General features: G+C 39.9%; 5 protein-coding genes across 6 annotated transcripts; 1 reads left to right on the top strand and 4 right to left on the bottom strand.

Annotated features, from left to right (window-relative positions):
• The first annotated feature begins 19,498 nt into the window (after window positions 1-19,498).
• Window positions 19,499-35,534, top strand: LOC112952121. The gene is made up of 23 exons (XM_026044928.1): window positions 19,499-19,738; window positions 19,832-19,890; window positions 20,024-20,116; window positions 21,727-21,854; window positions 22,989-23,135; window positions 23,803-23,874; window positions 24,806-24,973; window positions 25,077-25,173; window positions 25,751-25,968; window positions 27,234-27,387; window positions 28,285-28,493; window positions 29,746-29,863; window positions 30,732-30,937; window positions 31,562-31,679; window positions 31,762-31,928; window positions 32,056-32,156; window positions 32,250-32,377; window positions 32,489-32,539; window positions 32,635-32,818; window positions 32,901-33,024; window positions 34,052-34,148; window positions 34,349-34,453; window positions 35,275-35,534. Exons 1-22 carry the CDS (start codon window positions 19,710-19,712, stop codon window positions 34,429-34,431), a joined length of 2,751 nt encoding a protein of 916 aa, XP_025900713.1. The 5' UTR covers window positions 19,499-19,709; the 3' UTR covers window positions 34,432-34,453; window positions 35,275-35,534.
• A 4,331-nt stretch (window positions 35,535-39,865) lies between these two features.
• Window positions 39,866-41,874, bottom strand: TTC32 (tetratricopeptide repeat domain 32). Its single transcript, XM_026044942.1, has 3 exons — window positions 41,759-41,874; window positions 41,514-41,674; window positions 39,866-40,544 (listed from the first exon to the last, which is right to left on the bottom strand). The coding sequence occupies exons 1-3, from the start codon at window positions 41,872-41,874 to the stop codon at window positions 40,417-40,419; spliced, it is 405 nt and encodes a 134-aa protein (XP_025900727.1). The 3' UTR covers window positions 39,866-40,416.
• A 1,299-nt stretch (window positions 41,875-43,173) lies between these two features.
• WDR35 (WD repeat domain 35) lies at window positions 43,174-78,973 on the bottom strand. Of its 2 annotated transcripts, XM_026044916.1 has the most exons (28): window positions 78,936-78,973; window positions 78,684-78,801; window positions 77,943-78,014; window positions 77,207-77,299; window positions 75,663-75,791; window positions 75,313-75,446; window positions 74,327-74,492; window positions 74,088-74,233; window positions 72,044-72,169; window positions 70,053-70,238; window positions 68,395-68,427; window positions 66,402-66,462; window positions 60,088-60,232; window positions 58,987-59,056; window positions 58,187-58,240; window positions 57,477-57,586; window positions 54,950-55,160; window positions 54,289-54,369; window positions 54,015-54,151; window positions 51,348-51,551; window positions 49,762-49,908; window positions 49,317-49,449; window positions 48,335-48,445; window positions 47,057-47,221; window positions 46,325-46,465; window positions 45,506-45,662; window positions 44,587-44,827; window positions 43,174-43,519 (listed from the first exon to the last, which is right to left on the bottom strand). In XM_026044916.1, exons 1-28 carry the CDS (start codon window positions 78,957-78,959, stop codon window positions 43,369-43,371), a joined length of 3,546 nt encoding a protein of 1,181 aa, XP_025900701.1. In that variant the 5' UTR covers window positions 78,960-78,973; the 3' UTR covers window positions 43,174-43,368. The 2 variants fall into 2 exon arrangements, with proteins under 2 accessions (XP_025900701.1, XP_025900699.1); XM_026044914.1 differs by lacking the exon at window positions 68,395-68,427 and having other exon boundaries at window positions 78,936-78,959.
• A 3,271-nt stretch (window positions 78,974-82,244) lies between these two features.
• Window positions 82,245-97,031, bottom strand: MATN3 (matrilin 3). The gene is given in 8 exon segments (XM_026044924.1): window positions 82,245-82,608; window positions 83,959-84,066; window positions 88,195-88,317; window positions 90,125-90,247; window positions 90,780-90,902; window positions 91,315-91,437; window positions 94,711-95,314; window positions 96,951-97,031. Coding segments are annotated over 8 exon segments (1,341 nt in total). The 3' UTR covers window positions 82,245-82,552.
• Window positions 97,032-100,301: 3,270 nt separating this feature from the next.
• LAPTM4A (lysosomal protein transmembrane 4 alpha) lies at window positions 100,302-111,558 on the bottom strand. Its single transcript, XM_026044879.1, has 7 exons — window positions 111,378-111,558; window positions 105,477-105,597; window positions 103,953-104,029; window positions 103,741-103,863; window positions 102,426-102,521; window positions 101,407-101,505; window positions 100,302-100,901 (listed from the first exon to the last, which is right to left on the bottom strand). Exons 1-7 carry the CDS (start codon window positions 111,474-111,476, stop codon window positions 100,827-100,829), a joined length of 690 nt encoding a protein of 229 aa, XP_025900664.1. The 5' UTR covers window positions 111,477-111,558; the 3' UTR covers window positions 100,302-100,826.
• Between the last annotated feature and the right edge of the window lie 19,054 nt (window positions 111,559-130,612).

Here is a 130,612-nt window from a genome sequence, read left to right as displayed (position 1 = left end):
GAAGGAAGGAAGGAAGGAAGGAAGGAAGGAAGGAAGGAAGGAAGGAAGGAAGGAAGGAAGGAAGGAAGGAAGGAATATCTAATATATGCACAGATTTTATAGAGGCATTATAATATGCACTATGTGATAGCTGTAATTCTGTCTGTACCAGCAGAATAAGTCTGTACTGACTCCAAAGAGCCCTTCCATGTACAGACATGTGCCATGCAGCGTAGGCAGCACTTTGCATGGTCAGCTCCCACAGGATGGATTGAAGGACCCACACAGTCACCGGCTCCCACAGGGAAAACAGAACATTCCCCCAAAGTTCTTGGAATTGGCTAACCAAAAAAGCATTTTCCATTTGGTTTAGGAAGACACACACCAGCACATGGGAATAGCATCGTGGCCATGCATTCGCTCGGTTTTGAACCCGAGGTAGAATTATCCACGCAGCACRAGGGCGGCCCTGAGGCTTTTGGCAAACCCCACAGCTGCAAAGCACCCAGGCCTTCCTTTCATGTTWATTGCCATGCTGTATTTTTAGCCCGAGCAGATACTTAATGCAGCCTGGGCTCCAAGCCCCTGCCATTGTGGTGCGGTGGCTGCGGTTTGCGGCTTTGCTGAACTGATGTGCACAGCGAGGGGAGGGATGGCCGACACTTCATTCAGTGATTGCAGCCCTCCTCYGAGGCTCAGACTTTGAAACAAGACATTGGCAGGCCTGTTTATAAAAATGATTTCATCCATGTATGAATTAAGCCAAAGAACACAGTACTTGTCCCTTTGGTGTTTATTTTAAAATAATTATTACATGTTCCCTTTTCTTTCAGGAACATTAAACACAATGCTGCACATGATTTGGTTCAGGAGGGTTGCAGATGGCCGTGATGAGGGAAAGTCAGTGGCAAATACTGACATGCACTATGGCAAGTAATCAAAAATGAACTCCTCATTCTCTGCAGCCGGAGGAATGTGAAGTCTAATACATTTTGGTTTTTTTTTTTTTTTTTTTGGAAAACTAAGATCAATAATAGCTAGTTGATTTATTTGGTTGATGATTTTCTAGCACCGGGCTTTGTTATCCACAAGTTCTGTTGTATTTCGACTTTTTTAAATCGAGTGCAGATCTCTACTACCAAGTGCCAGCATTTGGTAGCAAGAGAGGTTTCCCTCAAGCAGCTTTCTTCTGAAAAACATGCAGTGGTTTGAAAATGTGGTTGCAAAATGTGGACAATGTGCACAGGAGTTATTAATGTTCACAAGAAAATGTGCTGCTTCATCTCCATTACAGTCATTAACCACAGCTGTGGTTTTGCAAGGGAGGAAGTCTACACTCATTCTTTAGAGTTTGAATGTGGATGTTCACAAGCATTTTGCAGAGATATAGGTAGTTCCTAGAAAACCCTTTCCAGTTACAATGAGAACATACACGGACACTGGAAAAAGGGCTTTCTTTTATCTTAATAGAAATAGTACAAAGATAGCAGGAGGAATTTAAAACAAGGCTTTAATGTCAGATGTTTCATATGGACCACATTTCTCACAGTGAAAGGGGAATAAAAATATATAAAGAGGGAAAAAAAAAGACAATACACTGTCCAGGAAAACAAAGCAGCCAAGCCAGCTCTACAACCATTTGCCTAGGAGACAGTTCCAGAGTCGTTCCAGTACTGGCAGTACAGCTAAGCCAGAATTCTCCAATAAGCCAGATGACACAGTTGGAAAAATATATTCCAGAGCTTGTTATCCATCCCTTTGCCCTGCCAATTTTGCCCATATGGGACCACAGGTGTTGGCTCAACCCAGGGAGGAAAAGGATGGAAAAAGGAGAGAAGAAGAATATCAGAAACTGGAGTAAAAAGTATCATCAAGCCAGTGCTGAAGTTACTTCAAGTGCCTATTTCTGATGAAACAACAGTGCTCTTTTATAAAGTCCAGTCTAGGTAAGAGGGGTGCAAAGAGATAGGTGCATGGGTAAACATTTACAAGTCCAAGACATAAATGGAAAATCCAACCTGAAATGACCCATTCATTAATTATGACCAATAATTAATTGCAGTCACAAACTAAAGTATCAAAAGTTCCACAGGAACTTAAGGAAAAAATTCTTGACAGTGAGGGTGACAGAGCCCTGGAAGAGGCTGCCAAGAGAGGTTGTGGAGTCTCCTTCTCTGGAGATCTTCAAAACCTGCTTGGACGCAGCCCTGTGCCACGTGCTCTAGGTGACCTTGTGAGTGCAGGGAGGTTGGACTAGGTGAACTCTAAAGGTCCCTTCCAACCTTCGGCATTCTATGATTCTATGATTAATGAACACATAGGAATATGGCAACTGTCAAACATTTGCAGGCACAGCACACTAGAAAGCATGGTCTTCAGATTCAATCACAAAGGGACCCTTTTTGGCAATTTAACATGAAGAAGCAATTCCCTGAGTTCTGTTAAGATAAGTCTACTTACAGTGATGCAGACAGGCCGATGCACTCTACCCTAAATTCCAAGCTGTCCAGACACAATCTAGCTCCCGTCTGGAAGTCGTATAGCTGTATTAGCTCAGTACAGCGCCCAAGCAAACTACAAGGCTGAAAAGAAGGATATGTTAACCRGAGTGTATTATTATGTTAACATCACTGTGTGGCTTCTGGAGCAGAGACCAAAGAAGCCAAGGTCTCACTGAGCCATCCACGCAGATGTAACCAGACAGGAATTCACTTAGCACCTGCACAGGTCTGATTTTTCATCCAAATAATCAAACTAAAGCAGAATTGTCCTTGACTAAGTGCAACATACCTGGATGTCAGCTCCACAGGCTGGTTTAAGACTGTTGGCTGTAGATTAGATGATTCCCTAGAAGCATATAGATCAGCACTATATTTGTCATTGGGAATTAAACATGAGAATTTTAGCACTGAAGGTACAAAAGTCCAGCACTTGAACAGGAACAGCATCTCTAACATTGCCAGCTTGAGTCATCCAAAAGTTACAGACAGGTTCCCATATTCATGAACTTGTCTTTAAATAAAAATCACATCATGAGATATGATTTTAATAACACATTTGGGGCTGATTGTGTTTACTTTCTGAAGTTTTAACCACTGGGGTCCACTTCCAAGCATTTTCACAACAGGAAGGCTCAGAATGTGTTATTTTATGTTATTTTTCAAATGAAAGCTGAGGTTCCTAKGCATTCATCTTAACTCCAGGAGCTGTGTTTTTTAAGGCACACAGCAAATGTCAAGAGACTCACAATAAAATCACAAGAATTGGCAACACTACCTTCGTTGGCTTTGGGGAATGAGCAGGTTGTTGTTGGAGCCACACATTAGAGGGAGACATATTCACATGTTCTTAACAAGTGAATTATGCACAGAGGTATAATGGCATCCTGCCCAGCACTGACATACAGCAACAAGAACAGGATGCACAAAATTCCCAGGCCTCTTAAGCTAATGGAGAAGCTTTGTTAGTTTTCCTAACAAGGGAACCAATGACATAACCTGTCATAAACATGTTGGGACCATTATATCCACAGACATGAGATATATTTAAACTATAAAARTTCATTTAATAACCAAGAAGACAGCTGCATAATCTGCACATTGCACTCACAAAAAGGAAATAAAAGTAAAATGAACTGGAACATGTGTCTGGAGAGAGAGAAAGAGTGAGTGAGGGAGAAACATAGAGCGGACTAAAGACCTTTCAAAAAAATTCTTCTAAGGCCTGCTGCAGCAGGAAAGCATTCATTTCCACCATTCTCTTCAGTGCTTGGTAGAAGCTTTTTGTTTTTCTTTTTACAACTTAAAAAAAAAAAAAAAAGAAACAATAATTAGAACACACCAACAATGGAACATTTTKCTTAGTACAACACAGCTTTGTAATGTTTTCAAATGAGGATAAGAAACTGGGAGCAGGATCTTGTTTCCTTCAATGAAAAGGGGAAAATGGATGATTATGCACCAGCTAGGTACTATCACAAGACRAGAAAATCCAGTGAAATCAGCGAATTGGTTCATATTTTTCATACACTGAAGTAAAAACATTACAGTTGTAAGTACAGTATGGCAGAAAAGAAAGATCTCTTTTTTTATTCATCTATCTCTACCTTTTGTCTTAATTTTGCAGATTTGTTACTTAAAAACTAACTCAAAATCATTTGCATGGGACTAAGCTTACAGTGTGTGGGGGGTTACTTTTGAGCATGGAAGTTTGACTAATCATATCATTTATATTTTCTCATCTCTATAAAGGGCAAGCTTAGCTGTATAGTGAGTTACTGAGATTTTGTCAGGATCAATTTACATTTGTCAGATGCTCTGTAATCTTTAGAAGAAAGTTGCAAACAATGGCACAGCACCAGTGTTTCATCTTTTTCATTGTTATGATTTATAGTTCATAGAAAGATGGGATGAGAAGCAATGGAGTGATGTATTTCTCTCCCAGCTTCAAGCACTTATCTTCTCCAGAGAGGAACCAATATACAAAATCTTATAATATCTGTCCCTAATACCAAAATAGAGACTGAAAAAAAAAAAAAAACTTCTGATGTGCCTACAAGTCTGTATCTAATTTATGGGTAATTTACAATGGAAATAGACTATATAAAAATGTATACAAATTTGTAGCCTCGCACATCAGGGTAGATAGATAGTTTAACTAAGAAATAATGAACATGAAGTGTCTCTTGTGAGCTGCCAGGTAGACATTTTGATTGCCCAGATTTCATTAAACTCAAACCAGAGAGAGTTTGAAGTCTTCCAAACATTGTTTAACTCTATCAAGTGTGTCGGTGCGCTACAGCCGATGACAATATATTTCACCAGAGTTGCCAAAGAATTGTTTAATTTTAAGCGATGCCTGTATTGCATTATTTCTTACACGCTGAGCCAACATGTAGGGCACGATCAGCTCTGTATAAGAATAAACCCATTGCCAATGTTTTCTTTGCATACCAAAAGCCAATTTCACAAGGCCATTCCTTGAAACAAGGAGAGAGACAACAAAAACAATAAAACCCCTATTGTGTCCATCTGTCCTCTAGCCTTCGGATCAGCTTTGCTTTTCCCAACCTTGCCAATCACACTCAAGCAAATGAAGAGTTACAGAGAACATCTATGCTGCCAAGAGCTATTTCCAGTGGACTTTGATCAAATGATGCTGTAATCCCTAATGGGAAGCATACTTCATTTATAAGGTATTCTTTGGTGCCATTCCCAAGGAGCAGGCATAGGAGTTCTTTGTGCACTGGAGCTTTTTCTGCAGTAAGTGCCGACTTGTGACAGGATAGCACTACCATGCTCAGCTTGAGCGTGCAGGCCTGACTAGATAAGCTGATCATTCCTATGGTCAGAAAAGACAGAGGTGGCCAGAGAGATGGAGAACTACATCTTAGTGATAAAATTTCTTCAGATTTAGCTCTTCACCTTACAGCACCAACTAAAGCACAGCAAGGTTCTGGTCTTTTATCATTTCCAGTGGGGAATACAACAAAAGGGTTGATGTTTGCATGTTGCTGCAACTCTATTGAATTGAAAGACTCGGGTTATTTGGAATTGTATTTTATTTTCACTGATGTCTTATTCCAAGACCAAGGAAAAAGCTCACATTTTAACAAGGAAGCAATTAAAGATCATGATGTTCATAAAAATGATTTATTGTGCTATTAAAGTAGGATGAAAATCATCAAATTCATAATAGCCAAAGAAAAACAAGTATAAATTATTCTTACTCAGTTTGTACCTCGATGCTTATCAGCATGAAACACATGTATTTATTCAMTAGTGCTGCTGTGCAGTTTCTGTCACTGCATTTCACTGCTTTGAAATCTCAAAGTTCTCTTTCTGTGCTGAGCAGAATCTCTTCATATTGTAAAGGTTTAAATAGCCCTGATCTGCTTAGAACATTTTCTAAAATACTTCCTCTATAATAAGTATAGGCATGTCATTAATTCCTCAGCAAACATGTTGAAACCAGATGTCCTACTGGACACTAGGAGAGCTTTTTGCACCCTACATCCTTGTATTTCTTCCTTCTGTGTCTGTCCATGAATTTCTAGGCTTCCAAAAGGGCCATTCTAAGAGAGGGTAAAAAAAAAAAAAAGAATTATTCTTTTCCTTGTGCCTTTTGCATTGACTTTTCAACTCTTTTTACACACAAATAGAAAAGATTAAGAAGTTTTCACCAAAAAGTCAGTTTCAGACTAACACACTCCTCCCATTTTTAWTCCCTAGTGTATCTTTAAATACTGTAGGTATTTATTCTATATGAGATATAAATATGCTAAGAATTCAAAAGGGAAGAAGAAACAACGAGAACACATATTCAATTGGTAGCACTATGTAACTAGAGATTAGGAGCTATCTTTKCCACTGGCTGCCTCTGTGATACAGAGGGGAAAAAAAGAAGTTTTCCGTGCCTTAGCTTTGATGTTATTAAAGTAGGAAAATACTAACTGTCTCATAGGATTCCTGTCTKCAAAAGATTTGGGCATTTTCTATAAGGAATTATGTCCTCAAAACAAGGTTTTCTAACCAATTAAGGTTTTCCTTTCATTTTAGCATATAGAAGTTCCTTTTAGTATCTTTTCGTTCTTCACTTGACTGGCATCTTTCATAAAAAGCCTTCCTGCATTCTCACTACCAATCCAGTACATTTTGACCGCAGAACAACTTTCAAAGGCTGTCGAAAGGTGCCTCTCGCAGCAACAAGTCCAGTTTGAATGAAGTTTGGGTATGCTGCTGCAGGTTAAAACCCTGCTGTCCTTACGCATGTTACAAGGTAAGAAAATCTACCTGASTAGGAATCGCATATAGACCCCTGACCAGTGGAATCATCGGGGAAAATAAAACTATCATGGAAGCTAATAGGTGAGCTTCAGTTCAGATAACCTGTGCTGCTGTTCAGAACATAAATTTTAAGCATACGGGAAAGCAGGTTTCTGAAAGCGAGTGCCTTMGTAACTGGAAAGATTCTTGATTCAGATGCCTAACCTTCATTACAGCAACGGGATTCATTACACATTTCATTTAAGGGAATTCTTCATCTACTTAAATACATGTTAAAGTGATTTACTGAATAGAGGGCTGAGATGTAAAGTCATATCTATGATCTGAATATCACTTACCTTACATATAACATATACCTTACATATAACAAGTTATAACTTGTTAAACATTTTTTTAAATTTACTTTAGAATTTGCAAGTAAGTATTATTGACTTCTCTAAAAGGTCCATTCATGAAAGTATCGTGCACTATCATTCCAATGAAAAGAAACATTGTAAGAACATAAGTACATCTGTCTTTTAGAAAATAAAATTAGGAAAAAAAACTGTTTAAATTTCTCATTTCCTTAGAAAATAATCCTTACTTGTTTGGGGAAAAAAAAAAAAAGAAAGAAAGCATTAAGTGTTCTGCTTCAACGATGAGTTTTAAATAGATATTTTCAAAAAATTATCCTGATTAAGCTGCCTGTCAAGATAATGGTATAAACTGCTACTTCAATCTACATTTACAAACTGATTCTAACAACTTCAGTTAAGACTCAGACAAAAGTTAAAAGAATCTGATGTAAATCAACAATGAGATTAGTGTTCAGATCTCCTTTAACAGACAAGCTGTGCCCCAGCCGAACAGACTCACGTTTCATTTTGTATTCTGCTTTTGCTTTAACTTCCCCATTTCAACTCAGTTTAAATTAAAAGTATATGAGTGACAGTCTAGAAAAAGTGCTCTTAAATAGATAATGAAATATTTCCAGAACCTCAGATACTGTGTTTCAAAAGGTTGCATTCGCGGAATAAAGAACTGGATTGTTTACACAGGAAATATGTCGAAAAGTTGAAATGTCTGAAAAGTCAGGGCTAAATTGGGGATTTTAGACTAAGCAGTTTTTATATCATCACAGTTTAAAATCTACATAGGAAACATCTTCCAGGACAAACGTATTACTGATTTTATTTCTACTTCATGTAGAAAATATTACTCTTTTCAGTTTTTAATTTCCCTGCTGCGAAAACAAAAGAACAAAAATAAAACCAAAAAATATTTTCTTTACTATGTTAACTTTAGTTTTAGGTTTATATATCATTTGAGTCTTATACTGATCTCAATTATATTTGTTTTATTGTTTAAATGATTTTAAGTCTTCTAACACCTTTTTACCTTTTGCTTTTCATCATGTTTAGAAGAAAAGAACAATAATAATTTGGATATGATTGCACTATTACTCTTCTAAAATACATTTGGAAGCCTTGAAAAATGTTGACATACCTCACTACTCTGTTTTGTTCTGTTTTAAATATTGGTATATTTATTAAAGCTGGTTGGAAAATTTAATCATATATAATATTTTTGTTTTTCATCAGATCTGAATTCTTTCCAGGTTCTTCAGAATTCTTATTTTTCTACACGTCTTGGAAAATCTGTATTAAATGAGGTAGCATTTATTCCAAGCTATCCAGTGCATATCTTCAAAGAAATATGTTATGTATATGTATTTTACAAAAGTTGTTATGCAAATAGTTATTAATACAGAATTGATGGGAAAAGATTACTTTAAAAAATGTTACTGTCTTTTAAAATGCTGCATCAACAAATGTAGCAAATATCTTGAGTTATAGTTCATATAGTATTTTATATTCAWCAGATTTAACTCTTAAGGTATTTTTACGTATTTTGTTGTGGATACATCTTATCTGTTGTATTCCATAGCCAGAAATTAATTCCCGAAGGGTAAGATTTTTGTCTTTTTAAATTGCCGCATGATACACRATTCTTCACTGAAAATAATCTGTTTCGTACATGTAATGCAAAATCATCTGCGTCGAGAATGTGGATGCTCAGACTCTGATCTCACAGCTCTCGGCACAGAGGACAGACTGCTGTAGTCACCCATAGCCATGCTGAAGCCCATGGCTCTGATTCAGGACCCATACAAAGAGCTGGAGGAGGATTAGGACCAATTCCTGAGCCACTAGTTCAAGGTCGGCAGGAGTTTTGGGTGCAAAGACTTTACCAATTAACTTCTTATAGTGATTCTTAAGACCCTAAGACTTTAAACCATCTTCTTCTGCCCCTAACTTTAGAGACTTCATTGTGACACTCAATTTTAGAGTCCAGTCACTGTAAATTTCCAGTATGAATCCTGAAGAGTGATAGTCTTCCTCACCTCTTTCAGAAAAGAGCTGATCTGAGATCAGACTTCTTGTCTGGAAGAACTAACTTCTTTCTACTCTCATAAGGGAGTGCAACATCAGTGTTTACTTCAGTGCTTTGAAAAATTTTGTAGAGRCAGGCAAGATGGATCCAGGCACAAATGTATTGCAAGACAAGGGGCAAAGCTGGGTCATGAACAAGCAGGGAGGACTACAGGTAGTAATTATACTAATTTCTCCTTCACCAAGGAAATGAGCTGCTGCAGCGTCCCATAGGGTCCAGATACAGAGAGATTCTCCTCAAATAAAGAGATAATTCCAACAGAGAAGTGCTCCTCAAATGCCTAAAAAACATCTGAAATACTGCCTGGAATTTTATTTTAGTTTCATTTTGAGGTGGAAAAGGACAAATCATGCACAAGGAATGAAAAATTACCTCAAACAAATACAAAGGTGTAAAGAAGGAATTAATTATCTTTGTTTCAAAGCCTGGCCTACAGAGCTGGAGCAGTTTTGATGGAGAACTTGGACTAAGTATAACACCCAAATGCAAGTCTTCACTGAGTTAATGTTAATTCCAACTTCAAACATTGATAATTCCTTTTAGTTTAAATGGTTCCAAACTCATAGGTTCCAAGGTATAGATTTTGCCACAAGTGTAGCATCATGATTTTKGGGGGTGAACCTGCAAGGTCTTTACTGAAAAAGAAAGAGAAGAGGCCTAAACTGAGAAGATGACCTAAACCACATCCAAGAGACAGGCAATAATCAGATAGAAACCAGAACAACTGCTCACAGCAGGAGAGCACCATGGGAAGGGAACAGGCTCAGGCAGGTTGATAAGAAACAGACAGCAAGGCTAAGATCAAGAAAGACATGATGAAATTTGGGGATGAGGACTGAAGTCCAAATAAGTATAGGAGCCAAGCACAGAAATGGGCCTCAACAGACTCACTAACTACATTTATGCTAGTAAATTTGTGCTTTCCCTACTTACATTGATACTGTTAAGCACTCTTAGCTCTCACTCCAAACCTCTTATCTGCCTGTGCTATCTCCCAAACCATGTTTGGGAAGTTTGAAGACTGTAAATTTGTCCAGGGCAATAGTGTGCTAGAAATGAATGCCTGTGCTCTGACACAATTTAACATAACAATATAGATGGTCCCAGACTCTTTACCCACATGTCCATTCACTAACCATCTGCTAGTTATCAGACTAATCTAGAGCAGGGTCCTTTTTCCGGKTATACTGAAGACAAGAGCGGTTAGGCAGTACCTTGTTACACAGAATCACAGAATGGCTGAGGTTGGAATAGACCTCTAGGGATCACCTGGTCAAACTCCCTTGCTCAAGCAGGGACTTGTAGAATTAATATTCTTCTAGTTCTGGAGGTTTCAAGTCACATAAAAATGGCCAATGCATGTTTCTCGTATCAGAGAMGATTTGTTTGTATTTGCATATTGATGTATTGATACGTTATCTTGATATTGAAATATGACTGAAGATCCTCAGGGAGAAWAGTCATCAAGAGATAGATCCTGTCTCAAGGTTACCATCACCTTTTCTGAAGAAATTGTAGTTTCCTAATTCCACCTTTATCAAGTCTAAGAAACAAACTTGACAAGTTTGTTCATGAAAAAAACATGGGGTATTTGTTAAATGATAAAACTAAACTATCTTTTTGTGTGGAAGGCTCTGTTGAAAACTGGCTTACCCTTTATAAACTGGCTCATTCTCTTTCAGTCCTGTCTGCTTTCTATGCATGGTCATTGCAGGGAAGGGCAAGGAGCCTAAATGATTCAGTACATCGAATCTAATCCAAGACTCTCTACAACTTGGATCATCATCATATGGAGGATGACAGGAGACTCCACTAGCAGAATGCCTCAGATGCCCTTGCACTTAATCCAGTTTATGCTTCCTCTCATTGCAACACTAGCAGCAACCAGCAGCTCTTAAACATTGGATTTTATGTGTATTTCTTGCATAGCATTTTATTAAAATTTCTCATCTCAGAGAAAAAAGGGGGTTTTTCTTTGTTTGTTTGTTTCTCTCTGTGTTAGTTATGAAAGGTGTGTCTGTGAAAACAATATTGACAAAAGATTCAGGTCAGGTTGCCAGGGAATTTATATCTATGGTATCCAACTGTTGTAGAATCATGGAATAAATTAGGTTGGAAGGGACCTCTGGAAATCATCTTGTCAAAATGCCCACTCAAAGCTTCAAAGTTAGATCAGGCTGTTCAAGACTTTGTTCAGTAAAGTTTTGAAAATCTGGGATGGGGACTACAATCTGTGAAATTCATGCCACTGGTTAATGGAGCAGCTTATGCCACTGATTATGGTTTTTTTCTTCCTTATATTCAATTAGAATTTCCCTTGCTACAGACAGTGATCATTGACCTGTCTTTTTGATATGCATATCTGAAAAAGGTCTGGTTCTATCTTCTTTATAGCCCTCTTTTAGGCATTTGGAAACAAAAGTTAGGTATGTCCTTAGTCTCTGCTCTCTGCTAAAAAAAAACTCAGCTTTCAACCTCTCCTCCTACTTCAGGTGCTCTAGTCTCCAGGCCACTCTCTGAGGCCTTGGCTGAACTCWTTGTGCTTTGTCAATGTCATTCTGGTACCAACTCGTTAATGTTCTCTTGCACCATCTCATAAGTGATAAACAGAATAACCACTTCCCTCTACCTGTTGCCTACACTCTAGCTGATACAGTCTAATAGGCAGTTGCCTTTGCCTTTGCAATCATCTGTATTTTGAATGTCCAGCAGTACTGGATCTGCAGAAATCTGTTCCCAACACCAGGATTCGGAAAACTTAACTAGTTTTACATACTTATGAAATGTCATGGGGACTTCACAGGGAGCCAAATTGATCAGAGGAGAGATAGGTTCAGTGATCAGCTGCAGAACAGAAGGGCAAACATGTCCCTGAATAGGAACATCAACAAGCCTGGACACTGGTTTAGTCGGAATTTTGCATCTCATTGCCACAAAGGCCTGAAGGGGCCTTTCACCCTTCATATAAATATCACTGAGATATACGATGCTATCTGACCAAGTATACATTCAAAATATCGTTKCCACCATTTAATATGGGAGGTGCAGGCAACAACCCTTGTGCATAACTTGCTAGGAGCATGTCCCTTTTGGCATTTGCTGTATCTACCTCTAACACAGGGGAACATCATGGACCCCAAAGAAGCATATCCTAGGTAGCAGGGTAACACAAAGTAGTGGTCCTTATTTAAGCTCTTCTTCCATGTTACTGAGTTGGTAACTTCTGGGCAGTAACATCTCAGGGGAATCAGGGCTCAGCCTGAAATCCGGTGGAGGTAATTTGGTGGAGCTACAAAATAACCCCACGGGCTGCTCAGCTGTTTCCCACGGCAAGTGCTGTCAGTCAGCACTTCTGCTATAGGCAAACACATGTCCTTCTTTGGAGAAGGCTGCTGTCAGCCCAGAACCACAGAAAGCCCCGAGGAACACGCCGCGGCCGTCCAAGAGCTGTGAAGAGGCAGAGGAGGCCGCTCCGCGCGGGCAGGGGCCAGGGGCAGCCTTCAGCTTCCTTATCCTGCCACAGAAATTTCCTGCTCAAAGATCTGATCCCAGAGCAAAATCTGGCCTTCTTATGACAACATGGCACAAGCCAGAAATTCTTCCTCAAAGGGAAAGCATATCCCTGACACGCAGTGCTCCCACTGGGCTCCCCAGTTCAGACCAGTGCCACGAGGAGTGCTCRCTGCCAAGTACAACTCCGGCCTTTTCAAAAGGAGGAAAAGGGAGACACCTAATGGGAACAGGCAAAAAAAGCATCCACTGAAAAAGTGCACTGGGGAAAGAAAAGTGTGAATGAAATGCAAAGCACTGCAGTTTTGTCCCTACTGGCCCAGAGAGGTGGAAAGATGAAAGAGCAGAGAGGCCAAACACCACACCAAAGCCCTGGGCAACTATTGCTCTTAACACTGCTCTTCTTTGAAAAATGTGCCAAGCTAAAACCACCACTGTCCTGCCCCACACAAAAACAGCAATGTCATCACCACAGATTACAACAGCATAGCACATAGCAATCTATCTAGGGAAACTCAATAGCAAAATTATTTGGGGCAGCAGTCCCCATGCCCTCAACGCAACAAAACAGTACTCTGCAAGCAGCTCTGTACCTCACTCTACCCCTCACTCTGTACCACAAAGGCAGCTTTTTGTGACTCAAGTCTTAATAAGAACAAGGGAGCCTGACAGGTTCCCTATGAAAACCAGATCAACAATGAGTTTCTAGTCTAACACCAAATTTACTTCAACATTTTCTGGCTTTAGAAAGAYACAGTACCAAATTTATCTCACAATTTTCTGGCATTAGGGAGGTCATATAAGCTGCCAGCAGCTTGAGACAAAGAATCCACTGATCATCTTTCCAAATAGACCTTTGCTCACTGGAAAATTGAACTTAGTGAATTATAGCTGTTCTAGAATCATTTTGCAAGCATTAACCTTTAAACAATCACGACTGTCCTGGAGAACAAGTATTATTCCCATTTTATAGATAAAAGATTTGAAGATATCCCCTTGATCTTCAGTGCATGAGGAGATCCAGAAGGTTTTGTTCACCAGGATGACAGAAATATAACATGCTTCCCTGAAAATGAAAGAACAAGAACAGTTAGCAAGTGACTCCACATGATAGATCACCTCAGCAGCTAGACAAGTGGGGAAATCTCATAAGAAAAGAAAGTAGCCACGTGAATCAGAATGTGAAATTGGAAAGAAATCTCACAGATCACTGTTAATGACAGCTGCTCAGCAAGGAACAAAGTGCTTCATACTGGTCATGGGCCGAAGCCCATGGTTGTCCATKCTGGCCATCATCTTAGACAGATGTACAGTGTTAGTTTGCCAGGGATTTTTGTCAGGCTTTTGTAGTCCTAACCCATGTTGCCGTAACTCAAGATAGGAAATAAAGAGCAACCTCCTGCCAGCATTCCTGGATGACTTGAYGCTTCAGGGTGAGAGCTGTCTGCTCCTCTCTGGCCAAACAGTGCCTATAACAGTGTGACTCGTAGGAACATGAGTTTTTGTGGTGAAAATATGACTCAGCAAGTTCTAAACTCAGCTGGATTTTGGAGACAGCAGTTGATGTCTGACAGAGAGGGAAAATAACAACTGGCTGATAATATCTGCCTTCCATGGGAGGCAGCTTCTCCATCTGCATGAATGGAAGTGAGAGCAAGTGCTGGTACCTGTTGGGAAGAGAGGGATGGGAGCGGGATAAGGGATGGGAGAGACATTGTGATAGGAAGTGAAGAAATAATGGAGATATTGCAATAACAGATGGTAGATAAATAGTCTAGTAGATCTAACTMTCCTTACAGCCACATTTTTTTTCTTGCTTCTTGGCTGTAAATGGTGGGACATGCTTGGCATAGGACACTAGAGACAAATATAAATAAGAAAGGTAAAGGGTTCTGTTCATTCATGTTCTGGGAAGTATTTAATTATATTTTGAAATCTTTTTGAAAAAAATAAAAGAGATTTAGGCAAAGACTTAACTGCTGTGCTGAATGAAGATGCATTCTTGAATCAGCCCCTTCACTGCTCTGTCCTTCAGATCTCAAGAAATTATGTTTATATGAGTTATATGTGCTCCTTTTCTAAGATGCCCATGACAAGGCTCATAACTACCAGACAGACAGAGCTCTGAACCTCTGAGACCCCAATTCTGCCACTGGTGGTCATGACTAATAATTCATTTCCTGGAAATAGCCAACTACTTCAGCAAAACTACTGCTGAATACAGCACTACACATCAGGAGAAAGATGACAGTTCTGTTCTTAGGCTGCCAACTGCTTCATACCAAGACTTTATAGACAACTTGGAAAACAACCATCATGTTGACATTACAGGCACTAAGAGAGGAGCCATTGGGTGCTCCACCACTGCCACATACCTTTATTGGCTAAAAAATAAACCTATGCAATTAAATGCCAGAGCAAGGTGGAAGAAAAGCCAGACAAACTAAATAGATGGTTTTTAGATAGATTCCAACCCTCCTTGAAAATTACTCTGTTCAGGCTCTACTGGAGAGAAGGTGGGAGCAGAGTCACTTCTCCATGGAGGGTGGCAAGTTACTTGCCTCTTTTCAATTAATCCTGGGGAGTAACAGGCGAGAATGAACACCCCACAAATTGTAAATGTGGTGGTGGGGCATTGGGGGCATATATATGCATCATTAGTCATCTACAAGAATTTTGTTTTTGTAACCTCTGCATTTTTATCTGTCACTTCTAGCAATAAATATGCACTCCCGCCAGTAATTTGACATTACACTTGCTTTGGATGGTTGCCTTTCCCGAATATTAATAGTAACTCATTGTGGACACAGCATTGGTATTTAGTTAGATCAGACCAGCTTCTTTTAAAAAACAACTTTTCRTATAAAGAGAACAGATGTTTTTAATTTACACAAAGAACAAAAACAAAGTTCTATTGTTCAGTTACACTGAACACAAACATTGCAGGCACACAGAAATTAACACCAATAGCACGTTAAAAAAATTAAAAGCTCATCATTATACAGTTCCACTTATTTGTGCTTTTTCCACTACTTTCACAAATTAATTGCATGCAATGATAACAAGTATTACTCTTTGGAATTCATATAAATTTGAATGTGGCATATTTTAAAGATAAAAATGGCATAAACATAAGGGCATTTGCTAAACACACATTATACAGGCAATAATAATAATAATAATAATAGTTTTATAATAGCAAACTAGGAATGTAAACCCTCTCAGTCCAGGGTATAAGCCAACTACTAGCTCATGGGGATAGGAAGAAATTGCCTCTTTGAGCACATTATTCTATAATTGTACCTTGCAGGGTACTTTTTTCTCTGTGACATCTGCACCCAACAGTAAGCACATTTAACCCTCAGCCCTCTGGAACACAATGTGTGTTTATGAGAAGGGATAGTATTTTAGTTTTATCAATGAGATTATCTTGCAGCATTACATTAATTTAAATCAGAGCTATGCTTATGCATATGCTTATGCATATGCTCCTGATGATTGAAAAGCCCTTTGAAAACAAGCTAATGATGTATACAGAGAGCAGTGGTAGGCAAAGCTTGCTTGTGCTTGTGCTTTTCCATGCAAAGGTGATTAAAGTCTTTGCAGAACAGGATTGCTTCCCAGCTGACAGGAGTCACATCTCTTGCAGCCTCATGGGGCACCCCACGAACACACTTCTCAAAGATAAACTTATTGTCATTCCCATTTTGCACCCAGTGAACCTGCAACTTAAATATCTGATCCTCAGCTTCCCACAAGGCATATATCTCCCCACTGAAAAGTATCTATCTTCTCCAACACTTCTTGATTTTCTTCATGGTTCTCTCTAATTTATTGTCACTTCTTAGGTCACCATATCTTGGGCAGACATTTATACGTTTAGAAATACTTAAATAATGATATTTCTATCAGTATTTCAGATTCATTAGTCCTGCAGATACAAGAGGACACGGAGAGGTGGGACTTGTACTCACTGACTGTCTAGGCTCTCCAAGGGTTTCGTGTTTTCCTCAGTCTCTAATTCAGAGGCCAGCCAGATCACTGCATCCCACCCTCTCTGCTGCTGCACTGGGTTGCTGTTCTCTTCCAGCAAACAGATTACTTACAGAAAGCTGAAATAAATCACAGGAAGGAAGTAATAACAAATTTTGCCCTACTCTGGGACATTTTTCCCCTTCTTCTCCACTGCCAAATGAGATGCAACTACTGTTCAGTCACCTAAGAACAAGAGACAAGGGAAAGTCTGAATACAGCCATACAATTAAAATATTCTCATATCCTGCCTAGTGGTTTAAATGGCACTATCCTGCTTTACTATACTATCCTTTTCTTAGCTTTTCCCATCTCTATGGGAAGATTTTGCTTTTTGTATATTAAAACCAGACTTCACCCCCTTCCCTTTCCCATTTATTGTTGATCTAATACTTGTCCATGAATCAGTACCATTTCACTCTACATTCCGACTACGTATCCAAGTATTAGGTTAACTTAAAATAATGATGTAGGACCTAGTGAAAAAACCTCGCCCTTCTCTTTCAATCTGCTGGAAAACAAAGAAGCGAAGTTATCATTAATGGACTTGGGACAGAAAAATAACAAGTCCCTACAGCATTCAGGTAAGATGGAAATTTCAATGTCACAGAACAACAGAAAGATAAAGTCCTGCTTAGAGCGTAGGATCCTTTCTCCACCATTAAAAGCAAGCCTCACTGGGAGAGCTGCTATATATATGCTGCTGCAAGTATCCTTCTTTTAAACTTTCAATAGCTTTATATAATATAAAACCCAGTTTCAGGCCCTTGCTGAAAAAAAAAAGAGAAACTAAAACATATTCATACAGTACCTTTCAACTCAGAAGTATTCAAATCATGAATCATCTTATCCACTGCAGAATGCTATCACCCCAACACCAAAACACAGCAGCTGTTTATTAAGCTACAAGAACATTAGGATGGGTGTTCTTATTCTACCAAAACAGCCAAGAAAATTGAGTAGACAAAATATAATAACTTGGAATGCACAAGTCTATCCTCCCTACCTTAATAATGAGTACCAGAGAGACTTTAGGGACCACAAGCAGCTGATAATTCCAGACGCCCCATGTTAACAATGCTTTCCGCAGCAGCTACGCAATCCCTGGAAGCCAAAAGGATTTGACCTGGACTTGCTTTGCTTTGCTTGGTTGACAGTGAGGCTAAATGCTGGCTATTGCATACTGACCACAATTGCTATGTCACATCCAAAGTCTTGTCTTCCACATTTAGCACCACAATTAATGCCAACAACAAAGTAATCTTGAAGCTCTAAGTTCTCCAGAGATCCGGAAATCCATCTCCCTACTGCTGGTGCAAGGAAGTCAGCTAATTGCTGTCATGTACCTGTCCTGATGGCTGGCTTGCTCTTGATTAATGAATTGCAGTAACACTTTCACAAACATGGCTCCTTCAGACCTTGACCCTCGGTATCTCAAAAAGATGCTACATGGCTCTTGGAAGCTGCTTATCAGAATTGGAACGGTTTGCTACCCAAGTATACTGAAGTTTTCACTCAAAATTCAAAATCTCATTGTTACACCACACTCATCACTGTGGTATCTGAATACAGCCTTTCCAGCTGAATTCCAGTCACAGCTGGATTCAATGAAGAGTCACTCTTAATCCCAGCAAAGCAAAATTAACATAGGCCAGGATCTTGCAGTGAGTTTTCTGTGGGCTCACAACAAGGAGTTTGATCCAGAAGTTGGACCCTGGCTTCTRTTGAAGGGGAGAGGGTCTTGTGGCCAAAGATGGTTATTTACAAGATAGCTGAAGTCCCGTGGCTCTGTTCCAGAGCACTTACATAAGAAAGCCACCATTTCCTGTCGTATAAAGTGAACATGCCTATCTCACAAGGACAGTTGCATGGATACTGCCATTAATGCAGAGGCCCTCAGAGAAAAGAGGACAGGAAAAGGAAAGCTGATTATGCTCTGTCCTTAACGATTTTTGTTGATCATGAAGCAGTACAAACTATACCTTAAAATCAATCTCACTTCTACAGCACACCTCTGTTCATATATGTGAATCAACGTACAGTTGTAACTGCATAAGGATTGGCTGAGCAACACCATGGAAGAGATGAGAAAGAGATTAAACTTCTGTTTTTGTGACTAAAATATTAGCTTTCCTGTATTTCTTAACCTTACAGTCTTGCCACACAAGCTGCATTTGGGTTCATCAGACGTTGGCATTTCCAGCCAAAGGCTCGAAAAGCTGTCTCTTTGCAGCCAGTGTGTTTGGCCACTTACTGACCAGACGTGTATTTGGTGGGACTGATTCAATGATAATGGAGCACTTCTAAAGAAATGATATTTTTACTGAAACAATACATTTGGAGTAAAAGTAAAGTACTTTTGGAGAGTAAATACAATTTACTGTCCAATAATCAAACAAATCAAAGGGTAAACTACCTGGGTCCATTAAAGTGAAACATGCAGCTGCCAAAGAACTGTTGTTATCTCTGGCATGGCTGGGTCATTAGGACGTTTCATGGAAACAAAAATATATTTCCTACATAGATCCAGTTAAAATGCTGCAGATGCACTTGAGACCTGAAGCCAGCGCTACTCAACAACCTTCTAGGGGATGCTATTTCTTCCTAAGAGTTGACAGAAAGCAGTGAGCACCTCAATGCTGCACTTATCACAATTAGGCTCATCAGTAACAAATGACCTTGTAAATAAATACGTGGTGCTCTGCCCTGGCTGAGTGAAAGGGACATTGCCTTCTGCTGCAGAGAGCTCAGATAATGTTGAAGGGCACTGCAGGATTCAACCCAGCCTTCCCTCGGGAACAGGAAGCTTCCTTCCTGATTCACGCAAAGTTTGGAGAAGACAGAGTAATATCTCCTTTATATTAGTTGAATATACTTTTCCTCCTGAGTCTGACTCTTCTCCACAGCTGCATCAGCTTTACTTCAAAGTGAGGAGGACTCTGCTGCACATGCACAGGTCTCCGGGGACATATGGAGGCTGCAGGTTGCTCCCTATGCAGGTAAAAGGTCTTTATTTTCTGCCTCTTTCATTCTTCACCTTCATCTCTGTTTCTCTGCTCATCCCATCATTTGTTTTTACATTTATACTGCAGGACCTGGTTCCTTTTCTTGTTGTTCTGTCTGGCACAAGGGAGGCGCATGGCTCCCCCAGGTTGGTGAAGCATGATGAAAGGATAGCAGAGGGTGGCAAGGACAGTTCTCAAGGGAGAGACTCAAAAAGACATATGTCTCTCCTCTAGACTCCTGTCCCACTGGCTCATCTGTTCTCTGTGTGCTTCCACCAGGTTTTGTAGAGAGCAGTTGCCACTCCAGGATTTTTTGGATGAAAATGAATAAACTCTTTCTCCAAAGAAAGTTCTTCCAGCTGGAAATTAATGGTGAGTCACAAAGTGGTTGCTCTAGGCGAGATAAAGGCTGGAGCACGACCTAAGTTGGTGTCTATGAGCTGGATGCTGCAGCCACATTACTTACTATGTGCTACAGAATGTCCTTGCTGCCTGCTCCTAAACCTGACCACAATTAATCTGCCTAATATCCCTACGGATAGCTTGCCTCTACAGCCATAGTGCCCTTTGCTTCTTCTGTCTGAGAAAAGGAGAAAAGACAATCCAATATGGRAAAACTGTGATTTGGGTCTTATTCTTTTCTCTGCTGAAAGCTTATACATCTAGCTAGGAAAAGAAAAAGGTGAAATTGTAGTTTGGGTGTATCCTGGACAGCACAGATGACAACAGCAGCATTTGCCATTTGTTGAGTAATATTCTGAAAACACCCCCTCAGTGGGTCCTGGGGACTTCGGCAATTGAAAGACCTTTATTTATTTATTTTTTAATTAACATCACAATGACAGTGAAATGCTGTTTTAAACTGAACAAAGCGTATCCACTTGACTGAATAAAGGAAAAAAACTATTTAACCAAAATGAAAACCAGAAAACATTCATGCTAAATTGAACAAAATATGTGATTTCACCCCAAACCATATTTATTTCTGTTGAGATCGGTCCATTTTTTTCTGGGTTTGTTTTCCCCCCCTAYTCCCCCTCTTCCAATTAATTTGGAGGCAGAACTGAAAAAATCAAGTACAGCAAGGGTGTGGAGAGAAGTGAGAACTTTTATGAGAGCAACTGATATCTCTGGAAAAAAACAGACAACCTCGAGGCACACACAGTTTGTTGGTTTCTTCCAGCTCTATCAGCTGGTCTTATAAAAGCTATTCTTCCAAAATTCTTCTCAATTATCTCCTGCACTATCCTGGCTGCAAGAATATGTCTACTGAAACAGCAGTTATTAGTACTGTCCGACATATAAAGATGACAGATAAACCTTGAAATTACAATGACAGCTAGTAAAACCCTATCTGCTTGTACAGATTCTTGTGTCTAACCCAAGACTAAAATAGTTCCTTAATCAGAGGAGTAGATAATTAACAGAATACAATGTTATTAACTCTACCAGCATCAAGCACTGAGCTCAATCTCCTAGAGTGCCTGTTACTCAGCTCCCCTCTAGGTTTAACAGTACACAGTGCTTTGTCTGACAGAGATAAGGGGCAAACATGATCAACTTGTAGAAATGTCTGTCCAAAATATGTCCATGACCACATCCTTTGATCTTAGTAAGCAACAGAATACCAAACTTCAGGATTTTGAAAACAGATGGGCATAATAGCCCACAATTCTTTTTAAAGAGCAAAACTGGAGCGGGAGAGGTGTGTGCAATACTTAGGGAAACTCTTCTTGATAGTACTTCAAGGTGGTTGGGGCACAAGTTTCYGGAAAAAAAGTGGGCACTAACTGAGCATAATGTGTGTGAGCCGGTTATCACRTGCACTTTAACATGTAACAGCATGGCTTCACTAGCTCCTTAACAAGACACATTGCTGGAGAGCACTCAACCCAGATGGTCCTCTTTTCTGAAGACAGTTGGGTGAGGAGGCCCCAGCAGTGCCCTGTTCAGCGATTTCCCCTATATCCTTTTTTCCATAGATCCTTATGCTGGCCCTGTTCTGCTGGATGAGAAACTAGCATCTCGCTGTGGCTATGTCCTGTCAGAAGATGTATGGGGCAACCCCATCTTCCGTGCGTCAGTGCTTGGCTGTCATGTGGCCAATGAGGTAAGACAGACTGAAAACCATTTCAGAYAGTGTATGCTCTCCAAAAACATAAGACTGGGATATTATACGACATTCCAGTGACATGTTTTGAGAACTCAAAAAACAGTGAACTCAAGGAGTTAGTATAATGTTGGTGGTGTGTAGACATGAATAGGCAATGGCTCTCCAGTGTGAGGTTTGTTCAGTGTGACTGACATGGGATTTCCTCTCTCCATGAAATGACACTTAGCATAAATCTGCTGACTAGCTGCCAGCGCTGAAGCATATCCTTGTTAATGCTGATTTGCCAAAGAGTTTCTTGAAAGCCTCTCTGGAAAGAAGTAGGCATCTGCTTGAAAAAGCAACATTTGCCGTATGATTCTGGCAGATCCTTTCCTGGCTTAATTTACTAGTAATGTGCCTGTTAACACATGCCTAGGAACGTAGATCACACACATCTATTAGACCCAGATTTGTCTCATGTAACTTGAGACATCTAAAAGATAATGTCTAGTCTAAACTAGTTCTTTACACTTCTGCAATAGTCAATGAAGAAAAACAGGCATCTCTGGAAGGTGATTCACACCATCCCAAAATATGTTTAAAAGTTTAGCCCAGATTTCTAATTTCTAAATGATAGTTGAGATGAATTGTACCCCACTTGACCTAGAAATAGAATATAGCAGAATACAAACTTCATCTTTTGTCTGTCTTGTTGATTCTGGAAGCCTCGCAGAAAAAATAAGATGAAATTTGTTGGGTAGATCTTATTCTACTATGAATAAGAGGTACATTGTGCTGTGAAATGACCAGAACATCCAGTTTCTCTGAAAAAGTTTTGCATTTGTTTGGTTTTGTTTTTTTATTTCTGTAGATAACATCCATGTGTGATAGCAGCACAATCAATGTCTTTATGTTTGGCTCCTGTGGAGCTGAAGCACCGAGAGGAGATCTCTTAATAGAGCTAATTTAGATAGTACTGTGGAGAACTGTCACTACAGGCCTCACTCTGCTTTTGTCCTTGTAAAGAAGCCCTCAGTACTAGCTGCTCTTGGTAACAGGACAGTAGGAAAGATGGTCCTGTGCTGCCATTCCTGTGTGTATATGAACATGACCTTCTACACGACCCGTGAAATTTCTAATTCTTCTTYCTAGGCAGATGAGCTGTTTTCACTTACTGTGAACATCAGGGTGTCCTCGTTTCCAAGCATGAGAGCAGCTGTGACCTACACCTACCCTATGTACTGCTCCTACTCTTCCTGGGCTCCAAGAGAAATWGTGTGTGAAGAAAATTACATGGAGGTAAAAACTTTCCCATCAAAAGCTGAGTTACATCCAAGCTCCCTGCAAGGCACAGCAACCTCCACAAACACAGACTTATGTTAGAAGTTGATTTTACACTATGTATCCAGGGCCAATAGCAACATGTGGCTATTCAGCAGAAAGCCTAAATGTAGATACTCATTAATAACACATTTACATGTCATTGGCATATTTTATGCAGTGAAACTCAGTTAACTGTAAAAAAATGCTGTAATTCATGTCACTGCAAGAAAAACAAAAGCCMGAAAGCCCCTATCTGTTGTATACCTGGTTCCCAGATATTTAACAGAATCATCATTTTACCCAGTTATACACAGAGACTCACAGAAATACAGAAGGTTTGAAGTTGGAAGGAATCTCTGGAGATCATCTTGTCCAACCCTCCTATGCAAGCAGGATCACCTAAAGCACACTGCCCAGGACTCTCTCTGCTGTACATGCATCCCCATAAATACCATGGCTTTAGTTTTCATTTTAAGAGCACAGAGCTTAGAGCAGTCAAGAACCTTTAAAGTCAAGAACCTACAGTGAATGTTGCTTGCTAAATCCTAACAGACACTTGGGAAGAAATCTGAAAGGCCTCCTCTCTGAGGCCTGCAATAATGCTGAAGGTTTTATTTGTTCCAAATCTCATCTGTGTTCCCAGGTATCAGTGAAGACTGATGTCCCTGCAGTTTCAAATGACTACACTTTAGCATGGATGTCAGCATTACCGGAGGTATGAAGGAGAGTCCTTCCTAGCAGCTCTTAGCCTCTCTCTTCTCTCTAACATTGTAAGTCATAGAAAAATGGAATGTCAAAATGCCACAAAATACTGAAAAATCTCTCAAGTTTTTTTAAAGCTCAAGACTGCAAAATATGCTTAGGTAGGACAGAAAGCCTACATATGCTTGTAAGAGTTAGTAGAAGCTGAGTTCAGAACAAAACAAAGGTAGGTGGTCCTTCACATAACGGCTAGTGAATCTGTCAAAATCCTTGCCAAAAAGAAGCTGTGGCTGCTAAAAGTTGCTTGATCTCAAAGGGATTCAGGAAACATTCACAGAAGAGAAATCCAATAAGACTTACAAAACACAAAGAAGCCACAAATACTCAGAATTATTGTTTCAGGATGGAAAATATTAGAGGAAACTATATGCTTATCTTGTTTTTACTCATGCCTCACTTCTTATGTCCATAAGGTTATTCTCCTCATWTGGTCATCATTTGAGAATAAATACTGTCTAAGACCGACCTCCGTCCTAGACCAGTGCATTCCTCTCTTCTTGTGTGACACAGCATGGTTATATACTATAAAAAGTAGTCAATCGTTTGACCTACAGACTGCTCCAATAGTCAATGTGCATGAAGGCAACTTTTTTATTAACAGTACACATAATGTGGGGGGATTGGCCGGGGGATTTGTTCAAGGCCGCCAATTTAAGTTTCTTCTAGGACYGCTGTAACACTCTCTTTAAAAAATGCCTTGAAGAGCTATAGGATTTCTCACTTTTATATRCATCAAGGCTGTTACTTGTGGACTGGTGCACTGGTATTCCCTGTGCACCTCCAGTTATTCCAGCTCCTAATGAGAAAATAAATGCTACACTTTCRGAACATTTTAAGAGGCTTTTGTATACTTGTATCTTATGTAATTTCTCCTCCTCTTGCAGACTCAAAATCTTGCATACCAGCTATGGCAATTGATGTTTGTTTCTCCATCAGGGAGAAAGAGAATAATGGTAAGCGATGCAGCTAAACTAGGCTACAGCTTCAATAACACCCTGTCTCGAGTATATCTCCGTGCGCCCTATCACAGCAATGAGTCTGATTTCAGCACGGTGAGTTGTTGCTCTCAAAGAAATACAAAATTGTGTCATTTTCGTTACCTCTCTATAACATTTGTTTTCCTTTTTTTTTTTTTAAATCTCTGCATCCCAACAGGTTAGTGGTGTAAATATGAACATGGTCACTTCCACTTCCATGTACAGGCAGCGGTGGCTGCTTTTGCTTATTGACACAACTGTCTCCTGTCCTGTTGGTAAGGATTCCTTCCTTGTTTACCAGAAATAACTGCCTGAGGAGCTAGTAAGAAACACAGTCTGCACTGTTCCATGCAACCTATATGTTAAGAGAAGAGGTTACTGCTCTTTGGAGCAGCATGAGCATGAGTAGCATGGAGTGTTAATGCCTGACAAACATTCTCCCTGTTGTGGCTCTACATTACTTGTGTCCCTCATGCAGTGCCTTGCCTCTGTTTTTCCCCTTCTCCCACATCAGATTCACGGAAGTGGAGACAAATAATTGCTGCACAAGGGCTAGAGAGCGTGTCTCACCTCAACTAACCCCATGGCCTTGGCTCTCCACTGTCATATAAATGCATGCAGATGATGCAGCTTTCTGCTGTTTTGACCTACCTAGTCCTTTTTGGCAGAAAGGCAGAGGTAGCCCATCTCTTTAAAAAAAAAAAAAAAAAAAAAAAAAAAAAAAAAAAAANCAGTAAGAGCTGCACTGCATCTGCTTAAAAGGAGTCAAGGAAAGACAGCTTTTGCAGCATGAAGACTCACTGGGGAACTCCAGTCACCTGGTCTCCTGGGATTGTCTTTCTCACTCAACAGATGGTACCAGCTTCACTGATACTACATTAACATGGACTGTGCCAAGCATTATCCCCACATTAGTGCTTCAAGAATCTACGTTTTTGTCTAAAAGCATTTCAATGGGAGTCAATGGCCAAGTCATAGCAAACCCTCAGGAGAAAAACTACTTAATGGAGCACAACACCACACATATTGGAATAACTATCCCTATTGGAGCAGAAGGAGGGAAACTAAAGGTTAGTATGAACTTCTAAGAGACTAACACAGTTCATGGGATGCCTCATGGAAGAGGTTTTCAAATCATGATCCAGACAATGATTGCTGCTTAGACTTCTTATATACAGAACTACAGGAACACTTAGATGGTCTTTCTCTATGCTCTGGAGGCACTTAATTAGAAATTAAGTATCTCTTTGGAAAACACGATAGAAGCAAGAGGTTTTATTTTCAGGATAATCTATAAACTAATGTCCATAGTAATAAATTTAAAATGCTGGAGTTTCTGGGCACTGGAATTCAATCATCTGCTTTGTCACATTCTGAAAATGGTCTCTGACATACTTCTGGCCTGGGTCAGTGAGCAATTTCCCAGCTAAATCATGCCATCTGCATGGAAATAGGCATGGGACAGAATTTGCTCCCATTATGTAGTCCGGTTGCAGCTGCATTTCTTTGGATGCTTGGAAAGCTTTAAGAGTATGGATGTGACTTAAAAGCCAGAAAACAGGYTCTGGTATTCTGCAGTTTACTAATACAGAATCAGTGTCCAAAGAAGTGTTTGGTAGAAAGCAGCTGGCAAGGAGCATGTTCTTTCTAAAGACGAACTTGTGTAACTTGGATTTGTCCCCTTCAGAAGTTCWTTTTTTTGGTGTATTAGTGGATCTACACACATTACTGTGTGTATTACCATGGTGCAAAATATGACATGGTGCAAGACAGAGTTAGTCTGAAGAACCATCTAAAGTAGAATCACAGAATCATAGAACCGTTAAGGTTGGAAGGGATGTTTAGAGATCATCGAGTCCAACCCCCCTGCACATGCAGGGTCACCTAGATCATGTGGCACAGGGCTGCGTCCAAGCAGGTTTGGAAGACCTCCAGAGAGGGAGATTCCACAACCTCTCTTGGCAACCTGTTCCAGGGCTCTGTCACCTTCAAGTACTGACAAACTTTCAAAGCGAACCAGGATAAAATGAAAGGCGAGACTCAGCCAGAGCCAAACAAGCAAAGCTGGGGGAGGAGTGGGGGGTCAAAATACTGTTTGCTTACTCAGGTTAATGAGTAATGCTCCCCTGATGTCTTCTTGCTGAGAACATCTGGGTCAAACATGGGACAGTCAAGTGGTCCAAATAAGCAAGCATCTCACCTAGCAAAATCCATTTCAAACTGTCACAGAATTCTGTTCTCTTTCTCTAGAGTAAGAATTTTTTAAATCATATTCAGTTATAATTCCACTGAACTACTGAGTATGAAAGCTTCTTCCTGAATTTTACCTCCTTAGAGCTCTGTATCTGGAGGTGTGTATGGAGTCATTTACAGCATTGACTTGTTCTTGGAGCACACATGGACAGATGCAGATTGGCAAACCACAAAGTATACTGTCATCAAACCAATCGYTACACCTTTTATACCACAAATACCAACTGTTATCAACAGTAAGTCATTCTTCTTACTGAATTTTACCAATGTCTTGTTTTTGCTGAGTTAAACATTTTTCTATTTGACTTCTGCCATGAGCTTAGATTCACCAGAATGTTCTCAATTTGCACTTCCAATTTGCTAGTCAAACTCAAGACCCAAGCTTTGATAAACCAAAACAATCTTGTCAGCCTCAATGGATGCTCTATTCCCTCTTTATGGAATAAATTAAAAATTGAGTCACTGATGAGAATACGAGCATTTCTGTCACTTTAAGGGACATTTTTTTTTCTATTGAGCACCAGAGCCTTAAAGTAAAGATGTTGCATTGTGTAATTATCACACTAGGGAGACAATCATCTGAGGACAGTGTCCACTAATGTCATCTTCTCTTCAAAATTGTATTCATTATCCTCGGAGCACAACAAAATCTTGCCAACCAGTGGTGTAGTAATGGTGTTTTACAATATTTTCCATTGCATTAAGGTACTACTCATCCAGTGGAGTTATCTGGATATCTGGATAACTAATACAAAAAGGGAAAAAAAAAAAAAAAAAAAAAAAAAAGGAGACTCTTAGGTTACGCTATGATAGTTTTTCCACATTTTATGTGGCTAAGCTAGATTCTAGATTTCATTATAGGAAAGTCACTGCACATCATAGTGCACCTCTAGAAAGTTACTGATCCCACTTCCTGTAGAGTTTAATGTATTTATTGTTAATCTCCTACAGCTTGAAGCAATTCTCATGTACTCAGAGTATCTCAGATCTGACTAGAACACAAACACTCATTAATCAGAGCCATTAAAGAGATAGCTGTTGGCAAAGTTTCCTGGAACTTGAATGTGAGGCCACCCTAACTGTCTTCATTACTTGATCCGCATCAGCAGTAATCTGATGTTCTCTCCCTGCAGATACTCTGCCAGAGGAAAGGATATTTAATGTTGCATTTGGACACTTTCTTCCTGATGTCTCTCTGGTGTCAATCACAATAGGAAATGTGCCTTTTACCCTAAGACAAGCACAACATCAGGGGTATAAGATTTATGAAACTCCTTTTTCTAATACAACAAAAGGATTCATCCTGGAAGTCCCTTTTGATGATCCGTATGTTCTAAAGGAGGTAAGATACAGCAGGTTGCCTCAGCGGGTGAGTGGAAGTGGTAGGGCAGTCCCTTTCCAGAATGTCTCTGGCTTTTAATAACCAACAACTGTTCTACAATTATAGAGCTGTCAACGAGTCTTAGCTCATCTGAATTAAGATTAGAGGTTTGTATGTCCCCACCTTGCTCTCCCTAGGTCTCTGGGAGAAGTGCAACACCAAGTGTGACTAGATGATATGAAATATGACTTCCTTTGGTGTCTGTCAGCATGGCTAATTTTCAAGTGCAACGCCCAGCAGGAAGAGGTTTGTCAAATCTCTATTAAATGCTGTCCCTTGAAACAGGAGTGCCTTGGAAAAATAACCAGCAGTTATTGCAATCCTGCAAACAGCAGTTACCTACATTCAGTTATTCTCAAATCTATGTCTATGCAGAGCCACTTGAACACTCACATAGGCCATGCCCAGTGCAAGTAAGTACAGACAGACTCTGGCTATTCTATATGTAATTTTCTTAAATTTCAGGCCATTTGTACTTAAAAGGTTTGTAAAGAGTAAAAATGCAGAAAGGGAGTCTAATTTCTAATTTTAGTGGGAGGACTTAGCTGTATGTCCTCTATGATTCCCTGGACCAAATCTAAGCTGCAGTGCTATTTTCTGCTGTAAGGAATACATTTTGAATATATAGGATTAGGACTTGTGCAAATAATTTTCAATCTGCAGTCAAGACTATTAAAATGTATCAAGGGTCAAAGCAATCAAAAAAAAAATCAAAGTTAAATGTTTCTTTCAGGTTGAACCACAGATTTGGGGAAACTTTTACTTAAGTAAATGAGGATGTTGAGAAAGATCTCTTGTAATGACATACCCTCATACCTTCTGCCTTACTGGTTACTTACACTCCTGGGTCCACGCTCTTAATAAAGAAGAATATGGATTTGGACCCTAATCTCCTTCAACAGGCTTTTTTTTTTTTTTTTTTTTTTTTTACCACTGAGGTATATAGGAAACACAAATGTCTTCGATTCTGCCTCCATTTTCTGAACAGGCACTACATTATCCACATTTATGTTTGGCCAAAATAGTTGTTGAATTCAGTCCAGCTTTCTGAACAGCTTTAGGCCAACTGAAACGATGTTTTTGGAGACTGAGCCGTTTGCTGGGAGAGGAGGGTGTTGTAATAATTACTTAGTGCTGCTCAGGACATACATTCCTGTCCGTGCTGGAAGCCATTGCTACTACGGCCTAACACTTCTCTCTCTYTCTCTTTCAGTACGTGAATAAAAATGAAACAAAATATACCCTTCTTCTTAACTACACTCTAAATGTGGGTCCAGAGATGACACTCTATTACCATTCAGCAGAGCTGGAATGCATAATTGCTGATATCGGTAAGCTTTTCTCATGCTAACTGGCTTACATTAACAGCATGGATCAGTTTTTCACTGAACTCTGTGAGAATGGAGTTGGGCTAAGGATGAGAGCTTTTGGGAAAACCCCACCCTTCAATAGTTCATTATTGGCAACATGGACAACTTGCTGCTTTTCTGATGGCAGCTGTCTTGTATACTGGCAATACAGTCTGCCCTCGAGACACTGAGAGCAATAAAAAATAATGTGTAAAAGGATCTGGCTAGAAAACTCAGCAAACAAGATGCCTCATAACTTGAATATACATCTACTGGCAAAACTTTCAGACATTGCTGTGAGTTTCAGTTTGTCCTCAAATGCAATTTCGCCTCTGTGTCCAGGGCAAGCTCAACTGGATTAAATAAATGTCTTTAACTCCAAAGACRGCATTTCTCTAAGGAGACAGTCATCTGTTAAAAGATGTATTAAACAGGTTAGTGGAACAGTCAGGAGCTATGGTTGGTATTTTCTCAAACTTCTTGGATTTTTGGATGCCATGAGGGTTACAGAGTCTCCTCACTGTCATATTTTATCTTCAAAACAGCTCTGGGTTCAGCCCAAGGAAGGCTGGCTGAACAAAAATATATTTACATACATAGTTCAGCTTGTCCTATTGAAACAGGGAGCTGGCAAACCACTGCTAAACCATGAGGATTCTGATGCCTCCAATTGTGAACTGCTATATGCACAACGCAGCCAAAAGACTGCAGATGATGCCAGTATGCATGTAATAACTCTGCTGTGCTGCCAAAGGAAAATTTACCCATGATAGAAATCTGTAACTTAGCCAAGCAACATTGCTCAAAGCCTCATTCGTTGCTTACCCTTCATCCCATCTTGTCTCCACAGAACTACCAGAAGCAGTTGGTTACTGTGATAAAGAAAACCTGTATCTAGCCATTCCTATTTTAGGCCTGCACCAGTACTGGAACCTATATATTGGTAACAAACTTCTGAACCGGCACACTGTACTTACAAATGGGTATTTTGCAGCTACCAATTCTACCCACCTGATCTTGCAAATACCTTTGTTTGCTATAGGAGTTATCTACGAGGTACATAAGCTGTATCATGCTGCCTTCTGTAAAGTGTATAGTACTATTTGCCCATAGATTATCCTAAAGTCATAGTTTGTAGTGCTGTATCAAATGTATTAGAAAAACGCAAAAAGAAATGACTCTATGTAAGTGCAAGTAGGACAAGAGGAATCGGACATGCACCCTTCTGGAAACTCCATGTATTATGTAATCTGCAGTGCTAAGTTGTCTCTAAAAGGTATACACCAAGTACTGAAAAACAAACTCCTAAGTATTTTTAGTACGATGAGACAAAATGTCCCATCTGTAGTGAGCCAGAAAAAAAAATATTCCAAGGTTGCTTTTATGAAAGAAGCTCTTTTAAAGAACTTTTTTTCAGAAATGTTAAAACACAACATGGAAAATTGATGCTGTAATAAATATCTGAACTATGCTACAATTACAACCCGGAAGTTTTCTCTCTGTGACAATAACCAGTTAATTCATACCAGAAAACTGCCTCCATGTTGCATCAGGCTTTAGTTTTCACACTGACTTAATTCTTGTGACTTGCTAGCATTTAAAGTACCACAAGCTGAAGAAATGCACATAGGATCAATCACATGCTTTGACAGGAGACCTCTTCTCTCACTACCTTCACAGGAAGTGTCCTTTCAGAAAATCAAAGCAAGGTTTGATGTTGTCCTAAGGAAAGTGAGAACTCTGGAGACCTTAGAGATCTTCTCCACTAGATGCAATTTTAATTCTTCAGCATTTGTAGGTAAGTTGGACAAGTGATTGATCAGTATATCAGATCTGTGATACTTCCCTTGAGCTTATAACCAACTATATGATTTTCTCAGTATGCCACCCAGATGGGACTATAATGATATCTGCCCAAATGAAGACAGTTCCTGCTATTGATATGAGTAAAACTAAACTAAGGGATAGCTCTTGCAAGCCTAAGGAATATAACAAAGAACATGCCTTCTTCAAGTTCCATGTTACTACCTGTGGCACTTCAGTAAGGGTAAGGCCATGGCAAGAGCCAAATACACCTGCAGGAAGCCTCTGTTTCTCCCACATTTTCTTTTTTGCTCATCTGCCCCCCATCTCCCAAGAATAATCAGTTTTAAATGAGTTTCTTATACACACAGTTTGAAGGTGATCACATTATTTATGAAAATGAAATCTCTTATGAAAAAGAGACTCTCCCAGGACGGAGTCTGCCAACAATCRCAAGAGATACAGACTACAGGTAGGAGTTTGCTTGTCCCTGCCCACTTAAGACACTGGGCTGCTACAGCTGATGGAAAAATGAATACAAAAATTACCCTTTTTCCTGGTATAGATTAACAGTCTTGTGCTACTACCGAGCAAAAGAGACAGTGATGCTGGGTGCCTTCATTAGTGATTCATCCATGCCCAAGTCACCTCCCTTTGGCTCTGGAACAGTGGTACCAAGATCAAATAGTGCAGGTGGGAAATTCTCTTCATTTTGAAACCTGTGTAAATCAATTATAAGCTACTTATTTTAAGACTTAGCCAGCTTCTTACTAAGGATCCTTTTGAACATTTTCTTATCTGCAGTATACAGAAGAGTAAGACAAGTCCTGAATGTAGTTTCAAGGGTGTCAAAAGGTAAGTTTCCTTCTCCACAAAATTACAAAATTTGCAAATATATTTCAATTTAAATAAAATTAAATAACAGCAAAATTCCTTGGTGTTTTCTCAAGATGGATCTTTCATGGAATTCTATGAACCGAATACGGCAGTACTCAGACGATTCTTGGACCCCGTGTTTCTCGAAGTTGAGCTGAAAGATGAAAGTCCTGAAGCAGAGTTATACTTGGATAATTGCTGGGTCACTGGGTCACTAGACTTCAACAGCACCCCAAGATGGAATATCACTGTGGATGGGCAAGTAGTTACTGAAAGACCAAYGTGTGCATTGGAGAAGCCCTGATTTCTTCCAGAACTGCTAATCTCTTCTCTTAAATAGGTGTGAGATTAACAGCAATGAGTTTGTTGTGGAGTTCTGTCCAGTAACTGTTAGCAGCAGAGTGACACATCCTTCACGTTTTAAAAGGCTAGCAGTAAGGATCCTGACACAACCACTGGAACAGGTAAGATTAAGAGAAAGGATAACCTAGCATTCATGGGCCCTGCTCTGTGAACTCTTTACAGAATATAAGCTGTGACCATTTTTCTGAGTCAGACTGCTTAAAAAATAGCTAATTTAAGCACCTCACAGACTTAAGACCTGTACAGCAGACAGCCTAAGTAGCCTGAGTGGTGTGCAGCTTTAATTTAGTTCTCTTCACACAGTCACAGTTTCAGTGATTTAAGRTTGAAATGACTGGAGTAAACAAAAGACTTTGGTATGTAAATATGATTTTTATATGGTGTTTCTGACTTTTTACAGGGTCATTTCATGGCACTTGAACTCAAAATGTCTAACACAAAACAGTCAACTAATGTACCCCATCCACAGAAAATGGAGCTTAACTGTCTCCCATCTATCCTAGGCAGTCAATCACCTCCTTGGATACTTGCCCAATAGGCAAGGAAGCACAGGCATGTGGGTTTGGCCTTATGCTTTTGGGGTTGTTTTCCTCTAACAGATCTAAAACAGGAAAATAAAACTGAGGACAGTCAACAGAGTGCTTTGTGCCTTCTGCATCCCCCCAAGTCCGCTCCAGCACCGTGTATTGATACAAGCCACGGCAATACCCCTGCCTGGGCAGCTAAAGTAATCACATCATTCTCTGACTTGGCCCTTCTTAAGGAGTTCAGCTCATGAACTTGCTAGAACGAACATGATGCAATTCTGGCACATGTTGCTTCCTAAGTGGGCAGCTGCATGTAGCACCAGATTGAGTTTCTGTCTAGCTTTGATATGTAGCCTTACTGCAGCTCATGAGGTTTTAACTTCTCCTGTCTCAGCCTCTCAGTTACCAAACTGCCTGAGGGCTTCTTTGACACCAAATTTGAAACGCGATGCAGATTCAGCTAGAAGGTGCCACATGAAAGTGTTCAGACAAGCTTAAATCTAGTCAGCTGTAACTTTTGCAAAAGGCAGACAAGAGACAAAGCAATGCTCTGTAAGAGGAGATTTTATGTGGACCAGGTAGTATTTTGTCTCTTTTTCAGGTGTACGTGCACTGTTCCCTGGCAGTCTGTTCTCCTACCAACATATTACATGGCAGCCTCTGCAGAGGACAATGCAGCTCTAGCAAGGAGAGGAGGGGTAAGAGAAAAAATCATTGCAAAACACGTTTGGCCTGAGGTTTTTAAGGTATTTAGTAAACCTTGTTTAAGGGACCGGAAAAACCTTGAACAAACATCTGTAACATTACTCTTAGCTGTTTCTTCAGTACCTTAACACTTAATGTATGGAATTTCTGTATCCTTGAAAAACTACCCAAATGTACTGTGTGTCATTCTCAGACTTTCCTAGTCAACATTCAGTCGGTCTCCAGGGCTACGTACTTGCTGGACCAGTTTGGATTGCTGATCCAGATCTAAGATGAAAGTCTACATAAACTGAAGATGGTAAGAACCCTTGGCCTTGTATTTTAACCTAGAGAACTCCCCATATTTTATGGCACAAGCTTTGTCACTCAAGGCATTAGAATAATTGGCTCTGGGACATTGTCCTCTACTTGGTGTCTTTCTAAAAGCATTTCGAGCCAGAGGCACGAACAAAGCAACAGTGTTTGGGGTTTCCTTGTCTAGTTTGAGCCCACAAGAGAGAAAACAAGGACAGTTACAGGCCAGGTCAAGCACAAGTGCCCTGGCTCTGAAGATAACGTCAGCGGGAGAGCGGGGCATGCTGGAGCTGGCCTGGAGCAGGCAGTTTTGCAATCAGCTGCTATTTCAACAGATTTTCCACTGGACTGGAGCAAACTGACCCCAGCAATTACCACCACTTGACTGAAAAAAATATATATGCAGAATATTAAAAACAAAATTAAGGCACACACTACTGCCACATTACAAATACTTCTGAATGGTCTAAATTTCCCACATTGTTCTTTTATCTCCCTTTGGAGGACCACAGCCATACAGCTGTGTGCTCCTGCCTCACTCCTCATTTTATCGTGTATGCCTGCAACAGTACCTGTAATCTCTGCTGTGCTGGTTTAATCTCTGCTGTGCTGGTTATCTTCTGGACACAGAAGTTACCTCCTTCACAACTATCTTGTTTTAAGTGAAGAGATGAGACTGTGGGATTTAAGACAGCACTACAGCACTGAAAAATGACTAGGGTCTGCTAACATGATTAGTAAATATTTTAACTTGTTGCCTATGAATGGAAAACTTAACCAGAAAATAGCCCAAAGCTGCAAAATAACATTTCCTTTCTCTTCTAGCTATAGAAATATGGACTTGTTGAGCACTAGAATTATCCCAACCCTGATCATGGCTGTTTCTTTCAATGCTTCATAAGGCGATTGCTGATCCACTCAACTGAATATAAAGTACAAATGTAAAAAGTCAAATAAAAGTACATATGAAGTCATGTAACTGCAGAACATCTCCTTGCTATCYCACCATCTACCACCTCTACTAACAGTGGCTCTGAAGAGCCAAGCCATCTCCTACTCGGCACCTCTTTCACATCAGCGCAATGGCAGGATGGTTTTTTTTCAAGCTTTTGGTTAAAAAGTTGCATCTAGCACATTCCTGAGTTTCCCAGAAATGTATTTGTCTTGTGTTTTCTTTTAAGAAGACAATGTATGGAGAAAGCTAACTACAAATTGGAAGAAGCTTAGAAGCTCTGAAATCAGTAAAAAAAAAAAAAAAAAACTCACCTGGAATTTTACTTTTCTATGCCTACCATTTAAAAAAAAAAAAAGAAAAAAAGAAAAAAAAAAGGAATAAAAAATAATAAGCTTATTTTTGTACAGATCAAGGACAAACCAGACAAGCTCTCAGATGCAGATCACTCTCAGGATATGCCCATAGTGTAACTGAAGGTGTGACTGCAGCACAGCACAGCATACTGAACAGCCACTCAGTATCAGTGGAGACTTGCAGAGTTGTCAGTTCAAGCTAATAACGCAGATGGGCCCAGAATCTCAGCCGGGTACAGCTTGTAGAGCTTGTATCTTCACAGGCTGACTAGACTGCACATGCTGCAGCCATGCCTGAATAAACACAGTCTGAGAGATACAGATACTGAAGGACTAAGACACATAAAAGGAAATCCTATGGCACGGAGATCCTCCCCAGAAATCCCTCAGCGGCAGCCTGGGAGGCACCTTTCTCTGCTGTATGAGCAGTGCACTCTTCTGGCTGGAGCTAACACTGCAGGGCCACACAAGCCTGCCGCTTCCTCCTTCTCCAACATGTCACGTTCCCGTGTTCAGCGTCAACAGTAACAAACTCATAATTTTCTATTATTCTAAAAAGCAATTTGCAAAGAGTAGGTCGATAAATTAGAATGAAACAACTTGTAAACTTGTTTGAAGGCTAAATAATGGTTCCTCTTTCCCCAGTGCTCACAGGGCACATTCTACAGTTCCACACAGAGGCCATGCTGCACCTGCCCTGCGGTATTGACGAGATCAAGGGCCCTGCAGCACATGGAATACCCCAGATCTTTGAATTTGCCCTGCCAAAGCAGAAGCAAGTTCAGCAATCTGTGTTTGCTACTTTTCCACCCAACACCAGGTAGTTGGTGAGACCTTTCCCTGATTTCCATATCAGGGATGCCAGATTTCAATCTCCAGCATTCCAACAGGGCAGCCAGAGAAACTTAACATCCTTGATTGCCTGCTCCTGGTTTTGTTCTTTTCYCAACAGTTCTTTTACACTCTGTTACATTAACATGTCAGACTTACTAGGGTACTCATTGCTTAGCTTTGAGGGCATCTCTTTGACACCCTGTGATTCTGCCACACTACTGGTATACATCTTGCTCCACATCCAAAGGCTATTCCCAGATAGAATAGAGCAGATTCGGCAAATAGAGCTGGGAAATAGAGCCTTGTCATCTAATTCATGTCCTGCATTCCAGTTCAGGCCTGAAGGCTTAAAGTCTTTCTTAGATATGGCCCTCAGAAACTACTTGGTCATGTCACTACGGCTGTGAGAGACTTTATTATTCAACTGGTGTAGAAAAAAAGGCATTACGGAGATGTGGGAGACTTGTTAAATATAAACTAATAAGCACACAGGAGTCTGCAAGCAAGTCTTGAAAATCATTGACCTTTGGATCACCCTTCACAGCAACACAGTGAATACAGGGAACCTGACTTGAAAGCTACTGTTACAGTGCTTGTCTATGACAGGGATAAAATAGCTTTTCCTTCCWGAGAGATGCAGTTGTCTTTTGGGCGCATGTCAGGCCACATTTATTGTACAATACAAAGACATGAGTGATGAAAAACCTGACAGTCAGAAGCTGTTCCAATCCCTGCTCACAGAGAGGGATCCTACAAGGAAAACCTTGGTAAGGGCTGAGCTTCAGCTCAGCCTTAGCTCTGTTCAACTAAATGATCCTAACATGCTACTAAGTGGGTTGTCACYTTGATCTGACCCCAGAGCAAACTTCTCTCATCAACCAGGTCTTACACTGTGAGAACAAGGACCATGCTGAGGTTGAATCTGTTCTGCACATCCAGGAATTCCATCTACTAGAAGGTGAACCTGAAACAAAGCAGTTCCACGTAAATGCTGATTCCTACACATTATGAAAGCAGAAACATTCCCATAGAAATTGCCAGAATACATTGGACCTCACCACATCCTGTGGCAGTACCAAAATGGAAAAGGGAAGAGAAGATGGAAATTGCAGAGTACTCTCCTCATAAACAAACATGTCATCCTCCTACTAGTAGTCTTTAATTTTGTTCATTGGTTTTGTCTCTGTCTGAAATTTTCCCTGGTAGTCTAAGGTCATTAGTGTATGCATGGCTAGACTGGATATAAAGGTGTTAAGTTCCTGCATGCTATTCCAACATGCAGGGACTTCACACACATTTCACTACTTACTTTTCATCAGTTATCTATTAAATGTGACATTGCACAGTGCAGACCACTTCTTACAGCCAAGGATTTTAATTCTTTTAACACCGACTTACTGCTGTTGTCCATTTACAGGAATTTCCTTGTCACTTGACAAGCCCCTTTTCCCCCTTCAGTGTGCCACAGCTTTCACTTGCAAATGGTTTTCCTTGTTCTCCATTCTGCATTTCAAATAATACTGTACAAGAAATGTAAAACATAAAACTGTTCTGTTATCCCACTTTTGGGTTCCTAGCTCATACTTCTGTCATGTTTTCCTACCTTTCCTTAAAAGCCCTGCAACACTGTAAAAGGAACAAGCGATGCAACTCCTCCTCCTGTGTTTCCGCACGAGAAAACAGGGTACAAGGAAAAAACACAGGACGATGATGTTAATCTTTGCCAGATTCTCTGAACATGTAAGATCTTAGAAAGTGGCCGTCGTTCCAGATACTGAAGGGAAAAACCATTCTGTAATGTGATGAGGAAACTGAGTACTTTTTGTATATTTAGAGAGAGCAGCCCACTGGATGAGAACATGTACTTACTGCCAGGATAATCCCAGCTACGAAGAACAGCTGAATGATGGAGTCGCCAGCAAAGGCCTGTCTGGAGTGGCAATGTGCTTTGGAGAGTAGGTTTATAGGTTGGAAAACTTTGGACGGTGCTCTGATTTATTCACGTCTGCAAYGTTTCTGGCCCAAATAAATGCTTACATTAGCACCAACCTCCTGCTGCATCTCTGCGCAGTACAATGACCGTGACAAGGGAACGATGAGCAAAGGCAACAGAGAAGGAAGCCAGGACTGAGATGGATGCTCTACAGCGGTTTATAATTTTTAGGCAGACACAACCTCTAAAGATTAGTGAAAAGCCACACTACTCTCCACTGCAAAAGTGTCCAAAGCACATTACTAGTGCTTTTACAAGCCAATCTCTGAGTTTCTTAGGGAAACTCAGAGATAACAGAGATTTATATATGTAATTTTACAACTCTCCATTATACTTTCAGTTCTTAAAGAACTACAAATAGTAAACCTTGCAGGGCTGGAGTTATTAAACACATTCAATTTTTTGCCATTGATAATTATGTTTTATTATATCCTTTCAACAGTCCTGAGAATACCATGCTGCACYTAATTTCAGACAATCACTGAAATTTCACTAATTTGAAACTGAAAACCCTGATGGTTAGGAGCAACAGAAAGCCTAACCCCATAATCCATGTGTGCATCTGAGAGAGGAGTATGTGTTTAACACTTTTACTGGCTGAAACTACCTTTAAATTATCCCAAATTATGCCAAAATACACCACAACAATTCATTCCTTTACAGAAGAGACAAGGAATTCTGTGGAGAATCTGCTATGAAATTGTTCCCAATTTGATGAAAGAGCCCTTTGCCAACAATGGATATGTTAGAATTGAGCAGCACTCATAAAATTACATGATAGGGGAAWTATGAGGAATACTATTATTTGAATTCTTGTCTTATTTTCCAAAATATGTAATTGATATTGATCTCTTTCAATCATCATCTATATGCTATCACTTAAACAATCAGTGTTTTGCTTTGCGCAGAGTCACATCCATGATCTTTCCTTTAAGTCTTTCTACCCGTTTTCCTCTCAGACTGCAGCTTTGTGGTTCAAATTCACCTGCTCTACATTTTCATAGCATGCTGCGTCGGGGACATGTTTAGTTTATCTAGTTTTTGTGTCTGAGATGGCAGGAAAAATGTTGGTCTTTATTAATATATTTAAGACAGATCATTAAGATACAAAAATCAAATCAGACCAAAAGCTCTGTATATCTAGAAAATGCCTTTTCTCAGCCCTACGCCCCAAATCTTTTCACTCCAACTGTTGCTGTTTCATCCACAAGTTGAAAGCAATCTCAATGGAGCTTCTGGGGAGCTACACAAAAATTACTACATATTTCACAGGCTAAATTCTCTGCTCATGACTTACCGAAAGGGTCCTACCTGTTTCAGTGAACACTGCATTTGTGAATGCTATAGAATTATCCATAAAGAAACTCACCATAAGGAGCAGAATTTTCACTAGCAGCATTTATAAAATATATGCATATTCTAATACACACAAGCAATCAAAAAGCACTTCTTTTAGTAGAACTTTTATTTCCCATGTAAAATACCATGGAATTTCTTATACCTTATTGAATTTCAACAATTGTCTCTCCCCTTATGCACAAAAAATAACACTATTGGGTATTCACAGTCAGCTGAAGCTGAAGATTTCATATTATAATTTTCTGCAATTGATCTTTTCAATAAAAAAGTGAAGACTCCAGCCATGAATAGCAGCTCATTTGCACTCGCTACCATAAGCTCTTTACAAACATGAGATTCATTTTACATTTACATTCCCTAACTCATTTACCCAAGAATTCTTCAGTAGAGCACATATGCAAATGATCTCGCATTTATCCATCACTGCCAAAAATCATGTAGGTATTCAGCAAAACATTTTTATATCTCATTTTTTAGTAACCTCTCTTTTGTTTTGCTTCTTTATCAAGAATAGCCTGCTTTAGACTCAATGCAGCATCTTCAAACTGAGGGTTTAACTCCAAAGCTTTCCTGAAATCTGTCATGGCGTCATCAAAGCATCCTGTTCCAAAACAAAAGAGAAAGAATTATTTTTCAGTAATTAATCTCAGAAGCCACAATTGACTTGAATGACTTTCACTAACAAGAAGTACCCACTGTGCTTATTGAGCCTGTTACAATATTTGTTTTCTCCTTAAGTCCAAATGGGAGTTGAAGGTGTACRTATCGCAAGTCTGAGTACTCACTTTGGCACTAAAATTGGGAGAATTTGGGCTAYATATTCCAAGAGAAAAGGCCAACTAATGGCAAGAAACTAACAGCAGAGCTGTTTTAAACCTAGAAAGCAGGCACGTTGCTTCTAGACTATGGCCTTGGTCAGGCTCCTTTCTCAGCACTATCCCTCTCTAGCCCTTCAGCATCTGGAACTTGACCTTGCAGCAGCCAAGCTCCACCAAARGGGGCTGCAGTGTCATTTCCTTATGGCATATTCAAAGCTCGGGCAGTAAATCCCCAGAGATTACAGACTGCAATTGAGATAGCAGTGCTCACTGCTGCAGGGCCTAAATAAGAGTCACTTTACCTTAGATTTAATGGTAATGTTGCAATTTTGTAGCTTTAGTCTCATGGAAAGCTTTCCAAAATAGACATTTAAATTGCATCTTTCCCCTAACAAACAATACCAGCTCAAATGACACAAAAGCATCACTGCAAACAGGGACATCTAACTGCCTACGTGTGGCAGACCTCYAGGCAGAACCTCCCAGAACTAAAAGGGAAAAATTCCTCTTTMTGACAGTAGCAGACAATGCCAGGGAGGTGTCTTCCTCTGCAAAATGATTTTTCCCAGCCTCTGGCAACCCTCGGGATRTAAGAGGTGCCTCGGTTCCCGCCCAGCGCTGTGAAGGCCCCCTGCCTTTCCCCCGCACTTCGCGGCCGGCAGGCCCCGATGCCGGGCAAGGGGCAGCCAGGGGCCTGCCGGCCGCTCGGCTCGCAGGGCGCGCTGCCCCGAGTCGGGCCTCCGTGCACGCACCGAGCCGGTAGAGCACCAGGCCGCGGTTGTAGTAGGGCACCTCGAAGTCGGGCTGGCTCGCGATGGCGGCCGCGTAGTCCTCCAGGGCGGCGGCGAACTCCACGCGCAGGTACCTGAGGTGGCCGCGGTTGTTGAGGGCCGTGGCGAGGTCGCGGCCGCCGCTGGGTGGGGGAAAGCAGGCGGAGTGGCCTCAGCGCTGCCGCGATGGCGGGCACCCCTCCCCGGCCCGTCCTCGCTGACGTTACCCGCCGGGGGCGCTGCAGGCGATGAAGCGCCCGTAGAGCTCCTCGGCCGCCGCCAGCTCCCGCGCCGCCAGCCGCGCGTGCGCGGCCGCCAGCAGCTCCGCCGCGCCGCGCTCCATGGCGCCCGTTAAACGGCCGCCCCGCCCCTCCCGGCGCCCGTTAAACGGCCGCCCCGCCCCTCCCGGCGCCCGTTAAACCGCCGCCCCGCCCCGTCCCTCCCCGTGGCCGTTAAGCCGGCGCTCCCGGGGCGCTCTGGCCGCCAGGGGGCGGCCGCGCTCCATAGCGGCAGTCGCGCCACCATAGCCCCGTATACRTTAGAGAGACCTGGAGGAACTAGTGTGCTTTCAATAGCAATTCAGACGAGTTTAATCAAAATATATAATTACTGTGGTCCCTTGTTAAAACACGCACTGTGGCTGAACTATGGTCCTAATTTGTGGTGCAGGCTGTCAGGTCAACCCCCTACTCCAGCTACTTTCACAGGGCATTCCTGGTATACTTCTCAAATTTAAATTTTAACAAAGAAAAAGAAAGCTCAAATAACCTGAATAGAAAAAAAAAATTTAATAATGTATATTTTACATATAATTTTCCCAACAAAAATATCCGTACCAAAGAACTCATAGCAGAAACAGGGCAATCCTCACTATTTTTTTTTTCCTTAAAGAAGAAACAACATACAAACTAATTTTTAATGCTAGTGAACGTTACCAGCCTGTCACATGCTAACTCCCTGTGGAACAAACTTATGCCATGGGTAAGTGACCTGCAACATTTTCATACCGTACCATGAAAGCAGTGGCTAAAAAAATAGCAATAAAATTGAAAAGCCCCCTTCTAAATAAGAGTCCATATCCTTTCATTCTTCACGTGTAACGAAGATAGCTGTTACAGCTCCTGAGATCTGCTTAGCAGATGTGAGTTGCTCGCTTCAAGCTACTACCTTGTAAAAAAGGAGCCCATTAACAGCTCCTAGTCTGAAGGATCATATTGGTTTCCTTAGATGATGAAACAAATCGTCACAGGAACAAAAAAAATCTTAAGAACTCCAATGCTTATTGAAGGCACTGATTACTAAAGCTTTGCAAGTCCTTTGTTGGTACTACAGTTTTAAATACATTTGGGAAAAGAAAATAGCATAAATATGAACTATGACTTAAGTATCACCATCCTAGTAAAGCAAGTAGTAGAAAAATACATATAATCTTATGACAGCTATTGTGCATTATTTCAGCCCAAGAATTACCTCCTTCAGGAAACACTTTGCTTCACTTTTACAATTCCATGGGAAGTTACTGGTCGTCTCAAGACTCACAGAGGAAAACCTAGTAAGATAAACCTGAATTCAATTTGCATGGCTTAGAAACTAGGTTCTGTTTATAATTAACAAACCAAGCTGTTACCTTCAACCACTGTTAAAATTGAGTCAATTAATACAACTGTTTGTTAACATACATGTAACATGAGAACTTGCCATTTCATTTTTGAAATGTTTCTCTAATAATAGTAATATTGAACTGTATTTTAACACAGTACAAAAGTTAACCTTTTAGAGTTCTGTTTTTTTTAATGAGTCATAGCAGATATGAGGATAAACAAACCTTTATACTCTATTATGCTACAGAACTGTGGCACAGAGGACAGAAGTTGTAATTGCTTATTTCTTTGGCTTTCACACAATGCTTGCACACACTGCACATCCAGAATCGATATTCCACAATAGGTTCTCCTGTTGCAACACATATAGGAAGCTTCTCATCTCCACTGTTAAAAGAAGAGTAAAAGTAAATAAATCTGAAAAAAGGATATAATTTTAAAATGTCAGCAGAGATTTGTTTTCTAAAAACTTGCAAAAGAGCAGATCTGTATATTTAATCTTAATTGTGTACCTACAAATTAGTTGCTAAGCTTTTTATGCCCATCCATAAAATACCTCTTGGTTCAGACGTGTGCCATTTCTTACTGATGCAATTAAATTAAATGACTACATACACAGCTAAGTGGATAAATATTTGGCAACAGATTGCACAGTCAAAAGACTTAGTCAGCATATGAGAACCAGCAGACTCAAAGCCTATGTGAAAAGAAGYAGTTCAGGTATATAAAGGTAAGTGACTATTACGCTTATTGCTATGACTTAATCTACCACTCACTAGTGGCTTCAGAGCTCAGGCTTTGCACTGTTAAACTAAAAAAAAACCCCATGTTAAATAAAATCCTATTTCACTAAAAGAAACACAAAATAATCAACTTGTAGGTTAGTCTGCCTTCCATACTCAAAATCGCATGCTTTTTGCAGGGCAAGATATTATTTTAGGATAGCTACTTCAAATAATGACTGCTTATACATGTCCTTCATACTTTAATTGTTCCACTCTGTTACTCTTCTCATGCYATGTAAGTCCAACATACTTAAAAAACATAGGAAACTTAATATTTTGGTTAAGGGTCAGTCACATTATATCACCACTGCAGTGTGATGCTAGACACAGATAACATGACTTAAGGTTACCCTTAATGACATATCACACCTTATCAAAAGTCCTGAAACTCCTGTGTCCAATCCACCTGCATTTAAAATGAAGATGCAATTGYGTCCTTACACCTTGTTCCATTAAGGTCAAATGCTATTTCCCCGTCATAGACATGTCAAATGGGTGCGTTTTAAAGGGAAGTCTAGCACTTGCATCACTCTTGCCCAATATTCGTCTAATAAAACTTGGTCACAAGGAAACGTCCTTTTCTTCTCTTTGCATTGCCAAAAGCCCATTTACAGATAACAGCTGAAAAAAAAACCCTAATAATTATAAGATGATATAAACATAACCTACCTCTCAAGAACATCATGCAGATCAGATTTTTTGTTATACTTAGGGCAATGTTTTGTGAATATCTCTAGAGCAAGATCCTCATACTGTTGCCTCTGCTCTGGGATGAGAGTTTCCAAGGATTCCAGTTTAACAAAGGCTTTTGAACAAATATCAAATGTTCTATGTACACATGAACAGAGAGCCAAAAGGGAGTAGATTTCAACTGCTGGGATAATATCCTCATAATCCTGTAAGTGAAGGGCTAAGAAGAAAAAAAAAAATCCAAAGAAGTCATAACCCACCTTCTCAGAAATGCAAGGTTCCATAGGAAACCATTACTACTAGTGGGTAATATAAATCTTATTCATAATTTCATTATACAGAATAAACCAAGTTATCTCAGTGAAAATGCTATGCAAGGAAACTAAGTTTACACAGTTCAACATTTTTTTAAAAAGTGGATTTGAGTGTGAACTGAGACATATTTTTTGTGTGTTAGAAGTACTTGAAATGGGCTTTCATTATTGGGAAAAAGTAAAGGGCACCATTTGTCTTCCTAACTTACAACTTACAGTGATATTTTATGAAGCTCTACAGAGATGTCTGATGTGACTTAGATATGAACAAAAAAAAAAAAAAAAAAAAAAAAAAAAAAAAAAAAAAANAAAAAAAAAAAAAAAAAAAAAAAAAGAACATCCAAAAAGCTCTCCAGTTTGACCAGATAGTATTTGCTACGTTACACTTCCATAGTTTCCATAGTTTCCAAGAAAACACTTCCAAGGTATCTGGACTACTTTCATTTCCAGTTTGCTATATGGTTTCTTTTAAAATTCCAGAGACAAGCAAAAATAAAAGACCCCAACAACTACAAATGCAACTGTGTTTTGCAGGTTTGTAAAATTGTAATAGCTTCTTTACAACTTTATAAATGAAATCCTACCTGTCTTCAATGCTGCATCTACAGAGCCCTTGTAGAGCTGTCTTTGTGCAAGTATAAAAAAATGATAAGCCTCAGCTCCTCGCCAAGCATTGTCTGCAAAGCGGTTAGTTGAAGAAAGGACATCTTCTTCTAGCAAACCAGCCAAAGCTGAAGCTGTCTGAAAAGAAAGCAGCACCACAAATAATTTTGATATAAAACAGACCAAGCAGGAAATTGASATAGACCAAAAGACCTCTGAACTTACTATGTGATTATATCAAYTGTCTGTATTAACTATGGAAAGCATAAATACATGGACCCAAATGAGGATCATTAGGCATTCTAAAATGCATTTTAAAATGCATCTGAAATGCAAACTGTATTTCAGCACCAGATACCAAATAAAACTGTTTAAACTGAGTATGAATTTAAAAAAAAAATCCATTTACTTCCCTTAAATTCCCAAAGGACCTGCCCCTCCCTGCTACAATGTAGCAACATAGCTTAATTTAATGACATAATCTCTCTTTGGAATAAATACTWATTTTTAAATGACAGGGAATTTAGAGTCGCAAGTAAAAGTCTGAGATTTTAATATAATTTCTACTCCAATGGTGAAAAATTAAGAACACCGCACTTAGGTTGAAGAGTATATCTAGCTAATAATATATATAATTAAAATAATTAAAAATAATATTTGTGGCATGCTGTCATGAAAGACTTATTTTAAAGAAAGAAAGGTGCTATTTAAAAAAACTAGTGATCTCACATGAAGATGGGCTTATTTATCCTAAGTAACACACACCAATGTTTTACAATAATGAGAAAAGAAGACACCACCTCAGCACTTTTTCCTTTAGCTTTTCCCCTTTGTGCATTTTGCATTTGTTCGTGGCATTGTTCTATAAGTAAAGCTGATAATACATACAGCTTCTTAACTCTCAGTGGCTTTGCTCTTTTCTTTGCCTCCTCATCTGCAATCTTAAAAAAGGAGAAAGAAATATTACAGATTTAGAGAAATAATAACAATCACTTCATTTTTTTTGGACTATTACAAGGTAGTACAAAACTATTCTGAAAAATAAACGTGCGCTAGAACATTGGAACTGAGAATGTGAACAGAACTACAGAAAAATATGACTACGATAAAGAATACATTATTCTTTATTTTTTTAGCTAACCTGTAAGTATACAAAGCCAGACTTCAGGGAAAAATAAATCAGTGTAAACATATGTAAATCAATGCTCTGACTTAAAAGTACAATTTTAAAGTAGCTTATTTTTAAACAGACAAGCTTGAAACTAGTATCTTTTTCAATGAGACCTGGTGGCTTTCCCACACAAAAACAATGAGTTTTGAGTAACACACATGTCATTTTTACATCGTATATTTAGAGTAATATATCAGTCTTCTTAAGGACTTTATAAAACTAAGTGCAGAAATCTCTGCATCCAGTACCAAACCTAGGCAAAAAATTGTGGCTATAAGAAAATAAGAAAGAAAATAAAAAGAGCATGCAAATAACTGTGGCTTTGACTAGTCCTTGTTATTTAGAATAAAAATTAAAATACCTTAAACATAAGCTTAGCAGCATCAAAGAAATAATTTGCTTTACGATAAAGTTCTATTGCATCAAGGATTTTATTCTTTTCCAGCAAATGAGTTGCATATCTAGCTAACAAAGATCCAATCTCTTTCATATTGTGATTTTTAGCCAGCTCCACAGCTTTATTCCACTAGAAATAAAAACAGACACAAAGATTAACCACACAATTTTTCTAACACATTCTCAGAACAATCTTTCCAGGAATAAACTAGAACATTTATGTGCAATATTTCTTCATTATTTTGAACTCACCTACTATGAAATTAAAGTAAAAGCAAGATAATACAAATACTAACATCACTGCCAATCATACGATACAGCAGGTGTATGGAACAAATTCTACTAGGTAAAAGTTTTGAAAGATCAYTCCATTGCTCACATTTGGAAACATGGATTTCAATGCACCTGATCTTTCTTCAAAACTTCAGGTATAAACAATAAAATATAATTTCTCCTTCTGCACATCACATTCTCACCTGTGCTGTCTCCTGATTTTCACCAGTTTGGCTCCTATGTTTACCCCAAATCACAACAGGTTTGGCAGGACTGAGAAACTTCACTGAATCTCATACTTACTAGCGCTTGAGAATCACAAACCAGAAAATTGTCTACCTGAAGCCAGCAGAACCCATCCGTCAAGCCACCCTACATCAAGCTCCTCCACTCCCCCTCAGTCTCTCTGAGGGGAATAATATTTGTGATGATCTAAATAAGTTCTCTCTTATTTGCACTGACGCAACCATTTTCACAGGCAAATAGTAAGTCAGACTGGGGAACAGTTCCAGCTGTAAACATATGGATTTTTTTTCTAGCTACATCATGATTCAGACACAAATTTATCTGCATAGAAGGAGTAAGAAGGATTGTTGAAAATGAGCAACCCACAGTTCTCTCGCCTTCCTCTCATTCCTTCAGGAAGCAGCACTGGCTCCGGCTGACCCAAAACTAAGTACAGCCTTCCCCTACAGAGACCACAGGTCTACAGGTATGTCTGTACGTCAAGCGTGTTTGCCACAACACACACTGGTACTSACTGCTGCTACAGATGTATATGATTGTCCTTCCATTGGTCTAAACCTAATTCATATAACTGATTTAAGCATTAGAGTATGGATTTTCCAGAAATTGTCAAGAATAATCAGATAATTAACAAGGACTTGGATGCAATTTTGCACCACAGTAAAAATCTCACTATTGAATTAGCAGTGGAAAGGGTAAAGCAAATGACTTACTGTCATCTTACCTGGTTGAGATGGACACAGGTGTCTACTGCATCCTTTGGTCGATTGCATTTCAGAAAGGCAGACACAGCTTGTTCACACATCCCCACTCTTACAAACATACCAGCTATATCCTGCACAAAGAATCGCACCGTGTTAAATTCCCTTCTGGGTTTTGGTATTTTGTGTTAGCAACTACAACGCTGTTATCCTCTTATTTAATCTAATTTACAAAGTTGCAGRAAGATGGTTCTTTGTTTGCTTTACAAAGCCTGTGAAGACAACACATGCTGTATGAAGTTTTTAAAACTATGCTCTATTTTCATATTCTAACTAATGGAACCTACACTGCTTCTGAACTAAAGAAAAATAAAGTCAAAAATTCTTCTTTCAAATCTGATCATACTGGAAGGACTATGCTTACTGTTTAGGACTTATTTTACAAAACTTAGCTACCAGGAAGCAGTTAAAAAAAGGAAGTGCAACAACTTGTTTTGCTCAACAAGCTGAATAAATGACAGGAAATTACCAATTTTGCCTTTTTTTTTCAAGCAATTTGGAGAAATAAGTTATTATCGCCTAGTTTTGAATTAGTTATTACTCAGTAGGTCACTTCAGGTCATACTATGACTTTRCCTCCTTTCAGCATTGGAAATATCTCCAAAATATATCATTTTCTGTTACCACTCCCACTACATTTAATATCCCAAAGGAACCTAGTGTAGAGGAAACCACAAAATGAAACCAAAAATAAATAAAGTAGTCACGGAGCATGACAAATAATCAGATTTATCTGGGGAACCTGACTAATAAAGCAAGAATGATAGCAGAAGAAAATAAGAATAAAAGTGGATCCTACTATACCATTTTAGGAACACCATTTTGTTTAAGTAGATCATCTATTGCATTACTTTTTTTTTTTTGTCTTTATTCTTCCCAAGATGGGATACTGTAAATAAGTAGTTCAGTATGAGATAATGAAAAAGGAAGGTGCTTTTTGCTTACAGGGAGCAATTTGTTATTCTCTGGAAGTGAGTTAGCTAGAGTCTCCAGGCCTTGGTAGTCCTCTAGCATGTAATAACATTCAGCTAAACGTTCCTGATTTCTTCCTTGTACGTAATACTGTACAGCATTTACCCTAGAAGGAAAAAATAAATGTAAATGCAGTGTCATCTGAAATAAAAACAAAAATTATAAACTTCTAAATGAGTAAGGCAGAAAACCTGAGATTTGTTTTCTTCATTCCTTAGATAGTTGATCAATAGCTCTGTCCAAAGGTACGGGCAGTGATGAAAAATGCCCCACGAAGCTTATTAACCTCTAAAAGAGCTGTGCTAAACCTGGTCACTCCACCTGTTGCATCCCACCTTTCCTGAGCTCTGTCTCACTCCATGAGTCTTTTCATCATTTTTATCAATTGCTTTCTATTTGCCTTCTCTGCAGAACRTACCATTTCTGACGGTCAGCAAAATAATCTCCAATAGCGTTGTGTGCTTGTTCAAGCAGGGCATCATCACAATCACCCGAGCCTGTTTTCAATAGCTGCATTACACGAAACCAGTCTCCCAGTTTTATGCGTAGTCCAAGGGCAAGATCTCTRATATAAACAGAAAAATACCAGGAAAAACAAAATCAGAGGGAAAAAAAAAACAGCTAACAAAAAGCTTGAAAAAAATCCAGAAATATTTTGATGTTCATAATCTACATCACAGCTATCACAGTGATCCCTGATATATTCTGCAATTTAAACAGCTTTCTGTGAGACTAAATACTCGGAGAGCTCAAAGGTTACACATGCCATACACATGCATTTCCCTATTAGCCTCACTCCTATGTGAAGCACATTAAATGAGCAGTTGGCAAGGCACAAGAGCTCCTGCTGCTTCATGATTCCTCTTTTTCTGTACACTGGTATCTATCTTTCACCATCAACAAATACAATAGATGGCAGCAGCTGCAAAGGGTTCATGGAAGCAGAGASGTACAGGAAGAGGCTTAGGAGCAAGGAGTAACACTGACTAAGCATGGCTTTGAATGTAGAAGTCTTTAGGCAGACCTTCTAASGATGAGGACACGCAAAGTCCACCCACAATTCTCATGCTTGTAGCTGAGGAGTAAGACGTTTTACTATTGAAGAAACCTGCACAGAAACAGTTGGTCTTTGTCTTCTACAAGCCTGTAAAGCTCATTTTCTCCTGAACCTTGTGGAAGGGAACCAGTCATATCTAAACACTTGTGTTGCAGTGCAACTGAGGTGTTTGAGAGGCAGTCCACCTCTCCAAAATAGCATACTTCCATGGGCTGTTGGGAAAACATTATCCTATTGCAGGTTCTAACATGCATTTTCCTCCCCACCTCTGGTCTCAACTCCTCCTTACTGGGGAACTGAGTAAGAACCCATTTAAAAGAACCCATTTTCTCCATCATTCCCCTTTTTCTTTCACAGTTCCACTAATCAAGGCTTATAAATTCCACATGTGCAGAATGACTCAGGCTTCTCCATGTCTGATCACCAACCTACAGGTTACACTGTTCAACAGCTACATCTTCTTGCAAAAGAATTATCAGAAATAGTTTATATTTCCATGTTGCTTTGTTTTTATTCCTGGGCAAAATTTTCCATCAAGCTGTCCACAATTTCATCCAATGCCCTTTCTATCTTCCCAGAGATTACAGTTAATTAAGTATTGTGGCAAACTGCTAAGACCAAAACTACATAAATTAAACATTAGCTTAAAATTGTTTGTCTGCATTTTTGGAATCCCAAGTGAAATATCTACACAACAYTTCCTGAAAACACCTGTAAGACATAGTATTACCCAGAGAAGCTGAAGCATGCAGACAAGTTTGCAGACATACTAATTTCCATATAGGATTGGTTATCCTCCGATATAAAAAAATTCTCTTCAACTGATCCTATTCCCTATTTATCTGATCCAGAAAGTGGTGAAGAGTCTTCAGTGCTAAAACACCCATTCTTTTATTAGGTCAAGCATTTTTCCCTTATTTAGTGCTGAGATGAGTACAGGCAATTACCTTCTGTCCATATCCAAATACATCCTTTCAGCTTCTTCAAATCTGCCAAAATAGGCTGCCACTTCTGCTTGCTTCATCGACTCACTCTGCAGGTTGCCTAGGCGCTTCACAAATTTAATACCTTGATAATCTTTGCAGCGCACAAAAGCTTGCTCAGCAGTCTGCAGATCTAGCTTCTGAAGAGCAGCTTCAGCCAGGAGACGCCTGTGTGGAACATGTGAGTGTAACAGACAGCAAAGCAGCTTAAAATGAAATTAAATGAGGACCTACATAAAGCAGCCATTATGGGAAAATGACATGTAAGTTAGTGCTTTTGCAATTGCAAGTGGCATTGTTTATTAACTAAACTCAGTTGTATGCTTATGGCAACTATGTTTGGATATATCCAGTACTTCCTCAAAGGAAGCTGTTCAACAAATGACTGTTGATGATGTTAATGACTGAGCTTTGCTCAGCTGCTCACATTCACACAGGATTGTTAAGGATGACAGATTCTAGTTGGCCTATGTGAAATGTGTGGGTTGTCTCAATACAATTTATTTAGATACTTCTCCCTATGCATCAAACTTAACTTTAAAACTCAACAGCAGTCTCAGGCTGAAGGCCTCCAACTAAATTGACCATGAATAATAAATTATATTTCTCACACATCTGGATGAGCCCTGACCAGTTAGCAGAGCAGACCAGCTTCATCCTGCTACTGTACAAGTGGTCAAGTCCTGCAGATAAGCAGGATTTCTAACTTCTGGTCTTTATGGCAAATATGGAAAACCTATGAGACAAATGATTCTGCTACATAACACACCCTGTTTGTAAGAGCTCTAGCAATAAAGACCACTGCCCTGTTCTGATCTAGAATATATTTGCTGTTTATCCAGCATTTGTTTGCATCTGTGCTGTGTAAGCACGTGGTATAACATATGCTTTTTCTATAATCAAAATTAAGTCAGTGGCACTTTTGAAGTGAACAGTACTTGACTTAGACTTTGCAATTCTACTGCATTAAACTTTACTGAGACTTGCCACAAAATCTATAGTCAGTTTTCTATTTAAATAAGTGGATGACAGTAGCATGAAAAGGTAAACTTCAAAATGCCAAAAATGTTTAGTTAATTCAAGACCTTAAAATCCAAGGTTCACAAAACTTTAAAACTTTATCCTCCACACTTACACCAATATAGTTAATAATAGTATTATAGAAACCTTCCACATGTAGTTATCAAATGCTATTTAAGAATGTAAATTTGAAAGACAAAGATAAGCACAAATGCTGGTAAGAAATGTTTTCAGAGGACTATTTTTTAAAGCTAGTGATCTGGCCAGTCTTTCAGCAATTCTAAACAACCTTCCGATCTGTTAAAATTAACACAGAACTCTCAATTTCCCTTGGTGCAAAAGCCAGATCTCCAATGCTAAAATAAATGGTTCCTCTTTATAAGAGAGCCAAAAATTACTACAGAGATGCACAGATAAAGTAACAACTTCCAGAGAGCTAAAGAGAATTGGCAGCATTCCACAAGTATCTTGTCAATGAGAACRTAAGTTTTAGATATTGAAAGACTTTTCATTAAATTATTTACTATCATGATTGCTCTTCCAGCCCCCTAAGACATCGGCTACTGAATGGATTTCCAGAACGCTTGTTTTCACAGATTTCTGACACCTCTTACAGTCTGCTATGCACGATTTTCAGATTTAGTTTGTCAGATTATGTCTTTCTGCAAGGTCATATTAAAACATACCCTCCCCTCATCACTCATCTCCCTCATGGCCTGTGCTACAAGGTTAATCGACTCCCAGTGATTTTATTTAATTAAACTTCTAATGTCCCTTACTAAGCTTTATATGTTTTGTCATGGAAGTTGAATTTAACTCCTTCCTCTCCCACTTCCTCCTCTCCCTCCCCCCAAAATTAATCAATTTTAGTTTTTATTCTTTCTGCCAGATGCTCCATTTGTTTAGACTTCACCACTAAAAGCAAAGCACAATGTTCTCGTGTTCATGCAGCATGAAGCAGCGCAGTGCCACGGGCCTGTACCCTACACCCAGTCCTGTAATGCACTTAGTRCTCCTTTCAATTTAGGTACCAAAACATGTGCAAAATCATAGTTCAGTTTTTAACAATAGCCCACTTTTTGGGGGTGTTGCCAAGAGTTAGAAACCTGTAAGCACTGGACCACAGCCTGGAAAGGCAGCTCTCAAGTTTCTTATTAAGATATCCACCGAGGAGTCTTGAACATCTGCTCATCAGCTCCCAAAACATGAACTCCGAAATGCCCAGGAATGGAAACCTTGCTAGCTCAGGCTTGGAAACTAAACCACCATCATACAGAAACCATCCAAATATGCTACCTGCAGAACTGCTGGGGAGACAGGCTAGAAAAGGAACTATGAGGTTCTTATGCTCTTCACCAACACTGAAGACTGATTTGGAGGGGATTCAGTTTCGATATGCTGATAGAGCCTCATGAAGAACTCTTCAAACTGCAGCTGAACATTTACATTTTTTGTAACGATTGCCTGATTCATGCTGAGATGGGGGAGGAGTGGAAGGTGTGCTGCTATTGTTTTTTTATTATTATTAAATAAATAGCTCTCTTCAGGAAGGAAACGATTATGACAGAAATAAATTAAAGCCAAGGAAGTTGTTGGATAAAGAGGTTTTACCAAAGTCTGGGATGTGGATTATCTTCTATGAATTGGGCGGATTCTTCAATCCCAACTTCTTCAATCAGTGCTCGACTATCTCGCAATGACCGAATCTCAAAATTGATGACATAATCTTTGTTGGGATGTTCAGGATTCTAACATAATAGATGAAGAGAGAATATGTCATTCCATGCCACTTTTGTTTTTCCACTCAAAGATATCTACTGCTCAAATCATTAAAAAAAAAAAAAAAAAAAAAAAAAAGCTTTCCTATAAATTTTAAAATACTTACCTTTAATATTTCATCCAGAAGCACAGATTTAATTTCTAAATCTTCAAAGCTGCAAATATATCCGGAAGTCTGAATCGGTTCCTTGAAATAATAAGGTTAAAAGGGAATAAACAATTTTCAAGCTGATTAAATGTTAACCAAATCTGGTCAGTATACATAAAAAGACTTTTGCACACTAGCATTTGATCAGATTTCCAACAGGAAACAAATACTAAAAGCATTAGTGCTATTGAAAATTCTATTAACAGAGACATAATTAAAATATTTATGTTTGTTATAAATACATTATGAGAAAATAAATAATCAAGGAATATATGTCAATAATTGGATTTACCTGAACTGTATTTTACAAATAACTTCATTAAAATTATATTCACTGTTTTTCTAGGCACACAAAAACAATGCTGCTGAAAATGCCTCATATAAACACAAAAAATAGCACCAGATTTTAATTTTTCACCACTGATGATTCATTTGTAGATCACTTGTTCCTAAAAAACACTCCTGCATTAGACTTGATTATATCCTGAGATTTCCAGCAGTTCATTTAATAAACACTTAACAGATTAAACTGTAAGCACAAGAATAATACTATTGGATACACAGGCCTGAATTTGCAAGAAAATTTGTAAAACTGGTAAAACACCTATGCTAATTTTACCTCAGGATCCAAGTTTCGGAAAACATACATTCTTGTTTTCTCCATCATTGCGAACAAATCCGGATTGTCCTTGGCCCATTTCATATCCCAGACATCTTTGCGTTCCAGCTTCAGCTGCTCGCCTAGCACTTGCTGCCCTGTGCTGTCCATTACCCGAGTGTCCAGGTCAAAGAAAGTCAGAACACCTGAAAGGTCTATGATAGCAACACGACTACCAAGGGAAAAACAGAGAGGAAGAAAACAGGACAGGTAAATACTATTTAAAGCTGAATTTGGAAGCCATTCCCTGAACTGGTATGCTCAAGCCAAGATTTTCTCTAATATCAGTATAATTTGGAGGATTCAGTAGGACACATGAGATTATCATTTATTTGTATGGCTGAGTGAGATGAGACACATGGAAAAAAGATATCCACAAATACATGTTTTTCCATCTGCTCCTATAGCATCTGGCCCTGTAAGGTTCTGAAACAGGCCCATTTTTCATCCAGAATTTTGAGATACTTGGTACTTTAAAAAACAAGCTAAGCAAATTGCAGTTTCTGTCCCTCAATAAGCAGTTCTCCTGACAGAGCCTAAAATTAAGAATCAAACACAATTMTTTTTTTCATTACTTAATCGCAGGCATTGAAGCAGACTGTCAAAACTGGAAAGAGTGGAGTGATTTTAATTACAAATGCATTAAGSATAATTTCTATTCTCTCTGCAAAGGATATTTGTTTTATTTTTTTCCAGACAGTATTAAGTATTCTAAAATTAATTAGATTATACTTTAAGTCTTTTAAAATATATAAAAATATATGATTTTTACAGATTTATTCAACAGTTAAATTTGAAGATTTCCAGTGGCACTAGAAACTACTAGTTTAATAGTAGTACTACTAGAACTATTAAATCGTTATTATAGCTTCTATTCACTGTCAGTAATTCATTAGAAAGCCATTTTTAAAACATTTATAAATAATGGAAGGTATTTTGACATCCTTAACTACTATTAAAAATGGCATTTTGGTTTACATCAATTGGTTTACAAATGGTTTACATCAAAACATTGGTGGATCTGAGCCTTTTTATTAGCATAAAATCTTTCAGGAAAGTAACAGAGTTTCGACAGGACCACAATGTCTAGTAAGGGAAGCAAAGTAATTTCAATATATACCTGAAGAGGTGAGCAATGTGAAAATAGGAAATCTGCTTGAAATTGTGAGGTTATTTCAGGTTACTGAAGTTACTGAAATTACTCCATCTCCAGGCGAGGAAGAACTTCTCTACTGTGAGGGTGACAGAGCCCTGCAACAGGCTGCCCAGGGAGGTTGTTGGGTCTCCTCTGGAGGTCTTCAAAACCTGCCTGGATGCCGCCCTGTGCCACATGCTCTAGGTGTCCCTGCTTGAGCAGGAGGGTTGGACTAGATGATCTCTAGAGGTCCCTTCCAACCTTGAATATTCTGTAAATTTCTGTACTGTATTACAAATGTTCTTCCATCATTTTATTTTTTCATYCTCCCTGCCAAGACTCTCATACACTCTTGCCAACAGCTGGCTCTTAATGTTTGACTGCTAAAGAGAAAACAGCTTCACCTTTGGCATAGTTACAGCTCAAGCAAACTAGTTTTTCTGTTAATTTGCTGCTACAAATCAGCTTGAAACAGTGAAAAAATAACAAGAGATAAACAACGTACCCAGGCATTCCAAGGATACAGAAACTGAAGGAACTCCCAGAAACAGTTTTAGATTATAGGACTGTTTTCATCACTTCACAATCACAAGCAAGTTGTGCTTATTTTATCCGGTAAGTCAAGAGTACTTTCATGTACCTGCTTCTTTTAATTTCTAACACACAATCTTACACTAACACAGCCTCTCACAGCAATTTGACTGCCTAGATGTAATAATTCATAGAATCCTTAAGGTTGGAAGGGACCTCTAGAGATCACCTAGTCCAACCCCCCTACATACGCAGGGACACCCAGAGCACGGGGCACAGGGCTGCAATCGGGGTTTTGAAGATCTCCAGAGAAGGAGACTCCACAACCTYTCTGGTCAGCCTGTTCCAGTGCTCTGTAACCCTCACAGGAAAGAAGTTTTTCCTTAAGTTCCTGTGGAACTTTTGGTGCTTCAGTTTGGAGCCATTTCCTCTGGTGCTATCAGTGGCCACCACTGAAAAGAGGCCACCCCCCTCCTCACTGCCTCCCTTGAGGTATTTATACAYGCTGATGAGGTTCCCCCCACAGCCTTCTCTTCTCCAGGCTGAAYAGGCCCAGCTCTCTCAGCCTTTCCTCACAGGGCAGATGTTCCAGGCTCCTGTTCGTCCTTGTAAAATTAAGTTAATTATATTCTATAATATATATGTTTATATATATATAATTATATTATGTATATATTATAATTAAGTGCTTAAGCAGCCATTAATAATTAATATAAAATATAAATTAAAATAAAAATAGTATATAATTATCAGTATTCTCACTGATTATAGCAGTTTATTTCAGAGTCAGGTAGCTGTGCCAGAAGCAGAGCTGTAACTTACCTGGAATTGCAGTTCAAAGACAGCTGATAGGCCCGGCCGTTCAGCGTGTACTTCTGAACGATGGCAACGCTGGGAAGGCTGTATCTGTGAATACTGCCTGATTCCCTTGCCTAGAGAAAAGCAGTGCTTGCTTGTTAAGACAGCTTTCCTACCAGTAAACTGCTTAACTAGCTTTCATTCARGTGTTGTGTTCAACGATTTTGGCATACGTGACCAATGGGAAGAGAGGGAATAGAATCATATAAGTTCTGAATTCTGCTACTTAAACAGAAAAATCCAGGTACAAGAGAGAGTTTCTAAAGGTACTAAGATTTACTGATCTTCTTTAACAAGGGATGTTAAAACGAACTGCCATAGCCCTGATGCAGCTTACAGAACAGTTTCATCAGGCCACAGAGCTCCTGGGATCATCAAACACGGCTGTTAGCTCCAGCAAAGGAGATCCCTGTCCCAAGATGTTAAGTCCACTCAAACCACACCACAACAGGACCAGCTAGGTGAGAGCAGGAAAACTGTGTCGATCCAGAGCTGTCTGCTGCTAACAGGTCTCATCAATTACTTCAAGACCTTCAAGATTGTGCAAGACAGTTTGCGTTAACAGTAAAGAAGTCTAAAGTACCAACAGAGTCTATCTGCGCAGAAATCGCTACTTTCATTGAATCCATCCATGTCTCTGTGTCCTGCAAGTGCCAGAGAATCCTATAACTTACCACAAGTAGTATCTTATCAGATGCTGTTATTGCACAAATTGGATCTCCTGTTCCCTRAAAGCAAACAAGCACCATCAGCACCAGTGTTAACACAACACAAGGGATGCACCGCTAAAGAWAAACAAAAACAGTATTTCTTTAAAGATACATGAATGATGTCGAGTATCTATAGAGAAATGTGCTATCAAACTTTACTAATGTATTGTAACTGGACAGTGTATGATATTAGTGTTTTATTATAAGAAACAAGGCAACATCATTAACAGTTTCCTTTCTTCCTCTGCTCATTCTCCAGAAGGATAACAAAACCTGACTGTAACAGGTGTTTAACAGAAAACACAAAAGCAAACAAACCCAATCTGACAGACCTGTAATTAATTTCAGGCATTAATTACAGTATAAAAAAAAAAAAAAAAAAAAAAAAAAGAAAAAAAAAAAGAAAAGAAAGCACTGAAGAAAGACTACACAGGTTCAATTTTAACACATTTATGCCGTGTTGAAGGGAAGGAGCCGGCTGTCAATGACACACAGCAGGGAGGGGTCCATAAACTCTCTAGGGTACAGCACATATTTTCATTATGTTCCATACAGTTACAACACAATACAATGATATAACAACAAAACTAACAAGAAGAACTGAGAAAAAAACCCTTTTATATAAGAGGTAGAAATTAAAAAAAAGAGTTTTGATAAAAAGACCACTCCTACTAATGAAATCTATTCAGCTGAATAAAGAAATGCAAACTATACTCTCAAGCTACCAGTGGACTCATAATGAGCTCATTAAAACCACTGCTCACCTCAATAGCTTTGATGTAATCAAGACGTTCCTCTGCAGATCCCAAAGGGGTATCATCAATATGATAGAGCCTGCAGAAAAGAAAATCAAAAATCTTTTTGAGAGAATACAGGTATCTTAAATCCTAGAAGAAAGTGCTTCAGCATGAAGAAAGTACTAAAGCTCAGCCTTTTTTTAAGTTCCCAAAGTAACCCCTTTATAATAATTTAAAGCAGCAATATGAAAGATATGGTACCTGCTTTCCCTTCTACAGCCCTTGATGGCATATCCCCTATGAACTATGGTCTTTCATTCTACAACAAAAAGTTACTGCAACCTTCAGTCCTCCCAGCGGCCTCTTTTCCAACATACACTTCCTTATTTCCTCAGGCTTTTTTTTTTTTCATAGTTTCAAGTAGTTTCAACTACTTCACCTTTATATGCACAAAACCTATGTTTTATGTATTCAAAACTATCATATCTCCTATCCTGCTTTAGAAAGGGGCCAAGACTCAAATTGTTCATTTGAGCAGGGCTTGTGCTGAATTGCATCCATTTACTGTTTCAGTATTTTCACCATAGCTACAAGGTTATAGAAGGTCCAAGGTTAAGATTTCCAGGTATTAGAATAAAGTAAGCAATTATACCACATACACTAATAATATACAAGTAATTACACCAAGTGATTACACCAGTAATTGCCCATTAATATGAAAATATAGTTACAAGAACTGGTAGATTTTAAGAAAATAGATATAAAAAAAGGACAATCATTAAAAAAATCCACAAGCCTGGGGAAGTGACAGGAAAATTACCATCATTAACAAGCATTAATGAGCAAAAAAAAAAAAAAAGCATCAGACCTGCAGACCTGCGGTCAGAGAAGCATGAAGTTAGCAAATGGAAACACTAAACAGGAAGCAATCTAAAGAAGTCTGTTTTAAACAATTTGGATACTGACCACACATTTGCCATGAAAAACTATTCTCTGGCATTTAACAGGGCTGCAAGTGAAGAAATTCAAGCAGAAAAAAAACATAATGAGAAGAGTTCATATCTTGGGCAAAGGAGAGTTCAGCCCTATCAACAACCACACTGAGCCAAAGGAAGAAAAMAGACAAACCTTTCCCTGCCTTCTTTTCTTGTCCGTGCTAGCTGATTGATTTCCATTGCTGTGAGTCTCTTTGCAACACGATACTGCCAGACATAAAAAGCCTCTTTTGAAGCTGCTATCACATGTGATTTGGTCATTGTGACAAACAAGGGGCCTGTTAGGAGACCAAAATGGTTGTTAAGATCAGAGCAGCAAGCAGCCAACTCCGTGCTAAATCTGTAATTTTTCCCCTGGTGGAGAAAACCACATCTCCGTAGATCAAAAGAAATAAAACAAGAAACAAACAAACAAAAAGAAAAGAAAAAGCACACACACAAAAAAATAACCGTTTGTTACTTGCAAAGTAACTTTGCTGTGGCCTTGGTTAGATGAATAAAGGAAAAATTCTGTAAAAACTTTGTTTCTAAAATTAACATCTAACTGCCCTATTTCAGCAAGTTTCCATGTACTAATGCAGAAGACATCAAATACATATAGAAACATTTTCATATTAATGATCAATTTAGGAATATCTCAAATAAAGCTCAAGCAAGATATATAAAAGCCTTATCCCATACTTAGATGAAGTACTTCAATTACTTACACTTTATACATATAAATTAAAAATACTTTATATATAAAAAATTTAAAAAATCAAAAAAGATTAAAAAATTAGTGGATATTATTCTTTGATTAGCACACTTCAGAATGGTAACAATTCTGAGTTATACAAAGTTTAGAAACACTATTTAGATGATCATTAATAGCTGAGCCAAATATGGATTTTTGGTCTACAATCCAGCAAGTAGGTATTTAGCAGTCTTACTTATGTAACAGTCTTACTTTACACCACTCCACGAYCAGYGCAYAGCATGGCAGGACATTTTCTCTAARCTTATTCCTAAAACTATTTAGAATGTAAGGTTAATTTTTTTTAGAACAATACTCAAAAYATTGCATTATTGTTCACCATATCATGGCATGCTTTTTAAATCATATTTTGCCTCATCATTCTGAAAACCAGTGAACRCACACAACAAAACTTTTGGAAAAATATTCAGAAACCTAATAAGTAAATCACCCAATGTCTTCAAATTCTCTACGTAAATCAGTATGGTACCAAATGAAACAGGCAACTTCAAAGAACTTTGATAGGAAAATATTGTGTCACACAGGTAACACTCTTCATTCACAAAATCTGATGCTTTAATCATCAATCTTCTCAAATTTTGTGTACATGTGTTTTAGCACAACACAGAACTCTGGAGGGAGCTATAACCCTTCCATAAAGGAGAACAACATTGAGACAGGCAGATGGGGAAAGATTGAACAGATTTCATTTCTTTGAAACTAAACAATATAAGCCAATTGCTTGCCGTAGGATATTTTTTAAGTATAAATGTAAATACTGGAGGAGAGGTCTTAATGATGATGTTTAGCATAAGAATAGTAGTACACATAAAATAGTTGTTTACATTCTCTGCAATGTATTTCACACAATACATTTATTTCTGTAATAAGTCATTTACCTACTTAGATGTATTCGTTCTCTTCTACTGTTACCTTGCAGCTATACCTGCCTTAACAATCAGAATGTTTTTATTCAAAAGAAAGAAAGAAAAAAGGAGAATGTTCTGATCTGTGAGAAGATAACACTTCCTACAGCACAAACTGTAGGATGACATCATGTTTTGGAACTCTGCTTCATTAGTGTTTGAACACTTCAAGACAGTAACACACCAAGCCCACATCTGAAAGCCTTGTGCACCCCCTAAAGCCTACTGGGTAACTCCCTCATTTTATCTACAGTTCTCCAGGAAGCCTGAACATACTCATCTGTGCACACCCTGAAGTACTTCAGCCTGGGGAAGAAAAGGACCCTCACATCACCTTGGTGATCCTGACACAGGACGGAGATGCACGTGGGCCTCATCTGAAGGAGCCTGATCAGTTGGCATTTTATGAACACTTAAATGGACTTAAAATGAAACAGAGCTACTTTGCATCAAYCCCACATGCATTTTCCTGCCACTTCTTTCATATCAGTTCTAGGAGCAGATTGGCCACASAGTAAGGTGGTCAGTTCATTGATCTGACTGAAAATTAAATTTAAAATTATATTAATTTGAGGGTTAAATTGTATTAAAGAGATGATCACAAATGYGCGGCATGGAGAGCAGGACCTTCTTTTTGCACCAGCAGCCCAAATCATGACCAGATTTAAGTCACTTGGACAAACTATATTTTACTCAGGACATAGACACCAGACACCAGAATCAGATCCACTTAAAAAATACATGTAAAGAGAGAGAATATTGTGGGAAGCCACCTTTTTGCAAAACTGCCTGTTAGCTCAGGCAATTGTATGGAAGCAGGAGAAAGATTTTCTAGGATCGCTTGCACATTTTGCACATTTGGACGGTCATAAAACAAAAAAAAATAAATCCATGGAAGAGGAAAAAGGGAAGGGAAGAGGAAAAAGGGAAGGGAAGAGGAAAAAGGNGGAAGAGGAAAAAGGGAAGGGAAGAGGAAAAAGGGAAGGGAAGAGGAAAAAGGTCTCCTACTCATTTGCTCGTTTCAGAGCAATGCTCATTTTCACATTTCAGAGCCACCTCACTGGTGGCCACGGACTGCTCCTGTGACACCTTCTTTTGCAGCTGTGTAGCAGCTACAGTAAGAGCCCCACTGATTCCCCCAAGCCTGGAGCAGGCAAGGATGGAGTGGGATACCCCTTTCCGGGAAGGACAAGCTGCATATTTCAGACCCTCTAAGTTGAAGATCCAGAGCCCTTTCTAAGCAGCTGGTTTAACCACTTAGTTTCTGTAAGTGTGGAGAGACATTATGATCTACAGCAGCTCTAAGTCCTGCTCGCTCAGATATCAGTGCCCTTCAGAGGACTTGTGCTCCGACTATCGGCCTGATAGAAAAACAGGTACCTTAAGTCTGGAGGAGGAGATTCAGACTTGCCCTGCTCAATATTTCCTACTGCGTATCAGCTTCCCATGCTAAATGCCTGGACTTACTAGAATGCCTAGGTCTTCTTTCTGGTTTTACAGATAATTAACTACAGTATTTTGGTCTTGATACTTAATTTTAAGATTTTAAATGTTCTTAATGCACATTGTTATACAGGTGCTTTAGATTTTGGTGATGAAATACTGGAAAAGGATTAAACAAAGCGTCCCACCATTAAAACAATGGCAACATGCAAAACAACTGCTGTCTGAAATCTTCAGTGAACCTTTTTTTCTTCTTCACCACTCATTTCTATTCATTGTTCCTTCATAAACCTCACTGCTGAGGGAAAGAAGATTTTTAGATATTCAGTYATGTGAAACAACCTTCTGTTACTTATTTCATCAACACTCAGTCTCACTTCAAGACATCTAGAACACCTGCTTTCTTGTTTAATCTTAAAAAAATTATAAGAGAAAGAAACTTGTTCTGTTATCAGATTACTTAGCCACATCATAAAGCTGAAATGAAKTTTAGTATATTAAATAAGATATATAAATGCACAGCCAGGTAATTCTCCCTAAATCTGATGAAAATTAAACAACCTAATAGACAAACATAAGGTAAAAAAACCCACATTTTCACACCACCCTCTGTTAAAATTTGCAAAAAAATCACAAGAAACTAGAACAAACTTAGTCAGCATCATCAACCTAATTTTTAGAGCTTAATTTTAGACTTTGTTTCAAACAGCCCTGGAGGTGTTAGCTCATGAATACAGGAAGATATCACAGCAGCAGGGACAAGGCAACCGTAAAATGATGGACTGATTAAACAGCACTTGAAACACTGCTATTAAAGTTGTTCAATTGTATGAGGAGGGTTAAGAGAGAGCAAGGAGTACTGACTCCTCCATCACTCTGCCTTTATTTAAACCACTCATGTTAGAATCTCTTATGTTGATCTACTCATTTCATTGGTTGACTAGTGAACAAGTTAAAAATGACAATAAACACTTAACTAAGCACATGCAAGCACCCATAAGAAGCTGATATGTTACCTGAGTGAACATTTTCTTGGCAGATGTCATCTATATGCCATCTATAAAATATTTTATAACAAGATATACGATCTTAAGGAGCTTAACTAACTCATGAAAGGATTTCGCCTGAAATCCTGCAAGTCTCTGAAACAAGCACAAAAGAAAGTGTTGGATAATTACTGTGTAATTGTGAGGATCTTCAGCACCCCAACACAGTGACCTCCCCTGGCCAAGCAGCTCCAACTGGGATACACAGCATGGTCCACCAAGACCTTGACTGTACACAGGTATCTACACCTAGCATAAATTTATCCAACATTATACAGGTTATATCTCAAATTTTTCCAATAAAGATGTCTCAAATGATAGCAAAGGAAAGAGAGCAATTCAATGCATTTCAAAGCAGGTATTTCTTTTTCAGTTTCAATTCCTTTATGAAATTTTGCAGGATAATCTTAAAAGACTCTTATAGGATGCTCAAGATATAAAAATGCTGCTTCTCTAGTGTGTTTATTTTGGACCAATGAAAGGCTTGTTAAATTTAAATTAGTGAGCTATGGAAATCTTCAGGACTCAAGAATGCAAAGTGTCCAAACCCCAAGCATTTGACATTCTGGGGAAGAAGGCTGTAATGCTAAGGATTTTCACAAATGAATTCACACTGTGACCAAATAGATCATCTGATATGCAAGAAAACATACACAGACTGTAGAAAACTCAGTGTAGCTAAAGGAAAGAAAAACATTTTGCACATGATTTCATCTCTTTAGAACAGGAACATGTCTCTATTAAACAGCCTTTCTCTAATTTTAGTCACCGCAAAAGATTTTTCTTCTATAAAGACAACTATAAAATGACAGGTAGTAGTTAGAGAAGCAAAGAAAGCTATTTATGATTTTTACTTATTTACATAAAAAGATTAGCAGGCTTACTTGTTTAAGAACATTAGAAAATGCAAAGAAAAGGTTTAAAAACTGAGTTCTAGATGTAAATAGTTAAAATTGGCTTTTCATTTGAGTGGGATCCCTCTCACCTAATTTTAAACATCTATGAYAGAGATGAGTACCTCCGGGCTGGTTGCCCTTGGCTTCTTCGTACTCAATGGACAGCAAACAGGCCCCTTATAGGAATAATTCACTAACCTTATTTTACATGTCAACTGCAGAAATCAGTTGAGGTGTTCTTTAGAAGTTCCTATTTTCTCTCTCCCCAACCCAAACTGTCATATCAGTCCAGTAGACTATATTCAAGATAGCCACATAGAGAATCACAGACTGGTTAAGGTTGGAAGGGCCCTCTAGAGATCATCTAGTCCAACCCCCCTGCTCCAGCAGGGACACCCAGAGCGTGGGGCACAGGGCGGCATCCAGGCGAGTTCTGAAGACCTCCAGAGAAGGAGACTCCACAACCTCCCTGGGCAGCCTGTTCCAGGGCTCTGTCACCCTCACGGTGAAGAAGTTCTTCCTCATATGGAGATGGAATACATACAATTCATACAATGAAGATTCATTGTATGACTTCTGAACAGATCCATACAATCTGTTCAGAAAAATCCCAACATTTCACTATTTTTACCACTTCAAATTTTGATATCAAATTTCCTAGGCATTTTATTCTTGAATATGTGACTTTACCACTAGCACAAAGGCCGTCAGCAGGGCACCAAATTGACATAAACAAAAAAACAAAAACTATAGGACTTATATCTATTCAGAAAAATCTCTTTCACTATGGTTACACTCCTCTTGTGTATCAACCACATGTATATTTCCTTTCTTCCCTAGACATTTATTTTAGCAAGTTCAGAGTGTGGCACCACTTGGGAAATACATAAAATAGACATAAAAAAAACAACTCTAACTTCCTAACCTGGTAGAATTGCATTAAGTATTTACTTCAAAATGCATCTTCTATGCCTGCTGTTATGATGGAAAAATCAAAATTGCTAAAAGCACTCATTAAAAAAAGAGCAAAGAAATAATTTTTAAAAATCCATTGTTAGTAGTTTACAGAACTGGAGGAATCATTTGAAAGTTGGCTGCTTTTTACAAAAAACATGATTGTGCTAATATCTACTTTGTTAATAAAAATAGGGGGTTTAACAGGACATTTTCAACACGAATTACAGTTTACAACATCAGAACCAGTAATTACATATTTATTACACACTAAGGAGAATTCAAGTAAAAGTGAGAACCAATATAAAAATCCTAATTACAATCATGCACCGATTGAAAGGTCACAAATCTGCTTGGAAGGAGTGTTAAACAACAACGTTCCACTGAGCACAAATGCATTCTAAGGACTGGGAAAAACAACAGAATAAGACTGTTAACAAGTTTCTTACCGATGTCAATATATTTGGGGTCCAAAGGAGTACCAATGGAATTGCAGAGAACCAGCACATACTGTATGAGGTAGGGGAAAAAAAAAAAAAAAGATATTAATCTTTTACACAATTTAATGTTGTTCGATTGAACAGAAAACAGGGGGACCGAAGGTCCTGTAAATGATGGGTAAGCAGGATAAATCAGCATCAATAAGCAATATGAGCAAATGAAGCAAAGCATAAATAAATAAATAAATAAACAAACAAACAAATAAATAAATGGAAAAGCAACCAGGTGTTTTAACCAGAGCAACAAATAAACCAGATAAGGTACAACTCAGTCTTTACCAGCAGCAGGGTCCAAGGGTAACACGCTGCTGAGGAAAGCACCAGCTCATCCCTCCTCTGCAGAGCAAGTACTGAATTGGGGTTTGTTTTGTTTTAAACTAGCAGTTTCCTGGTGATTCAGCTCCCTGATAGCTGTTAATGCAGACGATAACCTGATGTATTGCAGCAGGCCACCTTGTCAACTGCCAGAAGTTATGATGCTTGTTCTGCCCTGCACTATCACACATACTGCACACCTGACCAGTTCTGATGGTTTTGCCTTTCTTGTAATCCCCTTGGCCAGCAACAGACAAACTACATCCGTTAGATTCAGGAAGATGCCAATAAATGAAGAATTGGCCTGGATATGGCCCTCATGCTTTTTGTTGGTGCTGTTGTTGCTAATGTGTTTGTTTCTCCAGACCTAAATCATCAATCAAATAGCTTCATTTATTGAACTGCAGAGTCTCTGAATTAAAAAGAAAAAAAAAAAAAAAAAGAAAGAAAAAAGAAAAGCTTTCTAAAGTCTGCTATTCCTGGAATGACCTGAAGCTGAATATAAGCAACTCTGCACAGTTTTCTCATCTGCCAACCAATTCATATAACTGGGACAGTAGAGTACAGCTATTCAACCTCCCTTAAACTGAGAGACTGGCAGCTTTACTAACAAGAGGTTGTAGAATTTAAAATGTAATCTATTATATGAACTTTGTCCTTTCAAAGAAAAAAATCTTAGCATTAGAATTTTTTTCCATTAAATCATTTATTTTTTCTGCTTTCAGTAAGAACCTTAGATAAAATAACAAATAATCAAATTTTTGTAATAGAGATTATTTCTTTGTTCATCACTTAAATGTTCCAGCCGTATTTTCATATAATCCCTTTCAAAAAGTTAGTTAGGACTGCTATAGGAAACCACATATAGCTTTTTTATTATCTCTTTTTCTTTTTAATTATTTATTGTTTGTTTCTATTATGGTTGTGTTAGTTATGGCTATGTCTTTTCTGGTAAATTATTCCCCATTCACTCTCGACTTGATTTCTCTTTGAGGCCCACTTTATTTATTTCAATACCCAAGATAATATCCAAGACTGGGCCCGCAGGAGCTGCGCAGGCTGGTGTCAGCGCCGTGGAGTTTGCATTGCCTGATATAGGGAGCAGTTCAAGCTTCACAATGGGTATCAAATTTCTTTTTAACCTACCCACTCTCTCCTGCGGAACCTTTAAATGGTTCTTGCTGAAAATAAGTCTTTTTTTTGCATCATCAGATAGTGTTGTACTTTTTGCCTACTTAACATCACCATTCTAATGACTTACATCTATTGTAAAATAGATCTTTTTTCTTAAAAAAAATACTACTCAAAGGATTAGTTTGCTTCACTTCTTAAAAGTTAAYCCCCTAAATTGTCAATAGTTATATAAGAGCTTTTCAGAAAGAACTGACAGGAGATAATAAATACCTAATTTCCAGACACTAAAATATTTTATTTATGCTTAAGAAAGACACAGTCCCTCCACTATTCCCCTCATGCTTTAAAGTACATTCAAAAAAACTGTCTTTTATTGCACTCAGTTTCACTGAATGGTGTTAGCCACGTATAAAATGTTTTCACAGCATATGAKAGGGCACACCATTCATTGCACAATCAAGCAAAGCAGCAATAAAACATTTTTTCTTTTTACCGTTGAACCAATTGACTCCATCTCAGGCTCCTCCTTTGCAAGCAATATACAACAGAAAATAATTCATAAATGAATCCAGGAAGAAAAACTGTGTGACAGTAAGTATATTAACCAATACATTTATAATACAAATTTTACAATACATTAAAAATAAAAATCAAGAAATGGCATCATTTTTATCTTGCCTATATTTAACATTTTAACAATTAAATAATCTTTAAAATCCCAACATTCTCCTACTTTTCTCTTTGAGTACTCTCATAAGCCTATCATAGAATCCTTAAGGTTGGAAGGGACTCTTAGAGATCATCTAGTCCAACCTCCTTGCAGACRCAGGGTCACCTAGAGSACGTGGCACAAGGCTACGTTCAAGAGGGTTTTGAAGATCTCCAGAGAAGGAGACTCCACAACCTCTCTGGTCAGCCTGTTCCAGGGCTCTGTCACCCTCATTGTAAACAAATGCTTCCTTAACTTCCTGCAGAACTTTTGGTGCTTCAGTTTGGAGCCATTTCCTCTAATCCTATCGCTGGCCACCACTGAAGAGAGGATAGCTCCATCCTCCTCCCTCCCTCCCTTGAGGTATTTATACACACTGATCAGGTGCCCCCCTCAGCCTYCTCTTCTCCAGGCTGAACAGGCCCAGCTCTCCCAGCTTTTGCTCATAGGGCAGATGTTCCAGGCCCTCGAGCATCTCGTAGCCCTGAGCTGGTCTCTCTCCAGCAGCTCCATTTCCCTTTTGTATTGGGGTGCCCAGMACTGGACACAGTACTCCAGAGGTGGCCTCACCAGGGCTGTGTATAGGAGGACAATCACCTCCCTCGACCTGCTGCAGAGGCTCTTCTTAATGCACCCCAGCATCCCACTGGCTTTCTTGGCCACCAGGGCACACTKYTGTCTCATGGTCAACTTGTTGTCCACCATGACACCCAGGTCCCTCTCCGCGGGGCTCCTCTCCAGATCAGTTCCCAGCCTGTACTGGTGTCCAGGGTTATTCCTCCCCAAGTGCAGGACCCTGCACTTGCCCTTGTTGAACTTCATGAGGTTTCTCACCACCCARTTGTCCAGTCTGTCCAGATCTCTCTGGATGGCTACGCAGCTCTCCGGGGTATCAGCTACACCTCCCTGTTTGGTATCATGAGCAAACTTGCTGAGGGGGCACGGCGTCCCTTCATCCAGGTTGTTGATGAATAAACTAACCAGGACTGGGCCGACGACTGACCCCTCGGGAACACCGTTAACTACAGGCCTCCAACTGGACTCAGCACCGCTGATCACCACCCTCTCAGCCCTGCCATCCTACCAGTTCTCAGTGCACCTCACTGTGCCCTCACTTCACCCACACCTCCGGAACTAGTTCTCTACTTTTCAGAGAACAGTGATCCTGAGGGTTGCTATTTTGATGCAGTGCTAGTTAGGGCTGCAAAGTGTTTCCATAGAGTTYTTAGGTTTTGCACCTATTATTGTTGCTATTTTATTGCTTCTTGTTTTGTTTTTAAATAATGTCCATTTAAGTGAACATTCTGTAAAATTAATGAGAAATGAATGGCACATTCTGAAGCAACTTCTGAATGTTACTTTGGGTCTCATTCTTGCTCTAAAGCACTGACATTTGCAACAGAAAGTATAAACTTAAATTAAAAAGAAAAAAAAGAGTTTACCTGAGGCTGACTTTCATCTGCTTTAGTTGCTAGAACACAGAAGTCTCCGTAAGTTGTTATGGAAATCAGGCTCTTGACATACTTCACATACTTCTCATTGTTTTTTGTGTCCCAAAATACTACACAGTATTCTGGACGATCAGGTCGAGTATATGCATACACCACTGTATTGGAGCAGTAACCCCACTGCCAAGAAAGAGAAATTTCTTACAACCTATAAGAAATAATGAAAATTCCATAATAGATTGCTCACAGCTAGGAAAGATTTTACCTCAGATACACAATTGATGTTCAAATTTTTTGCCTGTAAAGTGAGGAAGTGCTTTATTAACAGTAGGGGAACACAGCCCAGTAATAAATTAAGAGAATATTAAACTGGCAAGACATTTTTTCCCATCACACAAAATGACTTATCCTAATTCACTTCGAGCTGCCCCCTCAAAATAAGACAAGATTTCACTTCTCTGTGTCCCTTCTTTGTTCAGAAGGTACACTGAAATACCCATGGTAATGATGYATTTGCAATGAAAATGCTTTCCATAAGAGAATTTATTTGAAAACTCAAGCCTTTCATTTTTCATGGAAAAAGAAATTATATTTTAATATTACATAGAAATTTTAACAAAGAAACATCTCCAATACTGCAAAGTCTGAAGCAGGACAGCATAGACAGTTATACTAGAACACTAATAAAAAGTCACTCTTCCATATTAATAACATAGGAAGAAAAAAAAAAAAAAGTCCTTTCTAACAGAGGAAAGAATTATCCATGGGATGAGCTAATAGTCACTTGGAARCCGTGACAGATCTGGAAATACACATGGTCATAGATGCTGATGAATTGAAGAAAAAGCAATAGCTTTGCTCCAGCTGTTACACATTTCCTGSAGTAAACATTAGGTAGCATTTCGTGCAAGCCTAACTTCCAGCTCACATTTACAAAGCCACTACCAGCAGATTCACAAGAAACCAATCAGGGGTTTCATCCTAGTAGCTTTGTATTAATAATTCTTTGAGGAACAATATTTCAGAGCTGAGTAAGCCAATATGTTTCAATATATTTGCAACATATCCCTTATAATGCATCATATGCCCTTAATCACAGTGGTTACACAGTGATGAATAAAGCATATATTCTGAGCTGGAGGGAGAAGGAAAAAAAATGTAATCATGGCTTTTGCAAACTTTGAAGAAACTAAAACAGTTTCAGCTGTTAAAAAATGCTCTATCCATGGAATAGACTAATCTAAACACTATTTAAAATCAGCTGATTAAAGGCTTGTGAAAAGTTTACATTGGGAATTAAAATATAAATAGCATCTACACCTATCTATCAACATAGCCCTCCTTTCATTGAACAAAATAATAAAAATATTTGTGTACATATATTTATATAAATTTAAGAAAAGGAAGGAAATATCCACCTTGTTAACAGGAAAAAAAAAACAATATTCCTGCCATTTAACTGAGTGAGGTCTTAATGCAAACAAAATCTTAATCCACACAAGGCTGCTGGTTATTTGCAAGCTTACTCTTTTTCAGATATTTCTTGAAGTTATTCTATTTTTTTATAAATAATTAGATGAAATACATGAAAGTGACACTGCAATGACCACAGCACTGACCTGATAAACAGGAGATATTTCCAGTAAACTTAAACTGTTTGCCTCAGTAAATATTTAGTCTACCTAGAACAACCTCAACTGTTAAGAATATTCTGACACAGTCCCTATGATTTTGTTGCTTACTAGGTGATAAATGGATCCCTTACTAGTCCATTACCCAGGTAAGCAGTGTCACATTTTGCATTCAAACAAATTTTCTAATCAGGTTAGATGCTGCAGCCATGTAAGATGAAACAAATCTGCTTGTGCTATTAGCAATGTATTTGTTTTTGTAAGATAAAGATAACTTACTTGATCCATCAGTTTAGAAAGAGAGTAAATAACTGTATTAGAAAGTTTTCAATTCACTGCTCCACTGTTACCTACCTTGTAATCTGGACGAATGTTTGCAAAATATATGTAAGAATCAACAGCTAGTGCAATTTTCAGTCCACTTCCCTCCCAAGACAAGGCTGACATCTGTTTGCCAGGAACTTTCAGTGTGCGCAAATGCTTGTTTAAAAAAATAAAAAAAAAAAAAAAAAAGATTTTGAATACTAGCCCTGTTATTTATCTATTTTCACGCTTTTACAGCTGATGATGAAATATAAATATCTTACAGGTATGGCATAAAGACCCCCAAATTATAATAGATATGTACACAGATGAGTGGAAGAAAAGGTATTTAATATGTGTTTTTTTCTGTAGATTCTTTTTCATCAGTGAGAAAGAAACAATTACAAACCATGACTCAATCATAGCTCAAACTTACAAAAAAATAAACCATAGATAAAGAATGGAAGAGTAAACACTTCCTCCTTTACCTGATAATGCGAATCTCCTTTATTGCTGCAATCACTACTAAAATAAATACAACTTTCAACTAATAGCAGTACTGACATCTGGCATTCCTCAAAAATTGCATTTACACTGGCAGTACCAGCCTATCAATTACATTGCTGAGTTGATTTTCAACATATTTCAATACTGCTGGTATACAACTAACCTGTGTTATTTATTTAGCCTATGTGAAGGGCATACATTCAATCAGTTGTGTAGTTGCACAATTTGCAGCACGACAGTAGGCTTTTCCTTTTCTCTGTGATTTCCCTTCACAAAGGTTTAAAAATTAAATCTTTATTAAATATAAATGTGCATGTTTAAATGTGCATTTATGATTTAAGAACTACTAAAGACAAATACACTTTCAACTATTTTTATATCCTTTTTTAATTGTACAAAGTGAAGTTTACAATTAATCTTTTCAAGAAATTCRAACTCACCCCATAGATCACTTACTGTTTAAAGCTTTTTGCTGGCAAAATGGATGCACTTAAGTAATAAGTGATATATCATCTATGGTTTATTGGGAGCTTTGAAATAATCTTAGGGTTTTTATTTGCTTTACATACAACTTCAAAATACAACTTTTAATTAAATAGAACACTGAATATTATGCTTAGATCCAGCCTTTTTCTTGAGGTCATAAGTTTGTGCCTAAACAACCTGCTTTCAATTAACTTACATGATTTAGTAAGTACTATTTRCCTTTGATCAAGTGCAAATACTAAGTCCAAATAATGGTCACAAATTATTCAGAGAAGGTATCTCTGAATAAAGTTTGAGTCAGTACGTGACTATCACAACTAGTGCAAAGCGATTCTGAAATCTAAAGAAAACTCTTTACTTATGAACACTGCATCTAGAGTCTGAACACTTATTTCAGTCAACCAGAATGACTTCAGCAACCAGAGCTATAAGAACGCTAGCCAAACTCTTTGGTTCTATTTGATATCTAATATTAACTTATTCATTTTCAGATACAATTCCAGGAAATATGATAAGGCAARAGAAGAATTAACTACATATTATATATATGAAAAAGTTTTATGTCAAATGAAGAGACAGAAGAATAACTCACATCTTACAAACAAGTATAAAAAGCATTTACAAAACAGTATTGCCAATGAATACCTGAAGATTAGAAACAGTCTAACTTCTCTAAGGTTTCTTGACCACTCCTTTTACTGACAAGAAATGCCATTTTATCAGCTTTTCTGATTTCATAGATAGAGGGAAGCACACACTGCCCTATTTTAAGTTCTTCATACATATTGGTCTCATATATAGTCAGTGCCAAAAGAAAGGTTTACTTAGAGATTTGGTATCTGCATTTAATTATCATCTTAACTGCTGCTTAAGTTAGCTGCTCAAAATTAGGCAATATACATATCCTCCTCCTCTAGTATTATTTAAGATCTCTTAGGATTTTCTAGTTGGGCATCACCTTGCTGTTTTAGAAGGATACAGGTGTATAGACACTTTGAAAGCTTTCCAGATCAGATTTCAGATTTCATGCACACCGACAAAATATGCTTACTAAAACAAAGCCCCATTTTGGTAGCCAAATAAAGATATTAGATATTTTTACCTCACCAAATGGAGTGTAGAACTGCACAATATTTACATCTTTATCTTGAGAAGCTGTTTTCAGGGAGCCTGCCACTGCCAACACACTTCCACAATGGTTCCACTGAATACATACTACATTCATGCCAGTGTCGATCAAAACAGGATCTAGTTTTTAAGAAACAGACATTAGCAATGCAARCATAAGAAGCACTGGGTCAAGTATAGGTCAGTCATAAGTAACCCCTGTTTTACACCTACTCTGGTCATTCTCATCTCTCATTATCTGGCATCTTCCATTGYCGTAACACACAGCAAGACAAGGACAACCTGGTTCAACGTAGCCTTCTGTACCATGATACCAGTGTATTCCAGCAATGCTGAAGGCTCCAGTTAGGTTCACCAAACAACTCAGTTTCATTTTCACCTAAACAAYAATAATGGTTAATTATTTACTTATATACAACATGCCATTTAAAGGAACATGAATTATCCATATGCTAAGGACAAAAAAAAAAAAGAAAAAAAAAATTCTTCATTCGGTCAAAAATACAATTTTTAAGAGTTCAAAAAAGTTCCTTAACCAAAATTGCATTGGCTATATGAAAACATGTTTAATTTYTTAAAAAAAGTATTTTATWATTGATCTTTTTTATTCTTGGAAATAAAAGATCGTTTAAAGTAATTTAGAAGGAAAAAAATAATAACATCCAAGGAAACCCTTAAGCTTTACAAAAGAATAAAAATGAAAACTAATTTCAAACCATTTTTTTTCTTCCATTTTGCTTCCATAGCATTTTTTTCTTCTATTTCAGCAAATACTATCTATTGCATGCTTTCTATGAAGCATGTAATATTCCCTATTTAATAAAAGAAAAAAAAGAGCAACTAGAAAATAGCCTACTACTTCATTCTATACATACACTTCAACTTCTAACATGAGCTGCACTTAATTTGGACAGGATCACCATAAGCATTTTTACCTTTCCAAAAGGAAATCAAAAATGCATTAATTGAAGTGATAGCCATTTAGCTAACAAAATAGACAAGAATTTGCAATGTACTTCAGTTTTAATGAAAATTTATATTAAAAAGGTACAGTTGCTTAATCTTGAATAAAAACTTCACATACAAGACCTCGTTCAGGTTTCAGGACTGAAGTCCACTAACTAAAAAATAAATAAATAAATAAATACATTTTTTGCTTATAAAAGTTAATGCTTTTACAATACAGATCATAAACTCACAATAAAATTCCCTTGATTGTCATAAATATGAATTTCTCCGTTTGCCATTCCAAACAGTAAAACTTTGCTGTCAGAAGACCAGGTCACATGGCACAGGTGTATTCCTTTCAGATCTTTCCCCCAAATACGATTGCCTGTAATAAGAAAGTTACTTTACTTAATAAGCATATTATAGATTTATAAGCAGGATGCAAGTTACCAATATAAAGACTGAATCAGCTAACCAAAGTCAAATGAACAATTTATAAAGTAACTTAGCTATACGTACATTACAGCATTATTTTCTAATACTGAAAATGAAAGCTATATAGTACTACAAAACACATTAGATAATACAGCTTCAATTTTACCATCCACTGATCCAACAATCACAGCTCCATCTTCATATACAATGCAAATCTTCTGTCCGTCAGCATTCCAGCTCATACTTCGAACAACAGATTTATTTCTGTTGTTAATCATCTCTTCATACCAAGCACCTATTAGTGYAGAATCACAAGCTGAGTTATACTTTTGATTCAATAAATCTTTAATTGAGTTCAAGGTACATGCTAATCACTGAATTCACGGAGTAAAAATATTCTCAATTCAAAAGCAATGCAAMTATGATGATAATAAAGCTTATGAATAACAAATTCCACCAATTTTTAAAAATAAAATATAGCAGACAGACCCCCAAAACAGACCCCCAAAAGCTTATAAAGATTCCCAAGAAATCAAAATAGGTATTAAATGAAATGGAGACCTGTGAAGTGTTTGTTTATAAATAAACATGAAGATACTGTGTTACATATGACTTCACAATGTAATGTACCATAAAAAAGGAAATGCGAAAAGAAACTGAAAGAGGGTGGTGCATTGTCCTTTCTGTAAGACTCTAGCAAAACTATTATTTTATCATCTTCCAGTCTGCACATGTTATCATCAGGAAATCCAGTGTTTAAATGTGAGCTATTTATTTCCAAAAAGAACTGGAAAGGTGAAAAATCAGGTTGGGGAAAGAGGGGAGGCACGGTCTAAGAGATGGACCGTTCAGGAAGTGATCTACTGCTTAGGTAACTTTTGCTGATTCATTAAATTCATTAATTGATTCACTAAATTCATTAAAATTAGACTAGCAATATAATGGAAAGAATTAACTTTGACAGGAATACGCAGTAAATAATTTATTGGTTCTTTTCCAAAATTAAAGGTGATACTTCATGCAATGGTGGGCACATTTCAAATAGAATTTACTAATCAAGTGATATTTTGCACCTGAAATGAGCAGCTGAACTGGCATTTTACTTGCTTCCATGATGTACTATGTGAGTGTACATTTTTATAATATGTGTATATAAATATATATATGTAAATTCTCAAAAGAAAACCAAGAAAAGAGACTGTCTTCTCAATATGTAAAAGAAAGCGGTAAATTACTGAGAAAGCTGCTAATTTTCAAATTAATTTAATTGTGGCRAAGAAAACTTTTTTTTTAAACTAAGTTAAGCCGATCACAACACCACACCAGATGCCTGTAGAAAAACTTTAAATATAACAATAATAGACAAAAGCAAGCCCCYACAATGAAGCAGCGGTTCTTTTTATCATTCTATCCATTATTTTCCTTCAACAAAATGAATTATCAAAGATAAAACAGAAATGAAAAATTTGCAGATGTTTACAGAGCATGTGCCTAAGAATTGACATCTTAAGATACTTCTGGAAGACATACATCTTAAGAATTTAGATTTAGAATTTGTATTTTAATACGAACTTTAATACGAACTTGGAACACATTTTAGATTTTTAAAACTAACACGTTTTAGAATCTGAGAAAGACTTGTTAAAACTATGAAAAAAAMCCCTGCAATATAGAACATTTATCTATCATCAGATTTGACCAATAAAATACCTTTATAAAGCATCCACACAATGATGAGTCCATTTTGATCACTGGTTGTTAGTTTTTGATATTGCTCATTCCATGTCACCACTTGCACAGAACCTAGAAAATTATACAAATGCTGTGTTTATCTGTTTGGTACAAGATACCGTCTTTCATATCTTCATCTCCAWTCATCCATTTCATCCTTCACAAACTGCTCAGCACAGAATCCAGCTCCTACCTTCTGCCACAAGACATTTATCCATATGCAAGTAGGTGAGCAAACGTAACGTGAACATGTAAATATATTAAGATATTAGCAGGCCATCAGATGAGTGCATTCATATTTAGCAAGCTGAAGTTGGAGAGAACAGGTATTGTAGCGGTATAAATGCAAGATTAAAAATATGCACACATGATAGCATCATCTACTTCAATACAAATCAGTACACAACAACAAAATGGATGGAAATGGCCAAGCAAGGAGTCATGTAAAGCAGAAATTAGGCTGTAAGGTCAAAGTTAGCAGGTTTATCTAGAAAAACTTACAGCAAACTGCAAGCCAGGTAGAAYGGGGCCTGGCTGTGCATCATGTATTCTGCACCATGCCCTCCATAGCAGCCAGCAGGTCTGGAGTGACACATCTAATCTTATTACTAATGTATTTTATTACAGCATTTATTTCAGCTCTATCAAGGCCACAACAATCTTTCTGTATTTTTATGTTAATCAAAAGTACATTAAAATGCCCAAAGAGACTTACCACTATGACCTTCAAGAGTCTGATTCACAGAAAGGTTGCTGGGAGCTGCGAGTCCCTTTAGTTTTGCTTCATCTGGAAATAGCAAAAAGAGTTATAAAATGAATTTATTAGGAAATACACATTAGTGTGTCTGCAGCAATTATGCAGCTAAATATTCACCTAAAAGTAATATAAAACTGTAATTGCAGCACAATTTGTCTACTAGTCAGCAAGACATGTTTACTAATCAATGCTGTCATGCAAATCAGATACTCTTTGTGGTTCAGTAGTTTTCCAAAAAGAAGGGAAAAAAAGCACTTTGTTTACTCTCATAAAAGGATAAAAGGAACTTGAAAATAACTTTGATTTCACTTTCCTAAGAATATATTCACCTTTTCTCTTAAAATATACACTTTTCTAAATTAAATACAGACAATATTTAATTAATTTAGATATTCAGAAGACATTCACACACAATCACACTATCACAGTGTTCCAAAATAAATGAGGAGAACAAAAATGAAGCACAATACCATGAGAGAAGGAGCAAAGGCAGTTTCAGTAAATACAGAAGTTGGACAAATGATAAGGATGCYACATAAAGAGAGCTCAAAGAAAACAATGTCCATGAGAAAGTCACCGCACATGTGATGTTTATGCAAGTGCYCAATCTATCTAAACCCACAGAAAATACATGGGACCATAAAGGCACTTCTGAAACGAGCTGCCCTTTCTGAGCTTTGCTCTAAAAATCTCATTTACCTGTTTGAGTCTCTAACTTGAGAACTTTCAGCAAGCCATCCTCCCCACCACAGGCTATGAAACCTTGATCCTTATTCCAGGAGATACACCGTAACCGAACGTTACCGGGAATGGCGATCTGGAAAAAGAGAAACATGTTACACCTCTAAGTGCTCGCAAGAACCGGTTCCGACCAGGGGGCATCCGAAGGCCGCGGAGAGCCCCGGCCCGGCGCGAGCGGCGGTGCGCGGCCCGCGGCGGCCCCGGCGGCACCTTCTTGCTCAGGTAGATGAACATGGCGGGGGTCGGGGGGGGGCCGGGGGCGCCGGCGGCTCCCGCTCCCTCGCCCGGGACGTGCCACGGGGTTGCGTTGGCAACCGCGTTACCCTGGTAACCGCCGCCGGAAACTCCCGCCCTCACGTCCGGCGAGCGGGAGAGGAACGACAGGATTGGTGCCAGGCGGGTCGAGCTCCGCCCCTCCAAGGGGCGTGGTCAACGCTGAGCCCGCCCCTGCCCCGACGTGCCACTGRGGGGGCGCGCGGGGACCGTTAGGAGCCGTTAGGAGCCGTTAGAAGCCGTTGTGATCGCGCCCGGCCCTGAGGGAGCCTGGCCGTGCGCCCTTGGGCCCCTCATAAGGCGGGCGGTGGAAGCAGGGCGCTCTGCGTGCCGTCAGCCCTCACCATTGCCACAGYCTTTCCCTGGCTGAGGGGAATGGCAGAGAGCGGGAGGCAGCAGGTGTCTCAGCCTATTGTTCCTGCTATTTCACCACATCGCGTTAAGCACAGGAAACCTGTGTGCATCGCACAGGGATCTGCTCTGTCAGCTACACTGCTGAGACTGCAGACACAGAGTCAGTGGCCTAGGATAAACAAATCTATAGGAGAAAGGAGATCTTAGACTTTGCTGCATCATCCAATGACGAAACCTTCATGTGAAGGTTTATCATGTGAATAAACCCTTTGGATGTTCACTAGTGCAGAGATTTTGGGAGGAGAATTAAACCTGGAATCATGTCTGCGCAAGTGGGTTCAGAGGACTGTGCAGCCAGCCTGGCTCTTCAGCWCTGAGCCTGGAGGGCAAATTCACTTGGGCCCCGCTAATAAATGAATATTTTCCATACCAGGTCTGTCTTGTAGCTGATCACCTCAAAAGATGAACATGGGAGATGAACGTACATGAGACACTGTGCCGTGTCTGCTGCATCCTGCTCTGACAACAGTTATCCACACTACAGACACTGAAATAAARGAAGTAATTTGTTCCATGTAGCACAGGAGGACCAGGACACAGTACTTCAACCAGCATCCCACCAAGTTTATTATAATAACTCTCTTCTCCAAATGTAAAGAAACAGAACCAGYCATTACTGATCATCACATAATTTTACTGAAGATGCATACACATCTAAGAGGAAGCAGCATGGGGCATCCAATTTAGGAACTGATGTCCTTAAAGAAGCACATATCTAAGAAAGAACTATACAKCAAAGCAAGTTGAACTGTAAGCATCTTAAAACTCTGTGTGGTGGCTAATGAAAGTTTAAAAGAATTTTAAACATAATAAATGTAATTAACAGTTATCATCCCAGAAATCAAGTTTAGTTCTTTTCCGTAACAATCTCTGCATTAGCATACCAGAGTAATTAAAGTATAATTTTACATTCCATAGCAATGAGTAAAGCCTCTGTTTAAAACAAAAAGATTTTAAAAATCAGTTAAGCYCTGATGCTGATATGTCCTATTTTAAATAAATCACTTATAGCATCTTGGATGATTGTCTGGTGCTCATAAACACCAAGCGAGACAAAATCATTGCCCAGAGAAATTGAATATAAATACTTTCATGTGTAACAAAATGGAGTTATGAATAGCCATGCATTAAACAAAGCCTTTCCAGCTGAAAACTTGCAAGGCAGATCTGGCTCCCAAGACAAATTTCCACTATTGGGTAAAATTATACCTTTCATTTGACAGCTGGCCTCAGTATAAATGGGAGTAATGTAATCTATTCCCAAATGCCAAGAAGTTGAAGTCTTGCATGAGATTAACAACTTGTTTATTTCTGCAAATTATGACATGGCTCGTAATGGACAATGGAGGCCAAGGCTAATACTTCTCATCYTATAAACCTTTATATATTTTGTGTGTTTTAGCAGAGGACATGAATGTAAGCAAAGTAAAGCTCTAGCTAAGACTCCTCCCTGGGTGACAGAAAGAGATGCCAACCCGCTGCATTTYGAGGAGGCAACAGGCAGCTGTAGCATGGCTAGATGGTCCCACGCTGCCCTGAGCTGAATTCCTGCAAGMAGTAACAGTGGGGATGCATCGCAACCAGCAGCCACGGACCCGTCCAGCATTCCTGCAGGGCAGATGATAGCCTCGTTTTCAGCCTGTGYCAAAGCTGTTCCCCTTTTCCCAGTGCTATCTAGTGTTAATTCCCAACGTAACATTATTGTATAGACATACCTAAAGTCTCACTCAGATATATATACATATCTTTATTCTATTTTACCTTGCTCGTTTTAGAATAAGAGCATATGAAGAAATTGGATGAAGTAGGCTATGTTTTTGTCCTGCTAAAATATTTTAAGTTTTGCACTCTCTTTATTTATTTTTGGCCACTAACTAGGAAAACCTTCATGACTGTCCAGCCGTRTTTGTCCTTGCAGATCTGAATATTATATACTCTCCAGCTGACTTTCTTTGCAAAAGTTGGTGTCATTTACAGTGTATGATAACAGTACAAATGTAATTATGTCCTTAGCATACCAGCTGTGTATTTAACATTCTCTGTAATTATATTGCCAAACTGTAGGTTCTAATTTGTTCTATACGAAATACTTCGTATTTTTCAACTCTAAAATAAAAAATGTTTTGACTTCCTCTCTCCTCTAACTTATATAAAAATAGTTTCTAAAGCATTTGGGTGATTACACATGCATATATGGAAAATGGGTGGGTTTTCTTTAAAAAAATTAATTATTGAGTTGCCTGCTTGCGCGTTTTACCCTGCAACCCCTAAAGACAGAAGTACTCCCTGTAATATCTTTAGAACAGCAAAAGGGACTACTAACATAAGTAAGTCTTGCAGGATAAAAAACTTAATTTGGAGCAATTCTTTCATCCCTTCTAGGTATAGGACATTATTAATATTTTAAATTGGTGTTAAACCTCCTATCTATATGGATAATGACTTACCAGTTTTAATATACAAAGTATCTACTGCTTAATACTGATTAAGCTGTTGTTCTCCCATCTGTGGACCTCAAGGACATGGTCCCATCTAGTTTTGTGGATTCCTTCCATTTGCASCTCATTTATCTTTAAAAGTTTTTATTACACATTTTAACATTAATACATATTACATCCACTTTGCATTACACACAATACACATACCATAGCATACAACACTAGTGTGCAGATCTTTATTTTATTAAAATAAGTTACAAGACCCCAAATGCCTCTTCCATTTCTTGGAGAGATGCTACAGGCAACTTTACCCTCCCTCCCTCACAGTTTTATATGCTGTGATATATTGTATGCATTCAAAAACAGCTTTTTCCTATATTTACTTTTAAATAAAAGAATAAAAATGCAGTTACTACAGAAAAAAACAGTACTTCATGTACTACCTGTAGTACACTGAGTAAAGTACAGCAGATCTAGATAGCTTTACAGTTACAATGTGACCATACACAAAGACCCTCAGGGTCACTGTATTACTGAAACCATTGTCTTCCCGAAGTCTTCTTGAAGTCTTCTTGACTTTTGGTCAATAATAACAGACCAACTGCCCTTTTGTAAGCTGTGCAATGAAATAAAGCTCGCTGAACAGAATAAAAAAAATGCACGATTCAGAAAGATCATTTTAAAAATAAGTAGAATGGTGGCTCAGACARCCTGCTGCCTCTCTTGATACGCTTGCAACTTCTGAGACACTTCATCTAGTGATCTGTTGTTAAGGCCATTATACTAGATGCCTAAGAAGTTTGACTTAATTCTAATCTTTCTCATTATTGCAATTTAAACAAGTATTTCTTTTCCAAATGAACTCAATAAATACCTGAAAAATGAAAGAGCAACCAGAGGTTTCAAAACGCTTCTTTCAAGCACTGGCAATTTCCCAAATCATCTCAACAACCCTAGTTTCTTATAAGGAGACGGATCATGTGACATTCAGAGCTTAGCGGCAGCAGATATGGTCTCTGCTTCATTTTCCAGCTTGAGAGGACATTGGGGGTTCCTTGCCCAGCAAGGAACCAAGCAAGGAATTATTTTGTGAGAGAGCATCAGTCCTTTGTAATACAGTATATTTCTAACTTGGAATCACCATGTTTCCTTTCCTATTAGTGCTTTAGGGCAGAAAGATTATGCCTTCTCTGAAGAATATGTTACTATTGAGATGATATTACAGGTTTAATTATCATTAGCTTACTTTTAATTACTTAGATTCCCTGGAATGACATATTAAAATCCCACAAAATCAGAGTATTCATTTCTAAAAAAAGGTGAGTATTCCTTTCACCATTCCCAGGCAGAAAAAAATGAATACCAGGCGCCTTCTATTTACATAGAAGGATTCCCAATTAGGCCTTATAAAAACTACCTTAAATTTATTCAAAAACTGAGAGTGCCTTATGTCCTTGGCAGATGTTTTCCTTTGGTTTTCTGATGCCTGAGGTTCCAAGGCAATGTAACCGACACCACCATCCTACACCTCAAACCCTGATCCTCACCAGTGCATCCCTGCTCAGGAACTTACCTGGCAGCTCTCCCATTCTGTCAGTCGCCTAACATATCTTAGCAGCTCAATATTAACAGGCCCACAGATTTGTACCAAGAAGAAAAGCTACCATGAAGATTGTGTGGGACAATGTGAAGTTGGAAGGCAGAGATGTACCACAGCTGGTCATACTGTTATAATATTCCCTTGGAAATATTGGGATTGTGCCATCTGTGAATAAGAGGGCTGATAACTGAGTACTTGCTGTTACAGTAAAAGTCATCCAGAGAATTAAAAACAGAGCAATGCTTCATGTTCAGCATAGCCTACCTAATCTAGGTGACATGGACATGTCCACTTTATCTGTACATGGATACAAAAACGCTTCAAGGAAATGCAGAAGCACTGTAACAATACTTGTAGCACACAAAATTTTGCTCCTTAACATTTCCAAAATCACCAAGGAAATACTTTCTGTTGTGAGTTATTTCCTTCCCTGACTTGTATAAAAATAGCTACCTCTAAAATGCCAGAAAATATTTGAATATTGAGGATCATGTAAGAAAAAGGATATGTTTCATGGACAGAGCTTCAAGGTGCGAGGTGACCGAGTCCTGCAATGCAGCTATAGCTTCACACTTACAGGATTCTTCAGTTGTTACAAGGCTGCTTGTTGTAACCCCTAAGAGAAAAAACAGCATTTGAAATATTTATTATGATATTTAAATCCCAGGAAAATCTATGATTCTTCGAGGGGAACTGAACTCATCAGGTGAGACCATAGTAATCTCTAGAATAACTGAGACCAGCATGTAGCTAGTCATAAGTATTACAAAAAAAGACATGTGAAAGAGTTTGACTCTGAGGAGGAGGCAAAACTGGGAATTCCTACCTACCTAGAAGCTCTGCATTTTTAAAATTAGACCATTACTAAATAAAACCTAGAAAGAGGCCTGGGGACAATGATCAGCCAGGCTCCTCCAACTCCTCCAGTCACCAGACCAGAGTGAATCTTCCTTTCATCTGTTATCTCTCATCCAGAATATCTGACATCCTAGAAATTGGGGCACTCTCCTGGGAAGTAGAATGAGTGCCTTTGAATGCCTAAGTACGAAAAGAACCTGCAATTCCAGTCTCTGTCATGTGAGAAGTACGTTGACCATCAGACCATCCATGCAGGATGGGCACTAGCATCACTGTAACCAAAATCCGCAGGATAAGTTGTATTCAAGACCATAACTAACTTTTGGTACCTGTCTAGAGAAGGAAGAATCAAGCTAGAAGGCAGAATCGTGCTTGCTTTGCTGTTAAATCTATAGTGTAGTGGCATTTGGGATATCATGGCACTTCTGAGCGTGTATGAATAACCAAAGTTAAGGCTTCAAGGAGTTTTTGAGACAAGCAAGGAGACATCTAATGATTTTAGGCACATAAAACGTTTGATGATTTCAAAAATATATCTGTTTGAATCTGTTTCTGAAATACAGATGTAATTTAAGTACTTAAGTCTCAGCTTAGGAAGGAATTTAGACTGGTATTTACTAGTTTTGAAATAATATAAAAATAAAAGCAGGAGCACATATTAAATGTAAATAGTAAGCAATAGAGTTTCATCTAAATCACCAGGAGATTTCACCTTGCAAGTACTCTCRGTGTGTAACACTAGCAGTATGAGTGCATGTGGAATATCATTCATGATTCATTAAGAGATATTAACCCCATCCCACTCCAGTGTCATGTGAACACATACAGAGGAAACAACAATGTTCAGGTGGGCCCTAATTTCAAATCCAGTGGAAAGACACTACAGTAGCAATGGACGAGCCAGCTGGTATGACAGAGAAGTGATRAGTGTCTCAGGGAAGGCAAAGTGATTGCTCTTGTACTTTGCTGTGATTCCAGTTAATCCATTTCTAGGTCTCATGCTCAGTCTTCAAGCCCATAAAGGACTGTGGTTGAATCGTCCTCAAGAATTGCTTCTTCTCCACAATCTACCACAGAACTCTGGATGCTCACACACCTCGGACTCAGAGATAGGATAATCTGACTAGGGCATAATAATGTCTTGGGCATTGGATGATGGTTAAGAGTTCTTAACTACAGCAAATGAAAGGCAATTTAACCTCACCTCTTCCATAAGGAAGTTAGGAGCTAAGGTAAGCTGTACCATATTACACTTGCTGCAGGCTAAAACCGATCATAAGAGCAGCTACTGAAGCACAGCTACTACATTGAGATTGTTCCGTGTACCTGAGACCAGACTAATAAGCTTCAAAAGTCAGAATCTCCCTAGAAGAGGACCTACAATTATGAAATACCCTCTCAACAAGATATCAAGAGAGATCACTTATATATATAAAACCTCTCTCTGCATGCATGCCTTTTTACATTGCTTACATAGTCAATGGCAACACATCGACTGCATTTTCCAAATATGTAAATGTGAAGCTGATAACACTAAGCAAGCTATGTAAGCATTARAACAGTAAAATGGTAGAAATATTAGACCTGGATACAATGTATCTTTTTCTAAATTATTTTAGATCCTCTCTTTATAATCTAATTAATATGCTTGTTTTGCAAAGAAACTGTCGGCTGTTTCAGTTTAAAGAAATGGATTGAAGTGCATCCATTTCAAAAGTTTGCTCCTTCAGTGTTTCACAGGAAAAAAAAAAATGAACGGATTCATTTCTAGTGCTGTAGAAACTCATTTGTCTTCGAGCCAGCATTGAAACTGGAGTCTCCTTGATTTCCCTCGACTTGTATTTGCTCAGCAACCTTCTTTGGAACATTCCACCRGCTTTATGGCCAATGTACAAAGAGCAGCTATTCAGGATTCAGCTGGAGGAAGRGCAGTTCAAAATATCCCACCAACAGGGCTACTTTCCAACTGACTGCCAGTGAAGTTTTCATATTTGCACTTAAATTCTCCAGTGGCAGATACAGTTTGTCCTTAGATTACTTCTCTTTTAACCAAATTACTTTCCATACGGCAGTGCTCTATGGGTTCCCTGAAGTCTTATGGAGTCTTTCAGTGAAACTTATCATTTTTGAGTATTTAATATTCATAAATCTTGAGCACACCCATTGTCACTGAGATGCCCCAAAAGTCACCTAAAACATGCTAAACTGTGGTTTTTAGGCTGTATTTGTGTTCAAGAAAGTCTAAGCCTACAAGAAGTTATTATTTTTGCAGAATGCTGTTTGGCTGTATTTGCCTATTTCATACTTTACTCTTACATAAGGCTCTTAGCAGCCTGATCTAATGCCAAAGCTGGGCCTGCTTTGGACAGGAGGTCAGACCAGGTGTCCGTGAGGTYTCTCCTGGCCAATTTCTCCTATGATTCTACATTACAGAGGATGCAGAGGAAGTGTGAATAGTTTATGCCATTCTTGTCCATGTGAAGGGAAAGCAACTGGTTAAGGGCGTGCCTGCCTCACTCACCCTGGAGGAGTGGAAGAGATCATTGGGTTTAACATTGTATAACCCCTCTAACACCACTGCTGTTCCCCTGGCCCCACTGCCACCTGAGGCCTGTGTCCTGGAGACAGACACCCTGGAAGCCAAACATTACTAGTCCTCCTAATTACCACTTCTTCAYGAAATGCAGATTATAAATTTCCTTTTTAATACACCACATTTCCTTTTTAATACATCACATTCCTTAAGAGTGTGGTTATAGGTAAGACTAAAGACTAATTTTTAGAATGCTAATTACTATAACGAAAGAAGGAGGACTGAAATAGTTCGGAACATTACTGAAAACAGGCAGAAAAGAATGGAAAGGGATTACACCTTCAAGGAGTTTGTGAGTTGAAGGGAAGTTTTCCAAAGAGATTAAAAGGATTTAACACATTAAATATGTTGGTGGAAGGAAAGTTTTCCAAAGWGATTAAAAGGATTTAACACATTAAATGTTACTTTAGAAAATATATTCAGGAAATAAWTTTTTTTTTGAAAAAATAAATTATTACTTGAGCATGTTTTCCCATCTGGATTTAAGGCAAAGCCTTCAYAGCAATCACAGGTATACRAGCCATCATTACCCACACAGATGTGCTCACACTCATGCATCCCTCGTGCACATACAGCAATTCCGATGAAATACATTTTGGAGCAAGAGTTATCCCATAGCACGGTAGCAAATTTAAATACTTCACAAGATAAATTCTTTTCTATTTGGGAACCTGTACAACATGTACTTTTATCAGGAACTACTGAGATACGTRACTGGTCTTGCACTGGAGTGGTGAGACGAACCAACTGTCTTAGACTTTGTACAGTTCCTGCTTACTCTGATTGCAGCTGCCCAAACCTCCGAGGGGCAAGATCACCTCCAAAGACTAGGAAAGGACTAGGAAGAGTTTCCAGAGCAGAGTAACTTTGCAATAAAGATATTGAAAAGAAATGCTTTTAGAATATATTTGTACATTGTTTCTACAACACAAAGTCATTGACAAGCTGAAGTAACAGAGTGAAGTGCAGCCTGGAAGAGAGGACATCATTTCCAAGGTGTCTCCTGCATGGTGGCCTGCAGTTTGTCCAGTCCTACAAAGTGTGTGACTAACCTCTTCTCTCTTCAATTATTATATATATGTATGTACACATATATATATATAACTTCCGTTACAGCTAAAGTATTTTATGTCTCTCTGCTGCTCAGAATGGAAAAGAGTGACAAGGAGATAGAACAACACGTGTAGGTTTCTCAAACAGACCTAATACATTAAGCTGCAAATCAGAGCTCTTTCAATATATTACTTAGCTGAGGAGGGTAGGGAGAGATAGGGAACAGCAATTTGTTCTTACTTGAGCAAGTCTTCTTGTCTGGATTCAGGGTGTAGCCTTGGTGGCAATCACAGGTGTAGAACAGATCATCCCTCACACAGACCTGCTCACAGTCATGCCTTCCTGGTGCACACATGTCAACAGCTAAGAAACGCATTTGAGAAGAAAAGAATATTAATCACTCCCCAAACTTTAGAGCATTTATTTGGTGTTAATAATTCATATATACAAACATTTCTTCATTTGGATTCAAACCAGTACCACTTTATTGAACATCAGCCATACAGTGGCTGTTGACTGTTGGCCGTGAGGTGTAAGAGTGTTTTTATCTGTCTATGAACACCTCAAAGCTGATAGGACTTTTGGAACACTGACAATACTTATTTAGAGTTGTACAGATCGCAAGAGGAACTGAAGTAGCAGTGACCCAGTTACCAAATAATCATCCAAAAGAATTTCAGAGAACAATTATCTGGAATTTAAGACAGTGTTTGGTCTTATTGCAACTCTGATTGCATTGGATAAGTTACTATTTTATGGAGTAAAAAGACCATAAACAGAAGAGTATACATGGCTGCTTAAAAAAAATAAAAAGAGAGAGACGTGGYACGAACTGCCAGTTACAAAGTGGGTACTTTATGTGTAAAGCTGATGTTCTCTGCCAAATTCAACACGTCAGCTCAAAAAGGGCAAGCAGAGAAGAGGTTCCTATATTTGGATAGCTTTGCAGTTAGGAGAATTAGCAAGGCACAAGCTATTGAGCTACTGTAGAGAAAAGAGCCCTTCCTGGATCTAGGCTACTCTCACTGTATCACAGAGTCCTAGAGAGCTGAGAAATCATTAGCAGCATAAGGTAAAAAGAGATTCAAAAGAAAAAAAAAAAAAAAAAAAGCAAGCTTTTTTTTGGAAAAATTGACATTACTTTATAGAGTCCAATCCTGCATATCATTTCATAGTATTGACTACTCCCTGTATATTCACATTTCAGATATTTTTTTCCTGGATTCATGTTTGATTAGRGAAGTTTATTACCCCTGTGTGATACCAGTTGAGAGTTCATCTTAGGAACAGTATCTACCAAACCACCTCCTGGAACAGTCAAAAGTGAATGTTGAGGAGAGGTCTTTGCCTCTCAGAAGTGTAAAACCTTCAACTTCATTGGGAAGACTTGCCTAGAAATTTCTTGGAATTGGAAACCTATATTCAGCATTTTGTCATGTAAAATATAGTAAGGAACAGGAATATGATGAAAGGAGGGGGAAAAATGTGTAAATAAATGATCAGTGAGACATACAAAGACATGAAGAGTAAAGTTCAAATCCTAATTCACTCAAAATGATATATAATACAAATTGCTTTGCATGTACTATATATTAATATATTTATCCTTAAGTAACAGGTATGTCTATGCTCATATTGTCCACAAGAGACCAGCACTTGGAAATAATATTTCTCTGCAGCCTCTGGAGCCCTAAGGCTCAAGTATTTTTTGTGTTCCAAACACATCCACAAGAAAATGTGTTCACATGCATCATAGTTCAGACTGTAGTCAGTCTTCAGAGCACAGTCCTTGCTCTCCTYTCCCTCCCCTGTGCTTGTTTGCAGCAGTTTCCTGGCACACAGACTGTGCATCACACATTCCCACCAAATATATTGTCCTCTCCCTCACATGGATATGGCAATTCTTGCCCCCCGTTTGTGAAAATGCTGTAAAGTCTCGAGGAAGGTGTCAAATGGTATTTTATCTATAGCAATTATAAGCTTCACACAAACGTAGAAGGATCATGTCTCAAACAGTTACCAGAAATGGAAAAAAAAAAAAAAAAAAAAAAAAAAGTTGCATGAAGTTTTCAGGAGTACAGAAATGTTTGGGTAATTTTTCAGAAAATTAACATTAAAAATGCATTACTTGCTTTTAGTAGAACACAATATTTCCTTGATCAGGGCCTACCTGAGCAAGTCTTCCTATCTGCGTTCAGAGTGTATCCTTCATAACAGTCGCAGGTGTAGGATCCATCATTGCTCAGACAGATCTGAGCACAGTCATGCTTTCCAGGTGCACACATGTCCACAGCTGTGTTGAACCGTTTTTTAGAGAAGAAGGAGCCCATTAATCCCTCCCCAAAACTCTAACTTCTTAAGTACTTCAGCATTTATACATATAATTTAATTTGGATTCAAATTAGGATTAAACCAGTGCCCTGCTAGTATCTATCATTATATTGTGCTGCAGACAACTTAATTCAATTACTAATTATTGAATGTATGAGGCAGCTATCTGAACTCTAAAATAGGACTGTACTATGTCTCACGGAATCTGATTTTCAGCAATTCTGACTGCCCCAATCAGCATCATATAAAGTGAACCTAAAACACCGTATTGAGGATTAACAGAAATGTGTGTTGGGTCATGGCAGAGGAAACTTTCTTGTGCAATATCAGCCTTTAAACCCAAATGTAACTTCTTAGTTTCACCCTATTTTAAGAGTTTTAAAGCTCTTAAATGTCTGCAAGTAGTTTTTCAAACAGATGCAGTGAAGSTAACTCAGAAGACTGTGTCTCTATCTTCATTAAATATGTATGTTAAGGTAGTCTTAAGTTCTTACCTGAGCAAGTCTTCTTATCTGGATTCAGGGTGTAGCCCTCATAGCATTCACAGCTATAGGACCCGTTGTTACTCACACAGACCTGGCCACAGTCATGTCTTCCAGGCRCACACATGTCTACAGCTGTGCAGGACATGTAAGAGAACAATTTGGTCTTAATATATAGGGGATATTCACAGGGGAGGGGATATTCACATTTACAAATTCCATTTGGAATCAGCCCAGAAATAGCGAYAGTAATTTAAGGAGCTAGCATAAGTGGTAGGAGAAAATATTTATACAGTGTCATCAGAAAACTTTGTTTTGGCATCCAGCCCTAATAAATAGTGCTCCTGTGGTCATAACAAAAAAGACACTGATGATATTAAACTATTATTTATCATTAATTATAGCAAACTTAGAAAATTTAATAACAAGACACAGATGCTCAGAGTTTCAGCAAATGCATGTGAATAGCTTCTCAAATCTTATTATCTTGTTAAAAATAGATTTTTTTCTACCTGAATATATGTACGTGAAGGTACTAGAGCCTTACCTGAGCAAGTTCTTTTATCTGGGTTAAGTGTGTAGCCTTCATAGCAATCACAAACGTAGGATCCACCACTACTCACGCAGACCTGCTGACAGTCATGGGTCCCGAGCGTGCACATGTTCACACCTACAAAGGGCATTTACAGAAAAAAGCACCTCCATCATTCCAAAGCAAAATGCAGTAATATTTTATGGTTACAAAACCCCTTCACATCTTGGGTTAGTAGCTCGATGGGTTAGTAGCAGTAAATTGCAGTGCTGAGTTCCTGTCACAAAAATTACTGGCGGCTTTGGCATCATTTGTGAAGCCAGAACAAAGAGTTACTAACCACCTTGAAAGAGCTGCAGCAAGGTGGTACCTAAGGTGGTAGAAAGGCAACATTAATCTACTAAAGGAGTGCAACAGGGAAAAAGGGTAGATTTTAAGCATTTCAAAGGAAATGGGAACTCAGCACTGAGAAGACTCCCTCTGGATTCCTGTATCCAACCCCCTTCCATTACAGGCAAAGATTAAATAAACCCATTCACAAACAAATCAGCTGCTATCTGCCAGCTAAGGAAATTCTTCTTTCTAGCACATAACCCAATTTATGAATTTCTGTAGCCTTGGAGAAAACACTCTTGTCATGTAAACTGAAATGATAAAAAGTGCATTCACACCCACTCACACACAGAAAGTAAATTACAATAGAGAGAGCATCAATACAAAAAGGAACATGAAAATAATATTTGGATTTAACATGTTATCTTTCCAAGGGTAAAAGAGTGTCAGTGTACCGGTGGTTGAGAAGATGTACCAGCTTGCAAGGAGAACAACCAGTGCAAAGTYGTATGTTAAAGTTACAGCTATGCAGCTCCACAAGTTTAAATAGTTACCTCCAGAAGAGCCTATGGAGGAAAGTTCCTGCAGCAGGGTAGCTTTCCAGGCACATGAGCCTCCTAATTGAAAGGTATATTACCCAAACCTAGAGAACTGAGCTACTTAAACTGCAAAATGAGATAATTTTTTAAGGGACAAGTTAAATCACTTGTCCCATCACTTTCAAGGCATGTGCACTTTTCTCCACTGACCATAAAGCAAACCTAGATACTAGCTAAAATTTAGGTGCTTAATTGGCAGAATTTAGTTGAGATGAAAAAGGGAAGGGGGGAGAGGAGGAAAAATGGAAAGACACATCTACTGAGTCATTGCCTGAGGTTTTACTTACGTGACTGGTAACAGTGTGGATATGGACTACTGATAAAATCAACCTCCAAAGCTGTATTGGTGAGGTAAGAAACAAGAGCACTTGAATTTTATCATCTATTTCTGACTGCAAGGTAACATTTCTTATTTTCTAAAATAAGGAGAATTTAGATGTCCCTTAATAAGGCTCACAGATAACAAATCTTCTCTTTCTATTGGCAGTAAAAAGACCAAACCAAGCCAGTGTCTTTTCACTGTTACCCTCAAGGGAATAACAGAATTCATCTCAATAATTTAAGAACAAAATCTAGGGATTATATTTTCAGGTCGGGAATCTGAAACTCGAATAGTCACATTTTTGTGGTAGGAAAGTCAAGCTTCTACCAACTTTGACAGCAGTTTGAGGCCAAGATTTTCCATCTTCAGGATGTTCTCACATTGAATGATGCTCTCAATACACCAACAACTTGGTCTTTGACAACTATTTTGCCCCTGAACATTGGCTTTCCTGTTTTCAGTTCACCCCCACAAATAAATTTATTTGGCTTGGCCAATGCAAAGCAAATCATAGCTGTAAATGGTGAGTCTAGATTTTTTCCTGACCAAGCAGCAATCTGGACCTGGAGAAGATTCAGTTTGCCAACTGCCTTACAAGACCCTCTAAATTCCATTTGGTTGGGAAGAACATTTCAGAAATTTATTCTATTTTACCCATTTTTGTTCATGAATCCTAGGGATGGATTCTGGTTAGTAGCATGCAGGAAACTCAGACCTACACTGGGATTAGATACGTTTCAGCTCTCTCTGGTTTATCCTCCAGCTTAGAGGGAGCACAAATCTCATGTTTAGGCACAAAAACCTTACTCTTTTCCTTGGTGCTATGGAAGGACTTGCTTTGGCTGGTATGTAAGTGGAAAATTTAGTGCTATTTTCATAGTACACATACGTGTTCAGCCAGGTGGGGACTGGTATCCACTTCAAGATACCACAGAGAATGTGGTCACATCAGTAACACAACATGATGTCAAGCCAAGCCTTAAGGCATTTCCTACACTAATTGCTGGGCAAAGTGTCCCATCTTCAGATGGTCCTACACATTTATTTCATACCTAGAAAAATAAGGCTATTCACTCTAAACATATTATTCACTTTAAATGTATGCAAAAGGTATGGTGGTAATTTTCAGTAAGGCACTGAAATAACTAACACATGCTCACCAGCCAAGGCAGTGAGTATTACTTTAATTCTTGCCACTTCCCAAGGCAGTGACTATTACTTTAATTCTCTTGTAATGCTCTTCATACCTTACTTTATCCATTACTTCTTGCTGGCTTATTTTGCAAGTCATTTTGATAGAAATGTACTATGAAAACCTACAATATGCAACTTTTTACCTGCCAAGAAATCATCATGTGATTTTCTGTTGGAATCGCTCTCTTTAGACAAATCTAAATCCTCCAAGTACATAGTGCTTCCTTTGTRAAAAATAATAATATCCACACCGGCTTAGCATCATTACTGGAGTTCTTACCCAAACCATTGTCGTGCAGCAGATTTTCAAGTCCAGCACTCAGAAGAGCTAAGCTGATTTGACCYAGCCCTTAGAAGCTTCAGATACGATTCCTTGCCAAAATCAAGTCTTAGAGAAACACAGGAAAAGGTGACTCTGCCTTACTGAAATGACACAACGATGCCTGCAGAGTGAAAACTCATCCCAAGATTTCCTGCTATTGGGCTCTGACACATTATCCTCCATCAGATTCAGTGTGGCAATTCACGTTCCTCAGTGATTTTCCTGACTAGGTCTGCAAGGAGCCCTCCAGCACTGTGCTCACATCCCTCTTCCTTCCTATCTAGATGGGAAAATAAGTGAGCAACAGGCTGTCCCCAAAAGTCAACATGTGTATATGGGTGAACCCAGACAGGCTGCTGTGCTCTGTCCTGTACCAAGTAGTACCTGACTGCCCAAGGAAATGCACTGAAATCTGAAATCAGTTCTGTTTGTCATATGGTGAGATTATTACTCAAAAGGAAAGGTCGTTACTTGGCCTCCACTGAATAAAGGGTTTGATTTCGTTGCCCAACTGAAGGCAAAGGAAATAATCTAAATGTGATGCATAACACTTCTCAAAAAGAAATACTTCTTTCTTACAGAGTGGGCCTACATCAGCAGCCAAAGAACATTACACTGCCCTCTTGGAATTACCATCTTACCACAGAAAGTCTCTCTGAATTTGGATGTCAGCTTTTCAATCACACCATAGGTCTCCACATAAAAGACATGTTCATCCAGTGGCTCGCTGGCCATCATCCTCAGGGACTGCATGTCTGCCCGGTCCACCCCAACGGCGTAGATCTCAATGCCAGCTGCCTGGGCTCTTGCTGCCACATCTTGAACCTGGTCTTGTGGACGTCCATCTGTCACAATGATGACCACCTTGGGGATGTTGAAGTTTGCTGGCCGGGTACCCATTTCCTCAGTGAAGACTTCATCCATGGCAGTTTGGATGGCGAGGCCGGTCATCGTGCCAGCGGACAAAGGTTGGATGTGAGATACAGCCTCCTTCATCGAAGCTTTATCAAAGTAGGTCCGGAGGGGAAACTCTACCTTGACAGTGCTGGCATAATTCATGACTGCCACACGGGTTGTTCTTTCACCAACATCCAGAGTATCAATCATTTCTGATAGGAAGACCTTCACTTTCTCAAACTCTTCAATTCGGACACTGCGGGAACTGTCTATGATGAACACAAGGTCCAGAGGCCGGTTCTTGCAAGTAGCATCTGTAAAGAGCGAAGGAAAATACTTCAGTCATCTCTCACCCAAGCTATGTGAGCTATAAGCTGTGAGACTACTCCTACCAGAYATACATGATTACCCTTCATTTACTGGGAAGAGGCTTAAAATTACAGTGAGTAACACATTAAAAAAATCTAAAATACTAGAGTAGATGTAAGCATTAAAAAATAGATCCATACTTGAGGCCAAAAAATGTCTAAGTATCCATGAAACGAAGGGCTGTAGTTTGCATGTAACAGCCTACACAGCAATGCAGCAATGATCCATAAATGTGCTTATTTTATATTCTTTATAAAAGGATAAAGCCTGAACTCTGTTTTTCTAAGCCACAGAAATCAAGTGAGAAAGTGATATTAATAACAGCAACGTAACAAATTGATCATTAGAAACCATTTTTTTTTTTTTTTTTTTTTTTTTGGTAATTTACAATCCAAAGATCACAACAAGGATGCTTCTTTAGAAGCTGTTACTCTTTTAAAGCTTCTATGGCAGAGAAAAAATAAAGGAGCATATGTAAAAATCAGCAAACATTTACACACATTTCCAACTTTTAAAACTCCTGTATTTAATGAAAAACAAACCAAAAAAAGACATAGCACCAATAGCAGARCAAGCCTCACATCTTCCAGGAATATTGAAAAGAAACTAAAGAGCAACATTAACCAAGCAAAGGTACATGCACCATTCTGATGTCTTCCATTGATGCAACCATGAATTTAACTTATATCATCACACTGTAATTTGTACTGCTGATGTAAAGAAACAACAGCCGAAGAAAAACCAGTATCTGTGTAAAAGATACATTCTTCCTCAACCATGCACTGCACAGCGAAATGCCAAGGGTTTGGTTTGGACATAGTGCCTGAACTTGAGATCACCGCAGACCTCTCCCAACTACTATAGAACCAACTTCTATTATTCCAGTTCATTGAAAATCAAACAAAACAAAGAAAGAAGAAAACAGGTTGATTTTTCCTTCACAAATCTCTTAAAAGTAGAGGTGAAAGCAACACTGTCTTTTTCACTGCATTGAAGAACTTATTTTGCAAGTAAAAAGGAGGAAAAAAGAAGGAGCAAACTGCCTGGATACAGCTTACTTGATGAGGAACCAGGCAGTCGTGTTTTCCTTCATCTGTTTGCCTTGAGGCAAGCAAATTGACTATGTGAATCTACGATCCCATACAGGTATGGATATATATATATATCTCCTGTATGGGATACCAGGAGATATATATATATATATATATATACACATATATATATAATGTATATAATTCTATCTGCATCCTATGACAGAAGTTTTGCATAAGGATTTAGAAAAATGGATTTGTGCCCCTTGGAAAGCTGCCAAAAGAAGGAGAAACTCTGTGCATGCAAGTGTAGCTTAAGCCACAAAAGAAAGACAGACGGGGTCCCTCCTACCAAACAAGACCATGTTCAAGGTGCGTAGGCAGGATTATTTTCTAGACTGGGAATTACAGCTGGAAAAGTCAGAGCTGCAGAACATCCCATCCGGAACCTGAAAGAGAAATGCTCAGAAACCTGCGCCCGAGAGAGCGGCCGTGCAGAGCTACGAGGTGAGCAAGAGCAGCGCTGCGARGGGAAGGCCGAAGCAGCGGGTGCCCCAGGGGGCCGCGGTACCTGCGGGGCGCACAGGGGAGCCCCGCGCCGCGGACGGCAGCAGCAGCAGCAGCAGCGCCAGGCAGCAGCGCAGGGAGCCCAGCGCCCGCCGCATGGTGCCGGTGCCGGTGCTGCCCGCGGCCGCCGCTGCTGCTGCATTTAAAGCCACCGGGCGCTGGGCCCAGGGAGAGGAGGCGGCGCCGGGCGCTGCTGGGACGGGCAGGGGCCAGAGCGGAGCCCGGGGACTCGCTGTCCTGCCTCACACCAGTCTTGGTCAAGCGGGAGGCTCTGCCCTCCAGACAGAAATGCAAAGAGATGGGATAGGGAGCTCACAGCTTCCCTGGCTTCCACATCCAGCCTACGTTATTTTCCTTGCCCGTTTCTAGCAGCCTAGACAGGAAGTTCCATCTCTGTGTGAAGAACTTCTTCACAGTGAGGGTGACAGAGCAGTGGAACAGGCTGCCCAGGGAGGTTGTGGAGTCTCCTTCTCTGGAGGTCTTCAAAACCCGCCTGGATGCCACCCTGTGCACATGCTCTGGGTGAYCCTGCTGCAGSAGGAGGGTTGGACCACATCTCTAGGGATCTCTTCCAACCTCAACCATTCTGTGATTCCTGCAGGACTTCCTGCTCCTGGCTGAAAGCAGGGCTTGGAGCACAAGTCCACATTGAAGCTCAGGGGGATATTTCTGAACAGAAGCTGGTTGGGCCACCACTGCATGAGCAGCTCAGCTCCATCATCCCTCCTCCCCTCCCATCTCAGGAGCTGGCAGCATAAGCAAAACACCCATGCAGACCTAGACGCTTGCAGGCAGGTGGTTATTGCAGCCTTCACTGCAGCAAACACAACCTGATTACATGTTGAAAGAGGGAATAACTCTATCCCTGTAGAAGAGTAGAAAACTCAGGGCTTTCAGCTGCCTGAGGGTCCGCAGCTCCCTTGGAGGCGCAGTGCACATGTGGTGCACCCATGTGTGGTGAGACAGCTGATGAAGGGCCAGCCTTCCTTCGCCCGCACCTTCCCCTTCCTCCCCCTATTACACATGCCCAGTTTGCAGGCGCCATCAGCTTTAACTTCCSATAAACCAAGCAGCTTCAGCAGAGTGGCTCTGGTTTCATGCATCATTTCAGCTCCCCAWAAGGTGCTGCACATTTCAGCAGGGTTTTTGACAGCATCTGAGACCTGCTCTTCCCTAGACTCTTTTGGGACACAGAGCAGGCAGGTAAGAGGGCACTGTGAGCAGGAACAGGGGGATGCTGCAAGAGCAGTAACACAAGGCATTCTCACACCCCACAGCTAAGCTGCTCTTGCAGATGACACCTCCCAACTAAGGAAGGAAAAAGCTATTGTTGATACTGTTAAAAATACCTCCTATCATTACCACACAGCTGAGAGACAGGAAGWACGTACATGCTTCAGCAGATGGGAATTATCTAAAAACCTGTACGCGGTAGCAGTTTAAACTATGGTCCACAAAAAGATTTGACTGCATATAACTTTTCTTCTTGCAGGGGAAAACGGCTTAGTCTTCACATTAATTACCAGAAGACTGAAGCATCTTTCACCTCCTATTAGAGGGTAGGAAGAACATACAGACACTCACCCTCCACCATCCTGTTGCGTTTTGATGGTGGGGGGGCATATCTGGTAAGAGATGAATCTCCTTGTGTTCCAGCCGCTCCTGAAAGGTTAGAGGGACTGGGGGCAGCTGAACTTGTCTCTGAATAGGGATACCAAATACTGTGGCGTAACTGTAGGCCCGACTCTGGCGGTATCAGGTTCACAGCCTACGGACTGGAGGTCCCATTGCCTTCAAAACAAGTATTGGAGTTCACAAATAGCACAATTTATTCAAATGCAACATTTAGAGAACAGGTTTCAGATGTCAGTACAGGAAATTCTCTACTACAGTGCGATGTACACAGTAATGATACACTACACTAGCACCTAGTGTACAAATGCGCCATCATCACTCACCCCAGARGACAGAAGAGGGCTCTCAACCTTGAGGAGTCTCCTCAGGCAATRTCCTGACCAGAGGGGAGGGAAGGGGTTCAGCCTGTTGACTGCTTCAGAAGTTACAATGCAGTCCTTCCCTGTCTCCTCTGCCTTCTTCCCTCCTTCCTTCACCTTTTATATGTTTTCTTTTACATTTAGGAGGAACTCGAGTGGCTCTAGTCATACTTATTTTTGAGTGGTTTCAAAAGYCTCCCAATTGAACATCTAGAGTGCATGCTCAGTGAAGAGGAACTGTTCCTCGGAAACAGGTAACTTTTGGGACAGAGATGAATATTGGTATTATAAGGMGATTASAAGTGAGAAGTTCGAGCAAAGTCCGTTGAAAGGGACTGATCTGCCACCATTGTTGGCCCAGCACCAGCCATCTTATCACACTGTGTAGTTTATCAGCTGCATGGTAAGACCAAGTTGCCACCTYYGCAGGGAGAGCAACAGTTTGGCCACTGTGTCTTCACTCCGCTCCACCCTTCGTTCACTCATCAGCTGCAGGCACCATTAGGTTACCACCTCTGCAGGGAAGCCAGGAGTTTGCCATGGTGTCTCCATCTGCTCCACTCTTTGTTTACACCCATTAGTGCRTGCTAGGAGGGCAGACTGCGTTGCCAAGGGAATTGTGAAGTAGATTCCGCAMTACCAACCATCSTGGAAGTGGTAACTGTCTCTCACCTCAAGCAAGCCCCTAAAATGCCATAACTTCTGTTAGGCCATAGTTTTTCTCGAATTTCCCCCTTCTCRAGCAATTCTCTCACACATCCAAAGAACATTACACTGGAAAACTGGAGTTCCATACATGTCAATAAATGTAATAACTTCAATAAAGGTATTCCTTCTGGGTTTGTCTTACCTTCTGAGAGTGTAAGCCTGCCCAGAGGGCTGGGAGCCTCAGGTACAAAACCCTTTGCCAGTTACATGTGCTCTGGGAAACCAGGCAGAAACAGAAGACAACCAAATACCTGAACTGTAGCAAAGGCTGCAGTAACATTTATACATGAGAGGAATCYATGCTCCCCAGCCGCATGATGGCTTTTGTTAGATGTTTTGTTAGAACACATGATGGCTGTGTTTCTGTCACAGACCAACCACTAAAAACCTGCAGAAAGTTAGGGTTCATTAAACTGGCTGCTCATGGAACAGCACTCATGGAACACTTAAAAGCAGGTCAACCAYGACTACTGGTAAATGTTTCGTAAAAGATTTATTTAAGTATCATTTATCACAAAGAGGAAAATACATATAAGATTAAAGGCATGCAACCATCTTCCACATTTCTATGGAGTTTTCTTCTTGCACTCGCAGCACAACGTAATACAACTCCTGTGCCAAACTCACTTCTTCCTGAAAATACTATGTTTCAAGACATACAACAACAAAAAAACTCACAATAATGTAAGATAACATACGTGAAAAGTGCAAACTTAAAAAAAAAAAAGAAATCATGTGTATACCACATTCAAGCCCCCTCCCCCTCCGAAGAGTGGATAAAGGCAAATTCATTTTGCTGCACGATCAGATTGTCTTTATGAACTACTTTTAAAAAAAATTAATATAAATTAAGGGCACGATCCTGCAGACACTTATGTTCGTAGCTAACTTTCATCAAGGACTGGCTCTATTGGTATTATTAACAGCCCAAAGTTAGTCACATGCATAAGTTCTTGCATTGTAAGGCCCTAAGGCAGTAAAATGTTTAAGAGCATTAAGGAGAAMAAAAATTAAAACAAACAGAAAATCATTCCCAGATGTGTTTTGCTTAGTAAGTTTATATCAAACATTTTAAACAGAACAGTTTGCTCCTAAAGCCCTGAATATTTCTATTACTTATGCAGTTTTGCAAGATTAAAAGACAAAACTCCCAAGAAGCTGGTACAGATGTTAATTAACATGAAAGTTTCTTCAGGCAGGTATGTAAGGAGGTGGAGGTTCCTTCTCAGGCATCTTCACTGCCATTTCATAGGTTGGCAGAACATACTAAAAGAGAAGTTTTAACAAGATTAATACATTAGTTTAAATATTAACACACACAGTCTCTATATCAGTAATTTTATTCTTTTGCAGGCAATTTTTTAGAAAAACTCACTCGTGTTTCCACTAAGCTATCTAGGAGTAAGTGGAGGAAAAAAAAAYGCAGAAGTAACTTACTATTCTGTTGAATCTAACCCTAAGCCACTGCCTCTTGCACGCAGCAGGATGGTTTTGACAGGTGCAATTAGAAAGCTTCCCACTGCAGGCTCTGTAGGGAGGCTTTTTTCTTTGAGAAATACATGTAGTATTTCTCAATGAAAGCCTTCTTCTATGTACTCCAGGAACACAGTTCAGAAACAATCCACTTCAACGTTAGTTCTTTTACCTTTAAGCCTTTCTAGTTTTTGTTTAGAAAGCTGGACAAGACYCTCAGACTTCTACAGACACTGTTCTTAYGCTTCAAAGATTAACACAARTGCAGCAACTCCWTTTAYCTAGGAAAGGGATTTACCTGTGGAGGAGCTTCAAAAGCAGGGTACACTGCTATCTCTGGCAAATTTCTGTTGCTGATGTATTTATAGCAGTTCCATACACAGTTAATTAGATATGCCTGAAAAAAACTTGTATTTTAGTATCTCATATACATTAGTTTCTGCAGAAATAAAATGCTAGGTTACAGTCACAGARCATCCAAAAACAGTGAAAAAACTAAATCATTACATCTGAAGGACAGATCCCAATTAACCAATTTTGGCACATACATATGTTGTCCCCGTTTAGCCTTATCAAAGTGATTCAGACAGGACAACTATGAGCTTTATAGTTAAACAATCTGCAGATCAATTCAACTAATACTCGCCTTAGCAGTGCTCAACAGATTATTCCAACAATTCTGTGAAACCAAGTCTAAGCTACCCGCACAAAGAMAGACAAACAGCAGGTTCCCACCTGTCTTTGAATTTTTATTTTTTGTTTTAATTTAAATGTGAATGCAACAAAAGAGAGAGTATATTATAAGCTCATTTTTCTAACTAATATTTTCGCCTACAAATGTATTTTGTAATTCAGATGAATGTCTCTGTATGCATTCTGTATGAATGTCTCCTGCAAAACAGAAATAACTGGTTTTATTACCTATCTGCACTAACCTATGCATTTCTTTCTTCCAAAAACACATCCCCTGATTTATTATGAGATTAAACAATTTGTTTAGCAAATTTGTATGTTCTAACTCAATCCTGTTTCACTACAGGCTTAATTATAAATATTAAGTTTGCGTCCACATATGCAAAAGATTATTTACAGGCTTTGTACATTTCTRCTGTCTACACAAAGGGCAGAGCTGTATAAACAAGCCCCACTGAATACAACAGTTTAAAGATACCAATACATAACAGACTGAAATTAAAATGCAGTATAATCTTATAACTACTTTGAGTAGCACTGTTATTTTATATATTGTACTTCTACAGATTGACAACTTTTTATAGTAATYCATAAAAACAAGCACGTGTTTAAATTGTAGCTTACCTTCAAAATGATAAACAAGGCAAAGAACACCAGAACAATAAACAAGAGACAGCTGGAGTCCAGTGCGAGTAGATCATCCTTGTAAGGGAAATCCGGCTGTTTAGGAATAGGGGAGGAGACAGAAAGAGGAGACAGGCATGAACATCACATTGCCACAGATGTGACACCCAACTTGGGCACCACATGGAGCAGAGTGTTTGTAAACTACTCCCACACAAACAGTGAAAGTATCAGCTTCTTTCTTGCTCTGCTGTCACCTTCTGAAAAGGCAGAAGGTTTATCCTACCTCTGTCCTGCAWGGGCAGATTACTACAGAAATGGGCTACTACTAAAGTAGCTGGTATCCTTCCACATGCCAGGTCATTTTAGGCTCACACTAACAGAGATCTCCATGAACCTTCTTTTGCAAAAACTGCAGACTTCAGTTCCTCTAAGAGGAGCACAACATTTGTATAAATGGTTCCCTACCCAACAGCTCTTCTAAGTCAGGACTCCAGTTTGGTCAACACATAACATCTGTGCTTTCAGTGCAAAAGAAAAAGCTGTCCCCAACTTCAAGAGACAAGACACATTTAACTACTGCAAAGTTCAAACTCCTCTTTCCCCTAAGCCCAATAACAGGACCCCTCCCCAACATCAATCTGAAGTTTAACACCACTTTAAAAGGAATTTTTGAAGAACCCACTTGCACATTTAAACATCACACAGAAAACAGCTAGCAATCCAAGTCAATTGAGGGCATATTCTATTCATGGAGTCTTTTTGCAGTTACGGCACAGACAAAAATAATAGGCTCCGCTACAGTTTTCTTTGAAGGTACATATAACAAAAGAGGAACCCTCAGAATTTCACATTCTACCCCCTGATGTTGTAGACCTCACCTCAAATCCTCATATCTAAAAATAGAGTATATATAATTATATACACACAAAAATAAAACATCAAAAACATAAAACCACATTTTAACCTACAGTAGCAAACCTGGCAGCGAACCCAATTGCTCACCTCAGATCATCTTTGTTCCCAGCCTACATATAGCACTGGAGACGCTTAAGTGTAACACCAACATATCGCTTGATAAGTATCTATTTCCTCTCCCAGGCCTTCMGTTTAGGAAGCAATGACACCTTCATCCCTTCCACCTCTGGTAAGCTCTAAGTTCTCAYAACCACCGTAGCAGCCTTCCTCTACAAGTCCTGCTTAAGTCCAAATTTTTCCTCCTTACGCACCAGAAGGTGAATATAGGTCGGCCAATTATAAAACTGACGTTTCAGTTCAAGTGCTGAATGCCAGTAGGAGCTGAATGAAAACTTACCAACTGATCCAGGTAATCCTTGATTCTGGGCAGGTATGTAAGAGAGCTGATGGCAACCAAACAACTGAGCACAAAGTCAAAGAGTTGGTAACAGAAGAATGGGATCAGCCAGCCCACACGATGCTAAAGAAACCARCAAGAATGAGTCTTCAGGGTATCTAATCCGCAAGTCAAACAGCAAGTTTAAAACAATGGACTACAAATATACTTACAGCAATTGCACCATACACCATCATTGCACTGATTGTGAACATGAGGAGGGAGATTGCAAACAGAACACAGGCATTTTCTGAATTGAAAGAAAAAAAATAATGAGTATCATTCCTTTCCTGAAGTAGCTATACTGTAGCCAACAAGTACACAAGCTCTATTACTGTGAGCTGTTCTAAGCCAACCACTTCATTTGTGAAAACTGGCAGCAATCAAATTGAGTAACTCAGACCTCCACTAATGCAGAGAACTAGTCATGGAAAAACAGTGGGTATCTAGGGCAGGGGGGGAAGAAGTGTGTCTTAATCAAAAAGGCTGACTTAAGTTCAGCCACACCAATTAGAAACCTAAAATAGTTTGATAATAATGCAGCTGATTCATAGTATGTCAGTGCTCAAGCTGTGTGAATAATTATTTCACAAACAGGAAAGAGTTTGAAATAAAAAAAAAAAAAAAAAGTACCAAGAAGTACACCATCAACCTTTATACTATAAAAATGCACTGGCAGTGGGAGCAGCACTCTTCTTCAAGCAATGAAAAATTGGAAATCACTGAGGAAGGTATCCTAGTATTAACATGAAAAGCAGCTGAACAGAAGCCAAGCAGTCAAATTCAGGACACTCATGCAACCTGAATGATGAATTCTCCTTCTGCATCATAACTACTAATGACAGAAGCACAGCCATTTATCAGAAGTTATATTACACACACTCTCCTACAGCAACCACAGCATATACTTTTAAAAACTGGGAAAGAAACCAATAAATTTAAGAGATATATTCTAGAAGCATTGATTTACATAATTCAATATAAGATAACAACATCAAGGAGGCGGCCTTCCTRTGTCTGAAGAACACTTGCTCTAAGTACTTCGTAGCATTGTTATACCAGCAGCAAATCCTCAGAAGGAAGGAGGAAATATAAAAGCACATAACGATTTTAATTGTGCAGGCAGATAACTTCCTTTCCCACATACAAAACTATTTAGTTTATGCCCCAACACGTGGAACAAGAATTTTGCCAAGTCAAAATGCAAACACTTGCCTTTTTATGTAAAATAGGGAAAAAAACACCTTCAACTTTGTGCGTGTCTTCACCACATAACCTAAAGGCTAGTACGCAGACCAATGTTCAATTCAGAACACAAAACTCTTCAAAGGTGTTGCTGCCATTTTACTTACCATCTCAGCTGTATCAGCTTTTAACAAGAACTTGTTAAATACTAGCTTTCTGCCTTTTTTGTTTTGCTTAGAGATGCACTTCAACACCTAAAACATTAATAGGCTGAAATCTTTAAAAAAATCACATAATTCAAGATTTTTCAAAGGAATATGAAGTAAAATATACCAGGAAGGTATTTTTTTTTTCTTCCTTTTCCCCTCCCAAATTCATAGAATTAAATGCCACAATAATCCAAAAGGCAAAGACAACCATATTTAAAAGTTTTTCACATATATTAATGCTAATGTAAGGCAAACGCACCATAATGCTATATGCTGTATTTTCTAGTTGAACTATACACCTACCAGCCATTCTCTCAGAAGCATAGTAATTTCCAATGACTTCGTACTGGATATCAACAGTTGGCACTATATTTGGATGAGTCACTCGTACAGTCAGCAAGATGCCCATCAGCAAGTTCACCACCTGAGAAAGATCAGTAAGTTACCAAATAGTTACTTACAGTGTAACAGTTATAACCTTCTTAAGGACACACCAATAAATCTTTTATTGGAGTTAGAAACAAGCTCTTTGCTTTGCCTATAACGGATGGAAGAGAAAGAAAGAGTAGCTTACGATTAAATTTCAAATTTATTTAGTTAAACCAGTGTTGAAAGCAAACAAAAGCACACACAACAGCAAACCCCAAAGAGTATTGAACACTTGCTAGTTTTAATGAATCACAAGTAATGTTGTAGCTAATCAATTTTGTCACTTGATTCTCTATAAGCCCCATCCAYGCTCTTCAGTTTACTGTGCATTGAATGCACTGATTTTAGAACAGGAAAATTTGAAATAGTTGAGGGAAGGAAAAAAAGAAAAGAGATAGGAGAAGAAAGGATACAATAACAGACATATTTAGAAAGAGTTTCTGCTTCCTACAGTAAATTGTAAGGCACAGCTAATTTGATGCACAAAGAGTTTACTGCACTCTACTCTTACAAAAGGCAAGGGGCGTCAACAGCAAGAATGGACACGCATATGACACACAGTAAGCACAGACGATGAGGGACAACTTATGCTTGAATTTCTAATCCTCAGCTGAATTTTGAGGAGCACTTCCTAGACAACTCCATRTAACAGTTTTAACTGGGCAGGAGTGAGGAGAGAAACCAGATCACTTCCCTGCCTAGATCATCGATTAAATGATCCAAAGTGTTTAATAAAACATCGAAAAAAATAAAGAACTATTCTCACTCAAACTGAGCTCTGAAAATCTAAGCATTAGGCACTGGCTATATGTTTACCAGTCATTCTCCTTTTCTATACTGCTGTTGAAAACTACTTTTATTTCCCCATTTTGATGCTTCCAGTAATAGTACAAATGTCTTTCACACCATTTAAAGACTATTCAAGATCTACAGAAATATAGCTTCTATTAATGAAATGTACAGAGAGAGAATAAAAAATGCCACAGAATAGAAAAAGCCTTCACAAAAGTATTTTCAAGCTGGAGTCATTTTCCAATCAGAATTCMAAAAGGTCTTCATCATCACCAGGATCTTTTACAATTAGTGCCAAGAGAGAGCAAGGTATAAATAAATTTAAATAAAATTTATTTATACCTTTTATATATATATATATAATATAAACACTAGTCTGCAGTTACTGACACCTTAATATCTACCAAATATTTCCTTTTACTAGTACGATTCTAAGAATTCCCGATGCAATGGTAGCAGGTCTACAGATGATTACTGATGTCTTCARTAATAGAAATAGCTTTTGATGACTTAAAAGGAGATTGCTCAAAGCTCTCTCTCTGTACTGGTTTGTGTTTCTTTTTAGATTTCTGAGACACAGTAGAGATGAGCTTTGCTTATATTTTCTACAAAAAGAACCCTTTACTGAAATTAAAGTTGACAGTGTTGTAGAAGACACTTTATCCCACCATCATGTTTTAGATTAACTTGTGAAATACTCAGCTGGATTTTCAGCAAGTTACCGAGCACAATTCAAATTACTAAAGCCATGCTTTCCTAGTCTGCAATGTGGTGGAAGTAAAACAGGAAATGAAAGTGCCAAACGACATTAAAGTCTAGAATATAATACTTCTTTGTCTCCAWGATTTCAACAAGAAAAATCAAAAATAGGGCTACATGGCTGTTAAACACAAATCATAACACAGTACTCTGCAATTCATGAAGTTCAAACATGAATCCTACTAAGAGTTTTCAAACCCCTAAATTAGGGGTCACTGTAAATGGAAAAGTAAAACCTGCATCTTGACTACAACTGTATCAGTTTCACAGCAGCTTAGTAACACAAATTATGTTTGGGTGATTTTTCTTTTCCCTCCCCTCCTCTGTCAGCTTTATGCAAGTGGGAGTACATTGTGCATTGCAGAGTACCTTCTGAGCTTAACAGAGTATTCTCATTGTAAGCGGCTTGTGAACATTGTAAATGTTTGGAAGAAGCCTACAGAAAAAAAAGAATCAGAAAATACAGGCAGAGATAATCTGCTGTATTACAGCCCAAGGATAATCTGAAGGTGTTTAGAAAACTCGCATCCTAAAAATCTTGACAAGTCACCAAACAGTGGATTGCACAGGTAACATTCTGAAAACACCAGTAGTTACCATACTAGTCTTAGTAGTCAAAAAGGCATGTTGAAGTTATTAATCAAAAGGTGCTTCTAATAAGATTAATATATATATTTAAGTTTTGTAAAAAGCATAAAGAAATTTRATAAACATATTTTGCACTTTATGCTGTCATATCTGAACTTAAACAGATTTGGGGAAATTTGACATCCCCTCACCTCCTCTCAAAATCCAGCAGATGGWATTAAACAGAATGACCTAGAAACAGAAGTATGACTTCCCAGTATGTTCAGATCTCAARACACTGCACAGGACAAGCAGTATTTGCTTTGACTGGTGGCCTGCATCTCTATTATATGTATTTAATACCATATCACCTAAGTGCTATGCTTCTGTGAAGGCCTGAAATTGAAGTTTCATGAAGAGGGAAGTTGTCATGCACTACTACATTTCCTCACCTGCCTCTTACTATTGCACTGCATAATTCTTTAAATATGCACTAACTTTTACACTTTAAATATACACTCTTTAAAGTGTAAAAAAAAAAAAAGTGTAAGTGCTGTTTGCTGAGATATTGTGAAAAGTCATTTCAAGTAGGTGAGCTTCTACTGTTGTCAAAATGAGACTAGAAGTAGGTAAGATTTTTTTGCTTCTGAAAGTTTTGTTCAGCTAAGCTGTCTCAGTGAACTGAAAGCGCATAGAAATCACCCAGACCCTCTTCCAATCCAGTAAGAACTGCAAAATTTTGACTGCATCGCTGTAGCTTGTTGCCAGAATGAAACAGCCACTCCCTCCAAAAAGCTATGACTTTTAGATTGTTTATTGAACTCTGATTTCATTTTGCAAATGCAGTATTCATGTTTCCCGTTTCTGGAAAGCATTAAACCTGATAAGAAAGTTCACAGGAAGAAYAGAGCCTCCTAGCCACATGCTTGAAATTATGAAGCAAACAACAGGAGGTTTCTTCTGCTTTCTGTACAGTAAAGCAGTGGGTGTTGCAGGATAAACCAAGCTCTACTTGGTCCAGAACTCAACTGTGAGTCCTCTAGGAATGTTTTAAACTTCCTAGATAAACTTCTGATAAATTATCCTTTGAAAGATAATTTATCAGACTATCAGAAGCAGTGACAGCATAAGAATTGAGGTATGCTTGAAAGAAGTGAAACAACTAACTGCAGTTTGATAATAGAACACCAACATAGCACATTTTAGAGGATAACACCCTTGCTCTCCCTAGAGAGAAGTACACTATAAAGACATATATTTAACACTGTTTTAAGGAGGAGATAGTTTAATTTGACGCAAGATCCAAGAGCACACAAAAAAAGAAAAATGCCTGAAGAAGCAGTTACATAGATATAACACAAGTGCATTCAACAGCCAAAGCTCTTATCTTACTAAACATATGGAGTAAATTGCTGCAATATTGCTCCATATTATGGTATCAAATTCCTTCAACATTGAACAGCGTAAAACAGGCTATTCAGCAAACACAGACTGCGATTTTCAATAACACAAAACTACTCTCTCCCCTTCCCAAAAGCCTCCCTCTCCCTGAAAAATAAGTTTATTTTAGTATAACTTACAAACAAGCACTTTTAAATAAAGTTTAACAATCTATCAAGCTAATGCCTGGTAGACTAAAATTAAAGTATACATAGGCAGTTCATTAACAAAGCCTAAGCAACTTGACATTTTCTAAAACATTAAGCGACTTAGGGCAAGTTTGTCAGTAAAAGGATTAGTTACATCTGCATTGTTAACTTTCTAAAGGCTGGAATTTAAATTCTTACATAAACAATTAGATTGGACCAGACCTCCTAAGACTCTTCATTTCRTAAGGTCCCATTTCAGCTCAAAGAGCTAACAGCTGCCTGACTTAAAACAGTTATCACATTTTCTCAGCCGGCATCTGCAAAGAACTCGATAAAACTTTTTCAAGGCAGTTTAGTAGAAAGTGCCTGGTACGCTTTATAGCAAAACACAAAGTACAATCATCGTTGTGGGCAATCAGCTACTGAAATTCCACTTATCTTTTTTCCCCTGGGAGTCCACAGCCACTGAATTGCAGCTACCCAGGAGGTCAAAAAAACCCGTTTTGTCTCAGGCACCATGCTACCCTCCCTAGTGGTGAYGTCTCAGTCACAGGACGACTTTTCACCATTAATAAGCAAGACAGGCAGTGAACAGATCCAGGAAGGCAGACCAGATAGACAGAAGGAAGTCAGAAAGGCTACAGGATCCATGACTACAGAARAATACAAGTTCCTCAGTTTCTGTATAATCCTCTTATCAGGAAATGAAAGTACAGAGGGCAATAAGGTGCAACCGTTTCATAACGCATACAAATACCTCCTCAATGTTGAGGAATTTTGCTTTTAACTGGAGTACAGGAAGCACATTTTTGAATTCACATAATCAACACAGGTTTTTTTGACTGTTTAGCCCTCACCTCTCTCTGTCTCCCACCAAAAAGTAAAAATAGTAGAATTCAGGTTTTAATATTAATTCATACAAAATCAACACCAAGACTTTTTTTTTTCCAATCCTCCACTCAAAGAAWGAAATAACCCCCTAGGTGAATTTTCCATTTCACTTATTCCCTACCTAACTTTCTCCTCTCCCCTGCCTTTTTGTTGCTCGCCTGTACATTGTCTATCAATAGAAAAGCCGAGAGGTGGTGGCAGGGAATCCTTTAATCCTTACTAAAGGGAGACTGTACGCACTCTATACTTGGATCTACACAAGTTTCTCCAATAAAACAATCTTTAAGAGCACTACTTCATATCAGGAAATGAAAATTCACTCTCCATTCATACTGTGTGGGGAATGGTAAAGAGAATCAATGCTTTAGGAGACTTGAAAAGCTGTAGCACAGCTTCATTAAAGGGCCTCATGTTTACATTGTCTACTGGTGACAAGGGGAAGAARGAAAGAAGTGACTTAACACTGGGGAACTTACTCAGTTGCCCCACACCTTGTTCTTGTTGGTGCTTGTTTTCACATTGCCATTTTGCTCTAGCTCTAAAGTTTTTAATATCAGACCATTACCATCACAGGTCCCATAGAAAGAGCATTCAAGGGCCAGAAACACAAGGTTTCTTTTTGCTAGTATTGCTTTGAAGATCCCTAACCTTTCCCTCAGATGTTATATACTAAGCAGAATTATAAAAAAAAAAAAAAAATCTTCATTTGTTCTAAATCCCAGCCTCCACCAATAYTAATATATCTTCTCCTACCTAACAATTCCCTCAGTACTGCACAATAGCCATAAAGGAGGAAAGACCTTGACCCTTCGGGCTAGAAAAATAAAGAAAAGTCCCTGAGAAACGGAGATTACAAAACAAAACTCTAGCTTCGTTATTTATTTCTCTAATCGCAGCCAAGGAGGTCGCCGGGAACAATAAGGGTTCAGCGAGCCCCACACAAACCCCATGAGGGAAAAAATAAGTGTCCCGACCACCCGGKGCAGCTCGCGGCGCTTCCCACGGACGCGGCAGCGCCGCGGCCCCCGCGCCGGCCCCCGCACGGCGGCGCCCCCGCGCATGCGCGCTGCGCAAGTCGGCCAACGGCCGAGCCGCCGCGCATGCGCGCTGCGCACAACCTTCCCCAGCGCCCCGAGCCCCGCTCGGTGCCCCCCGCCGCGCCGCGCGGGCCGCTCACCATGTACCAGGTGCCCAGGATAATGGTGCCGGTCCGCACATGGCAGCAGCCGCAACAGCGCGTGCTGTAGAACCGGTCGCGACTCCGCTTGAACGTCATGGCCGCGACGCCGCCCTCGCTCCTCTGGTCCGACCGCTCCGCGTCTCCCGGCGCGTCGCCCTCCAGCTGAGGGCCGTAACCGCCCCCCGTTGCGTCACCGCCGCTCTGGCCAATCAGCGGACGCAGGGGGCGGGGCCGCAGGAGGGAGCACGCGTCGCCGCGGCAACCGGCGATGGGCGGCGCCAGCGGCCTATCGCGGCGCCCCCGGGCGCAACGGCCGCGCGTTCACCCGGGGCTGCGCCCACCTGAGGGGAGCCCCGGCCGCCATCTTGGAGGTGCCGCTTGCCGCATGGCGCTGTCGCTGTCGGCGGCCGCGGGGCTGTCGTCAAGTGGGAGGGATCCCGGCTAGGGAGACCCGCGGTCGCGCAGGGACAGCACTCCTCACCCTTTAACTAAACTGTCATGCTGATGGGCTCCCAGGTGTCCCGCTCTAGGGAGTTGAATTCCCTTCAGCACTTTTGCTGCTGGTGACTGAATGCCGCCTTCATAGAGGTGCGCAACAGGAGGCTCCAACGGCTGGTAACGGGAGTTTCATGTGTCCCCGCCAGAGCAGCAGGCGGTTCATGTAAACCCACGTGCGGCCACGAGATCGCCTCAACCCGGGGTGCACAGTGCAGACACTTGTGTGTGTGTGTGCACAGGTGGACGGCGAACGCCCGAGTTACACTGAGCATTTTCTCCCTGAACAAGGAGAAAGTAATGAGTTAAAAAAAAAAAAAAAAAAAAAGCTGATTGTAGCATCTGGAATACACCAAAAGTACAGAGCAGCCCCCATCATTTTACTGCTTTAGTCACTTTGCCTGTTTTTAAACGTGAAGTGTTGCTGAGTCTTTTGAAATGATCTACTTACAGGCTCAGAAACTGACCTTTTTATTTTAAATCCCCCGTGTTTCATAATTAATTGGTGTTTTTTTTCTTCCTTAGGACATGTTATTTTTGAATAAGCATGTTGTAAGTGCTTCTGAGACTGCTCTAATGATCCTATTATAAAACTGTTGTTTCCTTCATGCTCCTGATGTTCTCACCCCTGTGCACAGATGCTTAATTATCAAGAGACTCTCTTGTAATATAGAAAAAAACACATATTTCAATGAACATGTATGCATGAATGTAAATAAATAGGGGGGGAAAAGTGTATTTTGTTGTAACTAGCAGTTCAAAACTCAGTTTTATCACAGATGGCATGTTGGGAACTCCAAGCCAACTATTTCTGCTGCACGTTATGTTTGAGCTGATGAGGTTGTTCCTGCAGGGAACTGCAAGAACAGTTTTTGGACACTGTCCATAGTGTCCAAACTGCAGGATCTGTCACTGTCCAAAGAGGAATCCACAGGATTAAACAGAGTGAGTCAGGCGAGAAAGCAGGATTCTCCRGCTTGGGTTAGGGACATCCGCTTGCAATCAGCTAGATCCCAATCTCCCAAAGAGCTGTTGATTTTTGAACTGAAATCTTGGAGCCGGACACTTGCCCTTGACCRGTGTCTTGCAGCTCTCATGTCAGGCTCAAGATCTTCGGGGCTATTTTCACAAGACAAAAGAAGTCTTGTTTCCATGCTCGTGTCTTTGTCACTAGGCTCAGAAGAACTGATGTGATTCCCATGCGCTTTGCTGCATGTTACACCCTGCAGACAGCAAAGATACTAACAGTAATGTGGATGTCATTCAGCATCACAGAGTGGCCTTCCATAGTGGGATAGATCAACGTGAAACTATTCAGTGGGGGAAAAAAAAAAAGAAAAAAAATTGTCCACTTGCTCCTCCTTTACCTCAAAAAAATTTTTTTTGAGAGTGCTTCCATTGTTTCCTGTAACTGYGGGAAGAGAGGACAGTTATCATATTAGTTTTAGGAAAGAGAGTTCTTCCTGATGCTGGYTGCCCAGATGACCTCATTTTTCTCCCTTTGCTACTTCAGAAAGGATTTGTGAGGCTAAATATGTTAATAATTCTGAGGAACTCAGTTTGCAGTCGTGGCAGCCAGTGTAAGATCCAAACCCACCTGGATGCCACCCTGTGCCTCGTGCTCTAGGTGTCCCTGCAGGAGCAGGGGGTTGGACTAGATGATCTCCAGAGGTCCCTTCCAACCTTAWCCATTTTGTGATTCTATGATTCTGTGTAAAATGTCAGACTGAAGGGATTGGTGATAAACTTTTCTTCCCGAAAAGCAAAGAGACGTTGTGGGAGCAAATTGTCCATTTATGCAACAGTAAGAATAAAAAACTTGAAACAAAAAAAMCTAACCAGAAGCAATTGCAGAAGAATGGATGGATTGGGATGCCCTTACTTAGGATGACAGCTACCACCTTCATTCTCGGCATGTAGGGAGGGAGGGAAGGAAGGAGGTTTCACCCCAAACTCTTCTCCATTAGCCAAGCTAGTTAGCTCTYCCAGAATCTGTCTCTATGTGGAGGTTTGAACCTCCTGTCTTGGAGTATATGRCAATTTTTTTTTACCAAATAATTTTTTTTGAATAATTATATTCCAAAATAATATAAAATTACTTAAAAGTAAAAAGAGAAAACACAGGGTTGTCAAAACTGCAGAGAAACTAGTATCTTCACATAAGTGCTACAGTATCATATTCCCTAAGCAGAATTTAGAAAAATCAACAGAATTAGTGCAGAAGATATGAAAATCCYGAGCTGAGAGCACGGATTGGCTTTTTGCTTCCATAAAAACTATAAAAAGGTACTGAAGAAAAAGCAAAGCTTTAACATATCCGTGGGGGTAAAATAAAATAGTCATGAGAGAAACTTTCCTGGTGGTGACTCATACAGTGAGGTCCTGGATACACTGAAGTCAGCATTAGCAAATTTTAACAACGTTCGTCTTCAAGATGGATTCTGCTAGAAGAAAACAAGTTAATCTGGAGATTCAGTGGTTTCTCCTTAAGGAGATAAGAATGCAATAAGAATGTATCGAATTTTGTGGTTATCAGATTTTATTTTTTGTTTATTGAATTAATCACCACTGCTTCGGGGTTCTTAATGCAATGCTCCARTCTTCTGTACTTTTTGTTCTAGTTGATTATTGCAACAATATGAATTATCCTTTTACCAGCAAGAGTCAATTGAACTCAGTTCCACCCCTTTTAGCTTGTTACAGATGGATCAGAAAGTCAGAGTTAGAAAAGCAGCTAAAATATGACAGCATGACGTAAAAGTTTTATTAGCACAAGGCTGTTTCTGGGTTATTCATTGTACTATCACATTTTCTGAATATCAAAGACTGTAGGAAAATTCTTGTATTCATTTACAGTATTAAAAAAAAAAAAAAACCCTGCTAGCCGAAAAGAGCTGTAGCTCATTTTTATCAGGCTTCATACAGTTGAGGAGCAATAAAAATGTCTAAAAATAACATACAACATTTTCCTCRCTCTTAAATGGTACTAGCAAGCTCAGATATCTCAGGGCTTTTCACATGGCTAAGAGTGAGCGCTGGCTCTCCCTGGAAAATGGAAATTTCTTTTCCCTCCTGGCAGCCACCCCCTTCCAGCCCGGAGCCGTCRTGAATCCTGGCAGGGAGAGCGGCAGCCAGCAGAGCAGAACGCTACCAGTGCAGCGAAGGGGGAAGAGTCACCTACTGCGCACAGGTTATGTCTTTAAACACCGGCTGTTCAGATCACGTTGCAGTTTGGGATGCAGGAAACAGTTCTAGAAAGTGGCAGTCAAAAGTGCGGGCTAAAATCATTTATCCTGTGTGCCTGTAGCTTATTACCTATGTCCCGGGAACCACTACGAAAGGAAAATACAACGTGCATACAAAAATCAAAGCTTGGCATAAAAATCTAGTTTGGCAATTTTCCACGAGTCTCTTGATAGGGCGATACAGGGTCAGTTGTTTCTACAGCGCCTTTTTCCTGAAAAGCTGCGTCGAGTTTATGGGACTGATGAGCTGGGGTTTCCTTTCAGCTGGGCAGGACACTTCTTTGCAGACAGGAACATGGGCAAAGCACCGTGTCGGGGCTGGCACGTGCTGCAGAGACCCCTGGGCCTGGCTGCCCTGTGTCTGCCCCAGACCTTTCTAGCCCATCGCCATAAAACCCTCTCTCCTCACAAGGAGGTGGCCGACCGAGGAACATTCCCAGTATTATTATGGAGCAGGCCTTTATTGTTAGCCTGGTAAATAATTTTCTGCCCAGCAATTAGCATTACCTAATATTCAGCTCATGCAAATGTGTCAGCTCTGCCACTGGTCTGCATATCGGGTGCAACCTGGTTATTATATAAGCATGTAATTACAGAGCAATGGGCTAAATTCYTTCCCGCGTGGCCCTGGCACTGCTTTCCCAAGCCCTGAGCAGGAAGCAGAGCGTCAGCTCCCACAGGCACATGCTGCAGGCTGCCCACGAGTAAACACAGCTTTGTTGGTTCATCGGTTACAACATCAACCATATCTTCATTCTCCAGATAGTACCTTAGGGATCCATCACCTATGGGTACGGTCCTATCACTAGGGACAGAGCCAATCTTCCAGCTTCAAAAGACTTCCCAGAGGAAAAGTATCTTTAGCAAAATAGATGAAACTGCATTTAAATGGGACATTGGGCCTTAAAAACTTGTGGTTCAGCCTTCACAGGTGCTGCTGCAGCAATTCCTGGCTCCTAAGCACATCACAGCGGTTCTCCCAGCCACGCTGCACCCACCTCCCGTGCTGCAGCACCACCAGAGGCTTCATTTCCAGCTGCTGGACTAGCTGCAGRTGCAGGGAGGGCATTTGGCTCTTACAACTTGCATGTGCCACCCCAGCAACTGATAAGGCCCTTAGGAAGAAAGCAGGGGCAGCCAGATGGATCTGGCCCATGAACTGGTAACGAGATCATGCTGGGCTGCTGAATGGCTACCAAGAAGCTCCTCTAGATGAATCCCTCTAAGTGTATGCAGAGGATTGAAACATTTACATACAGCACAGTTGGTGCTAAAGCTTGTGGAAGAGATGTTCAGCCTCCCATGCGAGGCCTTGCACCAAACTCCAACCATAAGGATGAGATAAAGCCCATGAGGATGAGGGCAAGAAGCGCCTGCAGCACTGCAGGTGCCAGGATCAGCACACTGGGCTGATAGCTGGGCAGTGTTTATTCCCAGGGAAAGAGAGATCCTGAAAATCTGAGTAGMTGAGCACGCAGCAATGGAAGGAAAGGGAATTTCACAGGAGAGTCCAAGGTCTGTTCTTCAAAGGCGCTGGCTGTCTGCAGAGCCCATTTGCTTCAGTGAGCTATGGTTTCTCAGTCTCCAAGGACTAGGAAGTGAAAGGCTGGAATTCAGCAGTTCCCCAAGTGCTTTTTGTTTCGTTTTGAGCTCAGCCCTCTCACCGAGGAGCCCGATTTCCAGCACGATTTCTTCTGTGGTTCATCCCTGGAAGCCCCTTTAGCAGCAGCACTGGGAAAGGCCCAGGAATGACTACACCTGTATTCACCAAATGCCACCCAACAGCCTTTCTGCTGCTCACAGCAGTGGTACTGACACAGCAGAGGAATCACACCGACAGCTTACTGCCACCTAACCTGCCCTCAATGCAGTTTGGCAATTACTCAGAACAGCCCATGGATTAGGAAAGCCCATGTATTTAGATGTAGGGATTATTTTTTTTACTATGCCAATATCTACATCAAAATGTAGCATTAGGTAATGAACTAACATGAATTACTGAGGCCATCTAAGCCCATTACTGTGGTAACTCCTACTCTATGAAACAGTGGAGCTGGAAGGGTACCCTCCACCTGTGAGGGTACCGTGCAGGTGAGTAAGGGCAGTGCTGATGAATCCCACAGAAAAAGTGGGTAATACAGTTCACTGCTTCTTGGCATCAGAATTGCAGAGAACTCACAAGTGCTAAATGTCCCCATTGTTCTTTTATTCCAACAATAGAAAAATGTCAATAGGCTTTCCTTAACCAGAACAGGGTTTAGACGAAGAAAGACTCTTAAAAAAATAAGTGCAATATCTCATTAGGAGACTGAAAATCAAGTAGTTTTTAGCCAAAGCATTCTTGTTCTTACACAAATAGGAACTAATTAAAATAAAACTGTTCATAAGCACTGCGCTTTGGGCAAAAGTTTTATTTTTATTATTAAAACAATGAACATTTGCAATGCTGTAATATGTTGAAATAAAAAGGTTTTACAGACATTGAAAAATCTGCAAGCAGACACAGAGAAGAAAGTAAATGAAATCTGGAATCTACAAATATTTATCTCCTTCATTCTTCCTTTTTTTTTTTTGATGACAGAGGTTATCTTCAATGCTAAATAAAGACCTTGGGCAACATCCTGGCCACAGTGAGGTCAATGGATGTTTTCCACTGGCTTCAGAGTTAGAATTTCACTCATTATCTACATGCTCATTAAGCCATCCTCTCTATCTTTGAACTTGCTATACTTGTTTCTCCAGGGAGGCCGTTTATCTTCTTGTTAGGCATTTGCTTTGAACCAATTGTTTTCCAGATTAAAAGGTGATTCGATCTATTTATTCTATTCAGAAATTGCCGGTATTTTTCTTAGAGCAAGACGTGCAGATCCAAGGCAGCTGGCTGACAARCGGGAGCAGTTAGGACCTATCCGACTCACTTCACCCTGCTGAAGTAAACCTGCTCTGCTCACTTCAGGACACGCTGTAAAGCTAGCATCCCAGCAGAAAAAATCACAGCAGAAGAGAACTGCCCATTTACATCGGTCATGAAAGGTAAATRCATAAATATATTGCTGTGGTTAATTGCTTATTTGAAGGACACATCTGCTTTGGAAGCTATTGGACTGATGAAAGCTGTTAGGTAAAGACCATAAAATCACAGAATCCTTAAGGTTGGAAGGGACCTTTGGAGATCCTCCAGTCCAACCTCCCTGCACACGCAAGGTCACCTAGAGCATGTGACATGAGACTGTCTCCAAGTGGGTTTTGAAGATCTCCAGAGAAGGAGATTCCGTAACCTCTCTTGGCAACCTGTAAAGATGTTGAGCTTTAGGTTAAGCTCAAACAAGCAAGTTGTCAGGGTCTGGGTAGCTGAGCTGGCAGAAATACAGAGGTCTCCTGTGGCSCAGCAGTGCTAGCATGAGTGCTGCTCTGGAAGCACAAAGTTGTTGATGTCTATAGTCACTCAGTGTYCTGCAGTGAAATGCATGTCAGAGCATCACCCCATGAACACCGGCATACCTTTAGCATGCGTTAGGAACTGTGACCTTCCCATGGATCTCCAAAGGCACAAGGTCAAATGCAGGTGGAGATCTGACAGTTGTCATGTCCTCCTTTGAGGCAGCACTTCCAGAATAGGTCTGTTTGGGGCACATTCTCAAGACAGGATGAAGAAACCAGCTACCACCAACACTGCAGCTCCTCTAGGGATAAAGGGCTTTGCTTTTTAGCGATGTCAGCCTGGTGCTGTTTATAGACCTCAGGATTCAATTGTAACATATCCTCTCCTTGCTATAAGCCCTCTGACAATCAGAAATACTTGCTCTTCAGTCAGTATTAAACTGACATTAGTACAAATCACAAATGCAGTTTTTATAAGAATACTCAAGTAACAAAATGATATAAAAACCCAAACACCGGATTAGAAAGCACAATCTCAAAAGCTACTTTGATCTATTTTAAGTACAGCAAATGCAACATGCTTTGGACACTCAAACAAAGTTTASCTCACCATGAAAACTGAGGAGGAAGAAAGGGTTGGTATCACCTCTCCAAGTAAGTTTAAAAACTCCCTTACTCCCTTAGAAATTTCACTTGTAGAGCAAGCTAGCCTGAGCACAGGGAGAAAAGCATAAATATGTCAATGCATAAAACAAAAGCTTGAGAGTAGCAGCCAACGGGAATTTAAAAGATGCATGAGATTTGAGAATGATCTCTCCCATTGACTCTGAGCAGTACTTTCTTCTGCACATTATTAGTCTGTCAATGAGCACATCTGCAAAAACACCACAGGAGACAGACCAACCAGCTCCTCCCTGGAAGCAAAGTACAATCACAGCAGCAGGTAACATTGCAACTGACAGTGTGACAGCGAAAAACTGAAAGCATTTAATGTAACCGATCCAAATCCACTCGACAGCTTTTAATCACAGTGAGAGTTTGATTATTAACAGCCATTGTGTTTTGATCGCACCTTCTGGGCAGTGTCCCTATTCTGTCCTTGCTCTTACTGTAACTCACTGCTCCTGTTCTCCTCTTCCGTCTGCTGAGAAGCCTTCAAGATCTTCCCTTTGCTTCGGGCTCGGGGCAGCACTGCAGAATGCAGATCCCTTGCACCCCATCAGCATGCCTGGGTTTTCACTCTGTCAGCTGCACAGCTCCCTCAAGTCTCTTTCTTCATTTTCTTCCTCCTCTCTTTTTTTCCAGGTACATCTGCCATACAAACAACAGGGGCCATTTCACAGCTTTTCCATTGTAGAATCATATCCTGTTTGCTTTTAGTCCAAAGCAGGGCACTGTGTGATGCTCAGATATATTTTGCACTGGCCACTTCCTAACAAGGCTAATCCAAGGTCATTGGTGAGGCTCTGAGTGCTTTTGGTGAGTTCTGACTCACRTGTACATTTAACAGTGCCTTTCTGTTTCACATATAACAATGCTGTGCAAAAATTACTCCCATTAAGAGCAACAGCATTTCTGCTCTTTAATTCTGCCAGAAGCAGGGAAAGGTATTTATCCAAAAGTTAAAAGTATTGTAGAGCTTCATAAAGAACTAATATATGTGGCTAAAGTTCAAGCATTTACTATATTCATTTAAAAAAAATGCATCTGCGAACATTTCTCAGATCACGCGTTATTCTGAAATGACAATGCATTAGAAGTGCAAAAAAATCCCTTACCAATACTGGGTGAATTATTAGGCATGTCCAAGGATATTTTGAAAGAAGCACTGGCTGTATCTCTGCTATGTTTTGTAGATATCAGCTCCCTTGGGCCCGCCTTTGCTCTTTCTTCCAAACATTGCTGGGGCTTAATTGAAACAATGTGCTTCACTAAGTGTGTGAATGAAACGAAGCCTATGCATGTACAAAATAGGAGAGACAGTGTCATTACTGGAGGGAATTAGGGTATTTAAGGAAAATGCAGGACAAATCCGTTTTAAAAGGATTAAGATACTCAGGCCTGTCATCCACTACCTGTTGTTTACTTTTTCTTTTTAGAATGGATTAAACTGCTGAATTTTTCTTTCATCACCATCTTTTCCCTTATTTTCCCCTCAGATAGACAATCAGCAAAATATACTGAGGTGAAAGTACTGTTGCTGTATAGTGATACTGAAGACTAAGATGTCCTCAACCAACTGCTAAATGACCCAAGTCTACAAAAATATTGGATGAGCAACTTTATATATCTGGCTTCATAATTTATTATTTCATTCTTGTATGTATAACTCTGTAGAAGAGCTTGCACAGTGCAAAGCAAACACTTCTTAGCCCATCATAAATGCACTAGTAGCAAAATACTACTATCCTGAGGAGTATGAATAGAACAATTAGTATTATTCATTAAGCTATATGCACAATTAAAAAAAAAAAAAGTAACTGGATGGTCAGGAGAGAGAATGGTCTGTCAGCAATTGGGCGACTCATGGGCTGTCCTAATGACCATCTGAAGGTCTCTGAATGTGGGCACTGATTTATTTAAAAGCTTTTCCCTTAAGCTGGGACCATCTTGCCTCATTGTTGTACAAGAAGCAGCAGGAGATCAGGAGGCAAAACTGTCTCCAGGATCAGGAGAGGCCACAGGTGAGGGAAGGGGCAGTGGTTCGAAACTGCTGCCAAGCGCCCTGAGCAACCTGCACAGGGACAAAGGGCGAGCGAAGCGTGACTGGAACGCTGCCCCACGCCCCACTTCTCCTTCCACAGGGCACAGCCAAACGGATGGGTTAAAACACCAACTTCACACTGTAACTTTTTGTATTTCCCATCCCAAATGAGGTGATAGCTTTTCCCACAGCCTCTCTCTGTTGCAATCTGATGACATTTTTGCCTCAGTAAGCTTTTCACTGGCATAATACTGGTCTTGTTTTACCTTCACTACATTTGGGAACCACCTCCGTATATCATTTGAAATGTCTTTAGGTGACCTTCCAASACAGATAAAACATAACCCAGAAGTGCAGAATACACGTTTGCTTTCATGATGCCTGAGAAAGTTTTTTATTTGCTTTTCCATGATTAAAACCATCTGCTCCTGTCTGTATTGCAAAATCAAACTATTCTGTGAATATATTAGGGTAGACCATGTTGAAAAAAAAAATACCACCAGTCATTGTCTTCACACTTCTTTTATGGGAGGAGAAGGGGCAAGAGAAGAGGAAGGAAGCCAGGAGATGGAGGGGAGGAAAAACCAGCCCCAGTAACTCCATTTTAATAGAGAAGATGAGCCTCTACTCCTGGAAAACCAAATGCTGCTCTGGGGAAATGACTCACATGCATCAGTTCAGCTCTGCCCCTCGCTTCCTTCACTTCAATATTCTTCTTCTTCTTCTACTGTGTTTTGCTTTCATGTCCAGAAAGACAGAAATGAATGTCTTCTTTGCCTTTTGGCAAACCCTAAAAGCATGAGAGATTTTCTAGCCTGGGGGAGCGTACTCTTTGATTACATGTTGGTTTTTTTTTTTTTTTTTTTTTTTTTTTTTTTTTAGGAAACAGGTTATCCCTAGGACTGTGTACTAATAGTGCACAAGCAGGGCCTCCTTCTGGATGAGGTGGACACCTTGGTGCAACACGGATGTTTGTTTGCAAAAGTTCAGCTTGCTTCTCTCACCACTGCCAAAGAACACTGTTTGCCTGGATTTCTAAGGAGTGCTTAAATAACAAAACTTGTGCTTCCATCTGTCCACCCAAACTGTGATTGCTAGCACCAGCATCAAATCCTCTCACTTAAATAAAGCCTTTGGAGCCATCCAGGATGGGGTGGTGCTACCTGTAGACTACAACCATCTTGATAGCCAAGTATTCACAGGAAATTCATCTGCAATATGAGAAGCTAATTGATGCAGCATGGCAACCACCAGGTGCTTACTGGTCAGGAGAGCAGTGCCATATGGATGATAAACCCCAGAATCAGCTGACCCACCTGGTTAGTGCTTCAAACAAGTGAGCTTGGCACTGTGAGACACCTTCCAGTGACACCTGCTTTGGCTCCACACACACTGCCTGTCCTGAGCACAGACCTCCAGACATGTGGATGTGGAAAGGCCCTTGTGCTGGGGCAGCTCCTCCAGCTGCAGGAACCGGGCCCTGGTGCTGGACATATGCCCCAGTCTGCCCGGCTCTCACCCTAGACAGGAGGAGACGTCCCCTGGTCACTAGAGCCACTGCTCACCTCCTTCTCCAACCCCGTCTGAGCTTCCTCATCTCCTCTCCAGTTTCCCCACTCCTCTGTSGGGGCCTTCCAGTCAGAGTTGAGGTCAATTGCTGAAGGATCATCTACCAGAACACGGATATGAATGAGTTACTTTCAAATCCATGCTATTTTCTAGGCTTTTACTAGTAACACAACGTCTGTAAAAATATCAATCTTCTTCCTCTTTGCCAACAAGAATGTTTGGATGTGCRTATGTGCACATGCATTTTAAAGATATGTAAATAAGCATACATTGACTGTCAATTCACAACAAATGACTGCAATCTTCAGGACAGTAATAAGATAAAAGAAAGGGGAAAAWAAACAGAATCAGATTAAATCATTTTGGGAATCCTTTCATACAGAAACAAATCCTTCAGTCTCCTCTTTAGGAAAGCTTTACTAAACAGAGTAGCATGGCCTGTCAAACATTTTCACTGGAATTTCATGGAGGAGAATTCAGTGGCATCCGGAAATGGTGGGAGAGACTGCAGACTCCATTCTACTTTTTGATAGACTGTTTTCTACACTATCTTCTTTTCCACTTACTGCAGCACACCATCCTCAGAGCAATTATTACATAGAAGAGTAATATTAAAAAGGGATTTATGCATTTGTTAATGTGCTCATTGCCTCCCTCTTTTTTTCTGTAGAAAAAAAAATGTAGTTAGCATTCCTAACTTCACCTTCTTTTCCATTTTTTTATTTAATGCATTCCAGAAGGACATTACCATGGAACAGATTTCCAGAGCTCCATAACACGCAAYTTAAAGATAGAATAGATAATACCTACCCTGCTTTGATTTTTATCATTTCATGGAGCTTAGACAAAAAGCTTTTGAAAACCTTGTAGGTCTCTGCATATTCAGGCATCTGGTACCTTTGAAAATCTGGCCTCAAGCCCTCAGCTGCCTCTCCATAAAGGACTAGCAAATGATCCTCAGACAAGAAAGCAAAACAGGCCAGTCAATTTCTTTGTCCAAACTGAATGAGGTGCAAATAAGCAGATAAATCAGCATAAGATGCTGAAAGGTCTATTTGATTATTTTTTAATGTTTTGAATCTAACATTCTGAAGTCTTATTCTAACAGGGAGAAAGGTTTTGAAAATACAACATGTAATAATAACTCTTAGCTAATCATGTCACGTAAAATAAAAACAAATATTAAAAAAACTTGAGCTAGATGGAAAAACTTCTAGTTGAAGCGCAGCCAAAACCAAAAGCATGCTGGGGATGATAAAGGAAAGCCATTTCCAAAAAGATTTCTGTCTAGCTTGCTGCCAAATTTTCTGAACATGATTATAAACATATTGCTCAAGTGGCTGTGTTTAAAACACATTCTGTATATACGGAAGGAAAGTTTCTCTTTCCTTCTTCAAAATGGGCAGGAACAAGTATTTTCTAATATATTGCCCAATAAAATACCATCCTAAATAATGAATGCATCTACATTAGCAAGAGGCATGATACTTACTAATGATGTGTGAAGACCAGGTCATCTAAGTTGAGTAAGATACCACCACTCAAAAGCTTTGTCTGCTTCTCCCAAATTTAGGTTACATATGGTCCCCGCAACAAATTCAGGAAAATTGTGCTGTTTAAGGCAATACCAACTGACACTTTCTACCCTGTATCTGTGCCCAGCTCAGAGCTGAGCTCCATGGAAAGGGAGTCCTGGTTGACACCAAGTTAACCATGAGKCAGCAGTGTGCCCTCGTGGCCAAGAAGGCCAGTGGGATCCTGGCTGCATCAGGAGGAGTGTTGCCAGCAGGTCAAGGGAGGGGATCCTGCCCCTCTACTCAGCTCTGGTGAGGCCGCACCTGGAGTACTGTGTGCAGTTCTGGGCTCCCCAGTAYAAGAGGGATGTGGAGCTSCTRGAGAGGGTCCAGCGGAGAGCGACAAAGATGACTAAGGGACTGCAGCATCTCTCGTATGAGGAGAGACCGAGTGAGTTGGGCCTGTTTAGCCTGGAGAAGAGAAGGCTGAGAGGGGATCTGATTAATATGTCTAAGTACCTGAAAGGTGAATGTAGGGAGGAAGGGGTGGCCAGTGACAGGACAAGGGGCAAAGGGTACAAATTGAAACACAGACAGTTCCATCTCCACATGAGGAGGAACTTATTCCCTGTAAGGGTGACAGAGTCCTGGCACAGGCTGCCCAGGGAGGCTGTGKRGTCTCCTTCTCTGGAGGTTTTCCARACCCACCTGGATGCCACCCTGTGCCACGTGCTCTGGGTGTCCCTGCTTGAGCAGGAAGATTGGACTAGATGATCTCCAGAGGTCCCTTCCAACCTCAACCATTCTGTGATTCTGTGAGTCTCAGCTCCATGACCCACAATGGACACACTTTGCTCACCATGAACAAGCTGTGACAGCTTGAAGAGGTGATATGTCTGTTTATGCTGCTACTGCAAGAGAAGAGACAAATTCTGGCCAACAGGAGGGGACATAAAAGCAGGCAGGGAGCTGGGAAACATCTCTAAGAATTCAGGAATCCAAATCCATCCCAAGCAGCTGTTCTTATGGATGCTCTTGCGAGGGGATACKTAGGACACACATGGAAAACAGTCTGGTCCTTAAGGAGTCCTCCTGGAAGCCACCTCTGTCATTTTCACTTATTCACTTGAGTTCTGGTCTTTCAAACTKTAAGTTGGTATACTTGTTTTTAAGCATAAAAAGTAGGTTTAATGRCTAACTTCTCCGGCTTCATCCTGGTCCTGTGGGTAAGCAAGAGCCTTAGGAAGGCAGCAGTGTGTCGARTGTGTCCTCAAGCAGTGTCCTCTGCACTCGCCTTGTGCTGAGTACAGAGGAGCTCAAATACAACCCAGAGTAAGATTAAATGTGCTATGCAATTCTTTATAACTTGCTGGATTTGATTTGCTTATTCTGGAAGTCGGACTTAAAGCCTTTCCTGTTCTACAGCATATTTCCCTTCTAGCTGTGGTGAACTCTCCTGGAATGGCTTTATACTTCAAATAGCATAACAGCAATAGCAAAAACATGATGTTTTAAATTAGCAAGTGGTTCTTCTTAGGAAACAAATTTTCTTGCAGGCTAAAACTGGTCAATGGCTCCTTCAATGGCAGAAGACCAGAATATGGTAAGAAAAGTAAGGGGCCATTTAGTAAACAAGAACTCTTCCTAGGAGACAAGAAAGTTCTGGTCACCCAGTGCATTCAGCGCGGAAGGAGATGCTCTCTTCCTGCTCATCTGTAAGCCAACATCTTGATAATTCCTTCTGKTTTTTTTTTGACTAAAGCAGTACTATTAAGGCCCATTTCCAGGAAGGTTCTTGCTGGCAACTCACCTTGATCCTCCAGCACCTCCACCTGGCCCAAACTGTTCTTCTCTTCCCTTCGGACACCAAACACATCCCACTCTCCATGGGCATTTCACGGCTGAATCTCACACACACGCACCTTGTGTAATTAATAATGCTTTAAGATCCTGGAGAGCACTAGCCTGAAGGGATCCTTAGAAATCAGAATGCTGAGAGTAAACATAAACCATCTTTGGATTTAATCCAAATCCCTTCTGGTGCAGATACCCAAAGCCAGGAGGTGGAGGGACACCACAGGAGGGCAGGCACCCAGAGGAGAAGGCCAGCAGGTTCCTAAGCTGCCAGATGGAGAGCAGAGCTGGGTACCTCATGGACTAGATCTAGTTATCTGGCCCAGATAGAGCAGCAGTGAAGTACTACAGCAAAAATGCCCGTGTCCCCATGAGTCATGCGGAAAACAAGGGCTAAAAAATTTTCAACTCCAGAGTTGTAGCTTCAGATCCTAAGTTACCAGGATGCCTCTTTGTCATGCGTTACCTGAAAGTGTCCTGCAGAAAGCCAAGGGAGAGGATCTAGTTCTTCCTCACAGCATATCCTGTCCCTGGTGCTGAGTCCTTCTGTGGCTGCTGCAGAGAATCAGTCCCTTGGCAAAGGGTGGGTGGCTGTGCAGTGAGCACAGTACTAATCCAGACCTTTGTAGARCAACTGGAGTCCATGCAGCGCAGACAACAATTTACCAACTAAAACCTTCATTAATGTGACATGGATAAAGTTTATTGCTAGTAACATTTGTGTGGAGGATTTGCTCGTTTGGCACCTTGTCCTGGAATAATTCAGTAAATGCAAAAGCATTWGTTAAATCCCAGACTGAAGACTTCTTTTAATCCAGAAGCAATCTGCTTATTCCCATGAAACCAAACAATTAAAACTCAGTTTAACTCCAGGGCAGAATGAAKGAAGGAAGTCATGAGACAGAGGAGCTTTCTGAAAGTCCCAGAGAAAATCTGCYTCAGCAACCAAGGCAGATTCACTGGGAAAATGCCAAGTCACAGGTAAAAAGACAACTCTTATAATAAAATACTGTGTTTATGCTGCAGAATGTAGATTCCTGAGACAGCCCTGACACAGAAGCAGCCCTGACACGAAAGCAGCAGCCTGTTGCACCCAAAAGTAGAGGCACATGATAAAATTAGTACCTGCTTGTCTTGAAACCAGATATAATTATGCTAAAATAGCCCAGCCAGTGGCACTACACAATTTACATATTTTATAATGCTGTAAAACTACTAACAACATAATAAGCCACAATGTACAAGCATTTTGAGACACAGCTAGGCATAAATGCATAAATAATATGTAGCCAAAGGGACAGGGGGAAATCTGTGGTATAGTTGCACAAAAGTGGAAAATGCACTTTTCCAAAAAAGCAGTAAAGCTGTCAAGGTAAGAAGAAAGGATGTTGAACAGGTGGGAGAGATGTCTGGTGGAACCAGAACAGCCCTGCAGAACAAGCAAGAAAGATGCCTGGAGAAACCAGAACAAGTCCTGGTCCTAAAAATAAGATGAATTGTACCMGAAGCAGAGGAGCTGCACCTCCACCCATGTCCTTTCTTGTGGCAGGGATGAAAAGCATGCAAACCCTACCAGTGTGGGAAAAACGAAATCTCCTTCAGTGATCCCTTCCCTTAAGGAATGCTCCTGAGCCCGGTCACCTTGACCCCTGTAACTGGGACTATCAAGGATCAGTGTAAACCAGGTGGCATCAGCTCCCGTTCAGGATCAAGGCTGCTAAGGACTGATTGATGCATGTTTGAGYAGGTGGAGGCAATGACTGACTCACAGAATGAGGTATGGAAGGCAGGAGGTGGGAAGGCACCTGTGGAGACATCTGGTCTAAGCCGCTACTCAAGGCAGGGTCAACTAGAGCAGGTTGTCCAGGGCCACGTCCAAGCCGGTTCTGAGCATCTCCAAGGAGGGAGACTCCACAGCTCTCTYGGCAACATGTGCAGCATTCAACCACTATAACAGTAAAAAATGAAAAATGTTGGTTTTTTTTTTATTTTCCTCATGTTAAATACAATTTCCTGTATTTCACTTTTCAGCCACTGCCTCTTGTGCTTYCACTAGGCACCACTGAGGTTTGGTCTGTCTCCTTTACTTTCCCCAGCAGTTACTCATACACACTGATCAGATCACCCTGAGCTGCCTTTTCTTCTGAGCTGCCCAGGCCCAGCTCTCCCAGCCCCTCCTTGTGTGTGAAACGCTCTGGTGCTTTCAGCATCTCCATGACCCCTTGCTGGACTCGCTCCAATAAACTCTGTGCCTTTCTTGTAGCGSGAGCCCAGGACTGGGCACAGTGCTCCAGATACAATGATAACAAGAATTAACCATTGGGAGTAGGTATCATTAGTGAAAAGTCAACCTAGCAAAGTACTGGTTTGAAACTGGGCTGAATTATCAGTCTTTCAAATACTCTCACATCACAGGAATTTCTAATTCCCTAATTGCTACTTTCCTCTCCCCTCCTCCTCCTCCTTCTATCGTAGAATCATTTGTATATATTCATGAAATTGTGACACTATTTAGACTTCAAACAGTTTGTGAATTAGGCTGTTGTTACTCCCAGAGCTCCACAAAAGGGTGACCCAGGGYGGAGGGGACAGCCCACGCAGCGGCAAGGCCGAGGCAGGTGTCCAGCCTCCGAGCTCCTTGTGCTGYACAGCCCTGTCCCACACACAAAGGAACTCACTAACCCGACTGATCTGCATTTGATAAAATGACTCCTGCTCCTATTCAGGTTATAAATGCCATTTTTTCAGTCCACAGGGCCAGGCAAGAACTAACAGGACATGTTTAGCTGTGAAAGAGCTAATTCTGCCTGCAGCAAAAAAAAACTTAAATGCCAAACATTACCTCATCCAAGTTCAGGGAAAACGCGTTAGCAACACTCCCCTCTGCATCCATATCAAGGCTGACCAATTCAAAGGAAAAAGCAACTGCTACTAAGGAAATAAAAAAGCTGCTAGCGCAGGCAGAAAACCTTCCACTTCTGCTTTCAGGCAAAGTGCTTCTGCTTGGACCCTTGCAGGAACAAGCTGTTGAACCTGCTCSCTGGCACCCTGCGGTCACGGCTTGTCCTACCAGAGCCAGGAGCTCTGCTGGGCTTTCCAGCGGCGGATCAAATCCAGAGGCAAATACAATGCAAGGAAACACGGCCAGAGCCCAGCATCCATCACCTCCCTGCTGCCAGTGCAGAGGAGCCCGAGTTCAGGGCTTACAACGGGCCGGGTGCTCATGCTGGTGATGTTCCTAAACAGAGCACTAAGGGCAGAGCAAGCTGGACGTTTTCTTCCCTGCTATTAAAAACAAAACAAAACAAACAAACAAAAAACTCAAATTCTGTTATTTATAAGATGCCCTGATGGCCAAGCTGGTGTATCTGTTGCAGAATCTCAACTGCTGCTAGGCAGAGACGCTGCCTTTTTTATCCTCTCTGCATTCAGGTTCTTCTTTAGCTAAGAGAAGCAGAGCAGTCAGAGCAAGAAGGGGTCTGTTCAGCTCATGAGCCGCCCTCCCTGCGAGAGCAGGGCAGGGACTCTCAACAACAGGAGTATAAATAGACACTGCACTTGATCCTCACCTAAAGGTCAGCAGCAAAAGCCATCTAATACCTGCACCATTCAAGCCAAATCATTCCAGCCACTCGGGAGCTACACTGGCCTTTCAAATAGATTTAAAAAGTAAAACTAAACCTTATGGGACGTAAAACATCTGAAATGCCAACCACACAAAGACCACTGTTTTTTTTTCCCTTTGCTTCAATGCAGACTGGCTCTCTGAAGGCCCCAAAGGGGGCAACAAGCCACGTCTGGCTTCTGGGCCTTTCCAGAGAACATTTTAGATTTTGCCCAAGCACAGGCTGGTTTAACAGCGCTGTCCCCACGCACCCCCAGGGTGGCCACCGCCACCCTGCAGCGCCGGGGCTGGAAAGGGGCCACACGGCWCCACCTTCCCTGCTCAGCGATGGGACAGGGACAAACACAAAGCACCAGTTGGGAAACCGGGCCTCGCTTTGCATTTGCTGTAACACTTGGTCATCTTGGATGATTGCTAACACGTGTAGCTTGAAATGCAGAACCCGCTTGTTGTCTCTGGCTCAGGAGGGCCTGAGCCCTGCTCTGCTGGTATGGGGAGGGATTTGAGCGGGGATCACTCCGTTCTTGTCCTGCTCTGATGTTTATCTGCTGGCCTCTGCTATGGACAACCATAGGAGACAGCAGACCAAGCTGGAGGAGCCTTTAAATGGACCCACTCTGGATWGTCTTGCCGTCTAGAGCCTCTACTGAGACACTGCCAGCCAATATGTATGCACTGAACAGGATACCATCCCCATTTTGCCACTGTTTAAATAAAAACTTAAATATAAGCTAAATRAAAACCTAAATATAAGCTAACTTCTCACCATTCTCACAGGTCCCATGAAGGGTGCCTGCCACTCTGTCTGAGTCTGCAGCAGTTCTGGGCATCGGCCCAAAATCAAG

Source organism: Nothoprocta perdicaria, unplaced genomic scaffold, assembly GCF_003342845.1.
Source record: "Nothoprocta perdicaria isolate Ctin4 unplaced genomic scaffold, notPer1 scaffold_39, whole genome shotgun sequence".
Lineage (NCBI taxonomy): Eukaryota > Metazoa > Chordata > Aves > Tinamiformes > Tinamidae > Nothoprocta > Nothoprocta perdicaria.
This window is presented reverse-complemented; position numbering and strand designations above follow the sequence as displayed.

What these genes read in the sequence shown, in the direction of transcription:
- TTC32 (XM_026044942.1), bottom strand. Translation starts at nt 41,874, where the DNA reads ATGGAGCGCGGCGCGGCGGAGCTGCTGGCGGCCGCGCACGCGCGGCTG. An exon ending in GCCTGCAGCGCCCCCGGCGG is followed by an intron (nt 41,675 to 41,758) that starts GTAACGTCAGCG and finishes TCCCCCACCCAG; the next exon opens with CGGCGGCCGCGACCTCGCCA. An exon ending in CCTGGTGCTCTACCGGCTCG is followed by an intron (nt 40,545 to 41,513) that starts GTGCGTGCACGG and finishes GTTTTGGAACAG; the next exon opens with GATGCTTTGATGACGCCATG.
- LAPTM4A (XM_026044879.1), bottom strand. Translation starts at nt 111,476, where the DNA reads ATGACGTTCAAGCGGAGTCGCGACCGGTTCTACAGCACGCGCTGTTGC. An exon ending in TGCTTCTGAGAGAATGGCTG is followed by an intron (nt 104,030 to 105,476) that starts GTAGGTGTATAG and finishes CTTTCAATTCAG; the next exon opens with AAAATGCCTGTGTTCTGTTT. An exon ending in CCTTGTTTATCATTTTGAAG is followed by an intron (nt 101,506 to 102,425) that starts GTAAGCTACAAT and finishes AGTTTTTTTCAG; the next exon opens with GCATATCTAATTAACTGTGT.